A 117,499-nucleotide genomic window follows, 5' to 3' on the forward strand; every position below is an offset into this window, starting at 1 on the left:
AGTTCGTTTATGCTTGAGGATCTTCTCTTATGATATAAAATTCACTCAAACTAGTTCAGAGTTTCGACAGGGATCTTTAGACTGTTTGTAGATCTAAAGACGATCTTGTGAAAATCCATTGTTAACAGACTCAGTTCTGTACGTGATTGATCATAAGAGATTCAAGTTGTTGTGTGCATGTATTTATTGAAGATCTAAGAAGATTTGAAGACAAATAAGATATTGAAGATTTCTGATTTGGGGTTCATAATCTTTGGTGTGCACAATACTTGTTTCAGTAAAAAGAGGATCCAACTATAATCGGTTTTATCTTTGTGATAGAATTGGATTGATTAGTTGAGTAGATCGGCATCAACACAATTCTTTGGATTAAGAGTATTGTTTGCAAAATCTTAACGATTACTTCGGTAATTGAACATAAGATAGATCTAAGGACCAGACGAATGAGTTTATGTTAAGATAAACAGAAGATCCTTTGTCCGACTCATATCACTTGGTTGAAGAGAGTTGATACCAAACAGATTTGTTGTTCCTTTACTGTTTGGAATACGAACCAAAGGAATTGTTCCAAGTACATGAATTATTCATAAGTTGGAGACATGGGAATACAGACGGAACTAGGTGAACTATAGGTTTAGTTGCTTGGTCTCAACTATATGAAGTTAGGTTATTTTGTATAGTTGCTTAATCCTGAGAGTATTCAATTCTGGACAAGGTTTCGGGGTTTTCCTGCATTTGAGGTTTCCTTGTTAACAAAATCTTGTTGTGTCATTTACTTTATATTTACGCATTATAATTGTTTTATTATAATTAAAATAATTTATACAAAACGTTAATTCCTATTTACTGGATAAGTGATCCCATTGTGTTTGGTTAAGTCCGAACCTTTTTATCAAGTAAACATACTTCGTTGTTGTATTGTCTCGATCTCGATCCATATACGATCACACGAAGTGTGAACCGATTAATTGCATTGTCTCGACTCAGTCCATAGACAATCACTTTCGGAGAAAGGACTTATAGGTAGGAAAAGTTTTAGATTAAGGTATATTTGGGTACCCTCGTCTTTTCAATTGGTATCAGAGCAGGAAAACATGAAAAAATCTAACAATCTGTGTTTGGTGCCATCCAACCTATAAGAATGAATTCAAAGGATGGTTCAGTTAACGTATGTCAAGATAATGAGAATAAGATCTCGCGGAAAATCAATGGAATTTGGTCTCATAAGTCTTTTCGAAAATCAAAGAAAAAGTGTATGACTAATAACTTGATTGCGATCAGGGTCCTGATCAGAAAAGGATGAATGCGAAACTTAAGAAACATGTTTTGGATCCGAGTCCAATTCCTAGTGAAAAATGTTCTTTTACAGAATGTGAAAAGAGATTAGAATCACTAGTATACCCAAGATCCGAATTTCGTAAAATGTCAGTAAGGTTTTTCAAACATATCGACACCTACTCGGAGAAAGGGAAAACCATTGACAGCCTAGATGATGTAATAGAACTTATTTTTCGATTAAATGTAAGAGTCTGTGAAGGAATGCGAGAAACACTAAGTCTTTAAAATAATCTAACAGATTATATGGAACAAAAATTGGCCTTGTGCAATGAAGTTCATCAAAAGACTACTGAGTGTGAAATTCTCAATCGATCGATAGAACATTCACATATAAGGAATAAGATCCTTATTGAACAACTTATTACAGTAACATGTCGAGAGGTATATCTAAACGGGTGTTTAGAAAAACATTTCCAACAAGGAATGGATACCTTAAGAGGACATATAAAATATCGTGAACAAGAGATTTTAGAGACTTGTCACATGACAAATCTTGATCACACGGGTTCAAGTTCAGAGAACATTCCATCCTGGGCACATGATATAATTGAAGATATTGCATCTCGCAATTTTCCTAACCAAGAGGATGGGTTCAAAACCCAAGAAAAGGAACATGATAATGCTCCTAAGAAAAAGGAGGAAGAATCTCCTTTAAAGGTATTTGATGAGGAAGTTCCTCATCCTAGTGCTTAATTGCATTAGAATGTGCATCCGTACGATGTCCAATCTTCGGATATAAGGAAGCACATATACCTGGGCAATCAGAATCCTACGAATATATCTTATTCAATATAGAGAGAATACACAATATATCTTAAGTATACTTTAATCATTCTTATGTGTAGAAATGTTGTCTTACAGCAACTTGTGTAAAAAGGATTTATGTAGTTGTTTGAAGTATCTCTTGATACCGATTTTGGATATAATCTCTTTGGAGAATGTTGTGTAACACATTAGATGCGAAATATCTTGTCAGAATTATTTATTTAAGGCTGATATCTATGTTTGGAATATGTTAAAGGTATTTCAAGTATATGTACTCAACGTGTCCGGGAACTTATACTAAAGGATGTATTCTCAAATCTAGGGCCGTCGCTGGTTATATGCCAGCTAGGTAATGGCCTAGGACCCCCAAATTACATGTTGGTCGTCATATGGTTTGTTTTGCACCCTTGGAAAATTTTTGGTTTGTGTCCGCAGTGAGTAGAGGATCACGGAATATTTCGTTTTAATGATAAAAATTATGTTTGGATTTATCGATTTTGATTACAACTCTTTCTTTTCCCTCTCCTAATATTTCTCTATATGAAAGTTTTTAGGGTTTTCTCCGACGGGTCTCTAATTAAAATATAAAAAGAAGATTAAACAACTGAAATCACATAAGTTCCGATCAATAGTCTACCTCTTTCTCTTGTTTCTACTTTTTATTTAACAATTCATTAGTTATTGTATATAAAGAAGGGACGGAGGGATGTAGGGACAAATGAGATCTGTCGACCCCACTTGATTCTAAAATTCCACTAATATAGACTTATCATTTTTGTAATTCATGTCTTGTGGGGGCAAATATGTTTTAAAAAATTGAGATTTTATTTTTAATGGGGTCAAAATTATAAAACTCATGTAAAATTAATAAAAATACATCAAATATATGACATAAAAATAAAAAACGATCTAAATTACTATATATAATTTAACTAAAATATTTTATGATTTTGATTTTCACTTAGTTAATACTAAAAAGTCAATAAAAATGCGAAAAAAATCGGGCGGCTTTCGACCACATAACAACCGGTATATACGGACTTTTACTATATGAATTTGCCCCCACTTGGGAAAAAGTCCGTCTCCGTCACTGCGAATGCTCATTATATTGCAATTTAGGGGAACAATTGATTTCATGTACTGCCAAATTCTGATTCAATTCAAAAAAAAAATTGTGGAGTTTTTGATTCAATTAGTACTTGTTTTTCAATTCTTATTCTTATTTGGTTATCTTGCTTTAGGACATTAAACTTTAAGGTTCACCGTGGTTCATATTTTTTAAGTTTCTACTTTTTAATTAGAATTAGTTTATTTTGTATTATTATTGTTGTCAAATGGGTGATTGTTAAAGAATTATCTTCGGCCGAACGAAGTTTTCGAAGTTGAAATTAATCAAAAATTATCTTCGGTCGACGATGTCACAAGAAAGGTTGTATGGGTTAGCAATGTTATGTATTGACATTGATATGTTAGATAACATTAATTTGGATATATAATTGAAGATTTCGCGTCGGAAAAGGAAGGAAGATCAGTTTTTATTGTGAGATAAGGTATTTGCTTTGTGTTTTTAGATTTTTTTTTCATTATCATTTGATAATCTGTAATAACTTTACATTAAATCGCCAGAATTTTAGTCATTTTGCTTATATAGACCCCCGTTTCAATAAGTTCGCCCAGGGCCCCTAAAACCTTTGCTACGGTCCTGCTTAAACCAGATCTCAAGCAAGACTTCTGAAAGCCTTGAGTGGAATGACTTCTAAGGAAATTGTTCATCTTGATGATACCTTCAAGAAATCTGGTTGTGAAAATATCGAAAATGAAAAAGAAGATGTGACTTATCTCCTTGTACAAAACAGTTGGGATGCTAAGGTTGATATTATCAATCTACGACAAGTCCTCCTCAGTACCATTGAAACTCATCATAGACAGGAAGCATTACTAAGAACTGTTATCCGTAACCAAAGGAAACTGATTAAACTTGGAATCGGTAATAGGGAGTATGCTCGGAATATTAATCGAAAGGTTAATGCTTTAGCCTGTGAACATAACCAAGGTACTGTGTGCAGAATCCGAGATATCAGTCGAGATTCCGTTGATGAAGATCCTGAAAAATTTGAAGAAATTGAAGATGATCTTTGAAAATACCTATCTAAAGGTTGTCAGACATGTGTTAGTTTTGTTTTATTTCAATAAAGTCTATTATGAATAAAGCTATCTAGTAATTATGAATAAAATTGTTTGATTTATAATTTTTCTTGTGATAGTTTTCTGTATACATAGCCTGTGCTTGAATGTTTTATCTTATTGCTATGTATGTTTATGAGATGTTTGATTTCGGTTTATTACCTTGATATTCGATCTCATAATGTTGTGAACCCTTGCGGTTTGAGTGACTTTTTGATATAGTAGGATTAAGTTCTAGCCCATGTTGGTAGGCTTCATCAAAGAATCATGAAGGGTTCTGGTAGAAACAATATGTGAAAAAGTCACAATATGTTGAATCGGTTTTGGTTTAGCATAAAAGTATATGTGTTTCAGCGGTTTTCAACTTTTACTTGCAATTATTAAAACCAGTTTTCAACCTTTCTCTGGTAAAGGTTGGTTATTGTTATTCTTTTGTTTTGCATAAGGATGACAACATCATGATATTTCGATATCAATTCTCCCTGGACGAAGATGCAAATATATTGGAGAAGTGGATGCAAAATTTGAGGTAATGAGTTTGTTAGTTAATCGTTTTCCTGTTTAAGAAAAGCCTGAGTTTATTTCATATATATTTATTGCTTTTGCTTAACCAAATTTCGGTACGATTGATGTTTATTCCATTATGTGTGTATGGATGTATGTGTGATTCAATTGGTTACGATTAAGAAAAACTATTTTTATCTTGCTTTATTGAGAGGTATCAATTGTTTAGGCTTACAAAATTTTGGTGCAATTACGGTGCTTTAATGTTTATGTTGTTTCAATTGCTTACGGTTGAGGTGAATAATTACGCAAGTTGATTTATTTGGTTTGTATGATTTGTTTATGGCTTAACGAAAGAAAAGGTTTACATGATGAGTTGTTTAGTCCAATTCGATTCCGGATAAGAGAAACTAAATTAATTCTGATCTTATTTAGACTTATCGAAGTGAGGTTTCGGCTACTCAAGTATAATCGAATGTCTTAACAAGAAATGCTAGTTAGCTAACCTAGTACTTGTCTTGTTTAAAATTGAAAGGTCTAATTTTATGGATAATTAGAACCTGATGAGAAAAATAGAGTTATCTTTATTTTGGTCTTATCGAATAAACGATTGTATTTATACAATCGGTTTAGCAAAGGAACTAAGGTGCTTAGTTGATTTTTGGTTTGCTAAACTAAAAGGGGAAAATTGTTTCGGACAATTGTTTCCTTGGTAACATATCAAAATAAAACTACTTGTAGTTTCGGTTTTTGATATTCGTTATCAGAAAATGGTGTGTGGAACCCTCGTGCTTAACTCTACAGGTTCTATTCGGTTTGTCCTTTATTTTTTCGTGTCTTTGTCATTTTGTGATAAAAAGGGGGAGAAATATATGGAGTAAATAAGTGATACTAGCATTGATTTATATTGATTGATATTGCTAAGGGAAAGGACATTGGTGCTTAAACGTTTATCTAAACGAAAGAGTGAAAACACAGACTAAGGGGGAGTAACATATCATATTGGTGAATAAAATAGACGTGCGGATTGAAAATCTACCTATCTTACCTTTAGGGGGAGAATTATCTTTGTTATTATAATGTCAACAGCGGCATTTTTAAGGATTAAATGTATGCAGATTACTGCGCTGTTGAATTCGGGAATCAAGCATATGTGTAATGAATTCTTGTAATTTTTTTATCCATATGATGTAAGAGTTTTGCCATTTAAATTGACAAAGGGGGAGATTGTTAGAGCATAGCTCGGTTGAACCCACCAAGCGTTGGTATGTCAAGTTTGGTTGTCATGTTTTAGTGAATCAAAACTCATGTTAAGAGTCGCTTGATTAAGTACTAGAGTCAACTTCGTATAGGTTAGCTTGAAAGTATTAGGATATGAGACATTACAAGTATTGCGAAGACTTGAATATGTGAAGAAGCAAGGAGCTACAACGACAACATCATCCTTCCACTTGAGGTTAGTGATATTTGACTTGAACTGTTTCATTCCCTAATGTATCTTTCAAGTCGTGCATATTGAAAACAAAACTGCGAAACATGATTGAACTCTAGATAGACATAGTATTAAGGAATACAATACGAGGTTTATTGCTTAACCATTAAACTTTGTAAATAAGACATCGACATAATCGTTTAAATGCTATTGTGATTATGTATGGGTATGAGGTGAGAATTTCATCCTAGGGAACAATGTTTTACATGTGTTCTAAGGAAGTAAATTCATGAACTTGGTTAGTGAATCGAAAAGGAAATCGCCAGGTGTTATTTGTATTGTTATTCATTGCATATCTTGTGAACAACCAATATGTGTGATTAGTATAACCATTCATGACTTGTTTGTGTTCTTGGTAAAAATATTCATAAAGGCCTGACTTATGTATTGGTATGACTTTTATTAGTGAAACGATCTTAAGTAATCACCTGAGATGGTATGATCGAGTTTGTGATTTTATGTCTGACCAAATCTGGGTAAAGGAGAACCGATCTTAGTAAGAGGTGCAGTATATCACAAAGGGGAATCGATCCTTGTATGAGGTGCAATAAGTTTATAGCACAAAGGGGAACCGATCCTATGGACATGGTGCAACACGTTTTTACACAAAAGGGAACAGATCCTATGGACATGTGTAGCAAGTAAAAGTTAGATATCATATATATGTGGGGAACCGATCCTAGTACCTAGTCAACCGAATTTTGGAAATCTAGTGTGACTAAGCACAATACTCACATGGAGGTAAAACCGAAACTTGTTTTGGTAGAACCGTTAAACCCATGATTTGTGATTGAATGTTCTTTGATCAATCTCATAGTTCTTGAAGGTCAGATGAACCAATTCTAAACTTGTTTAGAAGTGTGGCAAATCGGTTTCAAGGTTGTAAGTATGAAAGAGGACTTACAAAGTAAGGATGTCGACATACTTTGAACACGTGCTGTGAATGTTAATCTTTAATTGTCCAAATGTTATTTCCTTAATAGCTAAGGGAAGAGAATCCCAGGATCGAAACATAAATAAGTTAAGAATCTTGTAATTAAGGTTATTAATTTCATTTTTCGGAAAATAAGAATTTGTAATGTGTATTTACTAATTAGAGATTTCCAAAGAGATTTTGATCATTATTTTTGGACAGAGCATTTTCAGGAATTATGGAAACTGAATTTGTGCCTCTATGAATATCTTGAGAATATTTTCGGTTTGGAAATTCCTTGGTGTCCAAACTTCCGAGTCTATAAATATTGAAGTTTGCATTCTTAGCAAACTAATCCTTCGTAACAGCAAACTACCTCCTGTTGTGCTGCTACTGGTGAAACCGCCTATTCGGAGAGGAAAGTAACCTAATTAGGCGAAATCTCTTACGACCGCTCGTTTTAAAGTCTTCTTTGGGATTGAGAAGCTCTATTAGTACCGTTGGTGGGAAACTAGATAATTGCGGTTTATCTTTTGTTTTCGATTGACTAACAGTGGTTGAACTTTGATTGCACCTAGTTTGTTTATGCTTAAAGATCCTCTCTTCTGATATAAGATTCACTCAAACTAGTTTTCAGAGTTTCGACTGGGATCTTAAGATTGTTTGTAGATCTAAAGACGATCTTGTGATAATTCATTGTTAACAGACTCCGTTTTGTGCGTGATTGATTACAAGAGATTCAACTTGTTGTGTGCAGGTATTTATTGAAGATCTAAGAAGATTTGGAGACAAAGAAGATATTGAAGATTTCTGATTTAGGGTTCATAATCTTTGGTGTGCACAATACTTATTTCGGTAAAAAGAGGATCCAACTATAATCGGTTTTATCTTTGTGATAGAATTGGATTGATTAGTTGAGTAGATCGACATCAACACAATTCTTTGGATTAAGAGTGTTGTTTGCAGAATCTTAACGATTACTTCGGTAATTGAGCATAAGATAGATCTAAGGACCCGACGAAGGAGTTTATGTTAAGATAAACAGAAGAGCCTTTGTTCGACTCATATCACTTGGTTGAAGAGAGTTGATACCAAACAAATTTGGTGTTCCTTTACTGTTTGAAATACGAACCAAAGGAGTTGTTCCAAGTACGTGACTTATTCATAAGTTGGAGGCGTGGGAGTACAGACGGAACTAGGTGGACTATAGGTTTAGTTGCTTGGTCTCAACTATACGAAGTTAGGTTATTTTGTATAACGGCTTAATCCTGAGAGTATTCAATTCTGTACAAGGTTCCGGGGTTTTTCTGCATTTGCGGTTTCCTCGTTAACAAAATCTTGTTGTGTCATTTACTTTATATTTCCGCATTATAATAGCTTTATTATAATTAAAGTAAATTACACAAAACGTTAATTCCTATTTACTTGATAAGTGATCCCATTGTGTTTGGTTAAGTCCGAACCTTTTTATCAAGTAAACATACTTCGTTGTTGTATTGTCTCTATCTCGTATCCATAGACGATCACACGAAGTGTGAACCGATTAATTGCATTTTCTCGACTCAGTCCATAGACAATCACTTTCGGAAAAAGGACTTATAGATTGGAAAATTTTTAGATTGAGGTACATTTGGGTACCCTCGTATTTTCAAGTAGCACTGCTATGGGTTTAGGTTAAGGGGAATAGAAATAAAATCCACTGCTAAAATTGGTTCAGATAGGTTATAGCACGTGCAAAGCATGTGGGGTGAGATCTTGTATTCTTAAAAATTACCTCACAAACCCGGAAAATACAGTGAGTATCATTTTTATCAGGTAAATCAACACACGGGAAGGAAAAAAACGATATCGCTTTCCCACTGCCGAACCGGTTTTCTTCCGAGTTTCTTCTTTCTTTTCTTCTCCCCTTCTGGTTTTCCTCCTACCATGAGCAGCTAATCGGCCGTTCATAGGTTCTGATGGACCGGAAGCACATAAATCACTTGTTTTTTCTGCTTAATAGGGTCATGTTTAATTTGGGTTAAGATTAATTTTTAATTGGAGCAAGGTAGTGGTGGTGGCAGTCGAGAAAATCTCAGCAGCAAAACAATCTACACACGGTTGAGTTTGATTCTCAACTTGCTATGTCAGGTAATGATTATGAATATACCTCACGAGTTTGATTCTCACAATCTTCATCCCTCTGTTTGCCGGATTCGATTGTTAATTTTATCAAATTTAATCTCTCCCATGAAAATCTGTTTCAATTCCTAAGAAAATTTCTTACACATGTTAGATTTTTCATTACAACCTACTTCTCTACCCATTTGATTTTGGTTTTGCATCCTGTGATCTTAAATTTCTTTAATTGAATTTCCTTGGAGTAATTTTCTATTCTTCTGTTCAAACCCTATTTTTCACCATTTAAACACCAATAACAAAGATGAAACTACTACCCCTGTTATGCTCTCTTCTCTTTGATTACTCTACCCTTTTCACTTACCTAAATCCTTTTCCTCACAAAACCCTTGTAGTAGCTTTACAGCTGAGTTCTTGTATCACCATGCAAGCTGTTTGGCATGGTGATTTTTCACAGTTAACCAACCAATTACAAGCCTCCCTGAATCTGAGTAATGGTAGACAGTTATTCTCTTTAAATGATGTAATTCCTCCTAGGTTCATGAATAATGAAAACCTTTGGACTAGCTATCTGTTATGAGTCTTTGCTGCACCAGTTGCTAGAAACATATGGAATGTTAGAAATGCCCTTCTATTTCAGTGGAAGATTCAAGGTGGTCTATCAGTTAAATCAGTTAGTGAGTGGGTGTTTCTGGTTAGGTTTGAAAGAGAAGAAGAAATGCATAGAGTCTTATCTGTGGCTAACAGAGTAGTCTATGGTGATCTGTTCTGCATTAAAAAATGGGATAAGACTGAGAAATTTGATGATTGGAATCCATTTGAAGAGAAGTTTTTCATCGTAGTGCACAACTTAACTCAAGCAAAGGTGAACAGTGAGAACCTAAGGAGATACACAGCTTGCATGGGAGATATTACTTCTTTTTCGTTCCCTGTAAAGAAAGCTAATGGAAGCTACTCTATAACAATTAGAGATAACATTCGTTTCAGGCAAAGACTCAGTTTCAGTGTGTTTGCTGAAAATGAAATGGGATACACCAATGAGATTTCCTTTCAGTTTCATCATTTCCCAAACAACTACTGTGGGTTCTGTAAGGTCATTGGACATAAGTAGGAGAATTGTGGACAGTTTGTGGTGTACCAACAACAAATTGAAGAGCAACAAGCAGAGGCTGATGCTTTCATGGCTGCCATGAAAAATATAGATGAACAACAACTGGAAAATGAGAACTTGCAACAACTTGAGTAGCAGAATATGCAGCAAGACATAGAGTTTTCTGAAGATAGCTTGGTCATCTCTGATGCAGAGCAAGCAGCATCTGAGGTAACATGCACAGATTATCTCAAACAATTTGAAGTGGATAATGTTAGTCAAGACAGTGTTGTTGAGCCTCATCAGTACCCTGAGAATATCGGTCCAGCTACTGCTAGTACCTTAAATGCAGAGGCCCCTCCTTTATACTCCAATACTAGTGTTCAGACTGACACTTACATGTGGAAAGTGGTACATAAAAGAGATAGGCCTGACCCATCTCTCAATCTTGAAGCTGGTTTCTGGAGTGGTGCTAGATCCTCTGAACAATCACATAACAAAGACTCAGCTTACATCAGAAACTGGCAACTGATGCAATCATTTTTTCTCTGGGATTTGCGACTACCATCTCCATAGAAGCTCAAAATTACTGAGATTGACTTAAACTATCCTCCATAAGAACAAGTGCTTGAAGTTCCAAGGTACATTTATGTTATTGAAGAGCAAGCTAAGGCCAACACCCATCCTCGTCAATTACTCAGTTGTGAAGGATCAAATGCAACTCCTGCTAACAACGATCCTAAAGAAAATGGCAAGGAAATTGGAAAATTGGGCTGATGTTAACATGACCCCTAAAAAGCAGAAAAACTATGTGACTCAAAGCGCAGACTTCCATCAGAGCCCGTGGCTCCTTTCTTGCTTGGTTTTTTGGTTTAAAGTCTGTTATCCTGTGCTTTTAGTTTCTTGTCTTCACTTTTCTGTATTATAGTTAGTTGTAATCTTTGCTTCACTGTTAGTTCTCTTTTGGTGTAACTTTGCACTTGCCTGCTTATGTACTTATTAACTGTTCTAGTGTGTTTGCTATCAATCCTGTTAATACAATCTGTAATTTGCATCTTAAGTTTATTTCCTTTGCCATTTTATTACTCAGCTTTGATCTCCTTTGCTTCCTTCTTTAATGTGAGTGTTATATGTACTGGCATCATCCTAATTATGTAGATCTTCTCTGTTTACTTCTTTATCTTACTCTGATGTTTCTTTTTTAGGTCCATGCTCCTTTTCTTTTTCCCTAATGCTCTCTTTCTTGTGCCCTGTGTTAAACCAATCTTTAATGCTGTCTTAATTTACCTGTCAAGTTTTATTTTATATCTCATCTTATTCTATCCATCTCTGCTAGTTGTGTTTAAATTCCTTTTTTCTTGTTTGCATTATCCTGTCCATAAGTCATCTTTGAGGTTTTCTTTCTCTTCCTTTGACACCTTTATCTTTCTCTTCTATCCTCTGTTCCCATGTTAGGCTATTTTTGTCTCAACCACCATGAAACTAGAATGTCAAGGGCTTTGGGACTCCCCTCACCAAGGACCATTTTATTTTTTTGTGTAAATACTACAAGCCAGACATAATATTTTTAGCAGAGACAAAAGCCCGATTGTCTCGAATGGACTCTTTTTTCAAGAATTCTCCTTTCATTGACTGGTTCATCGTTCCATCTGTGGGAATAACCAAGGTTTTAGCAATAGCCTGACACAACAATATAGACATGAAATTAATATCTTCTAAGTTTAATGTTTGTCATTTTGAATCAAGGATAGGAGATACAGATATCATGATCACATGTGTTTATGGAGCAGTCAAAGCAGATGATAAAATCGAACAATGGGCCTATATTTCAGACATTGCGCAACAAATAAATAAACCTTGGGTTCTGACAGGGGACTTAAATGTTATTTTGGACCCAGACTAAAAACAAGGTGGAAATAAAGCAGGCTCCAACAGTAAATCTTTCATCGTCAACACTATCGATTCTTTGGGTCTCCAAGACGCGCGATATGTGGATCTCCTTTCACTTGGTCAAATAATCGAAAGGGTGAAGCAAACATCTGCGAAAGAATTGACAGAGCGCTAACTTCCTTCCCGTGGTTTCAGAATTTTCCGGACACTAAGGTAACTCACCTCTCCCAATTTTATTAGATTCAAACCCAGAGAAAACTAGACTTCAGAAACCATTTAGATGTCTTGGGTCTTGGTTAACTCATTCCACCTTACCTACTATAGTTGACGCCTCTTGGAAATTACATTCCGACAATTCCGGAGAGAGAACCTTTTCTGAGCTCCTTAAATTATTATCCTCCGATTTATCTCATTGGAACTCAAATACCTTTGGGAACATCCACGAACATATTAAGCCCCTAAACAATAAAATTGACAGTATCCATAGATCCGGAAACATTTCTAAAGAAATAGACAAATTAAAAAATCTTTAAGCAGAGCTAGGAAAATGGTACAAAATAAAAAACGATTACTAACATCAACTTTCTAGGGATAAGTTCTTCAATGAATATGATCAGAACATAAAATATTTCCATGCCACTGCCTCAAATAGAAAAAAAATCAATGCGATAAATTCTCTTAGAGAACCTTCTTGGCTATGGATTTTAGATAGAGATCAAGTCAACTCCCTTCTGGTTAACCATTTCCAACAAATAGGCTCGTCCCAAAACAACAATTTCGATTTTGATCTATCTAGCATCATAAATCCTCGCATCACTGTTGAAGAAAATACTTCCTTGACAGTAATCCCCACCAAGGAAGAGATCTGGCACACCCTATCTAATATGAACCGATAAGCATGTATGTGCGACATAATTATATCCATATTTATATTAGTTAGAACTCGTTAATTAGTTAATAATATTGTTTTTAGTGCTTTTGTATAAGTACAAGTGAACTCGATCGTCGGAAAAATAACTAGCTAAACTGGGAGTTATAGTGGCGTTTGGGAGAAAAGGCATCAATGTTGCAATTCACTGTGCCAAGAAGGCACGGAGCTTAATGAACTGTGGGCTGCCTGGTCAACCATTTAAGCTAGTGCACCACACATACGTATCACGGCCAGAGACATCAATTCTGTGCAACAAGGCACGTGAGTCATCAGCAGCTAAAGAGAACAGCTGCAACCATTTTCTATGGCGAGAAATGGAGAACCGAGATGAAGTGAAATGGTATTTTGGTGGCTGTGTGGAGAATCCTGCATATGGGAATGAAGACGAGATCGATTTTAAGGGAGTTAGAAAGAGATACATTTTTGGCTGCCAGCTTCTTCTCTACTACTTTGCCGATGGAGACTGGAATGAGCAATGAAGGCGAGCTTTGGTTCGAACTGTCAAGGCTACAAAAAGAGTTCGCTGCTGTGGATGACTTGAGTCGGTTATGGGTCTTATTTGGCGTTGGTAGAGGAGATAAAAGAAGCTGCTGTCGATGCTGCTAGTTTGCAGTCGAGCAGTCTTGAGATGTAAGTGAAGATGGACTCGGCAAAGTTGAGTTTTGCTGCTGACCGATGGGTATTCGTGGTGTTGGTTAGGGCTGAGAACACAGGGAGTGAAGACATGGCTCCATCCGCTGTACATGCTGTGAGAGATTAATGGAGGGGAAGTTGTATGAGCTGGATTGAGAAGAGGATAAAGCTGAGACTTGGCCGGACAAAATGGAGATGGCATCGAACTTCTACTGACGGAAGAACAACGATGGAGTCTGAAGGGTTTTAAGATTTGAATGGACTGAAATCGGGGTCTGTGGTTAAATGTTTGGTTTATATAGATGGGTTTGTTGAAGCTGCTGTTACTCTTAGCACCAGTTGTTCAGATGGACACTTGATTAATGGAACTTGGAGGTGCTGTTGGATCAAGCTACAGCTTCCGTGGCTGGAGATTTGAAGCCGAGACGGACCAGCAACACCGAAGCTGTAAAGAAGACGACTACTGCTGCTGCCGTTGTATGGATGTGGATTGAGCCGGTTGCAGTCGGAGATGGTGATCGAAAGGATTTGAGCTTGGGGTTTCTATTGCCTAGCGACATCAACAAACTAGATGGACCTGTTTACAAGGGAAGCTCGGATGTGAACTGAAGAGGCAAACTTAGTTCAGGGAATAAATTGGTGTGTGGCCAGAAGGAGAATGGAGATATAAAGGTGAAGAAAGCTATAAGGAGGAGTTCAGAATTCAGCGGTGGTGGCTGTGATGGCTGATATTGATTGAAGCAATGGTGTTGACTTTACTGGTTGTCTGTGGGGTTTTTAATGGGACTGAAACTTGTTTGTTTCAAGTAAAAACTGGTGATTTGCAGCACCAAGGGAAGAAATATGTTGGATGGCTTTTTATGGGACTGTTGCGGTCGATCCAGTTAGGAAAGTGATGCTCAGTTGGGTTACTGAACAAGTAGGCAAGTGATAACCGAGATTTGGAGGTTCAGAAAATGGAAACTGATGCTGTGACCAGATTGAGATGGTCAGGATTTGGACATGGTTGTTACTGTGGGTCCTTGGTGCTGTTTGGCGCTAACAGAAGAAGGAGTTGGAGTTTGGAAACTGGAGCTAGTAATGGACCGGAGAGGACCGGGCCTTGCGAATCTGCTAGGGTTGTATTAGACTCTCGGCAGCAGAGTATAAAGAAGTGAAAACTACTACCACACCCATTTTTCAGATTTTGGACACTGTAAAACTCACAAGCGGAATTCTTCAGGCGCACACCCATTTTCAGAGGTTAAATTTTTCTCGCACCCATATTTTTGAAAACTATTTCTTCCCTTCTTCTTCTTCCTTTTTTTTTTCTTTTTCCCGTGGCTTCCTCCTTCGTCTTCTCTTTTAATCAAGGAAAGGTTTTTGTTGATCAAAGATGGAGTCAGTTTCATGGATTATTGAGTGAAATCAGAGAAGATTAGGAAGAAATTTAACCTAGTTGATATCTTTACTCCATTTCTGACAAGCTAGGTCTAAATTTATCGGACAAGATTCAACTCGATTGAGAGAGTAATCTGATGTCGTGAAGGAGAAGATGGAAGAGGTTAGGAGGATTATTGTGAGGCTAGAGAGATCCAGGAAGTTGGGTTATGGTTCAATTCGAGAAATCATTGGTTGGATTTGCAATTTGCCGAAAAGAACACGAAGATGATTATCGGTTGCTGATGATGAGTGAATAACGAAACTGGTGCTGCTACTGAATTTGAGATGGAAGAACGAGGATTTGATGTTGCAGAAAGAGTGGGTTTCTCTACGAGTTCAAATTGTAGCTTGTGAAGATCATTGGAGATGTTACAAAAATGGGGTTTTTGTTGCAGGTAATTGAGAAATGAATGGATGGGTTTTCTTTGATTTTAAATTACAGATTTGGTAGTGTTTGTGCTGATATGTTGTTGGAGTTAGGGGAAGAATGAACTGATTGTGGTGCTCAACTGGAGTCTGCTAGTTATGGATGCAGTGAGAGATTGTTAGTCTGTAGGTTTTCTTGATTATTAGTTTTTCCAACACACCGTAGAATCCGTATTCGATTGCACTGCACAACAGCTCAGCACCATATGTATCATAGAATGGACTTGGGTGTTCATGCTTAGTCACAGAGTAAAGATACTTAACGGTTATATAATAGTAGTTTGGAGTGGTATTAGGTATTCATCATCGCCCATCTGGGTAATTAAGTTTTGGATTCTTTCTTACTATTGCCTCGGCAGTTTTGACATTTCTATATAAGGCAGCTCCATGAAGTTCTGTACAATTTGCATTATCCTTCATTTCCAGGGCTTCAGGGGTCATGAGTTCACAAGCTCTTGTGCAAATCTCCACCGTTCATTATCTATCGCTATATGCAACGTTGTTTCATCATCAAACGTAAGCAGCAGGAAGACCCTTTTTTTTTACAATGTAGTACTTGTTTGTTGAATTTGGTGTTAAATTTTGCAGGGACTGTAAATGGTTGCCACACACTTTTAAGGATGAATACTTACAAACTATTAAAAGAGTAGAGATTAGTGGTTTGATGAAGGAAATAATATCTACGTTATGCAGATATTTTTTTCTTATTATTGAAACCAACAAAAAAACAAGGTTGCATAACTTGTTATGCACCTACAATAATATCTACATAACATGTTATGCAGTCATGAAAGTGGATGCATAACCTGTTATGCATCCGAAAATATGACTGCATAATGCATTATGCATCGAGAAAATTGTTGCATAATCTTTTATGCATCGAGAAAATGGATGTGTAACCTGATATGCATCATTTAAATATGGCTTCATAACGCATTATCCACCAATTTTTTCTGTACAAACTAAAATCAACCAAAACAATGGTACATAACTTGTTATAGATGCATAACTTTGTTATGCAGATACATAACTTGTTATGCAGTCGAAAACATGGTTGCATAATTCGTTATGCATTTTTTTTTGAGGCTGCATAATGAATATGCAGTCAGTTTTCGAAAATTTTCCCTAAAACGATGGTCACCTCCAATTTTTTCGTGAAAAACAAAATTTTGATATTGTTGTTTGTACTCGTTGCGTAGCTCTCTTTAAAAGATTTCCAACGATATAAAATTTGTAAAATTCCAAGACGCGAATTTTTAGATATGTTATATCCAAGTTGCGTTGCCAATTATACCCCTGAAAAATAGGATGCATAACGAGTTATCCCTGAAAAACAGTATAAATAACACGTCATGCAGATGCATAAACCGTCATGCAGACATGTTTTAATAATTTCAGTTAATTATGGGTGTCACAGAAATATTTATGGGTGTCACAATATCCAAAATTAATTGTGGGTCTGACAATGAGAATATTTGTTTTTTGGTCTCCCCCTAATTTCCCATATAAAGAAGGAAGAACATACAGAAATGAGAGGCCGCTTGGACAGAAGGAGGCGCGGCTACACAACCGTTTAGGGTTTGAAGTTCTGTTTCATTTTCTGTTTCGATCAGTTAGGATTTTATTTCTATTGATTTATGGCTTTTGAGAAAGCCATGGCTAGCTAATTCCATGTTGGGGTGAAAGGATGAATTTGTAGCATAATTTATTTGTGTTCATGAACAAGGGTTTCTTCCAATTGAACTTAATGTCAATATTTTTGTTTCTCTATCAATGTTTTGATTTCTAGATAGATTTTTCATGTGCTATGCCATGTCTAGTTGATTGTTGGATTAGTAGAAAAACTCATTGAACCTAAGCAATAATTGAATTACGAATATTCCTTGACTCTTCATGCCATGTATGATTAGTGCTTAGAAATTCTAATTTTAGGTGAGAACAAATAACTCATTTTTGATGATTCTTATCAATGGTTTTTAAATGCAATATTTTCCATGTATGAGTAGTTAGGTTTACCGCTCTACACGAGTATATTTGAGATTCTTTGTGATTTAATACGAGTAATTTGCCTACAATGGATTCCGAAACCTTAACATTCTCTCATCTTTGGTTACGTCTTTACTATTTTGCATTCGTAGTTCTATAAATTTCCAAAATATTGAATTTGATTATTTGATTCTTGATATTAGTTAGTAGTAGTATTTTCACACTCCTCGTGGGAACGACTTTTACTTTCCATTGTCTACTAGTTAGACACTGTGCACTTGCAGTATTTTATTGTAGTTTTCCCAACCTAGCATGAACCAATGGGGAGCCCAGGCCCGATGGATTCCAACCAAGTTTCTTTATAGCCAACTGGGACATACTGGGAAAAGATATCATTGGCTCAGTCCAAGAATTCTTTCGATCGGGCATTCTCGACAAAGAATTTAATCATTCCTTCATAACCCTCATCTTAAAACTTTCCACACCCAAACGCTGGGAGACTTTAGACCTGTTATCCTGAGTAATACTATTTATAAAATTATCTCAATTTTTTTTATCTAATAGACTAAAACCCATTCTCCGCAAAATAATCTCCCCCAATCAATCGACGTTTTTCCCTGGTCGACAAATCACAAATAACATCATAATTGCTCATGAACTTAGCCGCTCGATGAAAATCTCCAAGAAAAAAAAGGATTCTTGGCGTTAAAACTAGACCTATCAAAAGCTTTCGATAGGGTTAAATGGACTTTTATTGAGAAGGTCCTCTTAGATTTTGGCTTCTCGGAAATCTGGACAAAACTCATTCTGCAATGCATATCGACAACCTCTTTTTCAATTCCTCTAAACGGTTCACCGGGACCCACTTTCAACACTCCGAGAGGTTTAAGACAAGGTGATCTATTATCACCGTACCATTTCCTAATATGCATTGAAATTTTATCTAGACTCCTTGAAAAATCTATTGAAGACAAGAGAATCACTGGATTTCAAATCAACAATAATGCTCCCAATATATCCCACCCATATTTCGCGGATGACTGCTTTTTATTTACAAAAGCGGATTTGGGGGAAGCGAAAAGTCTTTTGGAAATCTTACAATTATTTGGGAACATAACAAGCCAGATGGTTAATCTTCAAAAATCCAGTGTCTACTTCAGCCCACAAATACATCCGAACATGGGAAGATTATAGAAAAAATCTTAAAAGTCCCGCTGATGACCAGAAACGATAGGTACCTGGGTACCGCGTTTTTCTTTGATAAGAATCGAAAAGCCAATTTTGAGCCTCTACAACGATATTATTCTACTTTACAAGGTTGGAAATCAAAACTGTTATCCCAAGCGGGTAGGACTGTCTTGATAAAATCTATTCTTCAATCATATCCAACCTATCAAATGCAAGTTCTTGCATTGCAAAAAGAAAATCTTAATCAACTTGACAGGATTTAGAGAAATTTCTGGTGGAAAAAAGATGGGCAAAAAAGAAAAGGAGGATTTATATAAGCTTGGAAAAGTATATGCAAGCCCATTTCCCAAGGTGGTTTAAGAATTAAAAAACCCCATCATTTTAGCTCATCTAACTAAACTTCCCTGTAGATTGGTAACCGAAAAAGACCAATTATGGGTCAAACTCCTAGAAGCAAAATATTTTCCAAACTCGCACCCTCTAGAAAGGTCCAGAACATCGAATTTGTCTTGGATTTGGACCAGCATACAAAAAGGTTTAGAGCTAATAAAAGGTAATTTTGTTTGGCAAGTCAAAAACGGAGCTTCGGTGAAAATTTGGGAAGACAGATGGGTTCCTAACACAGATATAATCCATAAATTCCCCAACCCTCAAGATCAGACACCAATAAGAGTTCAAGACCTAATAAAGGATAAGAATAAGTGTGATCAAGAAAAGCTAAACCAATTCTTTTACTCAGAGTATAGGGAAAAAATCCAAGTTATAAATCCAAGGAAACAAGAGCAAGACATCATTATATGGAGGCACCACCACTCAAGAAAATTCACGACCAAAAATGTTTATAATTTTCTAGCCAATCAGGATCAAGACAATAATGACAACCTAGATTTCCCATGGAATAAGATTTGGAGAATTCAAGCAATTCTAAGAATAAGACTTTTCATCCGAAAACTATCACAAAAAGTACTTCCAACATCTGCTAGACTAGGTGCTCATAATAAGGACATCAACCCGATTTGCCAGTTATGTAATAATCAAGCGCAAGAAACAAAATTTCATCTCTTCTGTGAGTGCGCGTTTGCAAGAGCCGTTTGGTTTGGTCTCTCCCTAAATAATATAATCTCCAGTTACATTCCCAGCACATTTATTTCCTGGATTAAATGGTGGATTACGGAAACTAACTTGAGCCATATTCAGGTAAAAATTTCTACCATACTTTGATTCATCTGGAAATATAGATGCTCGGTAGTTTTTGAGAAAATAAACCCAGACCCAATCAATTTAATAGGGCAAATCAATGGTTTCTTACATTCTTCCCCGTCAAATACCTTCATAATAATATGAAAACTCAAAAGAAAATCACAACCAATTACTCTTGGTCCAACCTAAATTCAGATTGGATAACCTTCATTGACGCTTCCTTTAAGAAAGAGGATTTATCGATGGGATATGCTTTCATTCTATATTCAGCTGATGAAGAGACTTTCATGCACCTATCTGCGGATTCGGAGTGCGCAACGTCAGCTTTCCACGCAGAAGCAAAATCCTTATTAAAGGTTGTTACGTGGTTTAAAAGAAAATATTTTATCAAGCGTGTTCATAGTAACTGACTGCAAAGTGTTGGCAGACATTTTAAACAAGGTAAGCACAGATTCTTCGTGGTCAGCAGAAAATACCTTGCAAGAAATAAGGACAATCTTGGGCGATCTACCTCTAGCTAAAGTGAAATATATTAAGAGGAAGAATAACTCAGCAGCGGACTACATTGAAAAGGAGGCAAGGATTAAAAAGGTACAACACATGTCAGATAACTTGCGACAAAAAGTCCACAAATTTAGCATAGATACTAATGTTTTTGATAAAGATGATCTTGTAAATCTTTTGTACTATATTTGCTAGTTTAGTATATGATCTTTTTCCATAAAGAAAAAAAAATAAATCAACACACAATCAAACTATACACAAGAAGAAAAAAAACTACTCTTTATTTATCCTTTTGAAATAGGAACCCATATAATGGGCGGTTGTTGTTTTTCTGTAGATTTGAGTGTACATTCGAACCTGTTCAGAAACACAACATCCTAACCCAGGCCCAACGTTCTTCTCTTCCATCCTTTTCGTCTTCTTCTTTTTGGTGGTCATCCACTTTCTTAACAAAGTGATAGTCATCCCAAGAAGTTTGTATGCTGACACCGGGATCAGGTAAATAATTTTTATTTAGTTCTTGTATAATGATTTTTGCACCATCTACATATCTTCTAATTACTTCACCGGCTGAGACAATGTCTTTCACTAGACCTACACCTTGTCCTGCTAACATCACCATATCAGCTAGCTTACCAACTGTAGTAGGATTTGCAACTTGACCCGCAAATCGCCGAAGAATTATATCCTGTATCACAACATTAACCAACACCATTAACATCCACTTTTTTTTCAACATTAACCAACACCATTAACATCCACTTTTTTTCCTTTTATTAATTTGTGTACCTCAGTTTTAAAAAAGGTGAAGCAAAAGCTATATTTTTTCAGAACTGGAACTGGTATTATTATATTTGTCTATTTTGCTCCCATTATAGGATAACAAATCACCAAAATATAGTCAAATTAATAAATTTATGGATTTGAACATCAAAACGCAACATCTGTCGGGCGATATTTTTGCTAGCAAGGCTAATATTCTATCGTTTATCCATCTACAATGCTAAGGGTGGAGGTTATAAGAAAATATGCCACTTAATATTTAAGATCTTTTTTATCAGAATTTCATCTTCGACGCAAGGGTTAAGGTTAGGGTTGCCCGTGGTTCGGTTTGGCTTGGTTTTGTGCCAAACCCAAAAACTAAACCAGTGTCTCATATGAAAAACCAAAACCAACCTAAACCATTCTCGGTTTAAAACCTTCCTATCAGTTTATTATTTTTCTGTTTTTTCTGGCTTTTATTACAATTTCGATTTTTATTAACTATAACTCAAAATTTAATTGTTAGGTTCAATTTATTATAAGTAAACAAAAATCATCCTGTAGGAAATGACTAAAACAAATCATATCCCAATACAATAAATTATTATAAAAAGAAGTGGTGTGTGTAACCTTACAAATCCGACCCTTAAAATTTGCGTCCCAGGGTGCATATCGATTCGTTATATGTTCTACATAGACTTCCATCCGATCCCTTGGGTTTCCTGATTTAACTATGTTTCCTAACTATAAACAAACATTAATATAGATACTACACGACTAAAGAACTGATTGGGGGAAAAAGGTTTGAGCCTTTCCCGTCGGATCTTTCTTCTTAGTCTCCCGCTGCAAATTTATTTCACATCGAAGTTGAAATTGAAAAAAAAAAGGTTACGTATCAACTATGTTGCGGTTCATATAGGTGTTTTCGAAATATTTATTTCACACGACTTCAATAAGAAGAACATTTGATTCAGCCTTCTTCTCTGAGATAGTCTTGCTTTTTTTTTCTCTCTTTTTTGTTGTTGAAAAGTAATGGAACTACAACTACAAGTCTAGGTCACTAGAGCGTGTAATATAGAAGTTAAGGTTATATATATATATATATATATTTTTGAAGCATAAGGCTATATATTGTTTTGGTTTATAATGGTTTTTTTGGTACTTACTCTCAGATTTTTTTTTTGTTTTTTTTTAAGTTTTTGATTCTTTTGTAACGTCAAACCAACCACCTAAAATAGGTTTTTCGGTTTTTGAATTTCTTGGTTTTTGGATTTTTCCGTCTATAATTTTTTGGATTTTTCTGTCGGTTTAGATAGGTTTAGTATGGGTTGAAAACCGAACCATGGTCAACCCTAATTAAGGTCCTTGGGAAATGTGACATGGTTATATGGGGGTGGAAGAGAAAGTCTAAATAAGACCTTCTCCATAACTTTGGGTCTAAGTCCACATCATCAATTTGTCTCCATGTTAATTTAGAAATTGTTGGATAAAATCTTGAAAATTAAAGATGATTTTTGTGTTGAAAGACTTTAATTTTGTTTCTTTTGCCCATACGTGAATGACCTCCATAAAAATGTATAATGTAGACCTTCACATACGATGACCTCCAGCCCTAGTATTGCAGATACTCTTAGTTTTCTTTTCCCTACTTTATCTCATTTTATATTATGGGCAGTTGGATAAAACCTCACAATCTACCAGTCTTAATTTCGACGGCTAGAAATCCGTTGGTTTTCGACGACTCATTTTCAAGATAGTAGATGGCGGTGTTGTACGTCTCGAAATATGCTCATTTTTGGTAGGAACGTAAAGCTTTATAATAGTAACATGTCCCAAAAATATTAGCTTCAAATCTGTTACGGTTTAGTTTTTACTCGCAAAAATGACGTCCAACATGTGAGATAGTGTGATAATAAAAGTGTAAGGGGATCCCTCCTCATGTTTGATAACCATTATAAAAATTAAACATGATTATTAAATTCAAAAACATATTAAAAAGTTGTTTTAAATCAAACACTATTTTCTAAACGAAAATGAATCAAACCTTTCTTGTATCTACTCTAAACAACCGAGAGACAAAACAAAAAAACAAAATGCCGAACTAAAGAAAAACCTTATGTCACTACTTTGAGTTCTAAAATAATCAATTTTTTTTAATAGTACATTTTCATTATATATGTTATTACTTTTTTGTTTGTTTTTTAAGTAAAATTAAAAGTGTGAGGCGTCAACACCTTAGTTGTGCCATAAAATTCTAATATTTGATGTTAATATAATAGAAAACCAGTTTGTCCATCTACTAGACTTGGCAAAATTGTTATAGAGGGAGGATATATGGACACTAGCATACATGATTTGTGTTATTTTCGCTGTAAAATTCATAAGACAGTGAATTTAAATCTTATATTTTGATGATACGTTCTTAGATGGACACTATCATATAGAATTTGTTATTTTCTCCGCAAAATTCAAATGACAGTGAATTTAAATCTAATATTTTGATGATACGTTCCTCTTATAAGACTCTATATTCTTACCAAAAATGAGCACAATTCGAGACATATAACACCACAAAAAATGAGCACAATTCGAAACAGATAACACCACCATCTGCCACTTTGAAAATCAACCGTTAAAAATTAACAGTCAAAATTAAAATTGATTGGTGGCGAGGTTTGGTATGTCGAATCGTGTTCATTTTTGGTAGGAATCTAGAGTTTAACAAGAGGAACGTATCGTTAAAATATTGGCTTCAAAGTCATTGTCATTTGGACTCTAAAGAAAAACTGGTTCATACAAAAAGTTGGTTCAATCTTGTATGGATAGTGTCTACATAAGATTGTCCATGAATCCTCACTCCTTATGCATAGGTTTTTGATTGATTAATATAGTTTGAATCTATCTTATTTATTTATTTTGTAGTATAATAATGTTGGGTTGAACGTGGATTTTTTTTTCTGTCTTAGCAACCTACCGAGAGGCAGCTAATTTGCCGAATAATCTTCCTTTTTGCACATTCATTCAAATGAGCTAGTGTTTGGTTGAGTTTTGGGGAAAAGGGATCTTCACTTTACCCATATATAATAACACCAAATTGTCTATTTTGCTAATCTTTCATTTTAAATGAAAATCCTCGACCCTGCAGTCTTTGCTTTAAATATTTAGTTGCCAAAATGGGCCTGCTTAACTTTGCCTTCATCTGTATACAATTATCTGTATGAACTTAGGCTGCACAAGAACCGGTATGGAGTCCCTGTACCGGTTTGGAATCGAAAGAACCGGACCAGAACCATATCGAAACCGGAATTAACGGTACATGGACCGGAACCGGAGTCCCGGTCAACACCAGGTACAGGGACCGGTTCTGGGGGAAGTACCGGTATGTACCGGCTTGAAAGTCCTGGTGAATAATAGACGTTAGATATTTAGTTAGAAGTAATCATGGCCATAGATCCTAGGTATATACTCATCTTATTCTTATCTATCGAGTAAACAACTTGTCTTCTTCTTGTTTTCTCAGAACTGAAAAACATGGTTCACTTCTTCTTCTTCACCATTCCTGACAGTGAGTCTCTATCAGATTCACCACCACCACCACCTTCTTCTCCGCCACCACCACCACCAGTACCATCAATTACTAACAACAATTCCACAGTCGGTAATTCATTCACTAATTTTTGGGTAACTTATTGAATATGTAGTTGTAGTTTTAGATTTTAAATGAAAATAAAAAAACGGATCTAGTGACAATAGATAGATGGAATTATGTTATAAACCCTCTATTCGATTCCACGGAGATTCAATCTTACACAACCACTCTGGAGTCTGGAACCATGAAGGAGATAGAAACGGATGGAGAGATTAAAGCTCATGCTAGTAAAAAAGAGCTCATAACCATGGAACCCAACGATGCTCCGCTGAATATTGATTTATCTCTTTTCCCTTGTTTTGTCTATTCGATTCCTGCTCTGCTAATCTCATCTATTTGCTGTGAACATCTCGATCCCAAAATGAACAACAGAAGGAGATCATCGAAGATGATTTTGTCTCAGATGCAGAAGCTAAATCTTTATCAGCGAAGAGGAAGAATGTCATCAATCATGATGAACGAGAAAAATCAAAGAAGGTTGCAGCTGCTGATGGTTTAATTGTCTTGATGATGATGAGTAATTAAGGAACTTAAGAGAGAAGGAATTAGGGTTTCAATTTGCATAGAGAATACAAAGTTGCTGCTGTTGAGATTTAAGCTGATTGATTAAAAATTGGGGTCTCTGAGATGAAATTTAGATTGGGATTGAGTTAGATTGAGAATTAGTAAAGAAGATGATAGGTTCAATCGATGAGATGTTGTTGTTGTTGCTACAATTGATGAATATAGAGATAATGAATTACATGGGTCAATTTGGTATAGAAGATTCAGATGAGATAAAGTTGCATTGTGGTGGTGATGTTGCTGCAATAAAGAATGAAAGAACCAGAGAAGAATGGTCCTAATGTTCATGGGTTTGAGTGGAAAAAGGAGATCTGGTGGTGAATCAGGTGATTGGAAAGCTAAGTTTATGTAATTGCAAGTATGAGATGATATTGTTGAATGCTTGAAATTGCTTAGATGTTAGGATCTAAATGTGTGAAATGCAATGAAAAACTGAAGAAAAATAGGCCGAAATATGGCCTGAATTGCCCTTAAAATTTTGCTGGTTGCGTTTTTCATCTGTGTAGGTTATTACTTGTTAGATGAATATTGTTGAATTAGGGAAAAACCCGGTACCGGACAGGTACAACACCAAGTACAGATACGGGTACTGATGAGTGCCAAATATTGTATATATTTATCCCTTTTTGTTGGCATTTTAACTCATCTTTTATGCATTAATTCTACATTTTATCCCATATTCTGTATTTTCATTGTTTTCAAGAATAAATATTTTTATTAATTAATTTTGCATTTTTAGGTAATAAATAAAGTTCGGATGAGTCGTGGAGCGGAAAGAGCAGAAAAGTAGTGAAAAGCCGGGAGGAATTACGCAAGGAAGCCGCGAAGAATGGTGCGCACAACCTCATTTTCTACATACAAAAGCGCCTCCGTTCTCAGCCATCAGATCAGTTCTCGGGAGCATCCAACGGTCGCTCCTTCATAGAGCATCAAAATCGGAAGTCTCTGCCGAGCACCACAGCGCTGAAATTCCAAGCCTTCATATTAGATGGTAGTTGAATCCAGCGGTCACCTCATCACTGTGCATCAAATCCTGATGGTTCCGCCCAACACTACAGCACCTAACCTAATCTAGCACCGTTGACTTCGTTGTGTTCCGCATCCAACGGTCGCTACAAACTGCTTCTCTCTTAGCCGTCCGATCTACCTACCATCGTCACATCCTACGGACCAGATCGCTGCTCATCAACTTCAGATAATCCCGCTTCACACCCTAGCACCAAACCCTATACTACCACCCAAACACTCCCTCCTTCCCAAAACTTCATCTCCTTCACCCGACAGTTGCAGAGCTCTGCAACTCCACCACCTCCCCTCTCTGCCGCTGTCGCTTCCTTCACCACCACCAGTTCCATCACTGCCACTACTATCTCTTCACCGACAACACCCCCATATCCCTAGCCTAGTTATTTTCCTCATCTCACAACCTCTGAAACCCTAGGTTTTGGGGTGAGTAAAATAACTCGAAATTAGGGGACAATAGGAGCAGAGGAAGAGCAGCAAGGACTAGAGGAGGCATGGGTCGAGCAAATTTTGGGAGTTTGTAAGTAAATTTTGTGTAATTTAAAAAAGCCCTAATTTTCTGATTTGGGGAAAAGGGGTGTAAACCCTAATTTGATAATTTGGGTATAAAAGGGAAGTGATGTGAGATGTAAAAACTGTTCTTGGACTAGCCAAGTTTCCACCCAATTTGGGTTAGCCTAATTTCAATTGTTCTTGCACTGTTAATTGTCCTGTTAAATTTCAGTTTCAACTGTTAGTTGCATTTTCACCCTTAGTTGCATTTGTTGTCATGTTAGTTTGCCATTGTTAAATGTTTGTTTGTGTGTGTTCATGTTAGACTCTCTTGTTACTGTTAAATGTGCTCTTGTTAATGCACTGTTAATGTTAATGTGTGATGCTCCTGTTGTTAGTTAGACTCATTGTTGTGTCACTGTGAATGCTATGTTTAGTATAATATTTGTCATGTTCTAAATCACCTTGCTAGGGACTAGATGAAGCTCTATTGTCTTATTGTGTAGTACATTGATCACATTGTTCTAGAAGGCTAAACAAGTTTAGGACAATACTGAACTTAGCTCATCATCACCTCACTTTCACAATGTATGCCAAGTATGCTTTGTAGTTAGGTTCATGAGCTGCTGATAAGCTGCAACTCAAGCTGAAGTCATAATCCCTTGACTAGTTGTGCTGTAGAAAGACAATTAGTGCTTTGGAAATAATACCATAGTTGTGTTTAACTTCCTATAGGAAAATACACAGTAAAAATTAGAGTGAATTCAACCCCTAGTTCCCATCCATAAATCCATTTTCAACTGTTAGTCTTGTTTCCTTCCACTTGTTTGGTTTACCTGCATTTTCTGTTTTGCATTTTCACTGCTTACTTGCTTTCCCTGCTGCATTTCTTCTATTGCTGCAACTGCTGCTGCAGTACTTGTGCTGCTGCACTGTTTTTCCCTCTTCTTGGCCTTGTGCTGTTTTGCCACTTCTTTGCCTGCTGCTCTGCCAAAGTGCTGCTGCTGCCCCTTCTTCTCCTGCAGCCAAGCCAATTCTTCTGTTGCTGCTGCCTTTCTGCAGCTGCTGCTGCCAAACTGCTGCAGCTCTTGCTCCTGCTGCTTGCTTTGCTCTCCATTTACTAAGCCCAACCATCTGAGCCCAACTCACAGTTCACTTCCAAAAACCCAGAGAACAATTTGAGCCCAACTGTAAGACCAAGGCCAAAGCCTAGTGAAATGTTAAGCCCAAGTCATAGTTGAACTGTTGAGCCCAAAGCTCAATCCAGTTTCTAGAACCAAAGCCCATTTGCACTTTAAATATAACTGAGCCCAAGCTCAGTTCATTTTATGTTTAACAAACCACTAAGCCCAATTCATTCAAAGGGCATTCAAACCCATTAGCACTCAAAACCCCATTTAAGCCAAAAGGCTTCTAAACCCAAAGCAAATCTAGGAACCCAATTAGCTAAAACACTTCCGAAACACACCCAATCTCTGTGGATCGACCCGTACTTGCACGAGCTACAACTGACGACCGTGCACTTGCGGTATTACTGTAGGCCCGTTTTCATCGCATCATTTTTATACACATTTCCTGGCCTGCCAAGTTTTTGGCGCCGCTGCCGGGGATTGGTGCTGTGTTTTTCTTGTTGTTTTGTTAGCTATTTTTGCATTTCACTGCATAGCATTTGCATCTGCATCTGCTTCATTTCATTTGCTATTGGACCTGCTGATTCTGAACCTGTTTTTCCTCTGCTGGGACGCCACTAAGGAAAAGAACCAAAACCCAACTGGGTTTTTGCAACAATATCAGAGCAGCTAGGCTGTGCTAAAAGGTAAGCCTAAACCCATTCATTGAGAGAACCCAACCTGTGGGCTTCCAATTTTTTATTTGTGGGCTTGTAATAATTAACCCAATTTTTTGGGCTTTTTATTTTTCTGTTGGGTTTGTAATAATTTATTTTTGGGCTTGTTGTTTAATTTGTGGGCTTGTATTTGTTTAATTTGTGGGCTTGTTTAAATTCTTTCATTGGACTTGTATTTTGGACTCTGGGTTTAAACCCAGCTGAGCTTGTAACCGATCACGCTAGTTGAACTCCTTAGTGGGCCGAGTACCCAAATTCTAGGCCGATTTTGGACTCAGTTCCACCAAAAGTTTTCAACCAAGCGGAGCCAAAGCAGATACAAAACAAACAGTGGGCTTGCTCCCATTCAAAAACCAAATTTTATTTTCTTTTTAAAAAAAAAAAAAAAAAAAAAAAAAAAAAAAAAAAAAAAAAAAAAAAAAAAAAAAAAAACCAAATTTTACTTGCTCCCAGATTTTAAAAAACCAATTTTATCTTGCTCCCAACATTAAAAACCAAATTTCTTTTCAAACCCGACAAAACCAATGTTACCCATAAAAACCAATTTTTCCCAAAATCCAAACCCATTAAAAACCAATTTTGGGCTTTGTAACATAGTTACTTAGCTTTTGAGCCCAATCATGTATAGATCTTTTTTACAGTTGGGGAATACAATAATCCCTTAGAGAACTTGCGTATGGACAAACTTCACGTTATGAACCTCCCACGGACCATGATGTCAATAGTTATAGGAATTATTATGGACATTTTCAAAGTCCCGAGCCTCAATACATGAACCCTAATGACTATTCACACATGCATCATTCGCCACAACGTGAAAATGAACATTTTGCTAGTGCCTCACTCACACAATCATCTCTGATCGATCAATTAGAAGCTCGAATCGCAGCTTTAGAAATGCAATCACATGAGGAATCTGTCACATCTAATTTTCTTAGGCAACCTGAAATCTATGCATGTCCCGCATGTGGTAGTTTAGACCACCCTGTTGAGAATTGTCATATTTTGCATAATTTTAGACAATCTAGAGAAAATCCAAGGTATGAAATGCCCATAAATTGTGAGAATGGTAGTCATTGGGACCATAATCAATCCTTTGAGGGTTGCGATCAATCTTTTATAAACCCTAATGACCATGCACACATGTACCATTCACCACAATTTGAACATGAAGAATTTTGTACTCCCATGAATTTAGACTCCACCACAGAAGCTTTCAGACTCAGTGAGCAAAACTTCGATAGATCTACATCACGAATTCAGGCATATTTAGATCAGATTTTGCTTCACCTACAAAGGAGGAAATTCATGAGGAAATGTATGTTGTCCCTAATGAAGTGTCTAGTCCCATTCATATAAATAATGTTGAATATGAACCTAATTTAGAGGAACATGAATCGACTAACGACACCACCACTTTTAATGAGGACCAATATGCATGCTACCATGATGATGATTATGATGATTATGATGATGTGTTAGAAGAACATGAAAATATTGTGGAACCTGTTGGTTCAATAACATATGGCTTCTCGCCCTCGACCTTCATGAATGTTGTTTTTTCTGATACTCATTGTAATTCATATGATTTTGATATTGACATGGGATTCGTACAATTATTCTGTGAAGATGAGCATGACATAGGAATAGTTGAATCTTCTGTAGACACTAATATGCATGAAAATATATTTGATGTGTCTGATTCTCTACCTAGGTCACATTGTGATATTTCTCCTGATTTGCCGATGCATGAGAATGAATCTGTTGATGATGTTGATGACTCTGATTGTGATCTTGCCAATTTGTTTGATGATTGTGAGCATGATGTGACATGTGTAGATGATTTAGGAGATTTTGATTTGATTGATAATGACGCACCTATTCTCCTACATGAGTCACAATCTGTTGGCCTTCCACCCAACCTAGATTTGGTTTGTACCAATATTGTAAAACCAATTTTTCTGAAAATTCCTAATCTAGGTTTGGAACTGTGTGCTTCCCAAGTCCTCTTGGACTATTTTGCTTCTAAGTATAATACATTTGAGGAACCACAGTTGGAATTAGCATGTTTGCCCGTCCCTAGCACAGTTCATTTCGAGCTAGACCTTTTGCATGATGAACCCCCGAAACTGCGCGATTTTGTTTTCAAAATTATATCTTCTGTAAAATCCAGGTTTGGGGGTAGCTCATTTTGTTTCACAGTTTCACTTGCGTTTCTTTCCTGTTATTATTGTGTGAAGCTGTTGAAATGTATACACTTCGTCTTTTGGGTTGATCCTCAACTCTTTAGATTGTTAGTGTATGGTGAATTTTTTGTATATAATCCAGTAGATAAAATTTTAAAAACCCTTTTGTTCCTTTTGTATATATTTTGCTAATCCAATATGATCTCGGCTGAAATATGTTGGATTTTTGCCTTGAATAACGGAGTTTTAATTCTGCTTTCGCCGAAATCGGGTATTCTCTCTCCTTTTACTCTACTTAGCATGTCCCTTTCCATATGTTGCATTTTAATTCTTTCCATACTTTGAAACATTGAGGACAATGTTTAGTTTAGGTTTGGGGGTATAGAGTAGATACCATGATAATATGCTATAATTAAAAACGAACTCCTTCTTCTTTTTGAAAAAAAGTGAAAAATTCCAAAAAAATTAAAAAACTCAAAATTCAAAAAAATTAAAAAAATGAAAAATCATAAAAATGGAGCTCATTTACCTTGAAATGTTGACTCTTGTGCAAATATGTATTTTTATTAGGAGTCTTAGTCTAGATATTTAGGCACCCTGATTCTAGCACAATTCACATTGTGATAAGAAATTTGCACGCGCACGATCTACCAATACATGTATGGCCTCGATCTTCAAGGTGTTGGATAGGAAGTTACGATTGCCAATCACTTTAGAATACTGAACGAAACTTGACTAGCTTGTTCTTTGGTTGGTTGGGATAGAAGGTGGAGGTTACATTAAGAAAGACAACCATCGAATTTAACTGGGTGCATCAAAAAGGGCTACCTCTTGCAAAGTGTCATGTAATTTTTGTTTCTTCTTGTTATGTATCAAAAGTGTTTTCCTTGTTAAAAAAAAAAAAAAAAAAAAAAAAAAAAAAAAAAAAAAAAAAAAAAAAAAAACGATGTATATATTCAGAAAAAAAAAAAAAAAAAAAAATCAGAAAATACCAAAAAATCAAGTATTTATCAATTCCATCATCTCTTGTTCCAAAATAAAAAGAGATTAGTCAATGTAAATAAGAGTCATGTAAATAGTCATTTTGTTGTTTTTTGTAATAAACAAGGAGGGTGTATGCCATTGATGTACAACGCGAGAAATTGTGAAATACCTCCAACTCATTCACAATTCTCGTAAAGTCCGGACAGCTAGCTGATTTCGACCTCAGTTCTTAGCCTGAGAAACTATCTCTTGGTGATTAGTAGTCATAACTTCAGATCTTTCTTTACACATGTGTAGATACACTTTACACTCTTATCACATGTCCTTATTTGTTATCAGTGCTAGGATTGTGCCTTCGATAGCTAGATTGACATCTCCATTTGCTGTGAGCTTAACTGTTTTGCACATGTCACGTTTGATGGAATTGAGCTTATTTTGTCCTTAGGTTTTGTAGGCACACCTCTGGTAAACCTTCACGAGACTTCAACTCGTCCACTAGGGACACTTAGTGGTTTAAAAGGCTTAGTGCATACGCTAATGCATTCGAGACCAGCGACAGTGGTATAGTTAGGATTTCCTTAGTTTGTTTTACTTGAGGACAAGTAAAATTCAGGTTTGGGGGTATTTGATGAGTGCCAAATATTGTATATATTTATCCCTTTTTGTTGGCATTTTAACTCATCTTTTATGCATTAATTCTACATTTTATCCCATATTCTGTATTTTCATTGTTCAAGAATAAATATTTTTATTAATTAATTTTGCTTTTTAGGTAATAAATAAAGTTCGGATGAGTCGTGGAGCGGAAAGAGCAGAAAAGTAGTGAAAAGCCGGAGGAATTACGCAAGGAAGCCGCGAAGAATGGTGCGCACAACCTCATTTTCTACATACAAAGCGCCTCCGTTCTCAGCCATCAGATCAGTTCTCGGGAGCATCCAACGGTCGCTCCTTCATAGAGCATCAAAATCGGAAGTCTCTGCCGAGCACCACAGCGCTGAAATTCCAAGCCTTCAGATTAGATGGTAGTTGAATCCAGCGGTCACCTCATCACTGTGCATCAAATCCTGATGGTTCCGCCCAACACTACAGCACCTAACCTAATCTAGCACCGTTGACTTCGTTGTGTTCCGCATCCAACGGTCGCTACAAACTGCTTCTCTCTTAGCCGTCGATCTACCTACCATCACATCCTACGGACCAGATCGCTGCTCATCAACTTCAGATAATCCCGCTTCACACCCTAGCACCAAACCCTATACTACCACCCAAACACTCCCTCCTTCCCAAAACTTCATCTCCTTCACCGACAGTTGCAGAGCTCTGCAACTCCACCACCTCCCCTCTCTGCCGCTGTCGCTTCCTTCACCACCACCAGTTCCATCACTGCCACTACTATCTCTTCACCGACAACACCCCATATCCCTAGCCTAGTTATTTTCCTCATCTCACAACCTCTGAAACCCTAGGTTTTGGGTGAGTAAAATAACTCGAAATTAGGGGACAATAGGAGCAGAGGAAGAGCAGCAAGGACTAGAGGAGGCATGGGTCGAGCAAATTTTGGGAGTTTGTAAGTAAATTTTGTGTAATTTAAAAAAGCCCTAATTTTCTGATTTGGGGAAAAGGGGTGTAAACCCTAATTTGATAATTTGGGTATAAAAGGGAAGTGATGTGAGATGTAAAAACTGTTCTTGGACTAGCCAAGTTTCCACCCAATTTGGGTTAGCCTAATTTCAATTGTTCTTGCACTGTTAATTGTCCTGTTAAATTTCAGTTTCAACTGTTAGTTGCATTTTCACCCTTAGTTGCATTTGTTGTCATGTTAGTTTGCCATTGTTAAATGTTTGTTTGTGTGTGTTCATGTTAGACTCTCTTGTTACTGTTAAATGTGTTCTTGTTAATGCACTGTTAATGTTAATGTGTGATGCTCCTGTTGTTAGTTAGACTCATTGTTGTGTCACTGTGAATGCTATGTTTAGTATAATATTTGTCATGTTCTAAATCACCTTGCTAGGGACTAGATGAAGCTCTATTGTCTTACTGTGTAGTACATTGATCACATTGTTCTAGAAGGCTAAACAAGTTTAGGACAATACTGAACTTAGCTCATCATCACCTCACTTTCACAATGTATGCCAAGTATGCTTTGTAGTTAGGTTCATGAGCTGCTGATAAGCTGCAACTCAAGCTGAAGTCATAATCCCTTGACTAGTTGTGCTGTAGAAAGACAATTAGTGCTTTGGAAATAATACCATAGTTGTGTTTAACTTCCTATAGGAAAATACACAGTAAAAATTAGAGTGAATTCAACCCCTAGTTCCCATCCATAAATCCATTTTCAACTGTTAGTCTTGTTTCCTTCCACTTGTTTGGTTTACCTGCATTTTCTGTTTTGCATTTTCACTGCTTACTTGCTTTCCCTGCTGCATTTCTTCTATTGCTGCAACTGCTGCTGCAGTACTTGTGCTGCTGCACTGTTTTTCCCTCTTCTTGGCCTTGTGCTGTTTTGCCACTTCTTTGCCTGCTGCTCTGCCAAAGTGCTGCTGCTGCCCCTTCTTCTCCTGCAGCCAAGCCAATTCTTCTGTTGCTGCTGCCTTTCTGCAGCTGCTGCTGCCAAACTGCTGCAGCTCTTGCTCCTGCTGCTTGCTTTGCTCTCCATTTACTAAGCCCAACCATCTGAGCCCAACTCACAGTTCACTTCCAAAAACCCAGAGAACAATTTGAGCCCAACTGTAAGACCAAGGCCAAAGCCTAGTGAAATGTTAAGCCCAAGTCATAGTTGAACTGTTGAGCCCAAAGCTCAATCCAGTTTCTAGAACCAAAGCCCATTTGCACTTTAAATATAACTGAGCCCAAGCTCAGTTCATTTTATGTTTAACAAACCACTAAGCCCAATTCATTCAAAGGGCATTCAAACCCATTAGCACTCAAAACCCCATTTAAGCCAAAAGGCTTCTAAACCCAAAGCAAATCTAGGAACCCAATTAGCTAAAACACTTCCGAAACACACCCAATCTCTGTGGATCGACCCGTACTTGCACGAGCTACAACTGACGACCGTGCACTTGCGGTATTACTGTAGGCCCGTTTTCATCGCATCATTTTTATACACTTTCCGGACCTACCAGGTACCGGTCCTCAAATTTCAGTCTCGGTCAACACCAAGTACAGGGACCGGTTTCATAGGAGAACCGGACCGTACCGGACCATGTGCAGCCTTAGTATGGACAATGACAAACTTGAAAGTTTAAAGGGATTTCTTATAATGAATTTTCTGCTAACAAAATTTGAAATCATATTTAAAACTGTGACAATACTAAATTGAGCAGAATCATAAATCGGCAAGAAAAACTTACTTCAGAATAGATAATTGATTTTCCGATGATAGGTTGAGATTCATCGTTCTCAATTGTATCTGCTGAGTTACGCCAGTTTTGATGAAAGGGTGTATTCAAACAGCGTACATGTGCTCTCCAAGTGAAACGTCCATACAAATCAGTACGGTCTGTTTGATCTTCACTGTAATATAGCAATTGTTGTTTGTAGTATTCATTTGCATATGCCTCATGTGTAGCTATGAACCTTGGAATATAATGCAACAAATAAACCCTCAAAAGTTGTACATAGGTGTTGAAAAAGTCTGATGAGGATGCTATATACTGCCACACATACCTTGTACCCACACAAATACCCTGAGCACCGAGTGCTAGAGCAGCAACGTAACCCCGAGCATCGCTAATCGAACCAGCTGCAACCACTGGAATTCCTCTATCCCCGACAGCATCAACTATTCTCGGTACCAATGCCACCAGTGAAACCTGTTTGGATATGCAATTTAACTTGAGTTACTAAAACCAATCTGTTGATGATCTCAAATCAAGCAAGGAAAAGGATCGGGAATCGAAAATTATATATTTACTAAGCAAAATTCCCAAAATATATCCCGACTTGGAGAGAGAATAGGACCTATTTTATGTTAGTTAATTGAAGACTAATTAATTATTTCCTAAAGTTAGCCGTGATATTTTAGGAAAGGGGTTTCCTAAACCGGTTATAATTCTTGGTGGCCAAGTTTGTAACCTATATAAATAGGTAATTAGCACTTGTAGAATTGTATTGTGTAGAAAACGATTTAGAGATCGGTGAGAGATTTCTTGTATAGCTTTTAGGGCTAAAGCTAGGGTTTCGTTGTGAGAGAATATTGGTGAGGAACAAGAGACAAGATTATCATCTCGGGTAATTATTGCGGTGTAACCAAGGGTATGCTAGGATTCACACGACGTTGTAATCGTTTTTCTTCATAGTGGATTTGAGTTGGTGCGGCTCAAAGTGGACGTAGACAATATATACACGTTGTATGTATTGGTCGAACCACTATAAATCTTGTGTCTTGTGAGTTGATTTATCTTTCTCGTATTTTCATAGTTACTTGTGCTTGGTTTACTTATTATTCATCATAATATCTCAAGATCCGTTATTCCGCGGTTGTCAGTGATTCCCTAAGAAAATCCTAACAACGGGTGTCAGATCTTGGGTTAGAGCTTTAAGGTTTATCGTAGTACGATTGGAGTGGGAGTTATGGGTGATAATAACGAAAGTACGGTAGCTAGGGTTAAAGTTTTTAATGGGAAGAACTTTGCGTTTTGGAAGTCTCAGATCGAAGACTACCTACATGAGAAAGACCTTGCTGATCCATTGGGTGGAGTTGCGAAAAAGGGAGCACGCAAAGACGATGAATGGACAACTCTTGATCGCAAGTGTGTAGCCGTGATCCGTAGATGTCTAACGGAGGAAGTCTACACTAATGTACAAGAGGAAACTAGTACGAAGGATCTTATGGATAAACTTGAAAAGTTGTATCAAAAGTCATCAGCCTCGGGGAAGATTATGTTGTGTGAACAACTATTTAATCTGAATATGAAAGAAGGCGAAGTGATTTCAACACATCTTGGGAAGTTTAAATCAATTATTTCTCAACTTTCAAAAGTTAGTATTACTTTTGATGATGAAGTTCAAGCTTTACGGTTGTCGTCGTCATTACCAAAGAGTTGGGAGACTGCAAGGACAACCATTAGCAATTCTGCAGGGAGCGAGAAGTTGAAACTTGATGATGTGCAACAAATATTAATTGCTGAAGAGGAGAGAAGAATGGAACAAGGTTATGGTTCTAGTGCTTCAATCTCGGCCTTAAGTTTGCAGGAAGAATATAGAGGAAGGAGTTCAAATAGGAACAACAACAACAAATCTAGATGGAAGTCTAGAGGAAAGTATAAGGGGAGATCTCAATCCAGGACTAGAGGTGTTGTTGAGTGTTGGGCGTGTAAGAAAGTAGGACACTAAAAGCGCGATTGTCCGAAAAACAAAGGTGCTAATAATGGTGGAAACAAAGGTAATCAAGAAGAGGTCAACGTAGTTTCAGCTGCGGGACCGGTGAAGGTCCTTGTTGATAACAAGAAGGTGATTACAAAAGGTTTTCTACTACTCTTTGAGGACAAGCAAGATGGGTCTTGGATTATAGACTCGAGATCTTCTTTCCATGCAACAGGTGATAAGAGTATTATGATCTCTTATAAAGAAGGATACCATGGCCAAGTATTCTTAGGTGACGGTGAAACATGCGACATCATTGGTTTGGGTGATGTGATCTTTAAATTCAATGGTTCGACATGGCAATTGAAGGATGTACGACACGTTCCAAATTTGAAGAAAAACTTGGTGTCTGTGGGCCAAGTTTGTGATGATGACTGTGAAGTTGTACTTACGAAACACAATTGGAAAGTGAAGAAAGGAGCCATGGTATTAGCTCGTGGAGTTAGAGTCGGTACTCTATACCGGACTTCAGATGGAACTACGTTAGCAGTGTCTAGCAGTGGTGAAGATACTAACTTATGGCATAGAAGATTAGGGCACATGAGTGAGAAGAACATGAAGATTCTATGTTCGGGAGGATATCTACCTAAGGTGAAGTCTGTTGATATGAGTTTTTGTGAAGACTGTGTTCTTGGAAAGAAAAAACGGGTTAGTTTCAGCAGAGACGGCAGAGCCTTGAAAAGTAAGAAACTTGATTTGGTTCATACTGATGTGTGGGGACCAATTGATGTTGCATCTCACATCGGGTTCCAATATTATGTCACCTTTATCGATGATCACTCAAGGAAGGTGTGGCTTTACTTCATGAAGAATAAGTTCGAAGTGTATGAAGTGTTTAAGAAGTGGAAAGCTTTGGTTGAAACAGAAACTGGTTTGAAGTTGAAGTGTCTAAGGTCAGACAACGGTGGTGAGTATGATAAAACAGAATTCTTACAGTTATGTGCTACAAATGGAATTCGTTTGGAGAGGACAGTTCCAAGGACGCCACAGGAGAATGGAGTAGCACAACGTATGAATTGGACGTTGAATGCACGTGCTAGGTGCATGAGGTTGCAGTCTGGTTTTCCCGAGACCTTCTGGGCATATGCAACAGAGACGACTTCTTATCTAATCAATAGGACACCTAGTAGTCCATTAGATATGAAGATACCATAGGAGGTTTGGACCCGCAAAAAGTTAAATCTTTCATATTTGAAAGTTTTTAGTTGTGTTGGTTATGTTCATCTTAGCCCCAGTGAAAGGTCTAAGATAGGTGCTCAAGCAAAGAAATTTATATTTCTTGGTTACGGAAATGACACTTTTGGGTATAAACTTTGGGACTACGAGGGTCACAAAGTTATTAGAAGTAGAGACATCACTTTTAATGAGAATGAGCTGTACAAGGACAAGAATAAGACACAAGTTGAAGATGTCGGATCAAGCAACATCGATAAGGAGTTGTATATCGATATTGATGATGTTTCTGTAAAAAGTATGGTACAAGAAGAGCACGATGTTGCTGATGGCGGAGAAGTACAAGAAGGGACTTCTGCTGCAGTAGGAGTTACTCCTATAGCTCCACAATAAGTATGAAGATCATCAAGAACTCCAAAACCAAACCCAAGGTATGCTCTGAATTATCTATTACTTACGGATGGAGGTGAACCTGAAGATATTAAAGAAGCACTAGCGGCTGATGATTCAGGAAAGTGGCAACTTGCTATGGAAGATGAGATAAATTCACTTGAGGAGGATGACACTTGGGTGTTAGTAAAATTACCAAGAGGTAAGAAGGCGTTGCATAACAAGTGGGTTTATCGGATGAAGTCTGAAGCAAATGGAGATATTCGCTACAAGGAGAGGTTGGTTGTCAAAGGTTTCCAGCAAAAACCTAGTGTTGATTACAACGAGATATTTTTTCCAGTTGTGAAGATGACTACTATTCGAGTAGTGTTAAGTCTAGTGGCTTCTGAAGATCTCCACCTTGAACAGTTGGATGTAAAGACAACTTTTCTTCACGGTAACCTAGATGAAGAAATTTACATGAAGCAGCTAGAAGGATTCATAGTAAAAGGAAAGGAAGAGATGGTGTGCAAGCTAAAGAAGAGTTTGTATGGTTTAAAACAAGCCCGGAGACAGTGGTACAAGAAGTTTGATAACTTCATGCATAGAGGTGGTTACTCACGGTGTAATGCAGATCATTGTTGTTACTTCAAAAGGTGCGGTTCTGACTACATCATATTATTAATGTATGTGGATGATATGTTGGTTTCCGGAACATCTCTACAAGAAGTTGAGAATTTGAAGAAACAATTATCAAGTGAGTTTGCTGTGAAAGATCTTGGTGAAGCAAAGCAGATTCTTGGTATGAGGATCATAAGAGACATAGCTAACGGTGTACTTATGCTTAGTCCGGCTGATTATATTGAACGAGTGTTGAAAAGGTTCAATATGGAGAATGTTAAACCAGTTAGTTCTCCAATTGGAAGTCAAATTCGTCTTTCAAGTATGCAGTGTGCGAAGACAAATGAAGAAAAGGAGTACATGGCTAACGTACCATATTCTTCGGCGATTGGGAGTCTAATGTATGCCATGGTGTGCACGAGACCGGATATTGCACATGCAGTGGGAGTAGTGAGTAGATATGCAAGCAACCCAGGAAAACAACATTGGGAAGCTGTGAAGTGGATTCTCAGGTATTTGAGAGGTAACACAAACGTACCATTGTGTTATGGAAAAGGTGGTTCTATCTTGAGGGGTTATGTGGATGCAGACTTCACAGGAGATGTAGATAAAAGGCGAAGTACGACCGGTTATGTTTATACTATGGGGTCTGCTGCAGTGAGTTGGAACTCACGTTTACAGAAGTTGGTGACATTGTCTACTACGGAAGCGGAGTACGTAGCAGTAACAGAAGCGAGCAAGGAGATGATTTGGTTACGAGGTTTGTTAGATGAGTTGGGAAAGGAAAAACGAGATAGTGTTCTGTTTAGCGACAGTCAAAGCGCTATACATTTAGCCAAGAACTCAGCCTATCATGCTAGGACGAAGCATATAGATATTCGTTATCATTTCATTCGGGATCTCTTAGAAGAAGGAGAGTTGAAGCTCGAGAAGATTCTTGGTTCGAAGAATCCGGCAGATATGTTTACCAAGGGAGTTACATCAGACACGCTAAAGCTATGCAAGGCTTTATGGTCTCTCAGAATGAGGATCTGGGAGGGGAGCCGCACTGACATGAAAATGTTTTAGCACCGTCAATCCAAAGTTGAAGAAAAGGAGAACTGAAGACGATAAATGAGTCTTTAAAGTGGGAGATTGTTAGTTAATTGAAGACTAATTAATTATTTCCTAAAGTTAGCCGTGATATTTTAGGAAAGGGGTTTCCTAAACCGGTTATAATTCTTGGTGGCCAAGTTTGTAACCTATATAAATAGGTAATTAGGCCTTGTAGAATTGTATTGTGTAGAAAACGATTTAGAGATCGGTGAGAGATTTCTTGTATAGCTTTTAGGGCTAAAGGTAGGGTTTCGTTATGAGAGCATATTGGTGAGGAACAAGAGACAAGATTATCGTCTCGGGTAATTGTTGCGGTATAACCAAGGGTTTCCTGGGATTCACACGTCGTTGTAATCGTTTTTCTTCATAGTGGATTTGAGTTGGTGCAGCTCAAAGTGGACGTAGACAATATATACACGTTGTATGTATTGGTCGAACCATTATAAATCTTGTGTCTTGTGAGTTGATTTATCTTTCTCGTATTTTCATAGTTACTTGTGCTTGGTTTACTTATTATTCATCGTAATATCTCAAAATCCGTTATTCCGCGGTTTTCAGTGATTCCCAAAAAAAAAAAATCCTGGCATTTTACGTTCTCAATGTTAATGGTAAGTGGCTGTGTAATTGTCCTTGATTTCCTCATCAGGATATTTTCGGGATTAAACAAAGTATGTGCAAAATCATTGATTGAAAATATGATTATTTGTTCTTTGAATCTTCTGACTAGTTTTTTCTCTTAATCTCTGACTAGCACGCTGCAGTCCAGTGTCTTATCCGCGTACGTGAGGTAGACCAGTATGTTTTTATTTGAGTGGTGTTAGACTGCCTGACAATTATCCGTAAAATATTCCGAGTGAGATCCAATGGTAGATATAGACATAACCTTAACATTGTGATAGGAGAGATTCTAAACGAGTCCCACCCTATGTCTCATAGGTTGTGTTTGTTGGGGACAGATTCTTGATCAATCTAGTACTTACGATTTGATTTATCATCACGTCTAGGATATTTTTCTAAGTTCTAGTGCTAGCGCTCTTGCATAGAGAAGCATCCACTAATGCAATTAATTAAAAAAAGCACCCTGCAATCAATCCACAGGGGATGTGGTTTTGTTACTTAACTGTACCAGCAATATGGCCACCAGCCTCGACGCCTTGAGCTATAATACAATCAACTCCAGCAGCTATTGCTCTCTCAGCTGCCTTCACGGATCCCACCTAAAATTGATTATTAACCAAGTACATTAATTACTTAATTATTTTTAAGTATTATAGTCCGAAACGAAATCTTAAACCTTTAGAATTGAATTCGTAAACATTAAACATGGACGCAAAAAAAAAAAAAAAATTCGTATGAATTAGTCTCTAATTTATCGATAGAAATGGTTAAATTAGTAAAAAAAAATAAAAAACAAAGCATGTGTTAAATGAGTAATGATACCTGGTGGATGACTTTGACGCCATGTTTATGAGCTTCATCAACCATTTCTTTTGGAAAATCACCCCAATATACTTCCATGCATGCCAACTTCTCATCAAATATTGCTTTGATTGTTTTCTCTTGATCGAATTCCAACAATATTCCTGCTCCAAATGGTTTCTTTGTCATCTTTCTAGTATCTTTTATAGCTTTCACCATCATCTCATACCCATTCTACACAGCAACAAAAAAAGAATCAAAGTAAGAAACCTCATCTAATCGAATTTTTAATATATGTTTAGATGATAGAAATGGAGAACGCTAGTTGATTTTCATCATACAACAGGGCTAGCGATGAGACCGATCCCCCCAGCGTTGGCAACAGCAGCTACGAGCTCAGGTCCAGAGACGTCCGCACCCATGGGTGCTAAGATGATTCCATTTTCAAACCCAAGAATCCCTCCAAATTTCATCCTCTCAAGATTCTTCTATTATCTCTCTAGCTATTAACAAGAAGATTTCTCACTTTCTTAGTAAGATTTCTCTCTAGCTATCTTCTTTCTTTGATCAGTGGATTTCATTATAGATCTTCTGTCGCGAAAGGAGACAGTTTCTTTTTATATGTGTCTGAAATTAGTTTGTTTTAGTTCTCTACTTGGAAAGGTCAGATCCTAAGAAAAGGTCATTTGAAGTGAGACTCTTGTAAGGTGGTGGGTACGACGAGCACGTGGGCAGTGGCTTCTTATACCACGTGATTTAATGCTTACCCAAAAGGAAGTGTGGTAATTGAATATTTGTCCCTACTTTTGATGGACTTTACAAATATCCTTATCACACAATAAATATGTCCCCCTCTATCTATAAGCCCATCAGGAGTCCGATAAGTATTTTATTTCTTCCAAATTTTCCCTATATCTATTGTTTTTATCTATCTCTACTTACTTCTTCTTATTATTCATTTAGCAGCGAACCATCATCTCCATTGCTCCATCACCACCACCAACATCTCCATCGTCACCACCTCTGCAAATTCTCCTACCTTCGCCGCCGACAATCGAGATGTATCAGCAACATATGAAACCTTCGTCTTCTTCTATAATCGATTTTTAAAATCATATCCAAAGAAAACGAGATCTAATTTTTTAGGTTTTGAAATCAAGTTTTGAGCAACTTCTGCGAACGATTCGGTGGTTCGATTCGATTAAGAAAAGGGGATCTGAGAGATGCTACGATAAAATTGATTTCGAGATGGTTATGGTGTGTGAATCAATAGGATATGTTGGAGATAATGAACTTGTTGTTGCTGAGAAGTAATGGGTGTGTTCGAATCTGAAGCTGCTGATGCTTCTAATGGATTGTGATTAAAATGAATAGATGAATGTGTAGGAATTATAGGAAATATAGAATTATGAAGAGAGAAGCAATGATGATAATGGTAACGGCGGCGGTGGTTCTGGTGGCGACGGTGGTGGTGGTTCGAATTGGTGTTGAAGCTTCATATAAGACAATGTCGGTTGCTGCTATGGATTATAAATGGTGGTTGATGGTTCTGTTGGTGGTTACTGCAATGAAGGAGTGAAGCTGTTGTTGTTTATGAAGCTACAGGTGATGGTCATTGGTATTGTTTATATGTTTTTATGGGATCAATTGTTGTTTTTGACTCAATTTTTTATGGGATGAACTACGGTTGTTGATCCATTTATTGGATCAACTCTTGTTGTTGACCCAATTTTTTATTGGATCAACTACTGTTGTTGATCCTTTCAACTCCTATTGTTGACAATATTTCCTTGGATAAGTATAATCATGCTTGTATTTTAAATCATGTAAATTTCTTCCAATGTTGAACTTGTGGTGCAATGGTAGCATGACTGGCTCCATGTCAGATGATGCGTGTTCGTATCACGCCAAGTTCACTCTATTTGCATGAATCAACTTTCATTGTTGATCCAATTTAGGGGATCAACTACCATTGTTGATGCCCTAAATTGGATCAACTTCTACTGTTGATCCCTTTTTTTTAATCAACCACCATTGTTGATCCCCTAAATTGGATCAACTTTTACTGTTGGTTCTATTTTTATTTGGATCAACTACTGTTGTTGATACAAAAATATCTGAACCAGTGGTGGCGGCGGCGGACTAGTGGTGGTGGCGACGACGAACTAGTGGTGGTGGGGGATTGGTGGTGTAATGGTGGTGGTAGAATATATGTGGTGGTGGCGGTTGGTATGTGGTGGTTGTTGAACGGTGGTGGTGGAATGGTAGTAGAATGTTATGGTGGTGGTGCTAGTGGTGGTGGTGAAGTGGTAGAGGAAGAAATTTGTTGCATTTTGAAATAAAGAAAAATATTATATGGGTGAGGATATTAAGGGTATCTAATTTTAAATGGATAAGGTTATTAAAAAGTAGGGACATATTTATTGTTGTATAAGGATATATTTGTTGGGTGTCAAAAGTAGAGACATATAAATAATATACCCAAAGGAAGTGATGTGCGTCCGACAAGAAAACTGTTCTAGGAATGGCCAAATTTGCTTTGACAAAAATAGTCATGGAATCGAGATTTCTATGTATTGATAGTGTAAATATTACAATAGTGCATATCTCCTAATTATACATATGACAATAGTCTAGAAAGGAAATAAGAATAATACACAATATGTTACTTGCAAGGAAACTAATATATACTTAGAGATATGCTCTATCCTCTAGAGTAAAGGCAGATAGATATGTAGAGATATGCAATATACTCTATCACATAGTGACAACACTATGTCTCTTAACACCTCCCTCAAACTCAAGATGGTCGGAGAACACATGTTGAGTTTGGATACTAGAAACTGAAGACGATTAGAGGGGTGTGATTTACTTATAAAAAAAATATGAAAGGTGATGCCAAAAAGAGATAGACTTAGAAACCTTTTAAAAAAATTCAATGGCCTACAGGGTGAAGCTTCACCATCTCAGCAACAACCCAATATAAACAGTACTGCATATTTGATGAATTGGACACCGATGCAGAGTTATTTTTATCGGGGTAGTCCTCTCTCGGTTCCAAAGAGGCAAAGATTGTCTAACTTTGATACGAACTTATCTTTTTCTAACTTTGTCTAACTTTGATATGAACTTACCTTTTTCTAATCAAAGTTAGGTGAAAATCAGAAAAATTGAGGTTATTGAGCATGAAAGATCTGTAAAGGCTTATCCTCATGAACCTCATTAATGTTTTAAAGGTCAAACTTCAAACAACCCAAATGTTGGTACAAATGACAAACCAAAAGAAGGCTAATTTTAGGCATACCAAAAACTTTCAAGGCATACAAAATAGTTTTCCCATCCTAGGTGACCTTATAAGGGGTGTCTATTGAGTAGTTCAATTATCTATATGCCCTTGAACCTAAAATCAAAAAATAAACTATCCTAAACATCTCTTCTTCTTCCTCCATCCAAACCACCTTCCTTTTCTCTCAGATTTTTTTTTCATCACCGTAATTAATTATCGATTCGTGAAAATTCGATCATCGATTAAATTGAACTATATAATGGATCGTACAAAGAAAAAAGCAAACGTCAGGTGTTCAAAATCCTCTTCCAATCCATGAATTAAAGAAGAAGAACCAATTGAAGATGAAGGTGTAAAAACTATAATTGAACTAGAAATTGAATCAGAACTTCAACCATTTGAAGCTCCAAATACTGAAATGAGGATAAGAAGGTATTCCCTACAAACCCAATCTTTATTTGTTTTTTTTCATGGATTGAATGGGTTAAATTGCTAAAAACTTAGGGTTTTTAACGGTTACAGTAGTGGGTTCGGTTGATAATTGAGTTGAGTTTTGAGCCGAACTGTTCTTGAATTTCACCCTGAAAGTGTCTATGAACAGTTCGGCTAAACCGTAAATGTCAATTTTTAGCCGAATCCAAAAATGTGTATTGAATACGTCCCAGAACAGTGTCAGGTTCGGCTAATACCTTGCAAACCTTCCCGGCCGAACCTGAGAAGTGAAATTTACCCCAGGTGGTTGTCAGGTTCGGCGACTCGATTAGATCACTTTCAAGCCGAACCTCTCTCTGTAAAAACTTCGAAAATATTGATTTGAAGGCTCTAGGTTCGGCTAGCTCGTGTTGTTGAGTTATCAGCCGAACCTTCTCTTTGCACACTCAAGTTTTTCGATCTTGTTTGGCCATAACTTTTTCGTCCGATGTCGGAATGACCTCATTCTTTTTGCGTTGTGTTTGTCTTTTCATTCTCTTGAAGTTGAAGATAATATATCATTGATTTTAGTGAGTTTAATATGGAACTTGGTATTCTCCGTCATTAGACTTCACTTTCTTAACACTTTTAGTAATTTCCACTTTTTTTTGTTTGGTTCATCCTATGTAAAGGCTGCACAATAGAAAACATATGTAATAAAAATCCTAACCGCTAAATGTGTATGAATTTAAGTGTTTCATGGAAAATCAGTATCATGTTCGGCTGATGTGATTTTTTGAATATGAGCCGAACTTGGAAAAATATATAGTTCGGCTGATACGATATTTAGAGTGAAAATCGAACCTAACTCTCAGGAATAGGTTCGGCTTGTTATTAGAATTTAATATAAGCCGAACTAGGATCTTGCAAATAGGTTGGAAGTTGGAAAATCAAGGTTCGTCGTATAACGTTAACAAATTCAGCTAGCCGAACTGTTCATCAATTTAGTGGGTTCGGCTTATATTTTTAAGCCGAACATAGTCCTGGTTCGCCTAACCATGATGAAAAATACATTTTCTTGATGATTTCAAGCTACAAAAGTGAGATTAAACATAAAATCGAAGTGTACATGTGTGTTAGAAGCATTGGGTTCCTCATCTATGTATTTATCATCTGGATTTGGCTCATAAAATTCATCATCTTGAGTTTGAGTTTGAGTTTGTGTAAAATCATTCTCATAATCTAAGAAATCAGCCATTTCTGGATCATTGTTGTAGTTAATATGTATTTTCCTAGGTTTTTTAGATGAAGAATGACCCTCCTCATCCTCCATTGAATCAAGAAAAAAAAATTCTCACAAAGGGAAGATTTGCCATTATAAAAATTTTTGATTAAGGGGGTTTCTGATTTTGTTATTTGACATCCTTTTTTTGTCTTTATTCAATATGCCTAGAAAGATTTAGGTATGCCTAAAAACAGCCTTCAACCAAAAGGTGGCTGCAATGAAGACAAGTCTACCTAAATCCAAATCTCAAAGAAAATAGCAACTCTTTTGAGTCCATGTACAAATATCCATTAGAGCCCACGAGCTCCATCTCCCTGACATTTATTGTCTTTTTTTTTTGCTGGCTGTCTTATTTTGATGCTTTCAGTAGCTGTAATTTCTTTTTTTATTTCCAGTTCCTTGTGATCTTAATTTCAGTAGTTATAGTAGCCAGTTAAGTTTTGAATCTTAGATTGTTTGGTACAGTATATTCTAGCTCATAGGCTAAATCCTATGCGCTAGATATCTAGCTATTAGATTGGTCATTCGCGTTAGCATGGACAATCTTCTAAGTTCTATGGAATGACTAATCTAGCAGATGGTCGCTGAACCAAACATCAACCGTAAAAAAAAATAATCATTTTAATTTCTCTTTCCATCGTATTTTTTCTCTCCTCTCTCAACAGAAAAGCAAAACAATTTCCTCTTTCTCCATCACATTTTTTCTTCTCTCCATCACTCTTCCACGTGTTCACCTAACGCTCTACCACATTATAAAAATCCATAAGAAGACAACAATGAAAAGAACTGACAAGTTGATCATTAATACTTCATACCCTGTCAGTTGTCCCCTCACCTATAGCACAACTTTATTTTATTTGTCGTTGAGAGAAATTTTTTTGGGCGCTGTATTGTTCAAGAAAAGCAATTTGTTTCTATTTATTGGGCCTAACTAGGTGCTAGATTAGTAATATATCTAATCCACTCTTGTTTCTATTTAGGCCCAATAAATTATACCATGAGATTGTTGTCCTAGAACGACCAAGGAATTGGGTCGCCTATCAGTAGGGACCATTTGAAACACCTGCGCCAGTATTACAATCCGGATATGATATTTCTATCAAAAGCCAAAGCCGCATTCGATGGAGTGGACCTGCTTTTAGAAAAATCTCATTTTCATGATTGGTTCATAGTACCGTTTGTGGGAATCGCTAAGGGTTTAGCAATATCCTGGTATAAAAACGTATAACTAAAACTAGTTTCAGCACATTTAAATGTTTGCCATTTTGAGGCGATAACCAGTGAAGATGAATTTGAAATTACTTATCTATATGGTGACATTGGTGTTGATGAAAAATTGTCCAATGGTCACATATTTCAGATTAAGCTAAACAGGTTCAAAAACCATGGGTTCTAATAGGATATTTGAACATCATCCTAGACCGGGAGAAAAACAAGATGGAAACAATTCAAGCTCAAGCGGTAAATCGTTTGCTATACGTTATTAATTCCCTGAGACTTCAAGATGCAGGATTGAATATCTCCATTTATATGGTCCAACAACAGAAGAAGAGAAACTAATATCTGCGAAAGAAATGATATAACATTAACATCAATGGATTTAGATATTTCCAGATGCAAAGGTACCCAGAGTAGGATCATACCATACCTCTCTCTTCTTTCACTCCAACCCGAAACAAAAAGGATTCAGAACCGTTTAGAGCATTAAATCTTGGTTATCCCACGCCACTTTAACCACAATATTGACGGCATTTTGGAAACTCTTCAACGAACCTAAAATTCTTTTTTCTGATTTCTCTCATTGGAATTCCAATGCTTTCGGTAGTATCCATATGAATATTAGAAAATTAAATACTCCCTCCGTCCTAGTTTACTTGCCAAAATAGGATTTTGCAAAAACTTGAAACAAATTCAAATTACTTCCACATACACCATCAATCTTTCAAATCACTTGTTTAATATACAAGTTTTTGTATCCTAGTTTTTATTTCTTTCTTGATATTTAGATAATTTTAGTAGGAAATATAGTAATTTTTTGGTACACTTTTGTTAAAAAAAACTCAATTTTGGCAAGTAAACTAGGACGGAGGGAGTAGTAAAATATAAAAAATTCGTAAGTCTTGAAATTTCTCATCCAAGCTAAATAACCTAAAAAATCTTCAAGCCGAATTTGGGAAATAGTACGAAATTAGAAATGATTACTACCATCAACTTCCCCAAGATAAATTCTTTAAAGAATATGATACGGACAAAATATATTTCCATGATTCAGCCTCAAGTAGAAAAAAAATGCAATTCATACCCTTAAGGAACCTTTGGGTCTTTGCTTACAGATCGTGATCAAATTAACTCATTTCTTATTAATCATTTCACCCAAATTGGTTCTTCTCAAATTAGTAACTACAATATTTATTTCTTAAAAATAAACAAACTGTGTATATCAGACTCGGAAAACTCTTCCCTAATTAAAATTCCATCTATGGAAGAAATATGGTCCACTTTTTCTAACATGAACCCATGGGGAACTCCAGGTCCGGGCAACTTCCAACCGAGTTTTTTCAAAGTTAATTGGGGATATTTTTCATTATATCAAAGATTTTTTTAGAATATGGATTGTGATTCAAGAGTTCAACCATTCATATATTATTCTTATCCCAAAAATCACCACTCCTCAAACGTTGGCTGATTTTAGATCCATTAGTCTTAGCAATACCATCTATAAACTTACTTCTAAAATCCTAACCAGTAGTCTGAAACATATATTCTAAAATCTTAACCAATAGTCTAAAACATATGTTAAATAGAATCTTATCCCATAACCAATCCGCCCTCCTTCCAGGAAGATAAATTACCGAGAACATTATCATCTCCCATGAACTCCTCTATTCAATGAAGACTTCAAACGTCAAAAAAAGAAGGTTATTTGGCTCTAAAGATAAATCTTTCAAAATCCTTTGACATGGTTGAATGACCTTTTATTAAAAAGGCCTTAATTTTTTTTGGTTTTAGTAAACAGTTGAAGATTTTTTTTCCATTCTACTAAACGGTTTCCCAGGCCCTTTTTTAATTTAGGGGGATTTAGACATGTTGGTCCGCTTTCCCCGTACCTTTTTCTTATTCACATGGAGATTCTTTCACATCTCCTTGAAAAATCCATAAAGGATAAAAAAAAAATCTCAGGGATTAGAATAAATAAACACGCTCCAATTACCTTCCACCTTTTCTTTGTCGGCGATTGTTTCCTTTTCACTAAAGAGGATCTGGGTGAAGCAAAAAATTTATTAGATATTTTATCTATACTTGGGGAAATCACGGGTGAACTAGTAAACTTCCAAAAATCTTGAATCTATTTTAGCCCTATAATTCATCCCAAACATGGAAAAAATAATAGCAAATTTTTTAAAATTACCCCTGATGACAAAAAATGATTGATAATTCGGCACACCTCTCATTTTTGATGAAAACATGAAAGAAAACTTCGAGCCTCTCCTCCAAAAATATTTTACAACTCTGCAAGGTTGGAAAGCAAAACTGTTATCTCAAGCGGGTAGGACAATCCTAATATAATCCATTATATAAGCCTATTTAACGTACCCAAATACAAATGTTATCACTACCCAAAGAAACTATGGACCAACTAGATAAAATTGAAAGAGATTTTTAGTGTAATTGAAAGAGATTTTTGGTGGAATAAAGATGATTCAAAAGGAAAAGGAGGTTGATAAATGCGTGGATCATTATATGTAAACCAAAATCGAAGGGGCACGGGTATAAAAAATCCACATAAATTCAACCTAGCATTTTTTGACAAAACTGGCTAGTCGGTTAATATCATAAAAAGATCAATTATGGGTAAAACTTTGAGAATCAAAGTATTACCATACAAATCAATTATGGGTAAAACTTTAAGAAGCAAAAGAAAGTATTCTCGCAATATCCTCAAATAGTGATAATACATACAGAATTAGATGGAAACATTACCATTCATGAGCTTTCTCGTCAAAAAACATTTATAACTTCCTTATTCACCAAAATTTAGTAAACGGGTACAATAGTGAGTTCCATTGGAGAATGCTATGGAAGATGCAAGTAATTCCAAGGATTAGACTGTTTATTTGGAAATTATCTCAGAAGGCCCTATCTACTACAAGTAGACTAAAAATACATAATTAGGAGATTTCGCTAGAGCCACCCATGTGCGATACACAAGATATGAAAACGGAACAACATCTCTTCAAAATATGTCCTTTTTCTAGATCCATATGGTTTGGATGCTCGTTGGACATATTATATTCTCAGATATGCACAGATTTCATTAGCAGCTGGGTGGAAAAATGGATATTAGACTCAAGTTTTTCGCAAATTAATGAAAAGATTGCAACCGTGTGCTTTGGTTCATATGGAAACATAGATCGGCGGTGGTCTTCGAAAAACTTAATCCATATCCAACAAATTTAATATACCAAATAAAAATTTTATTTAATCTTCAAATAACAAAGAAAAGGTCACAATTCATTGTATCTAAAGAGAAAAGAAAACTAAACCTTCATGGTCCAATATTAATTCAGATTGGATTTTCATTGGTGCATCGTATAAGAAAAAGAATTTATCCATGAGATATGCTTTCTACCTGTACTCAGTGGATCAAGAAGTATTTACGCATATTTCAGCGAGGTCCGAATGGGCTTCTTCGACCCTACACGCTATTGAAAGCTATAAAATGCTTAGAAGAAAATCTACTTTTAAGTGTCTCCGTAGTAACAGACTGTAAACTCCTAGTGAATACAGTCAACAATAAAGGAGTGGATATATCTGGTTTAGCGAAAAATATTGTCGAAAAAATGATTTTTTTTTTCAAGAAAACTTCCATAAGCACAAGCTAGATATATAAGCAGAGATGTCAACTAATTTGTCAACTAACAAGCTATATATAGGGACACACTCGATTAAAAAAGAAGCGAGGCTCAAAACCTTTAACAGATGTCAACTAACTTGTACCAACGAATTCGAAAATCAAACATTATACCTAATGTTTTTATGATAAAAACAAAATTATAAATTGAGCGTATTATATTACTTAATTAATATATTTAACCTTTCCGTCAGAAAAATAAATAAATCAGAGGTGCATACCTACATACATTAGGTACATACAATCTACCCTAGGATACACAATCAAATGAAATTGAATTAATTAAATTTCTTATAGAAGGAAAGCTCTGGTGATCAATAATAGTATCCAATGTGCCACAAATCACACTTGTTTTAAACCCAAGCCCAGCCATCTTCCACTATAAGGTCCGCTTCATCATCTTCTTCTTCAATGCTAGCTCCATGATTATTTTCAGTCAGATATATTTGACCCATTTCTTGTATTATGGCTTTTGCCCCGTCTACGTATCTCCTAATTACTTCGCGTGCCGAAACAATATCATTCACTAGCCCTACACCTTGGCCGGCATACATCACCATATCCTCTAGTTTTCCGGTAGTCGTAGGATTTGCAACCTGACCTGAAAATCTTCGAAGAATTGTTTCCTGCATTTGTCACAAATTTAACAGAAAATTAAACAAAGTTCTTGTCAAGTATGACCTTGTTTTTGGGCCATTTCTGAAAAACTTATGGGCCCTTAAGGTCATTTTTCCTAATTTAAGACATTTAAATGCTTGGTGCGGTATGGTATTTTATGTTTGTAGAACAGGAATTCAGTTTCCTTGTATTTAGAATCATAGCTATAATAACTTCCAAAGTCGTGAAACGTACATTGGAGTATATGATGGACTTTCCGATGATAGGTTGAGAGTCGTCGTTTTGAACTGTATCAGGTGCGTCATGCCACTTCTGATGAAATGGTGTGTTGAGACAACGAACATAAGCTCTCCAAGTGAGACGTTCATACAAATCAGTACGGTCGGTTTGATTTTCCTTGTAGTTTAGTAATTGTTGTTTGTAGTAGTCATTCGCATACGCCTCATGTGTAGCTATGAACCTTGTACCCACACATATTCCTTTGGCACCAAGTGCAAGGGCAGCAACATATCCCCGTGCATCACTGATCGCTCCAGCTGCAACCACTGGAATTCCCCAATCTCTAGCAACATCAACTACTCTTGGTACCAACGCCGTCAAGGAAACCTGTTTATGTATTCAATATTAAAACTCGCCGTAGAACTAAACAATCAGAATTCATAGGACGTCAGTACCAACGTCATCCTCTAACTACTATGGAAATTATCTATCGAGTTAAATCAAAATAGTGAAAATGTAAAAATTCGAGAGTAAATAAGTAGATGTAGATTTTTGTTGGTTATTACTTAACTGTACCAGCAATATGACCACCAGCCTCAACACCTTGGGCTATAACACAATCCACTCCAGCTGCTATTGCTCTCTCAGCTGCCTGGACTGATCCTACCTAACAAATTTTAATGAAACGGTACTTTTAGTTATTAATGAAAACCTACAAATATCACCTGCTTGGATTCTATGTCTCTGTTACTGTCTGTACTGTAGCTTACTTGCACTTGTACTCATCTTAAGCCTCATTTAGGTAATTATTTCCTACTCTGAAAGTATTTCTTGCAGACGATAAATCGGCCAGGCACACAGACAGAATCGTCACATAAGAGTTCGGGTGTGTGTTAATTTTGTTTTTTCAGCTTTGTTAGGTTGAGCGAGGTCCCCTAAACCCACGATAGTTATGTCAAATAGAGAAAAAGATAAATGAATTACCTGATGGATGACTTTGACACCATGTTTATGAGCTTCATCGACCATTTCTTTTGGAAAATCACCCCAATATACTTCCATGCATGCCAACTTCTCATCGAATATTGCTTTGATTGTTTTCTCTTGATCGAATTCCAGCAATATTCCTGCTCCAAATGGTTTCTTTGTTAGGTTCCTTGTTTGCCGTATTGCTTTCACCATCAACTCGTACTTATTCTGTAGTTCAAACGATGATAGGAAACAAAAAATGGTCGTATGAATGAGATCGGTTTAAAAGAAACAAGCCATACATAGAGAGTTAGAGAGGAGATCATACAACAGGGCTAGCAATGAGTCCGATACCACCAGCATTAGCAACAGCAGCTACGAGTTGAGGTCCAGAGACATCAGCACCCATAGGTGCTAATATAATTCCATTGTCAAATCCAAGGAATCCTCCGAATTTCATCTTCTTTATTAGCTGCTCTATCTATACCTCTCTCTAGGAAGTACTTTAGGCGGAACCCCAAGCTCGGTTTTTTTAGAGAACACTTGTCTCTTGTTTGTGCTTTAAATAGGGAATCCATTTGTATGTACTGTTCATTAACGGGCTAGGCAATAATTAAAGCCAGCTCAACCAACAATTTGGTGCTAGAGAAAAAAAAGAAACAAGCACTTAATTTAACGACTCATCAGCACGAATATAATTACGTGATCAGCTTAGTAATGACCTCTAGAACAGTTTCTTTATGACGTCTACTTCAGACTTTTCGATAAAACGTAGATGCATATACCACTTACCCGCACGACTAGTCCAACGATTTGTAATTGTCTTTGGGGGTGAGGACAGGAACGTCTACACGAAGCACATTTCAGAGTTGTTCGTGTTCTCGAAGACTCGAACACTTGACTTTTTAGTGCCCATGAGAGGGAAGGATCCAAATTGGTCAAAGACGCCTTCCTTCTGAATTCTCGCATATAGAGAGGGTCAGGGAAGGCTCTAACTCCTAGTGGCTGATTTGAAGTTATTTTCTAAGCCGGTTTAATCATTAATAAAGTGACACATGAAAAAGCCAGATAAAGCTACCAGTATACACAAAAGTCACCACCCAAGACGAGATAAGATAAATCATCACAACATGAACAGCGAGTATTTTGATGTAGACTTGTGCACTGTGAACATCATCTTTCCAGTGGATGGCGAATGTTTGTACCAAGGGGATTCGATTAATCACAACCACAAACGTATTGGGAGTTTGGTAAAACAAAGGTATTGGATGTTAAGCTATCATTGATTGTTGCGAGTTTGGTAAAACAAGGAGGTCCCACGGGAAGGTATCATGGAGTAACCAACCAGGTATGACCTCAAGTATTTGAACTGTCTATTCACCTTATTTGAAATGAAAGAGAGGGATAACGTACAAATACTAAAGGTGATCTTTCTCGACTCGAATTCACATCCTCTCGATCGGCAAAGACAGTCCTGGGCGCCTTTCAATTTTTCCATAAAACCTAACTATATACGTTTGACGTCAGTATCAGTATATTTAATGTCAACTGCAAGATGAAACTTAGCGTATATAAAGACAACTCTCTTTATTGATGTTTAGAAAATCTCTCAAAACTAAACACAAGTTCTAATCTTGCTCATATGATCAACCACAACTTTGGTGATCATATATATATAGAATTATGAATAGTCCTATTACCTTATTACATGTCTTTCCTTTTCTTAGAACTAGATGTCTTCTAATTTCCTTAGAATTACATCAATTTCCTAATCTTGTCCTAACCAACTTGTTAGTGACTTCTATGTTGAAATTTAACCAACACTAAAATCAGTCCCAACTCTTTGGAAACCCTAACTTCACCATCCAAATATTCAATCAACACAATTTTTCAAATCCCCATAAGAAGAAATTGTGCAAACAGAATCAATTTCACTAGAATTTCTGCAAGTAGTAGCAGCAGTGCATCTTCACTTGAACAGCCTGGAGGAAAAATGGTGGTTGAATTAGTTGGAGCGTTTAATAAACTAAAAAGTTTATGCCTTCCCTTTTTTTTCTTTTTTCTTACTTTAATTTTTACCCTGTCTGTCATTTCTTTTTTTCTTCCTTTGTGATATGCTTTTCTGCAAGAGCAAGAAACTAATGGCAACTGCAAGATGAAACTTAGCTTATATAAAGACAACTCTCTTTATTGATGTTTAGAAAATCTCTCAAAACTAAACACAAGCTCTAATCTTGCTCATATGATCAACCACAACTTTGGTGATCATATATATATAGAACTATGAATTCCTTTTCCTAGTCCTATTACCTTATTACATGTCTTTCCTTTTCTTAGAACTAGATGACTTCTAATTCCCTTAGGATTACATCAATTTCCTAATCTTGTCCTAACCAACTTGTTAGTGACTTCTATGTTGAAGTTAATCCAACATTCTCCCCCTTAAGCTTCAACTGTGCTTGTGAAAAATCTTGTACGTATGATGGTGCTCTCGTCTCCCATGGCTCGGTGTAGACAAGCTCTGATACTAATTAATGGCAACTGCAAGATGAAACTTAGCTTATATAAAGACAACTCTCTTTATTGATTTTTAGAAAATCTCTCAAAACTAAACACAAGCTCTAATCTTTCTCATATGATCAACCACAACTTTGGTGATCATATATATATAGAACTATGAATTCCTTTTCCTAGTCCTATTACCTTATTACATGTCTTTTCTTTTCTTAGAACTAGATGACTTCTAATTCCCTTAGGATTACATCAATTTCCTAATCTAGGAATTGCCAATAGGTACTATTATGGTAGTCTTAGTTAATGGCAGGTCCACCCACTAAAGCCCAGTAAGCATAGGTCCATAATTAAAAGAAAACATGAAACTGGACCTAATTTTTTAAGCCTAGGTCCTATACACGTGCGGGACACATGTGACGTATTATCATAATTTCCAAAACACCCCGCAAGTTTTTTTAAGCTAAGAAACACGTTCGTTTCTTTTTCATTCTCTCAATTTATGTTTTCAGAGAAGAGCTCTGCAAGTGAAGATTATTTGAGGTCCTTGTTAGTTTCATGAGTTCGAGCTCTGCAAGTGTAATCGGTAGGTGAATTTTTTGTTCTTACGATATTAATCATCACAACGATTTTTTGTTCGAGCTCTGCAAGTTTTATTCGAAGTTTTTCCAGTTTTTTTGTTCGATCCATGGTCTAATCGTTGTGGTGTTTGATTAAGATTTTGATCTCCATGTTTGATTTCTTGATTATTTACTAGATCTAGATGAATAATCACGTTTTTGGTTCATTTCGTTATTAGATTTGATCTAACTAGTTCCATGTTTGATTTCTTGATTATTTACTAGATCTAGATGAATAATCACGTTTTTGGTTCATTTCGTTATTAGATTTGATCTAACTAGTTCCATTTTGTTGTTTTTAGATTTGTTTTTTTGTATGAAACAACAGTATGTATATCCTATATTGACAGAAACCTAGCTTATTTTGAATGAAGAAGAAGAAGAAGATGCATCGTTATGACTTACGACAAGAATATTTGTTGTGTTTCCATGTATGTTTTCTTATCATCTTCTTTGATTATTTTTTTCGTTTTTCTTCTGTTGATTGTATTATGAAGATGAAATCGATTTTCCTGACGTTTTTATGTTTTCAGGTTTTTTACAGTTTGTTTTTGTGTATGAATTGACAATACATATTTGGTTTACTAATATAAAATTCTTATGATTTACGAGGAGAATATTTGTTTTCTGTTTCCAGGTATGCTTTCTAATCATCTTGTTTGATTATTTTGTTCGGTTTTCTTCTTTTGATTTGTTTTTTTGATTGTATTCTGAAAATCAAATCGATTTGATTGACGCTTTTATGGTTTTAGGTTTGTTACAGTTGTTTTTCGTGTATGAATTGACAGTACATATATGGCGTACTGATACAAAACTCTTCTAATTTTGTTTTATTTGAAGTTTTTCCAATTTTTTTGGTTCGATCCATGAGTATGTATGTATAATACTGATAGGAAGTGCTATTTGATGTGTTTTTGCTCCTTTTATAGTCTTACCCTTCAGTACTTATGTGAAATACTGTAATATGTCTTTCGATTCTCTTATTTTTCATAGATCTGTCACCTGTTGTTGTCATACTGTTGATTTGTAGTTCATGAATCTTCAGTACATATATCGCATACTGATAGGAAGTGTTCCTTGTTATGTTTAAGGAGAAGTGAAGAAGATGCAGGCATACAGTGGAGCTGCAATAATGGGTGCTGCTGTACAACAACCCAATCTTTTTACTAAAGTTTCTTCAACTTTTTTTCCCAAGTTGGGTACTACTACTGCGGATAGATTACCTTCTCAAGTTAGGAAGACCCTGAAGTACGTTCAATAGTTGATAGTGAGAAGAATCGTCAGTTTAACATCTTGGAGCTCATTGCTTCAGAGAATTTTACATCTCGTGCAGTGATGGAAGCTGTGGGTTCTTGTCTCACAAACAAGTATTCAGAAGGGCTTCATGGTAAAAGGTAAAGATGGTATTTTTTCCCTGTATTTGTATTTAAATGCATTTGATTATTTCATTCTGCAATGTAGGTACTATGGTGGCAATGAGTACATTGATGAGCTAGAGACACTTTGTCAACAAAGGGCTTTGGCTGCATTTCACTTAGACCCAAAGAAATGGGGAGTTAATGTCCAACCACTGTCTGGTTCTCCTGCTAACTTTGAAGTTTACACTGCACTTCTCAACCCACATGACCGTATTATGGTAAGTTGAGGCCTCTTTCTCTTTCTCTCCAATTTTTTGAAATCAGTTTTGAACCCCTAAGGGATGTAATCAACTCTCCTTTCAAAATATGGGGCTGTATTAATTTGTTCATGTAACTGGCACAGGGTCTGGATCTTCCTCATGGAGGTCACTTGTCACATGGATTTATGACTCCTAAAAGACGGGTATCTGGGACTTCGATTTATTTTGAATCGATGCCCTACCGTCTTGATGAATCAACAGGTGATGCTCTGCATTCTTATATTGTGTAATGACTATGTGGTCTATTGTTGTTCATTTATAATTCGTTGATAATTTGCATTCATTACCAAATTCACTTGTAGGCCTTATTGATTATGATATGCTTGAGAAAACTGCCACCCTCTTTCGACCAAAACTCATCATTGTTGGTGCTAGTGCGTATCCTCGTGATTTCGATTATCCTCGAATGAGAAAGGTGTACACATATATTTTGATTGTCAACAGTTGTGATTCTTAGTGATCAGAGAATCATACTAGTTAACCCATTACGCACACCTAATTCCCTTTCCTGCTATGTTTCTTGAAGATTGCAGATTCTGTTGGGGATTTTCTCATGATGGATATGGCTCACGTAAGTGGTCTCGTTGTTGCATCTATACTTGCCGACCCATTTGAAAACTGTGATGTTGTAACAACCACCACTCACAAGGTACACCTAGTCCCATTCATGAAGTCTGCAAGACTGCAACTACTGACACCAACACAAGCAACATTTGTTTTTATTGGTTTAGGTTCAAGGGTCATGTTGTTTACTATGTCTTCTGTTTCAATTTGCAGTCATTACGAGGTCCCAGAGGTGGCATGATTTTCTTCAAGAAAGATCCTGTTCTTTGGGTTGATATGGAATCTGCGATTAACAATGCTGTTTTCCCAGGGTTACAGGTCACTAAAACTGTAGCGGTTATTTGTGATTTATCATTGGTTCAACATTATAACATTTTTTAGGTTTGTTACAGTTGTTTTTCGTGTATGAATTGACAGTACATATATGGCGTACTGATACAAAACTCTTCTAATTTTGTTTTATTTGAAGTTTTTCCAATTTTTTTGGTTCGATCCATGAGTATGTATGTATAATACTGATAGGAAGTGCTATTTGCTGTGTTTTTTCTCCTTTTTTAGTCTTACCCTTCAGTACTTATGTGAAATACTGTAATATGTCTTTCGATTCTCTTATTTTTCATAGATCTGTCACCTGTTGTTGTCATACTGTTGATTTGTAGTTCATGAATCTTCAGTACATATATCGCATACTCATAGGAAGTGCTCCTTGTTATGTTTGATTCAGTACGTATATGAAATACTGAAATAGATGCTCTTTGTTACGTTTGATTCAGTACTGGAATTGGATATGGAGATGATCTGGAGCTGCAGTTCAGAACTTATTGCAAGAAATGACAAATTTTGAATGATAGGAACATGAGTTGTTGTTGGTTCAGATTTACAAGCTTGTGAAATCGGTGGTGGTCTTGATGAAGTTACAAATTGGTTGTGACGTGTGTTTGAAAGAAGGTGTGCTGCAAATGGATTTGGAGGAACATATAAGGTTGGGTTGCTACATTGTATGATCCTACAATGTATGTGATGTAATACGTTTTCTAATTTATTTATCATTGATTCTTACAGATTTGTACTCTACCTGGAAGCAGTGCAACAAATATGTACTCGAATTTGTAAGCATTCAGATATATAATCGGATTTGTAAGCAGTACGACAGATATGTACTCAAATTTGTAAGCAGTGTAGCAAATATGTACTCGAATTTTTTAAGCAGTGTACCAGATATGTGCTCAAATTTGTAAGCAGTGTAGACACACACGTTTGGTAGTAATGGGCATTATGGACATTTCCATGTTTTAATTAATTTTGGACCTCCGGATAAAAAAAAATTCCGGTTGGACCCTACTATAAATAACTATATGAGCCTAGGACCAAACAAGAAATTTTCCTTTCCATCTTGTCCTAGCCAACTTGTTAGTGACTTCCATGTTGAAGTTAATCCAACAATATTAACATAAAGAATCTGTGTCTGCCAAGCCATCAAAAAGGCGTGGACGCAATCTCGTTGGCAGCGCTTTCGGTAGGAGCCAGGAGACAAATTTTTCGGTAGCTTCCCGAGGTTCGTCATTGTTTACCAACTGTACGAAATTCTCATCAGAAATTAAATCTCTCTGCTTGAAAGTGATGGCCAGAGAAGGTGTATTTTGCGGAAGCATTGAACACCTTTTCCATAAATAGAACAGACCGGCTTAAGCTTGCGTCTAGCATCCTCTTCGCTCCATCACTGTGATACTAAAAAATCCCGATAAGATGGTAGTTCAATCCTATGAACCAAGCGAGAGTGTTGGCCATATTGGCCGTCCAATTATCAATTTGATACTTCTTTTTGACTGGAATAACATTGTGGTTCACCAACGCGATACCACACCAATACCAGAAATGATAAGATTGTCATTTTGGTACATAACCATTTCAAAAAATAAAATAAATTATGTAAACGAATTGTGGTTTTTGGCTTCAATATTTCTCGCACTCAACTTTGATTTGGATTCCGAGTATTCACTGGGCCTATGTATATGTACAGATTGGCTGATCCTATTCACATTTTATTGTCGCTACCGGCAAATCTTCAAGCGCTTTTAGAAATCCATTTTTTTTCACTGGGATAACATTTGGAAAAAGACATTGGCCTAGTATCCATAGTACAAACACTCTTTCGAACTCATCATAATGGCCAGGGTTTAAATATAGGTTGTTCGCTTGCACTTTCTAATGATAACACTATAAATATCTTCAACCTTTTTTCTTTTGATACTAAAGAAATTTTGTATTACTGATAGGATTGAGTTACAGAGATTATATCCTCCTCTAATGCAATTGCAATGAAGTTTGGTGGATTTATCATCCAGATACTCTAAGTTTTAAAGACTCTAGCATGCCTAGCCATTTTATCGCTGGTTTATTACACTCTCTACTGATAAACTTGCAGGACCATAGAGGATTACGGCTAAACATAAATTTGATATCTAAAATAAGTGATTGATTTTCCCACGCAACTTTGTGGTGATCTCTATTGACTGCTTTTGTTACTGCCTGTGCATCGAGTTTAAAACACACATGGTGTATGCCTGCCACTTTTGCCCATTCCATAGCTTGCAATAGAACCCCCACATTCATCTTGTTCTGAATTTATGTATTCCTTTGCATAAATGCATCTCCCATGTTCGTATGAACCTGCAAAATTATGCACTATTAGTCCAATACATATATTATGAATATTATTCTTTTTTTTTGTATGAAGCATCACAACATATTGAGAAATATGGAGCTGCGGGAAGATTCCAATGAGATATGTGTCGCATGCCCTGTTGGCATTGACTGCTTTCTTGTATTTCAACCTCATAGTTTTCCATGTACCTATATTTAAGAGTTGCGTATACTTAACAACACCAACTGGATTAGGCCTTATATCTTGAAAAATGTGGTTGCAACGAGCTTTCCAAATTTCCCATGCTCTAATTGTCATTCTAACTATCCTATCTTCAACTAAAACATTCATTTCATCTGTAAAATCCAAGTTGAGACACTGCTACCATTACTTTGTATGTTGTGACAAACACCTGGAACTGTAAGCCATACAACTCTTGAAAAACTACACTTTATAAGGATGTAACGTGTAGTTTTTGTCCCTTGATTGCAGATTTTGAGTCACTTCCTCTATAAATCATTACTCTAGCCATACTCTCGTTGGAAGGTACAATATCAATTACACATTTCCAGAGGTACTGTTTCACTTTAGGTAATGTGTGTATTCCCCATAACTGCTTCCAGAATTTAGATGTTTCTGCATCATATGAAGCATCACTGTTGTGCTTAATGTTCATAAGCTTACAATATGCCGACTTAGCAGAGAATTGACCATCTCTGGTTAATGTCCAAACCAGCATGTCCTCATTTGCATCTTCTTGACTGAAAAGATGTTAGACCAGTTGTACTTTTTATGATCTTGTATTCTGGTCGATTAACTTTGACACAAATCTGTAGTTTGAAGCCTCTTCCAATGAAACAATTGAGGTTGGTGGTGCACTTTTACCCGGTAGCCAGATATTATCTCAGATACAAACTTTGCTTCCATCACCAATGATCCAGAAGCTGAACTTTCGAACAAAATCAATCATGTTGTAGACACTTTGCCAGGGCCAAGTAGAATTTCTTTTGTTTTTTGCATGAAGTGTATTAGTGTTTGGAAAATAACACAGCTTCGGTGCATTTAACCAAAGTTGACCCTTTTGATTACATAATCTCCAAGATGTTTTGGCAAGTAAAGCCTTGTTAAAACAAGAAAAATCTCGAAAACCCATACCACCTTGTGCTTTTTCTTTACTAACAGATGGCCAAGAGATAAAATAGAACCCCTTACCATCCTCTTTACCCCATCAAAAAGTACGTTTGAGCTTTGTCCATTTCTTTTATAATAGCATCTGGTATCTTAGAAACACTCATATGATGAGACGACATTGTGTTGAGAAGACTCTTGACCATGACAGGTCAAATGGAAGCAAATCTCCGTCATATATATTCTCGTCAATGTATACATATCTCATGGTGTAACTCCTATAAACAGATGTTCGTAATTAAAATTTTGCATTTTCTATTTTGCATAATCTAAATTTGGAACATGTAAAATTTTTCATATTTCAAAGTTTGCACATCCTAAGTTTGCATATCCTAAATTTTTCATATTCCCAAGGTAATGTAAATTTTACAGATAAAATAAAAAGCTAAATCCAAAAATGGAATTAGAGAAACAATCTTATCGCATTGGAAATCCTTGAAATAGGACATATTTGTAGTCTTTCATCAACATTTTAATATTTATTCAACAATTTTTGGCCCATGGTTTTTATGTTTTGTGAAATAGGAACGCTACCAAGGACATCTTCAAACTCGGCCGTGAACAATAACAGAAAGGTATTCGAACAACATATTAAACTCAGACCACCAACTTCTTAGTTTGGTAAATTGATTTCGTCCTTGATGGCTACATGTGTATTGAAGGAGTATACCAGGGCCAGGTATTTGTTTAACATTTCAGAACTCCTCACATTAATCCCAAGTCCAGTTTCTTCCGCTCAATGGGATGCTTGATGATTTCGCTTTCTGTTCTTTCTTTATTTGAGTAACTCATTATGAAAAGTTTTAGTTGATAAAGAAATTTAGAGAATTTTTGAAGGTTTTCAGAGAGAAAGATGCTTATATATAAGGCTGCGAGAAGTGTCTGTTGACGTTTGAAATTTCATCATTGTAATAGAGTTGAAATTGAAATCATTCAAAAAAATATTACAAAATAATAATTTGGTTGGAGACACCTTTTGATGTATCGAGTCCAAAGTTATTAAAAAAAGGCCACATGACTTTCAAAGACGTGTCCTCTTTCAGATATATGAAATTTGTTAGAGCTTGGTGCAAGGGTGATTCTGTAAGTAAATACTTAAGAATGAGAGACGTGTTTTAAAGGAAAATGGCTAGGAGAAACTCGCCAACACCAAATTCTTTACCGATCAAAAAAATAAAACGTGTAATAAAAGCATTTTTACTTTACTCTTTCAATTCCCTCAAGTTTTCAAATGAAATTTAATCCAAAATAACATTAATTTGTATCATCTTTGATCTTTCAACTTATCTCAATTAATGTCTGACTAAAGATTCTCTGAGTACGATTTTTATTGTTATAGATAATGAAAATCGTGAAAGGTTAAGAGATGTAAAAACAATTAGGATTTGTATTAATGTAGAATGAACAGTCCTTTTCTAAACCAAGAAGATATTCATTCAGGGGATGCTTCAGTCATATAATAACGAGGTAAGGTTTTTCTAGGGAAGAAAGTTGAGAGAGGTGATATTAGAGTTCTTAATGGATGAGAGTTGCAGACGAAAAAGCTCTAAGAGAGAGAAAGTTGCTAAGAACTTGTTATATTCTTATTGTTGTTGTTAACTTGTCTATACGGTGAGATAAGGATGAGGATTAATGTAAGCACCTCCCTTTTATTCTTAATAATAGATAGGGATAGATCAAGGGTTGAGTCTATTCTTCGTACCTAATCACTTGGGACCAATTATCCTCTCCTTGTGTAAGTAGGTTGATACTAGCACTTCTCGTATACCGCCAGAACAAAACCCTAAGTCTACCCCAAACCCCCATCCCAATTTGTAACATAATCAAGATTTATGTATGATGTGTCATATGACGTGGTAGTATTCTCCGAGGTTTTCGAAACTTTAATATGTGAACACTCGTGTTTGCATGTGCCGGAAAGCCTGGGTCGTATGAAGAGCTCAATGAGGTTTTTTATAGCCGCGTGTGTCAATGGGAGAGCATAATCTTGTATGTGGCCAAGTATGACCTAGATATAGGTGTTTTCTTATGATAAAAGGAAGGTATAACTGATTCTATAGAGAGGCTAAGGCCTAGTAGAGGTCAAGCAGTGACAAGGAGTAGAGGCATGGCCGAATTTGTGTAGAGTGCTAAAGCCTATTATTGCTTGTCAATTCATAGGAGAAAGGAAATATCTTGTGCATGATAGGAGCAAGTCAGGGTCTAAGGTCGATAACCAACCTAGCATGATCTCTCATCGAGCAAAGAGCAGAGGCTGGATAATATGGTTGTTCTTCTATGGATGAACGAAGACTGAATATTTGTCTTGGAAGAGAGCCACCCTAATTCCCAATGAATGTACTCCTAGTCAAGTTGGTGAGCTTCGAGGGGTGAAATGCCTAAGAACATGATTGCAAAGTTCGAAGGAATCTCAGATGTCATGAACTTAATGTTTTGTGCCTTTTGGCTGTGTAAGGATGTAGAGCCTTGATCTTGGTTAATGAGACCTAGTATTACACCGTCAATATGGCATCATGCAGTAAAAATCATTATGTATATGAGGAAAGAAAATCAAGTGAGGCTTACTAAGGTAACATGGATTTGTATGGGCAATAAAGCTTAGCAAGGGTAATGAAGCTCTGCAAGGTAATGAAAATCTGCAAGGCGCTTAACAAGGTAATGAGGCTCAATAAGGTAATGAAGCTCATTTATCTCGGAAGTTTAGCCGCACCCGTAAGGCTTGAGTGTACCTCATCCAAGCAACCTATCTTTGGATAACTAGAAGGTTTATAGAATGAACGTTTCGCTTCTAGTCATAAATGACTATTTTTCCCCTGGTTAAGAATAACATCATTTACATATTTTTCCCTTGCTTAATTACTTTTTACTATTGGTGTTATATGGTTGATAAGAGATTAATATATTATAAGGCCATACACTTTTCGTGATCTATATACATGTTGCTTCTTCTAGTGTAAGAGTGGCATGTTTGGCATGCCAATCAATATGTTGTTGTAGCATAGCACGTTTGGCTTTCCAGTTAGTATGGTGGCGCGACAGGGTGTGTTTGGCCTTAAATGTATGGTGGCAAGTTTAGAGCGACTTGATTGGCCAAGAAAAGGGGTCGTCCAAACATAAGGCGCGGCTACACTTCTGGCGAGAGTGTGACGGCTTTAAAGCGACTGGATTGATCGATAGGAAGTGGGGCCGGCGAGTATGGGTCAAGCCACTACTTATGTGCGCGTGGATAATTTGAGGCGACACGATTGGTCGAGGGAGATAGGGCCGGTTTAGGAAGGGGCGTGGCCAATGGCAAGTGACGCCAGTTGGCCTAAGGCATGGCCACGCCTCCCTTTGCTGCTGCGGCTCCCTGTTTTATGATTCTGAGCAAAGGTTTTACACCTCCTAATCCATGGAGGATTAATTTCCTAGTCTTCCTAGGTTTACTTTCGACAAGCAAGGTCTGGTATATTGCGCAAGGCGCAAAAGTAATTGATTGAATTCTATGTGTTGACACAGAGTTCTTTAAGTTCATTACCAGAGAGCAGCATACTTTCTGATTGAATACCTTATGCAAAGACCTTATCTTTGATATTTGGAAATTCGTGCTACTCTGATGCGAGTGAACACGAATTTTCATGCCATATCAACATTAAGGGTTCAGCCGGGAAACATAGCGTAGAAAACATTCAAAGAAACTTATATTAAGTGAATATGGGCAAGGCGCCGAAATTTACAGAACATCTGAGATGGTTGCTACATACGCCAGTCTGGATAAATTTCATGTAAATGTATTGAATGACTCAATAAATATGCCAGTGGAGAGGTTAACACTCACATCAGATGCAAGGTTTTACGATTTTAACCTTAAGATAAAAACCACCATCAACATTAAGTCCCCTGTTTAGCACGCGACCGTGGCATTGTTGCGGGGTAAGCATGAGATGGTGACAGACAAGAGTAAAATTGAAAAGGCAAGACGTGAAGAGATTGCCAGGGAGATTCGACTAACCTTTGGCAGAAGGCATGTGGAATCCGTGATCCTTGTATTGGCGACTTTGCGTAATTCCAGCTTGGCCATAGGGTGTTGGCGTCAGCGCTGAACCTTTGGCTATTGATTGGCAGAGATGGCACTGTGATTTGGTCTGCGGAACAGGCGGAGATGACGCTTGGCTTGGAATGGTGCAGATGGCACTGTTTTGAACGGCTAAGATGGCGTCGCTTTCGCTGGCTACAGAAAGGTGGATGGCGCAGCTAGCTTGGAATGGCTCTGCCAGCTTGGACACGGACTTCTGGAACGGGTGTGGTGCAGCTGTCTTGGCTACGTCCCTGGTATGATGGATGGCGCGACTTTGGATTGGTAAAGATGGGGCCATTGAGCGTTGGCATAGTGTTGGCTTGTCCGTGGAGATTAGCGCCATGGAACATCAGCACCGCGGGCCCAGCTGTCTTCTTTCGTGCGTGTCCCAAAAGAGAAACCTTTCTCTAGTCAAACTCCAAAAACACCATGTCTATAAAAGGCGTTACCTATATTCCTTACTTTTGTATTGTTTGCTTTGTTTCCACATCTTAGTGCTAGCGGCAAAGGCTTGGATCAGCAGAGAGAACAACAGCAAAAGTATGCGAGCTTATTTTAGGTATGTTTCTCAACGTTTCTTCTTTTGTTTGCTCTTATGTGTTGGTGTAAACCCTAGACATAGGCACGACCTCCATGAATTTGAAAAAAAAAAACTTCAATATGAATAATTCTTCTTCGTTAATAGTATTGTAGTAGAGTTAACCACAACGAAAAAATCATCATGTTAGGAAAGCATGTACGTGTGGACAACTCCGTCTGTTCCTTTCTCCATAAGAACTAGATCTAGGGTTTCCTTTTGTTCGTGAGCATAACTCCCGCGGTGAAACGTGATATGACTGGGAGCATATTTCCCACGGCAAAACGTGTATCTCGTTGAGAAAGCATCAGTCTCCATTCCCTTTTGACGTGAGTGCCATAACATGTGGCTAAAGGAGAAATTTCCATAGAAAATATGTTGTTGGCTCTTGATTATTGTACCCGAATTTTGACAAAAATCTCTATGTATGCTTTTCTTCAAAGTAGTAATATTCTGTCATGTTCCATTGTAGTTACTTCAAAAGCATAAGGAATTTTGTTAAGATATCACCTGAAAGCAATTCTGACGCCATATCGATAAATGCTAACAACTCCAAGCCAAACACGGATGATGAGTTCTTTACAAAATCTGCTACAATTACAAGAACCCATCCCAAATTCGTGCCAACTCTTCTGACTGATTCAAAAAATGATGGAGAAGTCCAATCAGTCTGTCCAGGGCGTATAATGAGGTTTTGCCTTCAGAAGAAAGAATATTTGGATTCTCCCATAGACTTCAAAATATGTCATAGTCCATTGCGCTCTTATGACAAATGGATGAAGTTCATGATGAGCCGAGACCATGTAAGAGCTAATCTGACTGGAGCGCAAATCGTGAACGCTGTCGTGGGTTCTGCAACACTTCAAATCAGAAAATATGTTGCATGCTTGATTACTTTCATCTCCAGATGGTTCCCGGAAACTCACACGGCTATATGTAGATGGGGTGAGATGACTATTTCTTTGGAAAACATAGATGTTCTGCTGAGTCTTCCAATAATTGGGAAACTTGACGTTATCTTGTCTGAGAAATAAGAAGAAATACATTCCCCCTTGGTCACGAAAGCAACAAGATATGTTCGAAATAATTATGAGGAAAAGTGCTTCTATAACTGGTGGGTGTATGAGTGGTTTCCTAATGAGATGGAGTTGGATCAAGTGTTGGATGATACACTCCATGTTGCTGCATTTTTAGCTCTGTGACTATCCGGAGACATTTTTGATGATGGCTCTGGAAAGAAGGAGATAAGGCAGAAGCTCATCAAATTTGCTATCAAACTAGTGAAAGGTGTTGTTCTTCCCATTGGCAGTTTGTTTCTTGTCTCTTTGTACACCCACCTGGATCGCTTGGTAGCGGAATATACGTCTCTGATAGGTACATGAAAGTAGACTCGTATATCCATGTCGCCTTTCTCCAAGCATGGTTGTGGGAGAATTTCAGACATTATTCCCCTAACCCGAGAACCTCATTTCCTGATACATATGGCGGCTCTAGAATACTTCGTTGGTTGGAGAGACGTCCAAGACCTGGCGCAAGGCTCATTGATTTTCTTGACAACTCGCATGCAGTTAACTTTCATCCTTGGGCCCCGACCCATGCCTCCATAGTTCAACCAGACACTTTTGCTTCCGCACTGAACGTGATATTGCATTATGCTGACGAGAATATGAGCATTGGAGAAACTGTGTTCTTGCGAAGATGCATACCTGGGTACGTGCCATCTCTTTTCAGAGGGTATTGTGGATTAATATCATACAACATTGACAGGTCTGCTCGACATATGGGCTTTGATCAGGGAGTCCGATTCCGTCGACCATCAACAACTACAGATGAATTGATACCCGCCATTCTTGATTACAGCATCTTTGCACTGGATAAAAGCCTTCCCTTCTTGCTCCCATAACGAAAACTTGTGACGACTCCCAAATATAATATCTCTGTCAAGATGAGTTTCTCGTTATTCATCAGTTCGTGCAGGATGTTGTGACAAACCCACGTGGTAAACCTTCCTCTGTGGTTCTAGCGAAGCATAATTAAACTGCTGAAAGAGCTTCCTTCAGGCAAGCGAAAATCCTCTAGCTTGGATGCAGACAGTCCCCAGAAATAGGAGCAAAGGTCGAAAAATCGTGCAGGTGGCTTCCAATCAGATTCGACGGCTCTTGTGACTTTTAGTTCTTTCAACACGCAGGTGTGTATGATTATCTTCACTGACTTTGCTGAATTACATAAATTTTCCATTTCGTCACTGACTCTTCTTTTTTGACTCAGGATCTTGCAACTCAAATATCTTTGCCAGACTTTCCCACGGACAAAAAGATGGCGCCTCTTGAGGGAGGAAGCGACAAGACTGAATCTCTTGAAGAATAATCCGAAGAGGAAGAAAGTTCGAGATCCGGTGATGAGAGGAGCACTTCTGAATACAACAACGAATCTTCTTCTAGTGGGCCAGCAAATGAGTCGGTGAGTTTTCCACACCTTTTTTTTCTTTGGGCCATTTATTTATTCGGAATAAATACTCAATTGGATTTATCACAGGAGGAAACCATCGAAGATAACCCTGAGATGGAGATTCGTCGTGATAAGGATGTGGTGTTGTCTCCAACCATGGAAGCCGTACCTGCTAGCAATCTGGAGATAGATATTGATCGTCGTGAAGATGCTGCAACGCTTCAAATTAGGGAAAACTCCCCCGCGGCTGTGGGTGCGATTGTTACCAAGGAACCTCTGCTGGTCGCGGAATCAGTTGCAGGCGTTATTTTGACCCTCCATTTTTGACTCCTTATGAAGATCATGTGTTGATCGGAGGCTTCAGTGTACCAGCTAAATATGCAGAGTTGTATACCAGAATACGGGAAAAGTATGGACACATCGCAACAACCAAAAGGATCACCAGCCGGTTCGCGTTGGTTAAGCGGGTGGAAGAGACATTATCTTCAATTCGTGACATGTGCAACGTGACTGGTCACACCGTTTCTAGAGATGTAATCTCAAACTGGAAGTTCCATCGGGATATGTGTGTAAACTTTGAGTTTAACGTCTCCTGGTTCTGTGAGGGATTTTCCGAAATCCAAAGGCTGCAGGTTGAAGCGGTTGATGGTCCTTCCGCGGATTTGATTAATCAATAGGAAGCAGAAGTCGAAAAGTTTTCCCAGGAGTTGAAGCTGAAACGAGCGGATCTTCAAAGCACGAAGGAAGTTTTCTCCAAGAAGAATGAGCCGTTGTTGGGCAATTTTTCCTTGAATGTTTTTATTTCCTGAACTTCCTTTTCTTAGAGTTTTTTTTTTTTGAAAGGAAAAAGATATGCCTAGTTTATGGTTTGATTTTCTGGTTTTTGGATTGATAAATGATTACTTCTTATAAGAGTTTTTGGATTATTTTTGGAATAATGGCCCTTTGATCAATCGATATGTCAAAATCTGAATTGCGATATAAGTAGCAAAATCATTCAGGAAAATTGCAAAACCGTGAATATTGCATGAGAAAGGGAAAGATATGAAATCTTGGGATGATTAGGTTATCGGCTTCCATTGTAAATGTGAAAAATCAAACAATAGATCGTGTAAACATTGGCTGACAAAACTTACTCGCTTTGGGGTCTTTCACTAAAGCTGAATCTTCAGGGAGTAAATCCGATGTGATTCCCTCGTTGCTTCGAGAAGTCCCCAGTCGTTCCTTTATTGTCTGTGGAACATTTTTATGTCGATCCACGGTAAGGCGGAGAATCTCTAGTCCCCAGACGCAATTCTCCTGAATCCTTCTTTTCTTGGACGATGTGCTTCATTGAATTTGCCACCGAGAGATTAATCTTCCACTGTGGTCGCCAATTATTTCTGGGTGAAAACTGTTTCTGCCGGTTTTGGTAAATTCGTGCATGTGGATAAGAAACGAGTCTAGGCCCTAAACAATGTACTGCACGGGAGTACTTTTGATTCGAGAGATCAATCTGTACAAATCTGGCCTAAACCAAGAAATGGCCGTTCCAGGCTTGCTTCGGTCACAAAGTGAATGAGAAGGGTTGGTCTTAGGGAGGGAAGCGAAGAAAGTGTTGAGACCAGAATAGTTGATTCTGAAGGTGTGGTTGTTTATGACTTGTATCTGAAAGTAGAACTGGCTAGCAGATGAAAATCTACCAGGTGATTTCTAGATACTGTATTGTTGCCGACCAAAAACTTCTTGTTTAGTGAAAATAGGTGAAGCCTATTTATACAAGTCATATTTAAACGTACCCTAGTCTCGTAGGAAGTGGAAACGATTGAGTGGTGGAAGAAAAGAGTAAAGTGTAACCGTCATACGTTATGCTTTCATGATGAAGGAAGTTAATTCGTGTAACCGTCAGACATTATGCTTCCATGATGAAGGAAATGAATTCCTTTACACCGTTACTTTTCACCACCACTAATTGTCCCACTTCATGACACTTTCTTGTAACGGGCGCATTGCACGCCGCACGCTGTAAACCGCCAGACCAGTACCCTGATGAGCATCCCCCAGTTTGTGACATGTTTGATGTCTCGAGTGTTTTCGTGGAAAACATGTAGCACTTCGCTACATGTGGCAAGTCAAAGTCAAGGGACTTACAGTAGGAAAATAACATGTAATGCTATTAGGCTCGTTTTGGCTGGTCGCCTAAAACTTTCCATAGGTTTGTCAGTTCGGTGGCGAACTTCGATGGTTGAGATCGCATCTCATGAAGGAGGGTAGCCATTGATTATAGCTACCTTGTGTTGGCGCCTGATAATGGCGCAATGGAGTTTTGGTATACGCAGGTGGCAATGTAGCATGGCTCGTGCATGTCAGTGGAACGGTGGCGCAAGTGGCGCCTGACGTAGCCATGGCCACTAGATTTAGGCAGCTGGTCGCATGAAACTTGCCACAAGTCTGTCAGTTCGGTGACGAACTTAAATGGCTGAGATTGCATCTCATGAGGAAGGATGACCATTGATTATGGCCTCATCTTGTTGTATAGCGAAGTGGCGTCATTGGCATAGTGGTGCCTGGTGGAGCTACGACATAGTGGCATAGCGGCATGCCAGTAGCCGTGGCATAGAGGCATGCCAGTAGCCGTGGCATAGCGAAATGTCAGTAGAGTTGTGGCATGTCCACACCTGTGGCGTTGTAGCATGACCAAAGTTAGGGCTTGGCGGCATGGCCAAGGCTAGGGTTTGGCGCAGTGTCCAAGGTTAGGGTTTTGCGGTACGGCCAACGCTAGGGTTTGGCGGCATGGAGAATGCTAGGGTTTGGCGCCGTGGTGTTGGACCCACGTGTGGCGTGGACACATTTTCCATGTTGCCACATCAACCCCAACGCTCTGGGAAACGTTATTTGGCTTTGTTTGGCGTAGCAACTTTTCCCAAATTAGGGTTTGGCATGTTGAAACCCTAATTAGTGTGTGCGGCATGCGGCCGCGGAATGGTGATACTTTTGTACAAATGGCGCCATAGATATGCCAAAGGAGTTATGGCAAGGCCATAGTGTAGAAGCGGCCACTGGAGTAGGGATTATCGTAGCGCGGCAGAGTGTGTTTGGCCTTTAATATATGGTGGCAAGTTTAGAGCGACTTGATTGGCCAAGAAAAGGGGCCGGCCAAACATAAGGCGCGGTTACACTTCTGGCGAGAGTGTGGCGGCTTTAGAGCGGCTGGATTGGTCGATAGGAAGTGGGGCCAGCGAGTATGGGTCAATCCACTACTTATGTGCGCGTGGATAATTTGAGGCGACACGATTGGTCGAGGGAGATAGGGCCGGTTTAGGAAGGGGCGTGGCCAATGGCAAGTGGCGCCAGTTGGCCTAAGGCATGGCCACGCCTCCCTTTGCTACTGCGGCTCCCTGTTTTATGATTCTGAGCAAAGGTTTTACACCTCCTAATCCATGGCGGATTAATTTCCTAGTCTGCCTAGGTTTAAATTCGACAAGCAAGGTCTGGTATATTGTGCAAGGCGCAAAAGTAATTGATTGAATTCTATGTGTTGACACAGAGTTCTTTAAGTTCATTATCAGAGAGCAGCATACTTTCTGATTGAATACCTTATGCAAAGACCTTATCTTTGATATTTGGAAATTCGTGCTACTCTGCTGCGAGTGAACAAAAATTTTCATGCCATATCAACATTAAGGGTTCAGCCGGGGAACATAGCGTAGAAAGCATTCAAAGAAACTTATATTAAGTGAATACGGGCAAGGCGCCGAAATTTACAGAACATCTGAGATGGTTGCTACATACGCCAGTCTGGATAAATTTCATGTAAATGTATTGAATGGCTCAATAAATATGCCAGTGGAGAGGTTAACACTCATGGATTCGTTTCCTTACAGAGTGACGTCACATCAGATGCAAGGTTTTACGATTTTAACCCTAAGCTAAAAACCACCATCAACAGTAAGCTTTCGCTTTAACCAAGTTCATCTTTTATTCTTGACGAAAGTCAAAAGATGATAATGTGAAAATCGTCTGGTAACATCTTACATGATTTATGTGAGACGGTCATTTTATGTAGACTCAAAATGTTTCGTATTGATCATTCCATCACTTAAAAATTGCTTCGAAGCTAATAGTTTGTGTAAGACAGCTATTGTCGTCTTCTAAGAATGTTTCAATGATTGAAATGGGAGTTTAGAATAGTTAACCATGATTGAATATAGCACAGTATGCGTACTTGTATGCTAAACTGTTGCATGTTATTCCAAGTCCGGGAACCATACTATGTATACCCGTATGCGTACTGGTTGGTTAATGAAAGTCCGGGAACTTAGTATGCATACCCGTATGCGTACTGGCGTAAAGTTCAGTTCCAGTATTTAACTGAGTTTGGAGGTATGTGTACCCGTTCGCATACTAGCGAACCCAAACTTAGTCCGGCCACTTAGGTATGCGTACCCGTATGCATACTTGAGTAGGTTATGTTCTAAAATCGGTTTTTTCATGAACTAATACATTTATATAATAAGGAATGTAATCTTTTGCAAACCGTGGCTATAATGTTCATGAATTGATTCGAGTGAATCAAAATCGATTTTGCTTCAATTATGTCTTGTATACTTCTATGAGAATATAAACAATTGAACAACTCTAGAACTAGTTTTCATTTGAGTCATTTGAACTAGTAATGGTTCAGATGAATAAGGTTGATATGAAAGTGTTCATATGGATAACTTCAGTTAACTATTATTGAGCCAACAAAGGTGTACACGTTTAGGTACGGTTACTCATATCTAAATGAAGTCACTTTTCACTTGTGTGTAACAACCTAAGTTCGATCTAACGGTTGAAAGATATTATCTTGAGTCTAATAAGGTTTTCATCTAACGTGAATATTGAATGCTTTGTTACCAAGGTAACAGTGATTGCAAACCCTGATTTGAAAACTATATAAGGGAGAACTCTAGCAACTGGGAAACCTAATCCCCACAATTCATGTGTGATAGTAGTTGCGACTAGAGTAGATTCTCCTTTAACCTTAGGTTTTTCCAAAACCCTGTAGGTTAACGACTTGAATACTTCACTGGGATTGTGAAGCCAGACCCAAGTATTTTCTCTGTAGTTGCGTGTTCTGATCTTGCTGTTTTATATCGTATTGAGTACTATCTTCTCTAAGACTTGCTCGAAATTTAATCTCCGATATGCAAGATAAAAAGTAGTCACAAACATCTTCGTCTCATCATTTGTGATTCCACAATATCTTTTTTCGCTACCATACGATTAAGATTATTGTGAGGTGATTGATATTACTAGGTTGTTCTTCGGGAATATAAGTCTGGTTTATCAATTGGTTCCTGTTCACCTTGATTTATCAAAAGAAGGAACAAAACTCATAGGTATTTCTGTGGGAGACAGATTTATCTATTCAATAGACTTTTCTGTGTGAGACAGATTGGTTTATCAAGTCTTCGACTTTGGGTCGTAGCAACTCTTAGTTGTGGGTGAGATCAGCTAAGGGAATCAAGTGCTCATAATTCGGCGTGGTTCTAGAGGCGTAAGGAACGCGACTGTACCTTGATTAGTGTGATATTGGTTAGGGCTCAACTACATTCCAGTCCGAAGTTAACTTGGAGTAAGCTAGTGTCTGTAGCAGCTTAATACAGTGTGGTGTTCAAATCTGGAATAGGTCCCGGGGTTTTTCTGCATTTGCGTTTCCTCGCTAACAAACTTCTGGTGTCTGTGTTATTTCTTTTCCGCATTATATTTGATTATATAATTGAAATATCACATGTTGTGCGTAAGTTCAATCAATTGTGAATCCAACCTTTGGTTGTTGATTAAATTGATTGACACTTAGATATTGGTTTTTGATACCGTCCAAGTTATTTCTTATATTTAATCGGGATCGCAAATTCCTATTTGTTTGATTGCATATTAAATTGAGAAATTGGGATACAACTCTAGGATATACTTTTCTTAAGATTGAGTCTGACTGTCTAGTTGATTCTCTTGAAAGTATATTGGAGTTAGTCCATACAGATTGCTAAGCGAAATATTAGGTGTGGTTGTTAGACTCCCCACTTTTTCATAAGGTACTCTGTGATAGTCTGGAAGTTTTTGAAAAAGCGGGGGGTCTAACAACCACACCCAACAATTCGTTTGGAAATCTGAGAGGAGTTAATCAAATATACTTTCAAGAGAATCAACTAGACGGTCAGACTCAATCTATAGGAAGGTATATCAAAGAGCGATATCTCTATTTCTCAATTCAATCCGAAATCAAACAAATAAGAATTTGCGAGCCCGATTGGATAAGGAGAAATAACTTGAACGGTACCAAAGACCAACGTTCAAGTGTCAATCAATTTATATTAACAACCAAAGGTTCGATTATCTAATTGATTTATCTTAACGCACAACCTGCGATATTTCTATTAGATAACAAAATATAATGCGGAAAAGAAATAACACAGACACCAGAATTTTGTTAATGAGGAAAACCGCAAAGGCAGAAAAACCCCGGGACCTAGTCCAGATTTGAACACCACACTGTATTAAGCCGCTACAAACACTAGCCTACTACCAATGAACTTCGGGCTGGACTGTAGTTGAACCTTAATCAATCTCACACTAATTCAAGGTACGTTTTCATTCCTTATGCCTCTGATCCCAGAATGATACTGCGCACTTGATTCCCTTTGCTGATCTCACCCACAACCAAGAGTTTCTACGACCCAAAGTCGGAGACTTGATAAACAAATTTGTCTCACACAAAAAAGTCTATAGAATGAATAAATCTGTCTCCCACGGAAATACCCAAGAGTTTTTGTTCCGTCTTTTGATAAATCAAGGTGAACTGGAACCAATTGATAAGCCGGACTTATATTCCCGAAGAATAGCCTAGTATTATCAATCACCTCACAATAATCTTAGTCGTATGGAAACTAAACAAGATATTCTGGAATCACAAACGATGAGACGAAGATGTTTGTGAATTCTTTTACTCTTACCTATCGAAGATATATCTCAAGCAAATCTTAGCAAAGATAATACTCAATTACGATAGAAGAAGTAAGATCTGAACACACAACTACAGAGAAAATAGTTGGGTCTGGCTTCACAATCCCAATAAAGTCTTTAAGTCGTTAACCTACATGGTTTTGTGAAAAACCTAAGGTTAAAGGAGAATCGACTCTAGATTATGCAACTGCATCACACAGGAGGTGTGTGGATTAGTTTTCCCAGTTGCTAGAGTTCTCCTTTATATAGTTTTCAAATCAGGGTTTGCAATCTAAGTTACCTTGGTAACAAAGCATTCAATATTCACTGTTAGATGAAAACCCGATTAAACCCAAGCTAATATATTTCAACCGTTAGATCGAACTTAGATTGTAATACACAAATTAAATGTAGCTTCATTTAGGTTTTAGTAACCGTACCTAAACGTGTACACCAAGTTGGTTCACCAATAGTTAACCGGAGTTAGCCATATGATTACTATCATATCAACCTTATTCATCTTAACCATAACTAGTTCAAATGACTCAAATGAAACTAGTTAAAGAGTTGCTCAATTGCTATATTCTCATAAAAGTATACAAGAACACAACTGAAGCAAAATCGGTTTGATTCATTCGAATTAATTCATGAAAATTATAGCCATGGTTTGCAAAGATTACATTCCTTATTATATAAATGTATTAGTTCATGTTACAACCGATTTTAGAACTTTAACCTTCAAGTATGCAAACGGGTACGCATACTTTAAATACCCGGACTGAGATTGGGTTTCGCTATTACGCATACAGGTACGCATACTTAAAATCCCAGCAGAAAATCTCGGACATGAACCTCACACCAGTACGCGTACGGGTATGCATACTATGGTTCCCGGACATGGATTACACATATGCAAGAATGCACAACATGTCACAATCCAATAATGGTTAAGTGTTCTAAACTCTTATTTAAATCATTGAAACTTTCTTAGAGGATGACAATAGCCGTTTTCATACACTATTAGCATCAAAGGAATTTTCAAGTTATTGAAATAATCATTACGAAACATTCCAAGTCTACATCAAATGATTGTGTCACACAAACCATGTAAGATGTTACTCGGGAATTTTCACATGATCATCTTTTGACTTTCGTCAAGAATATAAGATGAACTTGGTTGAAGCGAAAGCTTACCAACACATATTTCAAGAAATATGTAAGCGAGTTAAACTCAGCTCGAAATATCAAATGTGTATAGTAGAAAACCATATACTACTACGATTTATGTCTCAATATAGGAGATAAAGTACAAATAGACTTTCCAAGTGATAAATGAGTTTCAGTCTTCACATACCTTTTGTTGATAAAGTTCCATAAGTTCTCCTTAGTAGTTCTTCGTCTTCGAATGATGAACTTCGTGAAGTCTAATGCTCAACTACACAATCTATCCTAGTCTGAGACATCTATAAGTAGACTAGAAATCAAGACTTATAGTTTTGATCACTAACATTGACAAACAAGCTTGAGATAGAAACGCTTGCGAGTTCGACCGAGCAATCAGACGTTTATAGTAGCTTTAGAAAAAAAGTAAGGAATCATCAGCAAAAAGAAGGTGCGTCATGGCTGGGGCATCTTTACACACTTTAATTCCTTCAACCAAACCTTTCCTAGTGGATCATCGATATAAGAAGACAAAGCCTCAGAAAAAATGATATAGATATAGGGAGATAGAGGGTCTCCCTGTCTTAATCCTCTTTCATTGAGGATTAAGACAGTAAGGATGCCATTGAGTAGGACAGAATAAGAAACAGAAAAAAGACACTGATTTATAAGCTTAACCCAATGATTACACAGAACCATTTTTTGTAAAACCTTTTCAATAAAAGACCATTCTAGCTTATCATAAGCTTTAGACATATCAGGTTTTATGGCAGCTATGCCATCTATTTTCTCATAATGATTAACAACGAATATGGCATCATTGGCTAGCAGAATATTATCAGAAATACTCCTCTTAGGAACAAAGGCACTTTGGTTTTGAGAAATAATGTTGTTTGTGAAAGGTTTCAGTCTATTGACCAGTCTTGGAAAGGACCTTATAAATGAAATTACAAATCCCTATGAGACGATATTGGGATACCCAGTTCATCAAGAGGAACTTTGGGATTAAGGAAATAATCGTATGATTAAAGACTTTAGTTATATCCATTTCTAAAACAAGTCTGGGTCATATCAATGACAGTCTCACCAACAATATCCAGTATTTCTGGTAAAAAGGGCACCATTAGGTCCCGTGGCCTTCGTTCCTCCCATTTGAAAAAACAACATTCTTAATTTCCTCAGCAGTCGGAGGAAAGTTCAGAAAAGAATTATCTTCATCTGTAAATTTCACAAAGAGGTATTGAAGAATCTCATCCTGGAATTGTTGAGGGTGAGAGGAATAAGGGGTCTTAAATAGTCAACAAAGGAAGTTCCAATATCATCTCTATCAGTTAGAATAACACCAGAGCAGTTCTTGATCCAACTAATGACATTTCTTTTCCTACTGAAAATAGTGACTTTATGGAAATATGGGTAATTTCTATCTCCTTCCATGAGCCACACCTCTCTAGATTTATCCTTCCAGTAAAGTTCCTCTAAACTATAGAGGTATTCCAACTTGGATCTAAGTCTGGAGATATAACTGGAGTCAGTTGGGTTGGAAGTTTGAATTTCAGCCAGTTCATCCTTAGTAATAGTGATATTAGTTTGTATATTATCAAAAGAGGATTTGTTCCAGTCACGAAGACCTTTCTTAGTGTTTAAAAGTTTTTCTCTTAGTTTATAGGCTGGGGATCCCACAATATTAACAGACCAGGATTTGGCTATTATATCTCTATAAATAGGATCCTCAATCCACAAAGCTATAAAATGAAAAGGTCTGTGCATGCAAATGTCATCAAAATTGAAACCTTTATGCATATGGAATCTCTATGCAAATTATTAACACAAAGTTTGGGGAATAAAAGCTCAGCAATATTATTAATAAGGCATCTATCTAATATCTCAAGGATAAGGTCAGTGCCCTATTGCATATTAGACCAAGTAAACCTAGGACCCGAGAAGCTTTGATCATGAAAAACAAAGACATTACAAAATTTTCTAAGGTTCGAAAAATTATGGTCATCTACTTTTAAGCCACCATTATTATCCTCAGTTCCTAATAGAGCATTAAAATCAACCACAAAGAAAACAGGCTCACTAGGGGGAACTAGAGGCAATTAACATTGGATATCCCCAAAAGCTTGTTTAAGACTACTATTAGGTTTACCATAGATAAAGTGAATATGAAAAAGTTTAAAATGGATAATATCAACATGGTTGTTTCATAGATGCCCCTTAGACGGGAGGATAAAATGTTGAGATGTATCTCCTTCTTCCAGGCCATAACCAATCTACCACTTCTTCCAATACAAGGAACATTAAAGGTACAAGTAAAGTCCATATTTATCATTTTCCTAGCAGAATTATCTTTCTTCATCTTAGTCTCAGACAGAAAGACTATATCAGAGTTAATGTTCTTACAAAGAAGGTTTAGCTCTTTATTAGCAGATTTTTTACCTAACGTAACGTTCCAGCATAGAAAATTGACGTTATTAACAGGGAAGGTAGTCACAAGGTTTGTCGTAATATTGGAAGCATTAATTAGAGGAAGGGAAGTAGAAGAATGTACCTGATTGGTGGAAAGAGGATCACCATTTAGCTGAGAATTGGTTGTACCACGCCTTTGATCAGCTCCTTATGCAGCATTGAGATCCAGATTGGCAGCATTGTGAGGAGAATTATTACGGACGACGTTGTTATCCGGAGAAGTATCAGAAGGCACATTGTAGCTACTGTGGGGATTAACAAGGAATGGGTATTGAGAAGCAATTTGATAGGTTAATAGTTGGGAGAACTCCTAGCTTAGTTATAGGAGGACATAAATTGGTATAATCAGGTTCTGAAGTATCATTTGGCTTAGGGATGACCATGATACTAGCTAGGGTAGAAGAGTTATCTCTAGTACGTTTCCTGACATCATCTCTAGGATTTATCTTCCTTTTGAGATTCGGGAGAGCATCATATGATCAGCTGTTAAAGAGATCACTTCTTTTCTCGACGCAGAAGTCTTCTGAGGAGGAACAACTGATGATTTAAATCTCCTGGTTGAGTTAGAGTTACGAATCAGACCCGATTTAACTGGTTCAGGAGTCAAAAAGGGAGTCAGCTGCTAAATCAGTCTGATTCGAAGTCTGCTTGAAAATGAAAGGAAGACCATTGTGTAGAGGAACTGGATTCAGATGTCGAATAGGACCACCATCAAAAATCTTTAGAGCAGCAGAACGATTGACGAAAGGGCCCATCTGGAAGTTGTCTTTCAGAAATTCTTAACCAACTTTTGAAAAACCGGGGGTCTAACAACCACGCCCAATATTTCGTTTAGGAAATCTTTATGGACTAACTCCAATATATTTCCAAGAGAATCAACTAGACAATCAGACTCAATCAAGCAAAATACATCCAAGAGTTATATCTCAATTTCTCAAATCAATCTGCAATCAAACATATAGAAATTTGTGAGCCGGATTAATATGAGAAATAACTTGGATGGTACCAAACACCAATATCCAAGTGTCAATCAATTTATATCAACAAACAAAGGTTGGATTATCTAATTGATTGAACTACGCACAACTTGTGATATTTCAATTATATAAAAATATAATGCGGAAAAGAAATAACACAGACACCAGAAATTTTGTTAACGAGGAAACCGCAAATGCAAAAAAACCTCGAGACCTAGTCCAGATTTAAACACCACACTGTATTAAGCCGCTACAGATTCTAGCCTACTACCAATTAACTTTGGACTAGAATGTAGTTGAGCCCTAACCAATCTCACACTGATTAAGGTACAGTCGCGTTCCTTGCGCCTCTTGAACTACGCAGGATTCTGCGCACTTGATTCCCTTAGCTGATCCCACCTACAACTAAGTGTTTCTACGACCCAAAGTCGAAGATTTGATAAACAAATTTTTCTCACACAGAAAAGTCTATTGAATAGATAAATCTGTCTCCACAGAAATATCTACGAGTTTTTGTTCCGTCTTTTGATAAATCAAGGTGAACAAGAACCAATTGATACACCAGACTTATATTCCCGAATAAAAACCTAGTAATATCAATCACCTCACAATAATCTTAATCGTATGGAAGCGAAACAGGATATTGTGGAATCACAAACGATGAGACGAAGATGTTTGTGACTACTTTTTATCTTACCTATCGGAGATTAAATCTCGAGCAAATCTTAGAGAAGATTTTACTCAACACGATAGAACAAAGTAAGATCAAAACACGCAACTATAGAGAAAATAGTTGGGTCTGGCTTCAGAATCCCAATGAAGTCTTCAAGTCGTTAACCTATAATGATTTTAGGAAAAACCTAGGTTATAGGAGAATCGACTCTAGTCGCAACTAGTATTACACAGGAGGTGTGGGGATTAAGTTTCCCAGTTGCTAGAGTTCATCCTTATTTAGATTTTAAATCAGGGTTTGCAATCAATGTTGCCTTGGTAACAAAGCATTCAATATTCATCATTAGATGATAAACTGATTATAGTCAAGCTAATATCTTTCAACTGTTAGATCGAACTTAGCTTGTTATACACAAATGAAATATGACTTCATTAGGTATGAGTAACCATATCCAAACGTGTGCACATAGTTGGCTCAAAAATAACTAACCCAAGTTAGCCATATGAATACTTTCATATCAACCTTGTTCATCTTAATCACAACTAGTTCAAATGACTCAAATGAAACCAGTTATGGATTTTTTCAATTGTTTATATTCCGATAGAAGTGTACAAGACACAATTGAAGCAAAATCGATTTTTGTTCACATAAATCAATTCATAAACATTATAGCCAAGGTTTGCAAAATATTGTATTCCTTTATATATAAATGTATTAGTTCATGAACAAACCGACTTTAGAACTTAACCCACTCAAGTATGCAAATGGGTACACATACTTAAGTGGACGGAAATAGTTTGGGTTCGCCAGTATGCGAACGGGTACGCATACCTCCAAACTCAGTTGAATTCCCGGACTTGAAATTTACGCCGGTACGCGTACAGGTATGCGTAAATTTCCCGGACTTTCAACTAACCAACCAGTACGCATACTGCTATGCATACTATGGTTCCTGAACTTTGAATAACTTGCAACAATTAGCATACAAGTACGCATATTGTGCTATATTCAATCAATGGTTAATCGGTCTAAACTCCATCTTAATCACTGAAACATTCTTGGAAGGCGGGAATAGCTGTCTCACACAAATTATTAGCTTTAAAACAATTTTCAAGTGATCAATAGATCAATATGAAACATTCCGAGTCTACATCAAATGACTGTCTCACACAAATCATGTAAGATATTATCAGGCGATTTTCACATGATCATCTTTTGACTTTCGTCAAGAATAAAGATGAACTTGGTTAAAGCGAAAGCTTACCAACACATATTTCGAGAAATATGTAAGCGAGTTAAACTTAGCTCGAAATATTAAATGTGTATACTATAAAGTCTATATAGCTATACGACTTTTGTCTCAATAGGATATAGAATAGAAATAGACTTCTGAGTGATAAATGAGTTCAAGTCTCCACATACATTTTGTTGATGTAGTTCCACAATCTCCCGTTAGTAGTTCTTCGTCTTCAATCGATGAACGTCGTGAAGTCTAATGCTCAACTACACATTCTATCCTAGTCCGATACATAGCTATAAGTAGACTAGAAATCAAGACTTATACTTTTGGCAACTAAACTTGACAACAAGCTTGAGACTTGTGAGTTCGACCGAGCAGTGCTCTAACAACTTTATCGATAGCTTGAGTGGTAACAGCAGTTTTTTCTCTAAAAACAGTATCAACTGGAGTCATGGTAGAATCACTAGCATTTAATGAAGCATCTGACTGTAAATGTGTGACAACCAATTTTAGTGGCATCATGAGCTTTGACACTTGGGAGAGTGTTTATGGGTGAAAAATGTTTCTGTTGGTTTTGGTAAATTTGGGTGTGTGCGGATGAGAAACGAATCTAAACCATAAACAAATGCACTGCACGGGAATGCTTTTGATTCGAGATATCAATCTATACAATTCTGGCCTAAACCAAAAAATGGTTGTTCCATACTTGCTTCGGTCACAACGTGAAGGAGATGGGGTTAATCTTAGGGAGGGAAGCGAAGAAGGTGTTGAGATTATGAAGGTGTTGGTTGTCTATGACTTGTATCAGAATGATGAACTGGCTTGCACAATGAAAGCTATCAGTTCTGGTGTTTTCTGGATACTGATGACAACACTTGGTTTTTCTGTATTTGTTCGTGTTGTTTGGAAATAGGCGAAGGACCTATTTATACAAGTCATTGATCGCAAACCCTCATCTCGTAGGAAGTGGAGGAAGTTGAGTGATGGAGTAGTGGGGTCGTGTAGGTGATTGCACGATCACGTCTTAGCCCACTTCCATCATCATCTTAACCGTCCATGCCTCCTAACACGTTCTTATATATGGGCGCGTTGCACGCCGCACGCTGTAAACCGCCAGACCAATACCCCAGTAAGTATCTCCCAGTTTGTGACATGTTTGATGTCTCGAGTGAGTGGGTTGAGTTGTGGGACCCGCCGCAAGAAATAGCACGTGATGCTATTAGGTTAAATAACTAAGTTATTTAAGAAATTTATATTCATGAAATATCGTGTATGCTAGATGCATGTAATGCATTGAAAACAATCAATATGTATGAAGCATCGCTGTTTTAAAGCTTAACCGAATAAGTCGCGGATTAAGCGTCTTAAAATAGCATGATCGTTTGGAGACCGCATGAGCGAGCTATCTCCTGGTCAGTCACTCCCTGTGGAAGAGTGACGGACGGTGATCGTTGAGGTGTTTCATTGGCCGCCTAGTTCTTAACCTAAGATGTCCGACCAAGCTAGAAAAGTTGGACGGACGAGATGGTTTGCGGAAATTATTTGCGACCGTTGATGGAATCCTAGGTTTCCTAAGAGGTGTGCAAGCATCCCTCTTTGACTTGACCGAAACTACTCATGGGCGCCAATTTTGGTGGGACCGATTGGTCGTGCATGGATACGGTCCGTTGTTGTGCATTTATATACCTCTCTGTCCCATGAAGGCTTGATCTAGGCCACTCAAGTTGACAAGCGAAGATGAGTGGACGTGATCGATTTGCGATAGAAATCCATTGCCGCAAAGAATTTGGAAGCCGCGTGACATGCCACCTTTGGGCGTGCGTTTCGAGGCGCTCGGCCATGGTTGGCCCAGGCCGGTCGGTCACACACATAGGTGGGCCCACGGTGATCACGTCAACATCCTTGGGACCTCTTGATTCTATATCTACACCCTATGTTTAGACTGGCGAAGATGGATGGATGCGATCGAACTGCGACAGTTATGCATCGCCGCAAACCCTAGTTAGGGTTTTAAAACTGTCACGCACGCATGACTTTGGCCAATCGGTTTGGAAAGATATGCTTCTCCTTTGAAGAGGTCGATCGTGTGGGGCCCACGTTTGGCTGATGGTGAACATATGTGCACCTCCCTGATGGTCCTAGGAGCGATCTAAGCCATCCAAATATGCTGGCTAAGTTGGATGGTTGAGATCAATTTAAGACGCTAGTGGAATTTCCGTGACCCTTGAAAAGCCTCACGCCCATCATGTTTTGCGCAAACGTTCATGGTTCTATGACCATGCCGTGAGCAAGTCGATCAGGCAGGGACAGAGTAGGCCCGCCAATGTGTGCATTAACGCTTCACTGATCATTCACGGGATGATCTAAGCCTTCCAACCAGGCTGGTGAAGTTGGACGGTCGTGATGATTTTAATACTCCCTTGAACAGTCTAAGATCGTCGAGCTTCTTCCAAAGCAGCGCAACCACCCTTTTTTAGGGCTGGAGTTTGACGTGTTGGGAGGAGTTCGTGTGATGTTCGACCGGCTAGGGCATAAGTGGGCCCGCCGGTGGTCATCACGTCAATCTCCTACTCTTTCCAGGGTTTAGCTAGGCTTGTTAAATTGCGCGGCCAACTTGTGTGGTCGCGGTCGTTTCTAAGACTGATATGGACAATCCAGATCTTCCTTAAGGAAATTAAATGCGTTCGATCGAGCCGAAAGTGCATCGATTCGAAATTATTTTTGTCAAAGAGTAGCCTGTACGAGTATTTCGTGCATATCTCAAAATTAGCACTTGGAGATTCATGTTACTCTGCTGAGAGTGAACACTCAGTCGTCATGTCATGCTAATAATGAGAGCTCGACTAGGAACAACACATGAAACACTAGGCTAGTCGTGCATTAATTAATAATGCTAAAACTCATAGAGTATTTGGGATTGTTGCTACATGCACCATTCTGGGTGAATTTTGTGTATTTATTGAATTGCTACGAATAAATAAAGCGAAAAAGTATTCATCACTCATGAAACGTCTTTATGCTTTGCAGGATGTCAACACATTAAAGATTGGTTTTACAATTTTAGCCTTGAACTAAAATCCACCATCAACACTAAGTCCCCTGCCTAGCACATAATGGTTGCATTATTGTGGGGTAGGCATGAGATGGTGACAGTTCAAATACTAAAACGATTAAGCTAAATTAAATACATATTTACCGCATAGATGAACACCGTCCTATGCCTCAAACGTCCGGGGCTGGTCAAACCGTTCCTTTTTTAAGTATCCAACGGCTTTTCCGATCTTGATTAGGGTTTGGAAGAAAGCACGACTTGGTCGGTGTTGAATCCTTATCCATCGGGTATACCTCGCCGCAGCCGCTTTTAGTCTTCCTTTAAGGTTTCCTCGACATATATGTATATGTAGGGATTTTGAACCACTTTTTACTGTTTTGCGATAGGATTTTCTAGCAGAAACTTCATCATGTCAAACAACAGTAGATCGTCTTCTTCATACCATTCAGGGTCTTCTGCTAAACGTGCACGACCTGCATCTCAGTGTGAACCTGAGCTTCATGATGAATCCCCTGCTCGTGTTCTCCGAGTTAAGAAGATCATACCGGTTCGTTCTTATTTTCCTTTTCTTTTCCAAACAGTTGCTTGTTCTTCATGATCAGGCGAATAATCCTCCCTTTTTTGCAGAGATACCCCACTGGAACATGCGTGACGGTTATCGACGATGATGACTTAACTAGTCCTCTTCCTTCAATCTCAAACACACCTACCCCTGCGGACCTTGAAGATGCTGATCTGGGTATCTCATCTTATGAATACCCCAATGCGGGTCTTTCATTCGATATCCACATGAAATGCCTATCTTCCATCTATCGAGTTGTCGGTGGATTCTTAGTGCGGAAGGAGTTTGTGCCTTTGTATACAAAGGTATGGAGAAAGTATGGCCACATCACAACCAGGAACATAGTTCGGCATTGTTCATCTGCTTTGGTCACCATGGTAAATTGCCTTCTTCCCATGATTGTTGAGATGGAAAACATCGTTATTCGCATCGTTGCTGAATCAAATCTTGAAAAGTGGGAGAACATGGTATCTACCTGCGAATCCATGGAGTTCAACGTGGGATGGTTGCGGCAGCGTCTTGACATCATCAAGGTTGATCGAGCTGGTATCCTTGTGAATGTAGTTCCTGCTGCGAAATCTATCTTGGAGGAGGAAAAGGCCATGGCTACGGAATCAGAGAAGGTGGAGCAGGAAGTTCAAAACTTGAAGAATAGGACGGAGAGATACCAAACTAGGCTGAAGATGATGCTCTCAAGGAACTACAATCTGCTGGATGGCCTCTTCTAAGTCGTGCCTCCTTATTGTTAATTTTCATGTCATTTTTTTTTTTGAACAAGTTGATAATTCAAATGTGTAATGAAAGATGCATGTATCGTCATGTCACGGGACAGTAGCGGGACAATGATCAAGCATGTTATGCCTTGAGCCATTTTCCGTTAATGACTTCTTCTAACTTGCCTCAATCTACTTTAATGATCTTGTAGTAGCCGGTATTGTAACCCTTGGTAATACGTAGGGACCTTCCCATTTCGAAGAGAACTTTGGCGCAGACATGTCTTGCTGGATGTGCTTGTCCGTCTTCAAGACTAGATCTCCTACTTTAAAAACACGTGGCTTCACAGTCTTGTCATACGCCCTGGAGATCTTATTTCTGTACACTTGAGTACGTTCCTATGCCTTGCTTCTTCGGGAATCGAGAGTGTCTAACTCAGCGATTCTTGAGTTAGATGCTTTAGCCTCGTTCCACTGGACCCCACTTGTTGCTGCAATCCTGGCTGGCGGAACCTTGATTTCTGCTGGGAGGATCGCGTCCGCACCGTAAACAAGTGAATATGGAGAAACCCCAATAGAACTTCTAGGTGCCGTCCGATACGCCCATAGCGCCGTCGGTAACTGCTCGTTCCACTCTCTGGGGTTGTCATGTACTATCCGACTGAGAATACGAATTAATGTTTTGTTGGTGCTTTCAGCCTGTCCATTTCCTTGAGGATAGTAAATGGTGGAGAAGACCTTTTTAATCCCATATTCTTCAAGCAACTCTCGTACCTGTTTGTTGGCGAAGGGGGTGCCGTTATTAGGGATAATGTGTTTAGGCACACCAAAATGACAAATGATGTACGCTTTAATGAAATCCGCAATTGTTGCTCTTGTAGTCCCTCGTAGAGGAAAGCCTCATGCCATTTGGTGAAATATTCTGTCGCGGTTATGATATACTCATTCTGCTTCGATGACGGCGGATTGATCTTCCCAATAATGTCAAGTCCCCAGCTATAAAATGGCAATGGACTGCTTATCGAGTGTAAAGGAGTGGAAGGTGCGTGAACAAGGTTCCCATGAGTTTGACATTTGTGGCATCTTTGAACAAATGCAGCTGCGTCATCCTCCATGATCGGCCAATATTATTTCTCGTGTATCTGGAGAAACAGTTTCCTCTTCCCTTGATGTTCCCCTTCATGCATTTCCTTCAACATGATTGGAATCTCTACCTCGGACAGGCACCGTAACAGATCACCTCAAGCTTTTGCGATACAGGATCCATTCGTGAAATACGAATCGCTTCGCCTTTTGTTTTATCTTGAAAACATCCTTTTGATTAGCAGAAGTTACTCCGTCGTGGAGATAGCTAATATACAGCTCTCTCCAATCCCCAGCATGACTTATGCCGAAAATCTCCAATTGACGTGGCGGTGTTTGACAGTTAGATCAAGTCTTTTGGAGTATCCGAGATTGGGTTTCCATTTTTGGCTAGTAATAGACCAGGCGTTGAAGACGTTGATAGAGCGTTACTACCAACTTTTGTCCAAAAATTTCATCGTGAACGCGGTTAAGCTGCAGCTGCGCTTCTTCATATCCGAGACATCTTGATAAGGAGCCATATGGGTTTCGATGATATAGCATACCATGAAGCATGAAGAAGTTCTGCAGGGTTTTGAGAATGACCGTTTCTTGAGAAAGCGAGATGTTGAGTTCTTGAATGATAGGAGTTCGCCAATCACAGGTCCCAGTGTTTTTGCATTGTGAAAGCCATGTTGATTCTATCGTCCTCCTCTTTACCGTCAGGGTTTCTTCTAAACCTTCAAACTGTAATTTGGATGCCAGCGTGGCTAAACAATCGGCATGCATGTTTTTTTTGCGACCAATATAGGTTATGGTTGCATCAGCAAAGTAGTTTAATAATTTTTGCGCCTCTGATCGATACAAGGCCAGCGTTACCTCCTTCAACGCATACATTCTATTCATCTGATTAACCAGTAACTTAGAGTCACCTCTTATCTCCAGGCGAGTGGCACCTGCTTGTTTGGCTATTGACAGTCCTATGAGAAAAGCTTCATACTCTGCTGAGTTGTTGGTGCACTGAAAGTCCAACTTGAAGAAATGTGAGAAAACTTCACCAGTTGGAGACACTAGGACCACGCCTGCCCTTCTAGTGTTATTGCTAGGAGTGGCAGAGCCATCGAAATACAGCATCCATGCCTCTCCTTCGACAACGGAGATCTTTGGAAATTCTCCAGGGAGATCCTCGTGTAGTGCAGTAGTGCCTTTTCCAAGGAATGTTGCCAGTAAATCTGTAACGGATTGTCCTTTGATAGCCCTTGGTGATGTACGCGTTATGTCTAGCTCTGACATTTGAAGAAGCCACTTGACCAGCCTTTCCATCAAGACCGGCTTTGAAAGTAAAAACTTCGCAGGATCAGATTTAGATATAAGCACCACCTTGTTGGACAGAGGTAATGTTTGAACTTCTGAATGGAATTAATCAGGGCTAGGCATGCTTTTCCGCTTTGGGATACCTGAGTTCAGCATCTCTTAATATTTGACTGAAATAGTATATGGGATGTTCGACTCCCTCATCATCCTCCTGAGCGAGCAAAGCCCCGACGGCGGTATCACTGAATGCGGTGTAGAGGCACAATGGTCTTCCTTGGACATGGGACTTCATGACCGCTGGAGACGACAATATCCGTTGAATCTTCTGAAATGCTTCTTGGTGTAGTGTAGTCCAGACGAAACTCGTTCCTTTCTTCAGCAAGGAGGTGAATGAAGCAACGAGCTGGAACAAATCAGGTATAAAACGTCGAATGTAGTTCACCTTGCCCATGAAGCTTTGGAGATCCTTCACAGTTCGCGGCGGCGGCATTGTGAGGATAGCTTGGGTCTTGGATGAGTCCACCTTGATCCCCTCAGCAGTTACCTGGAATCCCAGGAGCTTGCCTGAAGAAACACCGAAAGCGCATTTCAAAGGATTCATCTTCAATTTATATTCACGACACCTTTCGAACACTAGCCGTAGGACTCATGTGTGATCCACCCGAGCTTTCGATTTGACTATTATGTCGTCCACGTAGTCTTAAACTTGCTTATGCATCATGTCGTGGAACATTGTCGTCATAGCGCGTTGGTATGTTGCACCGGCATTCTTCAAACCAAATGGCATTATAGTATAATAAAAATTTCTGAGAGGAGTTCGAAAAGCTATCTTACTTGCATCATGCTTGTACATCCTTATCTGATTGTACCCGTTATATCCGTTCATAAAGTAGAACATGCCGTGTCCGCTGGTGGCATCTACCAACATGTCAATGTTAGGTAGGGGAAAATCGTCTTTGGGACAGTATCCGTTCAAGTCTCTGAAATCCACGCAGCACCTGATTTGTCCGTTCTTATTTTTTACGGAACCACATTAGCCAACCAAGTCGGATGATGAATGGGTTTAATGAAGCCAGCAGCTAGAAACTTCTGTATCTCAGTCTTGATTTGCTCTTCCACCTCGTTCCTGAACTGCCTCGGGACTGTGATCGGGTTAGATCCAGGTATGACATGTAGATGATGGGTGACCAATTTTTCATCTAAACCAGGCATTTCTTCATACGTCCAAGCGAATATTTCCTGGTATTCTTTGAGAAGTTGCACGAGCTTCGTGCGTTCATCCGTGGACAAAGTTGAGATGATGGAGATAGGCCTGGGAGATTCTTAATTCCCGATATTAACGATTTCGAGTTCATCAGTCGTGGAGTTGGTGTCGTCTTGCAACTATCATTGAGCATCTAGCACCTCTTCTTGTGACTCGTCGTTGTTGCAGCATTCCACTGGGCGGAGAGATTGGGCAACAGTCTCCCCTGCTAATTGCTAACAGCGGCGTCGATACACAGTTTTCTCTTTCTGATCACGGCTCGCTATAAAAGTTCGCTCCCTCTTAGTGTGAACGTGGGTCGTGGCTTCACCAAATGAAGAATAACGCCTTTCCAGCAAAGATGCATCATGGGGCTTAGACCTCAATGATGCAAGTTGGTCCTCCTCTTGGATTGACGCCCACGTGGGGAGTGGGATGCAATGAACTTTGTTTGCTTCTTCCCGCGGAGCTTCTCTTGGTTCAAATAATTCCACTCCATATATCGGTGCGTAAGGAGACAACGATGCAGGAATACAAACGACTTCTTTACTCAGCATAGTCTTCAGGCACTGGTGATACGTCGAAGGGACAATCCTGTTGTCATGAAGCCACGGTCTCCCCAGTATCATATGGTAGTCCGGCTCCTTTTCTATGAATTCGAATTTCACCTTTGACTGAACGGGCCCTACAGATAAATTCAGATTGACATACCCGGACGTGTTGGTTTGGTTTCCTTCGAAGTCTGTCATCGTGGTAGGTCACCGTACGATCTTTCCTGGGGAACCTTGGCCGTCCTGAGAGTCTTGAGAGTAATCACATTCGAATATGCTCCCGTGTCGATGAGAGCCCTCTTGAACTCTGAGTCCTTGATGCGTGCAGCAACATGTAGGTCCCGGTTGTGACCTTCCTCCGCCATCATGTCTTCTTCTGTAAATATAACATTATTCACAGACATCTCTGATGTTTTTGAGGCTTCTGGGCGCAAAAGAGTTAAATGCACGTCCAGGGCTATCTGGTTGATTGCAGCAAACGTCTCCGCCCGCTGGTTCTTCGAAAGATGTAAAAGTTCGCATAAACTTTCCACTAGAGAAGCCGCTTCCTTATCCACCGGCCTCTGGTTCATAGTGAAGTTATTGACTTGAGGAGGATCGTTGCGAGGATCAGTCCCCAGTGTAGAAATCTCCATGACAGGAGAACCGCTCATATCTGATGTCATTTTGATGAGGAGATCGAGTATGTCGTTTATTGCTTCTTTGATCAGGTCCATGTTCTTCGTGTGAACCTCCTGCACCCGTGCTAATTCGATCAATGTTGGGATTCTTCCGGTTACACCATTAGATACACCGTCGGGAAGAGGGGTATCTCCATTGGAGGAACTTCAACCAAGATTTGAAGTTGTTGGGGGAGTCGTAAGACCAACCATTTTGAAATTAACCAACCGGAATTGGGTATTAGAGAAATTGACTTCACAACCGAGAGACTAATCTCCCACCGTGGTCGCCAATTGTTTATGGGTGAAAACTGTTTCTGCTGGTTTTGGTAAATTTGGGTGTGTGCGGATGAGAAACGAATCTAAACCCTAAACAAATGCACTGCACGGGAGTGCTTTTGATTCGAGAGATCAATCTATACAATTCTGGCCTAAACCAAGAAATGGCTGTTCCAGACTTGCTTCGGTCACAAAGTGAAAGAGATGGGGTTGATCTTAGGAAGGGAAGCGAAGAAGGTGTTGAGATTATGAAGGTGTTGGTTGTTTATGACTTATATCAGAATGATGAACTGGCTTTCACAATGAAAGCTATCAGTTATGGTGTTTTCTGGATACTGATGACAACACTTGGTTTTTCTGTGTTTGTTCGTGTTGTTTGGAAATAGGAGAAGGACCTATTTATACAAGTCATTAAGCGAAACCCTCATCTCGTAGGAAGTTGAGGAAGTTGAGTGATAGAGTAGTGGGGTCGTGTAGGTGATTTCACGATCACGTCTTAGCCCACTTCCCTCATCATCTTAACCGTCCATGCCTCCTGACACATTCTTATATATGGGTGTGTTGCACGCCGCACGCTGTAAACCGCCAGACCAATACCCCAGTAAGTATCCACCAGTTTGTGACATGTTTGATGTCTCGAGTGAGTGGGTCGAGTCGTGGGACCCGCCGCAAGAAATAACACGTGATGTTATTAGGTTAAATAACTAAGTTATTTAAGAAATTGATATTCATGAAATGTCGTGTATGCTCGATGCATGTAATGCATTGAAAACAATCAATATGCATGAAGCATCGATGTTTTAAGGCTTAACCGAATAAGTCGCGGATTAAGCGTCTTAAAATAGCATCACACACAACCATCTTCGAGTGATCGTTTGGAGACCGTATGGGCGATCTATCTCCTGGTCGATCACTCCCTATGGAAGAGCGGCGGACGGTGATCATCGAGGTGTTTCATTGGCCCCCTAGTTCTTAACATAAGTTGTCCGACCAAGCTAGCAAAGTTGGACGGACGAGATGGTTTGCGGCACTTATTTGCGACCGTTGATGGAATCCTAGGTTTCCTAAGAGGTGCGCAAGCATCCCTCTTTGGTTTGACCGAAACTACTCATGGGCGCCAATTTTGGTGGGACCGATTGGTCGTGCATGGAGACAGTCCGTTGTTGTGCACGTCTATACCTCTCTGTCCCATGAAGGCTTGATCTAGGCCACTCAAGTTGACAGGCGAAGATGAGTGGTCGTGATCGATCTGCTATAGAAATCCATTTCCGCAAAGGATTTGGAATCCGCGTGACATGCCACCTTTGGGCGAGCGTTTCGAGGCGCTCGGCCATGGTTGTCCCAGGCTGGTCGGTCACACACATAGGTGGGCCCACGGTAATCACGTCAACATCCTTGGGACCTCTTGAGTCTATATCTACACCCTCTGTTTATGCAGCGCCGCAAACCCTAATTAGAGTTTTAAAACGGTCACCCACGCGTGACTTTTGCCAATCGGTTTGGCAAGCTATGCGTCTCCTTTGGAGAGGTCGATCGTGTGGGGACCACGTTGGGCTTACAGTGAACATATGTGCACCTCCCTGATGGTCCTAGACGCGATCTAAGCCATCCAAATATGATGGCTAAGTTGTATGGTTGAGATCAATTTAAGACGCTAGTGGAATTTCCGTGACCCTTGAAAAGCCTCTCGCCCATCATGTTTTGGGAAAACGTTCATGGTTCTATGACCATGCCGTGAGCAAGTCGATCAGGTAGGGACAGAGTGGGCCCGCCAATGTGTGCATTAGCGCTTCACTGATCATTCGCGAGATGATCTAATCCGTCCAACCAGGCTGGTGAAGTTGGACGGTCGTGATGATTTTAAGACTGCCTTGAACAGTCTAAGCTCGTCGAGCTTCTTCCAAAGCAGAGCAACCACCCTTTTTTAGGGCTGGTGTTTGACGTGCTGGAAGGAGTTCGTGTGATGTTTGACCGGTTAGGGAATAAGCGGGACCGCCTGTGGTCATCACGTCAATCGCATACTCTTGCCAGGGTTTGGCTAGGCTTGTTAAATTATGTGGCCAACTTGTGTGGTCGCGATCGTTTCTGAGACTGATATGGACAGTCTAGATTTTCCTTAAGGAAATTAATTGCGTTCGATCGAGCTGAAAGTGCATCGATTTGAAATTCTCTTTGTCTGGGAGTAGTCTGTACGGGTATTTCGTGCATGTCTCAAAATTTGCACTTGGAGATTCATGTTACTCTGCTGAGAGTGAACACTCAGTCGTCATGTCATGCTAATAATGAGAGCTCGGCTAGGAACAACACAGGAAACACTAGGCTAGTCGTGCATTAATTAATAATGCTAAAACTCACAGAATATTTGGGATTGTTGCTACATGCACCATTCTGGGTGAATTTTGTGTATTTATTGAATTTCTTCGAATAAATAAAGCGAAGAAGTATTCATCACTCATCAAACGTCTTTACCCTTTGCAGGATGTCAACACATTAAATATTGGTTTTACAATTTTAGCCTTGAACTAAAATCCACCATCAACAGAGAGTATATGGCTAGAGGTATTAGCTTCTTTTAAAGCCTTCTGTTTTGCCAACCAATATGAAACCCTTGGTTCATTTAACGTTCCTTTCCATCCATCTCTATATTTCTCCCCATATTTTTGGACCCACCATGTTCGCCGCACGAACAAAAATTTATTTTCCTTTTTCCATAGAGAAGAAACCCAAGGGCGGAAAATAACGATACACCTGTTTTCAAAGGTATGTCAATTCCACCCGTACCCAAGGCACCTTAAGTAAATTCCCCACTTAAGGAAATCGTATCCGTCACATGCGACTCACAGCCACAACCTATATAAACTTTGTTTTTCTTGGAGACGAATAGAAAGAGGAGTTTTTGTTTCTCACATGATTTATGAAGATCAGAGCGAGTACGCCTCAGGGAAATCATCTTTGTGCAACCGATAGACAAGATGTCGACTTCAGACAACGAACCAGTACCGATGGACATTGAGAAACAAAGAAGGGAAGGTAAGAGGACTCTCATATTTCTTTGTTTCTTTTGATTTCTGAAATCAGTAAGTTTATCAGATCTGTTATTAAGAGTCTATGCTCGGATCTCTAATTATGTTACTGAAACTAGATCTCGATTTTTTTTTAGGTTTTAATTCAATATTCTTTTTCTATTGACGTCCAGGTTTAAAATGCGTTATCGAGAGGATGGTGGGAACTTGGTCCATGATGCCTGAAGAACGACCAGACATTAGAAAAATGCGTAATACACTCGAGACTTTCATCAATTGAATCTTGACAAATATTTTTATTTTTTCCCCTTCAAGTCTCTCTACTTCAGATTTATTCTGCATTCTCTGTTTTTGATTACCTTAACTCGACTTTTTGCTTCCATCTTCAGCTCGGGAACAATTTGCGGAGTATCTGAGGACAACGAATGCTGAAAGGAATCGCCTATGGGATGAACATCTTGATAAAAATCAAAAGGATCTGATAGCTAAAGAAGCGTCACTGCTAGTGAAGCAACGGTGCGAAGCCAAAAACAGGGAGGTTATTGAAGCTAGAGAAATGCAGACGTACTTGAAGAACAACCCGTTAATTAAGAAATCTTTTATATCGGATATTGAAAGATACAGTAGGATATATGTTTTCTCTTTCAGTTATTCAAAATTGAAATCTCTGAGTACAAGAAGTTCATCAAATCTCTCAACGACGACAATTCATACAAGTATTATTACATGCAATAAAATTCTATATTTATATCTATATGTTCTTCTGCGATATAAATTAATAATTGTGTTTGGTGTGTTGCAGGTTTTATTTTGGATGTAAAAAAAACTTTGTCAAAGATTGTTGGACTGGTCTCAGAAGAAAAGTTCAATCCTCAACTCAAACTTGGAGACCGTGGATATAAAACTAAAGAATTGCGTCCTGGTCTCCATAAAATTGGAAGTGTATGAAAAAAATATGCGCATTTTCTTCACTTTTGACAGCTCTTAAGTTTTATTACTGCGTCCTAATCAGTTGGGCCTTTTAACTTTCCAGATGCTTTACAATTACGATGATGTTGATGTTCTTTTAACTGACTCTTGGATTGATGATAACTTCCTTAGTGAAAATCGTTCGCCGGGGTACTGATTTGTATTATGAAAAACATAATTCCCTTATTGGGAATATTGGAGTTATGACGGAGATATTCTTCTTATTACAGAAGTTATGACCGGAGATAATCTCCTCTATGAAAATAAGGAAAGCAAGATAATATATTCTCTAATACACCCCCTTAGTCTGCGCGGGAGAGGAGCAAGCGCTAAGACTAGAACGAAAACGAATAAAAATCTATCGTGGTAGTCCCTTGGTGAATATCTCAGCATACCGGTTTTCAGACGGGACGTGTAAAACATGAATATCACCAATACGAACGCGTTCAAGAACAAAGTTTATGTCAATCTCCACATGTTCGGTGCGCTGATGTTGAACAGGATATCCAGACATATCTATGGCACTCACATTATCATAATACACGATAGTAGCACGTCATAGAGGTATATGAAGTTCTAGAAGAAGGTTGCGAAGACATGTTGTTTCAGCTACAGCGTTTGCTACCCCCCTGTATTCTGCTTCAGCACTGGATCGAGAAACTGTTGCTTGACGTTTTGAGGACCATGAGAAGAGGTTGTCGCTAAGAAATACACAGAAGCCAGAAGGCGAACGACGTGAGTCAGGACAACTCGCCCAATCAGCATCAGAGTATGTTGTTAAGCCAGAGATAGCGGAGACGGAGAGAAATAATCTGTGGTCAATGGTGCCCTGAAGATAGCGAATAATCCTCTTAAGGGCCTCCATGTCAGGCTCTCGAGGATCATGCATGAATAAACATACCTGCTGGACTGCATATGATATATCTGTTCGTGTGAAAGTGAGGTACTGCAAAGCACCGGCTAGGCTTCTGTACAATGTGGGATCCATAATAGCAGGGCCAGAGGTAACACTGATCTTGGCATTGGTGTCGACCGGAGTATCCACTGAGTTGCATTTTTTCATGGAGGCACGAGCAATGATGTCCTGAGCATATAGCGACTGAGACAAAAATAGTCCTGAGGATGAACGAGTAATAGTAATGCCCAAAAAATGGTGTAACGGGCCAAGGTCAGACATAGCAAATTCCCTTTTCATCAAATCAATGAAGCGGGGAGAGCATTAGTAGAGGCAGTTAAAATAATATCATCAACATATAATAATAGGTATGCCGTCTCGGATCCTGATTGATAAACGAAGAGGGAGGGATCACACACACTACCACGAAAGCCACAATTAGTGATAAACTTGGAAAACCTCTGAAACCACGCCCGTGGAGCCTGCTTAATACCATAGAGAGACCTACGTAGTCGACATACATAATCATGGTGATCAGTATCAACAAAACCCGGAGGCTGATGCATATATACTGTCTCGGTAAAGTCACCATGGAGAAACGCATTCTTGACATCTAGGTGATGTATGGGTCAAGAACTCGAAGTAGCAATAGTAAGAACAATATGAATAGTAGCTGGTTTGACAACCGGACTAAATGTTTCAAAACAATCAACCCCAACCTGCTGAGATTTACCATTAGCAACTAGATGAGCCTTGTGTCGTTGCAAGGAGCCATCAGCATTATATTTGTGACGAAAAATCCACATGGAACGAATAACATGAGCGTCACCTGGTCGTGGTACCAGTTCCCACGTATTAGTTTTCAACATAGCATTGTACTCATCTTTCATGGCAGCATTCCAGTTAATGTCCTTAAGAGCATATAGGTGGGAACGAGTGATTGGAGAAATATGACGTAGGGTCTGGACATGTATATTAAGGCGGTGGACTGGACGAAAAATGTCGTGGGAGGCACGAGTGGTAGGGCGGGTAGGAGTTATAGGGACAGTGGATGTAGTGGGGGAAACTGACTCAGTTTGAAACGATGTAGGTATGAGAGGAGCAGGAGGTGACGTGGTGGGAGAGACTGACACATTTGTGGGAGAACCTGACACAGTAGTGGGGACAGCAGTAGACGCTGTAGTGGGAAAGGAGGTAGATGTATTGGGAATAGAATCTGACGCAGGAGAAATAGCCATAGTGGGATAGGCAGTACGGCGATGTGGTGGAGTGTACAAGTGTGGTGGAATGGATTGGATAGGTAATGATTGGTTGTCAGTGGAAGTAGGATGTGTGGAAGAGTAAGAAAGGTGATCAGTGTAGGGTGGATTAAATAAATAAGGAGATAACTCATCATAAGTGAAGTTATTTTGAGGAGGGTTAGAGAATGGAAACACATTTTCATCGAATGTCACATGACGAGATAAAATTATTTTGTGTGTGGTGAGATCTAAGCAGCGGTATCCACGGTGGTTGGGAGGAAAACCAAGAAAGACACACCTAGTGGAACGAGGGGCAAGTTTGTGGGAAGTTATGGAGGAAAGATTTGGATAGCAAAGGCAACCAAATGTATGAAGATGGTCATACGTTGGTTGGCGTTGATAAAGAATGGATACAGGTGAGTTATTACGGAGGACTTTGGTGGGTAGAATGTTATGGAGATAAACAGCCATATAAAGAGAGTAAACCCAATATTTAGGGGGAATGGAAGCGTGAGACATAAGAGTGTGAGTGATGTCGTTGACACGGAGAATCATGCGTCCGGCCTTGTCATTTTGAGAGGAAGTTTGGGGGCAAGAGAAACGAAAAACAAGACCATTATTACGAGCAAAAGTATGGAAAGAAGAATTGTCAAATTCGCGGCTCATGTCGCATTGAAAACATTTAATTTGACGTTCAAATTGAGTTTGAACAAATGAACGAAATTCCAAGAACTTTTCATAAACTTGAGATTTAAACTTTAGTGGATAAACCCAAAGATAGTTGGTAAAATCATCCAGTAATATAAGATAATAACGGAAATCGGTCTCTATGTTTAAAGGAGAGGTCCATAAATCACTGTGAATGATATCAAATAGTGCAAAAGTAATGGAATTTGATTCATAAAATGGTAATCTAACATGTTTACTAACTTGACATGAATGACAAAGTTTAGAATACTGATTCTTATTAAAGTGAATAGAATTTTGGGTACGTAAAACATCTAAAATAGCCTTGCCGGGATGTCCAAGACGACTACGCCAAATATTTGGCGAACAAACAGCAAGAGATATGGGGGAAGACTGGGACGATTTTTGAGCTGGCACGGAAGAGTTGGTGATAGGGTAGAGCTCCCCAGAACTATTTCACCGAAGGATAATTCTCCTCGAACTCAGATCCTTTACAGAAAAACCATACGGATCAAACTCAACAGGCACACGATTATCAGTGGTGAACTTACGAACGGAAACTAAGTTTTTGATAATATCGGGAACAACAAGAGTATTTTTGTGTTGAAGGGTGCGAGAAGGGAGGTTTATGAGCTTGGTACCACTAGCAGTAACTGGAATGATATTGTCATTGTCAACTAAGATAGACCGTACAGTACTAGAATTGGAAACGTTATGTAAAGTACCTGAATCAGCAGTGAGATGCGAGGTAGCACCAGTATCCATGTAAGAAGCATCATTGGGTTGTTGTAGATGCATAGAACTATATGTCTCAGCAATGTCTGTGAGCTGCGGTAGTTCCGTTGATGCACAAACCGGGTGAATGGATTTCTTTTCACCTTCCATTGATTTTAATTTTTTAGAGAAAATATGATCATAGGGGGGTGATACCATCTTGGATTGATGATAACTTCCTTAGTGAAAACCGTTCACCAGGGTACTGATTTATATTATGAAAAACATAATATCCCTTATTGGAAATATTGGAGTTATGACGGAGATATTCTCCTTATTACAGAAGTTATGACCGGAGATAATCTCCTCTATGAAAATAAGGAAAGCAAGATAATATATTCTCTACTGACAAAACCAAAGACGAGGTACTCAGGTAGGGTTGAAGTGTGGGTCATTAGAATGTTGTTAGTTGCACTTATATATAATTATTGACAAACTAGAGATGATACTGCTTTCTTTAATTCCCATGAGATTTAATTTTGCAGGAAGTTTAAGGAATATAATGAATGCGACTTTGTAAAGACAGGCCAGACACCAATGGCACCGGTCAGGAAAAGCTATTCCCTGAGGTGCTTGTATAATTTGACAATTGTGTTATACTTTGACGTTCTCACCATTCCTTCCTTGGAATTATCTTTGTTTCAGTTGGTGTTTGGGAAAGATGAGGTTTTGCCTTTACCTCCCCGTTCAAGTGCAATGAATTTGTGTCCCAAACTAAAAGAATTAGGCATGCCTGTTGAACTCAGTGGTGGGTTATATTATTATGTTATATTTTGGTGATTGGCGGTTTACTTACACTCATAACTAGTCTTTGATTGCATTAAGCTGACCGAAACATTTAGTGGGTGTGATACGTGTGACAGAGCATGCCACTAAAATTCTGGTTTGTTTCTAAAATTCTGGTTTATACAATCCCTTGAATCTAGCAAAATCTTTAGCTAGAAGAGGAGGAAGTATTATGGGCCTTGGCCACATTTGGGATGCTTAGCCTAGTCTTCGTTTTTACTTGCCCAAGTCTGCCAAAGTCTAGTGCGTTTCTTCACATAACCTTTTGTTTGATGTGCTTTTTATATTTTATAACAATCCAGTGCAGAGACTTCTCAAAAAAGAAGATGTTTAATTATGCCCTTGTGCCATTATGCTGCTGGAGTGCCTCCACTGGAGAAACAGAATATTTTCAGTAAGGAGTTGCCTCTTGTTGCTGTACTTCCGCAGTTGTTATCCTCGTACTTCTTATTGACTGCAAATTTTTTCTTTGTGCTTTTATATTTTTATGCAGAGTGACCGTGCCTAATTACAGCTAAGTCGGAAGATGTTTCAGATGAGGGTCATGTCAAGGGTGAAGATCGGTGGTGAATGACTGTCTATAACAACTAGACATGGCCAACCGAATGGTTTAATGCAGTTGGAATGAATGTTATAACAACATAACAACTAGTTGTAAAAGGCTATACAGAAACAGAATAAAATTGCGGTGAAAATGACTTACTGAGATGTTTAGTTGTTTTTTCTGTCCATTGAGATGTTTAGTTGATATGGGAGTTGGGATATAGGAGTTAGCAAGTGTCTTGCAAAGAATAAAAAAATTAAAGAATGGTATTTATTAGGACGAACGAGCGAAGCGAGGACTCTACGTATGGTGATTTTGTGTCACTGTGAAGCGGGACATTTTTTTCCAATCTAACAAAAAAGATTGGATTTGGTTCAACAATGAAAGGACAACACTGTCCCTCCTTGATTTTTTTCCTCTCTTAAACAAGCGTAAATACTTACAACGTAGAGGGCATTTTTGTAAAATTAGAAAAGCAAAAAACCGGAACCCAGTTACAGGTCCTGGGGTCGAATCTCGGCGACCAAAATTTCCAATCTGTTATTTTTTTTCCATTCTTTCTTCTTCTCCTTTTTCTTCCTCCCAATTTCTCTGTAATTCCTTCACCACCATCTCTGCTGCGCTATTTCCGCCTACACCACTATCAGAATTCAGGACCAAAACCGCCACCAGTACCACCTCCGTCGCCACTAACACCACCACTACCACCCAGCCCACCCTCCATCAGCCGCACCAATACAAAAATCAACACACTACACAAATCTCAGTTATTTCTATCTCCTCAGTTTTGTCTCAGTTTCAACATCTCAATTACACAGAGATTCATCAAATTCAATCAAAAAACTAAAAAAAAAAAAGGAAAAAAAAATTAAGAACCCTAAAGTTCTAACATATTCCTGCTTACATTCTGCACATAATACCACCATCAATTAAACCAAGCAACTCAAATAAACATTAATCAACACACAAATTGAAACCCATGATGAATACATAAAACTAGAAACTAAAAAATAAAAACCCAATTCTTTTAAGAGCCCTAAATTTCTTCAGTTATGCAACAAAAAATTCAAAGCATAAATCCATCTCTTGAAGCAGGTGGTGTAGCCCTGTTCATCAACCCAGATGCTGATGCTGCCGTTGTTTTCTATCGAATCAAAAACATAATTTCAAAACCCACGATAACATCACCAAAGAAAACAAATTTTCAAAAATTAAGAATTTTGGTATAGTGGAAGGAAAGAGGGAAATGAAAAGAAGATTGAAAAAAGAAAACAAGAGATTAATGTTTGTTTTGATTTACATATGGTTCAAGTAGTAGAAGAATGTGGTTCTGTAGCAGTTGGGAATGGGTGGCGGTACAAAAGGAGAAATAGAAAGTAGAATTAGTAACATGTTATAGTGGCGGCATGGTTTATTAGAGAGGCGGCAGTGTGATAGTAATGTCCATCTAGTTGGTTAGGGGTTGTCTTATAAAGGGTGTAAATTAACTAGATTATCCTCCTCATTTTTTAACCTAAATCAAAGCTAAATTGAAAATTTGTTTTTTTTTCTTCTCTTCTCCTCCCATCAACCGTAACCTCCATTAAAATTCAAAATTTCATCATCTTCGATTAATCGACGATTCGAAAATTAATCAAGTGTAGTGTAATGACTTAGATGAGATATGTTTTGAAAACCCAGTTACGATTTGATTTATTTTGTTCGATTTAAGTTTAATTTCTATCAAAAATTAGGGTTTTAGATGAAAATTGATATTGAAATTTTTGGGTTTATGTGAGTTACGGTTGATTTTAACTCAATTACGAACCGTAACCGGATATTTTGATGTTGTTACGGTTGGTAATATTTCAATTACCAACCATATGTTCTTATATCTGAGAATTTTCTTCAGTTACGATTGGTAACCATTTTATTTTACGAACCGTAACTCAGTTAAGGTTGGTATCGAGCATTTAGTTACCAACCGTAACTCAGTTACGATTGGTATCGAGCATTTGGTTACCAACCGTAACTGAGTTACGGTTGGTATCGAGCATTTCGTTACCAACCGTAACTGGTTTTACGATTGGGTTTTCTTCAAATTTAACCAGTTACGGTTGGTAGTTCATCTTTTACGAACCGTAACTTCCATTTACGGTTGGTTATGAGCAAAATTCCAACCGTAAATAGCTCTGAAAATGTAAAAAAAAATGAATTTTTACGTATTTTAGATAACTTTGAACAACAAAAAGCTAGTTGGGACTAATTTAGAAGTATGCCCGATCATTTTCAGGTCCTGATTCTTCATTTTGTTGGTTAATTTCTTCAATTGATTGAGATTGTCCTTCTCCTCTAAACTTTCTTTTTTAACTCTAAAAATTTGATTTTGGTTTTGATTTTGAGTTAATATAAGTGAAATTAATCATTAACACTAAACTTGATTATCATCATTAAACTAGGTTATCAATTACGAGGATTAATTTGTCATTTCCAGTATTTTTTTTATAAAGGACACCTTGAATGATCATGTAATGATCCTTTTTGTCCTATTAAAATGCAGCCCTTCTAATAAACCATGTCGCCCCTATAACAGGTTACTAGAATTAGGGCTAGGGCACCCGCACTGCATCGAAGAGTTTCTATATATTCAATCAACGGCTACGATACACATACATTCTATCTATGGTTAATTCATTAGGATCAGTTGCTACTGGGCCTATGTACTCTTCTTTTTACCACTAATCCGTGAGGTGGACACCATACCACCAACATGCATTACATGTAGCCATTTAAAGCATGTATTATATTATCTGATACTTTGCAAATTCACAAGTCGTTGATGACGGAATTTATTATGGCCGAACTGAATTGTAAGTACAAAATTTTATTTTGCGTCAACTTTATTCGGTCGGCCATCCCACCGTGACAGCGGTCATCTAGTATTAGCGTGAGTACAAAATACAATTAAAATCGACACTTTTTTTTTTAATCTAGGAATCTTAATTTTTAAAAGATCATCTAATCAAGTGGAATTAAAAATCAGTGGAACCACACATACCTCGCTCAAGGCCACTAGACAATAAAAGTAGACGATGACTTCTTTATGAATATATTCCTTGTCTTGCGGATTGATGGAGAACGAAACTTGTGAGAATTAACTCCGGTTAATCAACATTTGCGGGCTAACGCTGTTTGAAGATCATACATGGCACAGTTCAAGCTCAAAAGAATTGTTTGGATGATTTGAGCATATTTTATAGCACGAAATCAGTCAACAACAAACAGCCTCATGCTCCTTTTGCAGCTTCTCCCATAAACATAAGACCATGCTTGGGTTCTGATAGTGAGCGAGAATGTAACTTTCTTCGCAACCAGAAATTTTAAACCGATCATCCGTCATGTAATGCACTTCTTGCCCATTCTTCTTAAACTGGTCAATCCATATACCCATTGCTACATCTTCTAGTTTAAACAGCTTAAAAAACAAAACAAAAAAGAAAGAATATATCAGATTCCTACAGCCAAGTACGTTTACATTTTAGGCTTTTAATCCTCCGTTCCTTGGGTAAGGCAGAGTTAATTACCTTGAGATATCTTTCCTGATGTCCTTGAACAATGAATTTTGCGACATCACGTGACAGAACATATCCTGGACCATGAGCCCATGGTGGGTATAAAGAATGTGGCCATTCCTATAAAAAAGAATGACGGTTTCCATTCATGTGGTTCACTGATCCGATAAGAAACATAAAACTTAAGGAGGATGGCATACATACCTCATCACTGATATACCATTTACTATCTCTTTCTCTAATTGGTTCTGAATCAAAAGATATTAGACCATACAGGAGGCCATTAGAAGGCTTTTCCTTGAGACCAGCCAGGATTTCATCTATTCTTACGAAGGCATCATCATCTGTTTTCATTATATATTTTGCAGGGAGAATTTTAGTCTGCAAAAATACAAGCAACAGAAACTTATCATTTACTGGTAAAAAAAAAATCCATGAAAACCTTAACATTAAGTTCGACAGACACATTTCAAAAAGAACTTGTAATTTTACGACCGGAAATTTAATATTTACCCCCATTAAACAAATGGCAATCGTTTTCAGAGTGATCAAATCATAATAATCAACAAAAGGCATAAGTTGGATGTCTCCATATGTTTGAGCTTCTCTCCACAGCTCAGCATTGACTATGCTGTTCTTGTTCTGCATTTTTAAAATAATTTGAGTCAACTAAGCGATTTGTATGGCTTCAATAAGAGAGCATGATTAACATAAGATACTTTAAAACAGATGAAGCTTCTATAGAGTTGTAGAGAGTAGCATAACTTACAAGACCAACGAAAAAGCGAACAGCCACTTGCCCAGAGCGCACGACTTCATATTGCATCCAAGACCTCCTTAGCGCCATTCGACGCTCAAAATTGTTTCCAGTTGAAAAAACTCCAATAAGCATTATAATTCGTTTCCTGGGAAGTAGAGGAGCTTTGAGGCGCTCGATATCAATTAAATCCAGGTCTTCTGATACAGGCAAGCCAGTAGCTAAGGCAGATAAAAGATCCAAACCACCGGTAACTTTAATATCACTAACCAACCATGGCTCAAGTTTCTGTAGTGGTAGAAATATAAAGAAGGGTCAAAGGTACAATCACCAAACTTTGAAGAATTTGATAGTAATGACCAGTCTTCTCTAGCATTCTGACATCAATAAATTCACTTCTTACCTCCCTATAGGCAAAAGAAGTCTCATGCCTCCCATTAACAGTCATATGAAATCCCTCGACACCAACCCATACGGTGGCAGTGAATGGATTTCCTTCCACAAATGGAAAGTTATAACTCGTGTGAGAACTTCCATGAGAAGCGTTGGTCAATTTCTCACCATTAGGTTGACGCCGACTGATGTTATCTTCATTGACAACTTGTTCATTGCAAAGAACAAGTCCATCAACTGTAATATTTTTCCATTAACATATGGAAGAATGACAAATATCAAGACCACCATTTTGACACTACACACACATATATTAAAACAAAAAAACTTAGAAGGTTTTACAAGAAATTACCTTCAAGGTTACTAGTAGAGCGACGGGCAGGACACTTCTCGTCTTTCCCCCAACCACTACCAGCAGTCCATGCATTTTGAGTTATGACTGGATCTTCCTTGAGTTCATCTCGCGGAAGACTGACTTCATAATGCAATACAACAGGAGGATGTATCTCATCCTTAAGTTTCGAACCTATAAGTTCAATCTGAAAGCTTCTATTCAATCCATTAGGAAATCCCACTACTGTAATTGACGAATCCTCAACAAGTCCACAAGGAAACTGAAGACTACTTCCATATCTCAATACACTATCATTCTCCATACTAACAGAAAAAGAACAATTCTTATTGTCTTCTACATGACTACTACTACTACTACTACTGTTCTCCATAAGCCTTGAAGCTTTTTGTTCGCTTAGCGTAGACAATAATTCTTTCCATGAAATTGAAGCTTCTATAATCCCTTGAGTTGTTTCGGGCAAATAATCCGACCTAGACAAAATTGTACGCATATGAATCCATACATCTAACACTTTAGCCTCTTCTTTACTTATTATATCTGTGGGAGAGAATAGTTCACTGAGACCATACACATTAATAACATCTGCCCTCTTTGCATCATTTGGAATTAGCCGTGGCCGGGATGACTTAATGGCAATCGAAGCATTGGTTGGATGATTATTAAAGAAATCATATGCCGCAGAATGCTTATTAACTGAATCTTTTGTAACGAGACTATATCGTATGAGTAAAATTAAAGCAAGTGCAATAATTAATAGGCCACCAGACCACTTCCTCATTAATCTCATTTAGCTGAATTGCGTACTACCAAGAACAACTATATTTCACCATACCTAAAATACCCACTCCTCACTGAGACCAACCCTACTTATTAGTTTAAGATTTAAGCTGAAAACCAACAAATCTCAAGTATGCTTTCCTCCAATTTCCTACCAAGAATCCAAAATCACTTCATTGAAGTAGTAAACTAGGTTTTGTATCAAATACTGGTTAAGATAGATCATACCTTTTTTCAGCTCAAAATAGTGCAAACTGCGAAGTACTGCATCTGATGAACTTCCTCATCTCAGTAATGAAATCCAAGGAGAGGTTGTTCTAAAATACGCGGAGCGTGTTTTACGCACCCTTGTCGGAACATTGGAGGCAGTTATAGTTCTGGGCGCTCTCTGAGTCTCTCCTTTACTTGAGAGGAGCACAAACAATTTTACTAAGGGCGGGCATGATGATTAAATTGTGGCTGTTTTGGCCGGTTCGCATGGGAGTGGCCAACACACTCATATGTCATGACAGCTGGTCTGGCAAACTGACCGTGCCACACTATGGGAACATAGTTAAACGATCGAGACTATACTACCAACGGTCAAGTCTCGATTACTGGCGATCTAGTCTCGATCGTTCACGGTTGGTACTCTATAATGTATAAGTAGCACATTTCTTTTCAGTTTTCGTTCATACAAATTATTTTTTCTCTTCTAACTTCTTGTTTTCTTCTCTATAGATCAAACAAAGTAATCTTTTGCTTTTAAAAATGAGTACCAAAATAAATAGACAAAGAAAAAGAAACATATAAGACAAAGAAAAATTGACTAGCGGAATATATGATGGCGTCTGGGTCCAGGATAATGAAAAAAAGTTCGTAAATATTACGCAACTAGTTGGTCTTGGTGTATAACCTACGCATATATTAATCCATCCCGAACGAGTTGGTTTACCTAAAGTAAGAGGTGGGTGGTCTGAGATAATCGAAGTATTTGGGCTCCTCCCTGAAGATGTTCAATACTCCTAGCAAAGATATCCTTGTCAGTGTTTATATTTTATGAAAGGAAAAAACCACATGACTCAAGTTATGCGATTGATAGTAGAACATTGGTGGAACACTGCAAATACATTCTTTTTCCAAGATTTCGTGTGTGGTAAGTTCTATTTTTTTTAATTCAATTGTTAGTTTCATTAATATTTAATTATGACCATGTTGTTTCTAGGGTTTGCACCATTAGATTTGTATATGTTAACGGGAATAAAATGTGATGGTGATTTACTTTAATTTAACCAATTAAAGTGGTCATCGGAAGGAAGATGGAAAGAACTACCTCCCTTGTATTCAAATGATACTGAAGGAAAGTCAGAATCCAGAATATTACATTCAAATGGGCTAAGAGTGTCTGGGTTGAAGGCTTTTTTGAAGCGTTATTCTGCCAAGAACATAGTCAGAGTTTAAGATTATCCCGAGCTTGCATGTATTTTCTTGTTATGGTTGTTAGGCCAAGTTATGTTCCCTAATGTTGGCTCAGTGACTTTAATTGGTTTTCTCGACTCTTTAAAAGATTCAACCAAAGCGCCAAATTATGATTGAGGGTCTGCAATTTTAGATGAGCTATATTTAAGTCTCGGTAAATTCTCTTGTGTGAATAAAGATAACTTGAATGGATTTTGGTTCGTTTTGGAGGTAAGAACCACAATCCCTTTCTATTATTTGATTCATTATCGAGTTAATTGTTGTGAACGTACTAACACAACATTGTTCATCAATGTTATTTTCAGTATTTGTGGTATACTTACTTCAGGGTCTGCGAACCTGATCTTCACGAAAGCCGTATAAGTTTTCTAGTCGTGTACAACTATAAACATGACCGTGATGTTGTATACTTATATTGACGAACCATGAACCAATAGCACAAAGAATGCCTGAGTTAAGCCTCAAGCGTCTTTTGTTTTACGGTCATGGGTCATGGTATTTGCTACTACGGAGAAAGATATATGTCTCAGCTACAACTCAGAAAAGTAAAAGCAATCAACCCATTTCCAACTTCAATAATTTCACGTGATAATTGGATAACGTTAATCAATAATGGACAATCTTGGGAAAACTGAAGATTTGGTCCAAATCCCAGATGATGAATTTGATTACTATAGTTGGTTCCAGAAGATATGCAAACTAAATATTGTTGTTCAACCACAAAACTTGGGTAATTTTGATTTTCCCGCACTTTCCAATTTTTCACTTACCGATCTTCCATCCCAACCTTCACCACAGACAGGCGAAGCATATACGTATCCTAGAAGGAAAATGAGTTCAAATATGCCTCAAATATCTTGGGAAGTATAGACTTTATCTCTCGTTTGAGATATTGTTACCGTTCCACTTAGTCCTGAAGGTCTGCAGCAGAGGTATCCATATTACGGTGTTGTGGTATCGCCAGAAGAGTATCAGAACCAGTTGAACACTTTGACTCTTCTTCATGAGGATCCCAGAATTTTCACTTGAGAGAGATGCAGCTCCAGAGGGAGAATTTGATCTATGAAATGCCTGAGACTCCAGTAGGTCGTGATGGCATGTCCCTGCTAGGTAACAGTCAAAGAAGTCGTGGAAGTCGTGGTGGAGGTCGTAGAATTCGTCATTCTACTCCAAATTTAGTGGAAGAGACTCAGGAAGCAACAGCAGGAGGAGACGTGAAGATCACGGATATCCGGTTCCAAACCTCTAGCGGTTTCATGCCCCAAGGTCCTATACTTACCCCTGGTGGTGGCCTAAATATGGATGCATTTAGGCAATCTGCAACGTATACCCCAACAACCACTTCAGCATTTCACCCATTCAAATCACATGCTCATCCAATTCAACTATCTCTGGTACCATATCAAGGTCACGAATCGCCTGATGTTACTCAACCATCATCTCAGACTCAAGCTGGTGAGCTTTCGGGGGATAAAACAGGATTAGGGGAATATATCTTTGGAAATCATTAGTTTGATAGATGTAATTACTTTTAATGTAATTGATCTTTCATTGGATGATCATTTAATATAATGGAAAAACATATATATTGAATTAAATTTGGGAAAAACTTTCAAGATTTCTTAACAACTTTCATATCTGAACTCTTTTCCGTTGTTACGAGCCACTCTGCATGACACCTTTATTCAATATCCAGCAGAGTTTCATCACTCCTCATTTTTCGAGCCGCTTCCCTTATCTTATCAATAGACTTGTTAACATTCTTAGAAATTACAACAAACCGAGCCTCTAACACCATCTCGTAACGATTGTTGGGGTTCATTGCTTCTTCTTCAAATTTCTGAAAAACGCGTCCCTAAAGCGGAATGGTCTGTAGTGTGTTATCAATGATAGGATGATTAGTAAGCAAAACATAATTCCTGCAAATGCATTCATTTTTTAAAGTACTAAAATTGTGTTGATGTGCTTTTATTTGATTAGCTTTTGCTCTTATTGTTTCATTTTGCACATTCGCCCGATGTTCATCTCTTTGATTTTCGGAAGCATGTTGCTCTTCTACGAACTGAGCCATGTTTATATTTTGAAAAATCATAATAGGTAAGAAAATAGGAATGTAGATGGTGGTTTTTTGACAAGGGAAAAACTTGTAAAAATCGCCTCTGAACCTACACAGAGACGTATTGATAATCATATATGTACTAGAGATTCACCCAGCTGAACTCTCGGTATTTTATACATATGTTTACAAATATGTATAAATTCCAGACCCCGCATCATAATTATAGGTTCGTACTTGTACATCATATTCCGCAAGAGAATTAAGAATGTGTATCATGCTAATGGCCATACTGGCCTTCAATATGCCTGCAAGATTTTAGAGCTTCACTCAGCTGAACTCTCATTATTTTATGCACGTACATATGAATTGTCATCCATTGATCAGTCTACACTGATGCTGCAATTATAAATATTCTGAATAAGATACTACGCTATTCTGAATTACCAGAGCATAATATTTGGAATATTACTTCGAGCCGCAGAACTTCCACGGCTGAATTCCTCGAATATGTTTTGTATGCTACAAACGAAGTGCCAACGCCAACATGGCCGCACTCCATATCCAGGATAATCTGGCTGGGTATCATGACCTATCCATGGCCACCAACTTCCTAGTTATCCAACTAACTAGCCAGGTCATGGCCACCAACTTCCTAGCTAGCCAACTAGCTATCATGCCACGACCTCCTTGTCTTCCTAGCTAGCCAACTAGATAATCAGGCTACGGCCCTCCGGTTTCTCAGTTTGTCCTGGCCAACGCCTACCTTTCTCTAAGCCTAGCGTAGCCGACCACCTTGCCTCTCAGGCCTGACCTATCCTGGCCACGCTTCCCTGTATTCAGGCCTGGCTAACCATGGCTACGGCCTCCCTATTTTTAGGGCCTGGCCACGGCCTCCTTGTATATTATCTTGGATAACCATGGACACAGTCTCCTCACTATCCGGCCTAACCTGGCATGATCACGATAGCGGCCTCCCTATCTCCCGGCTTTCCCTATCTATCTTTCCACGGCCACCTTGTCCCTAGACTAGCTAGCCACGACCACCTTGCCTCCTAGCCTGGTCGTGTCTTTGGAAACGGCCTCCTTACCTCTCGGCCTAGCCTAGCCATATGGCCACGGATATATTTCTCCAATCCTAGCACCCATGTCCATGCCGACTCGGCTAGCTATCAATTAGATCGCGCCTGCGCTGCGAGTTAGCTAATTATTGGCTTGGAATCCGTATATTGGTGAATTATATGGTTATAAAACTCGTTAGTCACACATACTATTGGATCGAGTTGTCTCTTCAAGCAACGCCGACAAAGTCTGGATAGCTTAGGCTACTACTCAGTCGTGTATCGTGACAATCTAGACAAGACTAGAGATAAGTCCATTATTCTACTAATTCCAACAAGAAATCAAAACACTTTACATGAGGGAATTATTCATGGGTATTGGTCTGGTGGTTTACAGAAACGTGTGGTGTGGAAACAACCCATCATAAGGAAGTTACAAGTAGTGGAAAGGGTTGAGAGCGGTTAAAGGAAGTGGTTAAGTAATAGAATGATGGTTTACGGTTTCCATAAACTTCCCAAAACATAATGGGAGTAACTATACCATTATCCCACTATCTCCATCTCTCCACAATCTCCATTATTTATGAGGAAACAATGCGTGTTCCCCACTACTATAAATAGACTACATTTTCTATTCAGAAGACAAAACAAGCTTATCATTCCCAAGCTCTTCTTCTTCCATAGTTCAATAACTTCACACCCAATTCAATCACCACTGATAATTTCCTAAACTTTCTTTGCTTTCCCTCCCCTATGATCAACCAATTTTATCTCTTTGTAACCGAAGCAAAACTTCGAAGGGCCAACTTCCTGGTTTAGGCTCGTTTTATACGATTTTGATTTCGAACCTAAAGAAAGTACTATGGCAGTACATTGTTTTACTATGAGCGATTTGGGTATTAACAAGGAAGAAGGTGTGAGCTAAAATTATGGTCATTGGATCAGGATTATTGGGAGATCTATTATGCATTGAATGGTCGAGTCTACACCGTTGATGACCTAAACTAAACCGTTCGGTAGACTCCACCACTCGGTAGAAAATTGACCTGGCCTGAAGAATCCAGAAGATAAAATTGTTAATGAGGAAGAGAGTTTCTCATTCTCTTGTTTTGTATGGATTATTCACCATTAACAGTCTCATTTTCTGCTTTAACCATTGAATGTTCTTCATCACCTTCAACATCGTCCTCTTGAGTCTTCATACCACATTCTTCTGGATGCTCTGGTTTAGCATATTCCTCGACAGTTAAATAATCCAAAAATGGTTGATGACCAAAGTATGCACAATTTTCTTTAATGTGGTCAATTTTAAAGCATGTTAGACAAATATTATGGGGTCGAAGATCTCATTGATATCCAAACCACACTTATTTTTTATATGGTGTTCCACCAAGCACCTATGATTAGGGGGAGTTGTATATCAACTTCAACTCTTGATGTAATAGTTACACCGTCTCTTGGACGACAGTTTTTTGGGTCATTTGAGATCTTGCGACCTATTGAATAGCTTCATCGAATATTGTAACGTTCATGTGTTCTAGTTTTTTCTTTTTTAGCATGACTGTAAATTATTAAACCAAGAATTGATGTTCCTCTGGTTTTATCTTATTGTTGTATTTTTGGATACAAAAAAGCTCATCATTTATGATCCAGGGGCCTCGCTTGATAACATCTTCTTGTTCTTCTTCACTGTTAAGTTTAACCAAAAAAAAAGGTTATGGCCCATTAACTTAACTTTCTTGTTTTTGTATCTACCCCAGAGAGCTTTGATACCATTCATCACCTTTTTAATCTCCATCTTGTCCTTTGGAAAAATCTTTCCCAAAACACTGCTAGACCACTCATCCGCCGCCTCATTAATTAGATTAATATAACCAATTGTTCTTCTTTGCATAATAGGTTTCTGCCAGTGTATGGAGGTCGATTGAAGTCGCTTACTGACCTTTGAGACTTCGCTTTGAGAATTGGAAGTCTTTGTTTCTACTAACCAAAGCTTGTAAACAATGAGGTTTTTCTTGGTATGCTCAAAAAATATGGTGGTTTTTAGGTTTGAGGGTTTCTCCGGATATTTTATAGGAGGAGGATAAAGGATATTTATTAACATCGAAAGGTGGCTCCTATAATTGAGGTGAAAATCTTTGGCAGACCTAAAGTTGATGGTTTTAGTAGCTATGATAGGGATAGTCAAGAAATGAAAGTAACTTTTTTTTTTGAAAATCTCCTCTGATTTCGGAGATCTCTACTGACTGAATTCGGATCCAAAAATGCTTTTTGCATTTTAAGATGAGCCTGATAATGAGAAGTTTGAGTTGATGACTTTGGTGGGAAAGCTAGGTATATTGATGAATAACTTGTGTAACAAGTGACTTCAACTTGCTGAAATGAGCCATATTTTTGGAGATGATTAGCACTACTTGCTAATAAACACTACTTTCTTGAAAGATTCAAGAATAAAATTTATGAATCATCACTACTTGGTAAAACCATTCTTGAACTCAAGGAAAAACCTGCAAAAATATAAGCTTCCATTAAAAAAAAATCAGAAACATTAGATTAACCAAGAAGGTGATGAAGGGTATGGAAAGAAGATTTCCACAAAGTCTTCTTAAGGATTCAAAATATTAACAAAAGCATAAAGAAGCATAAAGAAACAGATCGATGAGTGTAGAAAGCAGATTGGAAAATGTAGAAAATAGAGAGAGATGAAAATTGTTAGATTATGAATCATTTAGTAAAAAGATGAAGAATGTGAAAATTTATGTGCAGCCCAAATTGGCGATTTGAGTATCCCAAAAGCTCATCACTATGATGAATTATATGAAAGAACCCAAAATCTAAAGTTTTCCATAAAAAAACAGAAACTTATTGTAGATTTGAAGTTGAATTTATATACCAATATCTTTTATATACCCCCAATATTGATAATTGTATTAATTGTAATTTATCATTCACATGAAAACCGGTCAATTATAGTTTTTTTTTCTCTCTCTACTTTCCTATTAAAACTCGTTCAATCATAATTGTAATCAGGTATATATGTCACAAAAGAATAGAATCATTTTCATATATTATAGGTTTTCTCTTTTGACGATGGAATGTCAAAGGTATGAGTTTCATGGGTATCCGTCTGTAGTGGATCAGTTGTATTTGATCATTACGAAGAATGTTTATCTGATCAAAAAAAATCAAAAAGAAAGTTTTTACTATTTGGATTTCATTTCAAAATCGAGGTAATTTGTTTCTTTCTCTTTTTTTTCCATTTTCAAGACGAATCTAGATCGCCTGCTTTATATAAATCGATGATAAAGAAGAGGCAGACGATCTTGATTAAATTAGCTACATAAGTTATTTTAGCATCTAACTAAATCATGATTTTATGTTCATGACTTTTACATGGAATAATATTACTGCGTGATTTTCAAAGTCCGAATCATATACCACACAGATTTTTTTTTTCTTTTTGTAAGTTTTGTTTGCATCCATTTGGTTTTTTGTCGTTGAATTGACATCATCATTGCATGTATAACGATCCATGCTTGAGCCTTCGTTCTATACTTAATTCAGAAAGAAAACTACTCTTTGAATCTTTGTTCTCGTACTTAACTTAATTGATACCATTTTGTTGAGTTTTTCTCTCGCATAATACAGTATAAAATTGGATTTGAATTGTCAGACGACTCACGTGCACAAAGTGCTGACTCAAGAGTATTCACCTGAAGCTTGGCCTTATGTACACCTTTGATTTTTCAGTGAGTTGGTGTCTAGTGATAATTGTGATTCTCACAAGTAGAACGTGTGAAAATTGCAATCATCACAAGAGGTAAATTATGCTTTCAATAAATTTGATGTCATTTTACTTGAGACGAGTATAAATAGCACTGATTTATATCATATACTTTGTATTATGTTGGTGAAAATTTATGTTTTCATCTATGTTTTTGGTGAAAATTCATTTGTGTAATCAGTGAAAAGTTTGATTCTCACCATATTTTTTTGGACTTCAAAACACATAGAGCTACTGAAAAATTCTGGTGATAATCTATGTTTCACTTATATTTCAAGTGACAATTTGCAGTTTACACTCTTGATATTTTCATTATAGTATTTGAAGTATTAGATCAATTTTCACCTGTATTAAATGTTTATCGGTTACACTTTTAATGGAGAGAAAAAGGGAAGACAAAGAAAGTTAAAAATTTGAAGGAAATTCAAAGATAAAGAAGGAAGTAAGAGGAAAAAAAATTGTAGATTCAAATATTAACACACGGTGGAGAAAAAAGGGTGAAGAAAAAAGGGGAATAGAAAGAAACACAAATGTAACAAACAAGTGAAGAAAGGGGAAAACATCTGAATTTAAGTGAAAAGAAATAAATGATAACTTAGAAAATGTATAGTATTTTAATTAATAATGGGTTCTTCATATATAAAGTTTTTGTGATGGGTTTTCAAAATAAAAATAATTTTTTTTGGGTTACACATATTGTTACCCATAAGAATTATGTTAGATCATGACATTTTCTTAAAAGGCTTTCCTTTATATACCCCCTTAAAATACTAATGATGCCTCTTTATCTATGTACTCTTCTTTTTTATCTACCTACCCTATCAAATGTGTTAACTTTATATATCCCCGACCCTAACATATCATCATGATATTGGTTATTAAAAAGAAAAAAAATCACGGATGAGACCGTGAAATACAAAGTCAGTAGAAAACCCTCATTTGCATGAATATGTGTTGGATACTTGATTTTGAGCGCTAGATTCATGGTTCAAAGTCTTTTGTTGTATGATAAACAACCCCACCTGAAAAATCAGGGGTCTAACAACCACACCCAATATTTCTTTTAGGAAATTCGTATGGAATAACTTTAATATATACCCAAGAGAATCAACTAGACATCCAGACTCAATCAAGGAAAATACATCCAAGAGTTATATCTCAATTTCTCAAATCAATCTGCAATCGAACAGATAGAAATATGTGAGCCGGATTAATATGAGAAATAACTTGGATGGTACCAAATACCAATATCCAAGTGTCAATCAATTTATATCAACAACCAAAAGTTGGTTATCTGATTGATTAAACTACGCACAACCTGTGATATTTCAATTATATAAAAATAT

The 117,499-nt window shown here is 37.9% G+C and overlaps 5 protein-coding genes across 6 annotated transcripts; all 5 read right to left on the minus strand.

Moving 5' to 3' along the window:
- Window positions 1-20,683: 20,683 nt before the first annotated feature.
- Window positions 20,684-42,787, minus strand: LOC113347004 (nitronate monooxygenase-like). The gene is made up of 6 exons (XM_026590575.1): window positions 42,476-42,787; window positions 42,156-42,368; window positions 41,837-41,932; window positions 35,760-35,905; window positions 35,444-35,669; window positions 20,684-21,272 (listed from the first exon to the last, which is right to left on the minus strand). Exons 1-6 carry the CDS (start codon window positions 42,605-42,607, stop codon window positions 20,946-20,948), a joined length of 1,140 nt encoding a protein of 379 aa, XP_026446360.1. The 5' UTR covers window positions 42,608-42,787; the 3' UTR covers window positions 20,684-20,945.
- Window positions 42,788-52,157: 9,370 nt separating this feature from the next.
- On the minus strand, window positions 52,158-54,384 carry LOC113347005 (nitronate monooxygenase-like). Its single transcript, XM_026590576.1, has 5 exons — window positions 54,163-54,384; window positions 53,850-54,062; window positions 53,437-53,532; window positions 52,881-53,252; window positions 52,158-52,654 (listed from the first exon to the last, which is right to left on the minus strand). The coding sequence occupies exons 1-5, from the start codon at window positions 54,292-54,294 to the stop codon at window positions 52,382-52,384; spliced, it is 1,086 nt and encodes a 361-aa protein (XP_026446361.1). The 5' UTR covers window positions 54,295-54,384; the 3' UTR covers window positions 52,158-52,381.
- A 33,949-nt stretch (window positions 54,385-88,333) lies between these two features.
- LOC113350683 lies at window positions 88,334-90,911 on the minus strand. The gene is made up of 4 exons (XM_026594815.1): window positions 90,855-90,911; window positions 90,454-90,713; window positions 89,876-90,311; window positions 88,334-88,708 (listed from the first exon to the last, which is right to left on the minus strand). The coding sequence occupies exons 1-4, from the start codon at window positions 90,909-90,911 to the stop codon at window positions 88,334-88,336; spliced, it is 1,128 nt and encodes a 375-aa protein (XP_026450600.1).
- Window positions 90,912-97,590: 6,679 nt separating this feature from the next.
- Window positions 97,591-98,211, minus strand: LOC113350684 (uncharacterized mitochondrial protein AtMg00810-like). Its single transcript, XM_026594816.1, has one exon. The coding sequence runs from the start codon at window positions 98,209-98,211 to the stop codon at window positions 97,591-97,593; it is 621 nt and encodes a 206-aa protein (XP_026450601.1).
- Window positions 98,212-102,329: 4,118 nt separating this feature from the next.
- LOC113347006 (hydroxyproline O-galactosyltransferase GALT3-like) lies at window positions 102,330-108,068 on the minus strand. Of its 2 annotated transcripts, XR_003358688.1 has the most exons (8): window positions 107,015-108,068; window positions 106,673-106,899; window positions 106,282-106,557; window positions 106,026-106,154; window positions 105,717-105,893; window positions 105,525-105,632; window positions 104,999-105,415; window positions 102,330-103,105 (listed from the first exon to the last, which is right to left on the minus strand). XR_003358688.1 is itself a non-coding variant. In XM_026590577.1 (7 exons), exons 1-7 carry the CDS (start codon window positions 107,802-107,804, stop codon window positions 105,212-105,214), a joined length of 1,911 nt encoding a protein of 636 aa, XP_026446362.1. In that variant the 5' UTR covers window positions 107,805-108,068; the 3' UTR covers window positions 104,766-105,211. The 2 variants fall into 2 exon arrangements, 1 of the variants encoding a protein (XP_026446362.1); XM_026590577.1 differs by lacking the exon at window positions 102,330-103,105 and having other exon boundaries at window positions 104,766-105,415.
- Window positions 108,069-117,499: the final 9,431 nt, after the last annotated feature.

Source organism: Papaver somniferum, chromosome 2, assembly GCF_003573695.1.
Source record: "Papaver somniferum cultivar HN1 chromosome 2, ASM357369v1, whole genome shotgun sequence".
Lineage (NCBI taxonomy): Eukaryota > Viridiplantae > Streptophyta > Magnoliopsida > Ranunculales > Papaveraceae > Papaver > Papaver somniferum.

Excerpts from the sequence above, each read along its gene's own strand:
- LOC113347004 (XM_026590575.1), bottom strand. The coding sequence starts at position 42,607 with ATGAAATTTGGAGGGATTCTTGGGTTTGAAAATGGAATCATCTTAGCA. Across the intron at positions 41,933-42,155 it reads GCGTCAAAGTCATCCACCAG|GTGGGATCCGTGAAGGCAGC; the intron begins GTATCATTACTC and ends AATCAATTTTAG. Across the intron at positions 21,273-35,443 it reads AATCAATTATCTATTCTGAA|GATATAATTCTTCGGCGATT; the intron begins GTAAGTTTTTCT and ends GTTGTGATACAG.
- LOC113350684 (XM_026594816.1), bottom strand. The coding sequence starts at position 98,211 with ATGTCTGACCTTGGCCCGTTACACCATTTTTTGGGCATTACTATTACT.
- LOC113347005 (XM_026590576.1), bottom strand. The coding sequence starts at position 54,294 with ATGAAATTCGGAGGATTCCTTGGATTTGACAATGGAATTATATTAGCA. Across the intron at positions 54,063-54,162 it reads GACTCATTGCTAGCCCTGTT|AATAAGTACGAGTTGATGGT; the intron begins GTATGATCTCCT and ends TTTGAACTACAG. Across the intron at positions 52,655-52,880 it reads AGTCCATCATATACTCCAAT|GAAACAATTCTTCGAAGATT; the intron begins GTACGTTTCACG and ends TGACAAATGCAG.
- LOC113350683 (XM_026594815.1), bottom strand. The coding sequence starts at position 90,911 with ATGAATCCTTTGAAATGCGCTTTCGGTGTTTCTTCAGGCAAGCTCCTG. Across the intron at positions 90,714-90,854 it reads GCAAGCTCCTGGGATTCCAG|CTCGTTGCTTCATTCACCTC; the intron begins GTAACTGCTGAG and ends GATTTGTTCCAG. Across the intron at positions 88,709-89,875 it reads GAATGTATGCGTTGAAGGAG|GTACGAGAGTTGCTTGAAGA; the intron begins GTAACGCTGGCC and ends GCCAACAAACAG.
- LOC113347006 (XM_026590577.1), bottom strand. The coding sequence starts at position 107,804 with ATGAGATTAATGAGGAAGTGGTCTGGTGGCCTATTAATTATTGCACTT. Across the intron at positions 106,900-107,014 it reads CTCTACTAGTAACCTTGAAG|TTGATGGACTTGTTCTTTGC; the intron begins GTAATTTCTTGT and ends AAAATATTACAG. Across the intron at positions 105,894-106,025 it reads TTGCCATTTGTTTAATGGGG|ACTAAAATTCTCCCTGCAAA; the intron begins GTAAATATTAAA and ends GTATTTTTGCAG.